Genomic DNA, 106801 nt, shown 5'->3' with positions numbered 1-106801 from the left:
GATTATAGATTTGATTATAAACTTTCAGAGTAACAAATAACTGCATACAACAGACAGGCCAACAAAGACACTGTAACACTGTCTAACTGCTTCCAGTCTGCTCACTGTTTAGTCTCAAAATAGCTATTTGTTCAACCTTTTGCATATAGGCATGAAATACATTAGACAGATATGCTCCTATTTACGCTACTGGTGCCAGACTGAGCACTGCTGTATTGTCTGTCCTTTCATGGGAGAGATGAAAACATACACTGTTTGCATGTGTACTTTACCACCACTAAATTAATTCCTACCTTCCTCCTCCCTAATTACCTTACAGAACTTATTAGTGACATTTACTAACTAGACAGTCATCAGTGTGAAAAGCATGGTGCTGTTTTACAGTTCTCTAAGTCTTTGAAGAGTAAATCCAGTTCTTGTTCAAATCAATGATTCACTGACTTCCCTGTAAGGCAAATCAGGCAAGGAAGTGTCAGTCAGACTGTGCAGGACCCAAACCATCAAAAGCATGTAAATTATCAAAAAAGAGTTTCTATGTTTAGCCTGCCCCACCTGATAAATAATTAATAACTAGTTGGTGTATGATTTAATCTTAAAATATTTTATTAAGCACAGGTAATAATGCAGAAATCCATGTGATAAAAAACCTTTAGAGAAAAAGCGAAGTTAAAATCAGTTGCTATAAATATTGCACTTAGAATTTTTATTTTACATACACAACTCCTTAAAAAAATTGGACAATTATAAATTAACATCTTCCAAGTAATTGGAATTTGTATGTTTGAGATCAGATGGCTATGCTGCAAATCTTCAGCATTAAGACTCAGGAGGATCTGTTCTCGTCCTGTACCTGTAATGGATTTCACTTTGTGCCAGCTGTGCTTGGGTGGATGGGAGGGAAGGAAGGGTCAGCGTGGTCTTACTGTTGACAGTCAGTTGCATTTTCATGACTTACACTAAGTGAAAATTATTTTTCAAGACAGATGAGAGAATGCAGCTGTAGAGTTCAGTTTTAACACGTTTTGTTTTTCAAGGCATTTAGGATCTTTGAGTTCTTAGCCTTAAAACTCATGACAAAACTGTTGGGAAAGACTTTGCCTCTACCATCTTCTTCTACTTGGCCCATGATGATGTAGTTTAAACCTACAAAGGACAGAATGAGATTACAAGACAGAAATCTGGGATGTCACTTGGTAAGTACAATTCCTTACCTGTGATCTCTGTTCATTTGCATTGGATTTTTTCAATGCCTTCTCATATTTTTCCTTCTACCTAAAGCAAATACTTCCTTACCCATCTTTGCCATGCTTGTTACACCATAAAGTACAGTTAGGCACAAATCAAGTAGATACACTGCTAACTAATATATAACAATCATTAAATATATAGGGGATAGTCATTAAATGTAGACTGTCAAAGAGTCTGAAAGGCATCAGAAGTGCAACATAAATGCTGGATAATTTAGGCACCAACACCCAGAGTGGAATGTGTCTCATTCATTTCAATATTTGCACACTTGCTTAGATTGTATGTTAGTGGCCATAAGAGATAGTGCACTTAAACCTTTGCATTCCGTTTTCCTCCCCAAAGACAGAAACATTTTCTAGATGCATAGAGAGGCAGTCAGGCAAGCAAGGTGGACTCAATGTGTGACAGAACCTGGCTTTGGAGGAATCAAGTGGATTTGCATATTTTTATGGCTCAGAAGGGTTAGGGGTTTGCAAGGCCTTAGGCTGGAAGGATTTGTGTCATAGGGATATAAACAGGGAAGTTTAGATATTAAGTAAAGGCCATTAAATAATTCATAGATATTTAGGATGAGAAACACAAGTGTGTGGTTTGGAGCCAGCAGTCTGTGTAAAAGGAGACAGTTGGTTCCACCCAGGACATTATTATGTCTCCCAGTGTCTAGTTGCCAGATAACTACAGGCAAAAGCTAGTTTCTGATCATGATTTTTCACTTTGTTACTGCCCATCTTGAATTAATATGCTTAAACAACAGTACTATCTGGAACACTACCAGGGGTTTTTTAATGCTTAATAAATTATTTTGAATGTTTCCTGCTATGGTTCCATTTATGTAAAAACAAAATCTATTTGAGCTTCATTTGAGAGAACCAAATCATATTTTACCTTGTATCACATGGCTTTTAAAGAAAAAAAAGGTTTTTCGAACTCCTTTGATCTAAGTAAGCCTGATCCTTTTTAAGTAAAACTGAAAAATGCAGCAGAAACCTGAATTACTGGTTATTTTTAGCTTAAATTGATTATTTTACTGATTATAGAAACAATTGCTGTAATTTTACTAATTTTTGTGGCCATATTTCAAAAAGTAGTTTTCAAAATTGCTGTCTTTATTATAAAGACACAAAGCAGTTATTGTTATGTACTTACCTCTCCTGATGAGAGGACACTGCTTACATACAACAAGAATCTTGGCACTCATACTCTTGCCAGCTTGTTGAATTGCTAAATTCCCCTCCTTATAGACATTAATGATGGCTATTGTTGCATGCAGGCTGCCAGCCCGGGTTATCGTTGTGATTACAGTTCCAGTTATGACTAGGAAAAAAGATGTTTGATACATGTGATACATTTATATTTTAGACATAAATTTTGTGGCATCATAAAACTTAGTAAGTGTATTAGTCCCTAATTAGGAAATAATACTGGCAACAGTTACTAAAAACATTCATATTACCTGTAATAAATAAACCACTACTGTCAAATTTTGGTGGCACCAAATATAAAATTGTAAAATGTGCCAGTCTCTTGCAAGCCCAGTTCTTGGGTTTGATAATTTCAGTTAAACAGTATGACTTTATTCTCCTTTAATGACGAATTTTAAAACATGGAGAAGTTGAACTGAAAGTGTTCTAGGCAGAAGCTGACTTACCAGCTATCTGACACTCCCAAATGAGTAGCAGGGAATAGTTCATGCCCTAGGAACTAGATTTTCATCTGTCTGAGGCCTGGTACTGATATAAATTTGTCAACTTCAGCTAAATGTAGATTACAGATTAGACATCATATCTCCCAAAGACTTCTCAGTATAAAAATAAAGATACTTTCTTTTCCCTGGGATGACCAGATTAACTCTTAAACCATCTTTGTTTATTAGAAGGAAATGGTAACTGGTATTATCTATTTGTTTTCTTCTCAGGTCACCTTTTGTAAATCAGATATTCTATCCTGGCATCAATTAGATCTTAGTAATCAGTAATCAATTAGTAATCAAGTATGTATAGCCAGATTTATTTACAAAACTGCATAATCCACATTTTGGGTTATGTGTTTGTAAATTTGCACATTATCTTTCTTTAATGCAGAGCTTTTAATTAAATAGGAGTGTTCAAGTTCAGTCAAAAAGAGACCTGTGGATGTTGAAATGCTGGGTATTGCAGCTATATTTCTAGAAACAATAAAAGTGAAATGCATGATGAAGGAAATGCTCTTATTTTCTAAATTCACAAAGTCAGCAAATAAACTTAGAATGAATCATAATCTACGAACAGCAGACTTCCTATTCTTACCTTAGGATATGCTTACATTCACAGTAGCATATCAAATATCTTTACTCTCAGTCCTGCCATGGAAAAAACTGAAAAATGTCAAGTATTTGATAACAGGTGAGACAGGAGAATGTGATTTATTACCCTGATGGTAGAGGAAAAAAACAAGTTTTTTATAGTGTCATTTACCATCAGCCACAAGTGAGGTGTGGGTAAGAGGAGACCATTTCTGGTTTGGGATTTTTTTCCTACCTGCTTCTTTTCGTCTTGGACCAGCCTGTACTGGTGGCAAAACAGGCTGGTGGTCAGGGGTGGTAAGGGGTCCCCTGACTCCATCCTGCCTCAGGGAACAGCTCCAGCCCTCCACTGCTGCTCTGGCAGCATCAGGCAAAGCTGCCCTCACACTCCTTAACCAGATTTCCTCAAATCTCATGGGGTTAGCAGTATAAGTCAGAAGAATCTGGTTAAAGTGAAAAAAACAAAGGGGGCGGGGGAAGTTTTCCCATCAAATTGTAAGGGAATTTATAGGGGATTAAAAAAAGTTTCCAGTATTAATAAGGGAAAATACTCTGATACATAACTGAGCAGCCCAGCAGTGACAATGCCATCCTAATGCACAGCAGACACCGCTTTTCCTGAGTGCTTTGTGTCTGTCCATACAGCAGTGCATGTCAGCTTCCATGACTTCTTTTAAAAATACTTTGGAAGTGTATACAGTGAATTGTGGCACAGTCAGCAGGTGCAGCATAATGTATATGGGCTGGTTACGGACACATCAGCTGACAATACAGTACCTGAATCCACACTTCCCTGGGGTTGTCTTTTCAGATTGAGAAAGTGTGTTTGTCTCAGACATCTGTGCAGTGCCTATTTCAAAATATCTCCAAGAATGTATTGAGTGAAACACCAGATCCTAATGTCAGGTACACATAAGGTGGTGTAAAAATATAGCCTATTATATTAATGATAACTCAGAACTACATCTGGTAAAACTCCCTTGAGTCTAAAAACACAGTGCTGAGTGAATAGTTAAAAAGAAACTTTGCTTCCTTACCAAAGTTGCTTGAACAATAATTGCTTTCCAGAGTCCCACTCCTTTTACACTTTTGCTGGCACAGGGCAACTGTAGGTTTTGCAACTTTTTGAAGAGAAGAAGTAAATTGAAATTGAAGTATTTGGTACAAGTGCAAAGCAGTATGTTTAAAAAAAAAAGAGAAGAAAGATGAATAATCCTGATGTGTACATGAACACCACAGGAACAATATTCCTTTTCTCTGCCATCACCTCCAATGATCATCTTTTCAGGTGTCTCAGCTGTGTCTGTTCTAGTGACCTGACAGAATGGGGTGTTACAGAAAACTTACACATGATCACAGTGGGATCTTAAATATGTAACCAAGTGCTGTTGCCACACAGCCCTAGTAGTACACTTGAAATATCATAACATGATATTACAGTAATGCTTCTGAGGGAGGGGGTGGCTTTTATTGGAAATTACTGTACTGTGATGGAAGGGATCAGAGTTCAAATTCTGACTTTTTTTTTTTTTTTCAGAGGTTTTTACATAGCTTCTTGACATGCAGTACTGCATGGTTTTTATTCATGACAATTTGAAACACGTTTGAAGTATGTATTTAACATTAGGGATTGACGTTTCCTTTCTGAAATGGAATGCTTTGTTTATAAACAACATCTTTCTCCTACTTGGGTGGATATTAATGGTCTCTGTACTTTACTCAGCTGACCCTTTCTACATAACATGTTGGGATGCAGTACTTTCAGGCTTTTATGTCCTTTTCAAATTTGTTTGGAATTGGTCAGTGGCATCGTAATTATTGGATGGAGGTGAGACAGATAGATTTAGAAAATGTATTTATAGCATTTATTTCTTCAGGTACTAATATTTTTATGTAAGATGGAGACTGAGGCAATTCTTTAAAGCACCTACTTAAGTTTAATATTTTATTCATGCCTGGAGTTCTGTGCGAGTTTGAACAGAGCTGATTTGCAAGATAATAAGTTAAATCTATTTGAAATGGACACTTCTGAATGCAAATGATTGCTCTGAAATCTAACTAAACCGTAGAGGTTTGGTTTGCTTTGGTTTGTTTTTAAGCTCAGAAATGCCTACATCATGCATAACTGATCAGACAGTGAAAGGACTTCTTGCTTCTGTCTGCCTGACAAGTGCTTCTGAAACATTCCCTCTGTTGTCCTCTCTCAGATGAGTCTGCATGTTTTTATTTTCTAACACTGATGTTGTCATAAAAATTGATTTGGAGTTAATTGGTAAAGCTCACCTCTGTTCCCTTCAGCCATGAGCAGCTCAGAGAGCGAAATGACGGCAAACCCTGAACACAGCACGAGGGAGAACTGACAGCCTGAGTTACTTGAGACCAGGTGTTTGAACTAACAACTGCATTAAAAAGTGCTTTATAGTGAAGAAGAGCTGAATTATTTATTGTCAGAGCAGCAGTCACATCAGAATGATTTACAGGTCATTATAATTTCATTTTTATAATGTTTATTTTCATCTATTTTAAATACCTTTCGTTAGCACTATTTAAACACCACAGCTTCTTGGTTTCCTGCTGTCCTCACTTTTGATGGATGCATTTTAAGTACAAATCAGGTTATGTCTTGCAAAAACATCATAAATAATTTGGTTTTCTGCTATAACTCTCTTGAATCTTTCACATTCAGGTTATAGAAATTCTAAGAATTTATCCCTTCAGTATCTCAGTAATGAGCTAGTTTTGGCAATACCTTCAAAAAAACCCTCCTCTGATCTTTCATATATGCTGTCTAGTCTAAAATATAAAAGGAAACTTATTTTTAGTGTGACATATTTCTTTATAAGTTCCAATCCCAGAATTTTTTAAAATAAAAATAATTCTAGGAGAGTGTCACGTTGACAGGGTGTTGGCAGAATATGAAGAGGGCTCAGGTGGCTTCCATACCAATTTTGCTTGATGTTAATAACTATATGAAGAAAAATACAGTAAGATTTTTACAAATCAACTTCTATAGAAGAAAGAGTTCCTTTAAATAAAACTATTTCTTGAAATAGTTAGAACTTCTTATACAAAAGAAATTTGCTCATCCATTCTTCTAGTTAACTGTCCCAAATTTAGAAGAGACAGGAAGATTCTCTCAGGTGGAATGAGTTACCATTACACTTAACTCTTGCCTGGATGGATTTCCTTTTAAAAATGTTAAGTAGATTCTCCCATGAGTATGTTAAGGGACTCTCTTGAGTCTATTAATTTTAATTAATTCCCTCAATGTTTGAAATACTAACAAACCATAAAACTTTAATTTTTAATATACCTTCTATTACATAGTTCTGTAACCCTCTCCTTGTCCTGGAATAATTAATTTTTCTAAGAAATTATATAAAGTCAGTAAAACTTACTTGAGGTAGCAGGGACTGTTGTGGTCGTAGGTGGAACTGTAGTTGTGGGTAACTTTTTTGGTCTAAATTTATAATGGCCAATAAAACCATCAGCTGTTAAGCTTAAATCAGACAAAAACTGAATGAGCAACTCATTTCTCTCAGACAGAATAGGCCTGAAATAGAAAAACAAAATAAAATATTTCCATTATTTTGAATGTCAAAGCCAAAAAGCATTAATAGCCTTCTTTAAGAAAAAAGAGAGTGCTTCTCTTTAATTACTGGTCTGAATGCAGTGGCTGCCTCCAAACTAATACTGAAAAGTATGTGGTTCTTTGCGGGTGTGTCACACACTGGTGTGTGTGAGGATGAAACTCGTTTTGATGAATCACCTAAAACTCTGATTCCTGAAGGTTATGCCAATACGGGTATCCTTAAATTCTTCTGTGTGAATTCACTGCAGACCTCACTTACATGGAGTGGAAGGGGCCAGACTGACACAGTGGGAAAATACATTGAAGAAGTCCTCAGTATGTAGGGGAAGTAAGTAAATGGGGGTTTTAAAATTTGTTATTGTTTAATGAAAAACACGTTACACATTTGGAAGGACATAGGAAAATTTTTTCAAATTTGGGTTCTGTAACTCTTCAACAAAACCACCAAAAATAAAATGTTTTAGGTTGTTATTTCTGTGGGCTTACTTCTTGTCAGTTATTGGATATTCATGACCAAGGCCTTGAAGAGCTAATGGAGTTACTTTCTTAGGATCTGAAATGTCATGGACAAGTACTGCTCAGTGTATTAACTTTCAATTCACAACTGCACAGTACCTTTTGTGACACTATAACTGCCTCTGGGTGTGGAGGTAGTGCAACAGGACTTCACTCAAAACTAGTGTATGGGAAAATGATATGGAATGCAAGTCTAGCCAAAGCAGCACTTCTCTCATTCTTTTGAGCTTTCCACAGACCTTGTGTCAATATTCATTAATAATTAGTAACACAAATTTTTCAAGCACAACCAGTTTTTGGAAAGAGAAGGAAAAATAAATATAGAGGCAAAAGAATCTTGGTGAGGAGAGAAAAAAATAGGAAGTGATTTTAAGTTGTAGTTTTACTAAAATGACTTGTGTTGTTTCTTCCCAGCAAGTCTAAGTTCATGAGCAGGACTTCTTCAAAACACTTAATCAAGCCTTTGAAGTAAAATGTTGTCATCATCTCCCATTTTTCTGGCAGATTTTCCCAAATCAGTTTACTCTGATGGCCAAGTGACACAAACAATAAGTGCCTGGCTATCTGGAATTCTCTGGATTTCCAGCTGCCAAGGTAGTTGCACAGATCACTCTTTCCTCGCTGCAGCATTGGCACAGGCTGGGGACGTAGGAGGGCACTGATTATCAGCTGCCCAGGAGCTTTGTTCTGCTTCCTGAACACCACGACTACAAGGCCAAATCTGAAAAATCTGACCCAGTCTGTGTATCTTGTCTTTTTAAAAAGTGGTTGAGAGAGAAATAAGTCAGATAAAGTAAGGAGCCAAGGAGCCAGAGAGCTCAGCTGGATCCTTGTACTTCAGTATCTATAATCAAAACTTATATTAAGTGATGTTAATGTTCAGCTACCATTAGTATTGGTACTATACCAATATGAATAGCATTAGGATTAGTACTGCTGTTATTAGACAGTGGTCTAATGAGGCCTGTGGGACAGGAGAGAACATGGGTTGGAGCCAGGGCTAGTCACGGAGAGAGAAAAGAGAAAACCTAGAGAGAGAGAAGATACTAAGCAACTCCTAGAAGTTCAACTGGAGGCAGAAAATGTCGTTTAATTTAAAAAATAATAAAAATCTTTCAGAAGCCTAGTACAAAACTGTAACTACAGTTATGAATAGTGACTGTAGTACTGTGTTATGACACAGTGGTGGTGAAGTTCATAATTCCAGGCAGTTACTCACGCTGGGGGACTGTCTCCGCAGTATTTCCCAATCCTTTTGGCATCATTGATCTCCCCACCATTAAACACTGCTACATAGTCATATCTGCAGTAGTTGTCTCTCTCCACATCAAACTTCTCGAACTTTAACTCTATTACCTACAAGGAAAATGTAAATAACTCATTTATTGGTGCTTCTTTTAGTAAGTGACATCTTCATGTGAAGTACTATTTGATTTTCCTTTCCATAAGGGAAAGTCCTTAATGCACTTCATTGTAAAGTATTTTGATCCACATGACCTCTCCAACAAATAGTTCAACACATGGCTCTACTATTCTGTAAAACATTTTCTTCTCAAATGTATGCAAGTAACTTCTGATAAAGTTATTTTTATGAGTGAATGATAACAGGATAGTAGGTGGTAGGTGTTACGTTGCTTTTAAAATAACTGTACAAGTATAAACCACAGAAAAGGGGTGTAATTTCATCATTCAAGATATGCTAAAGAAAAAGCAAAGGCAAAGTTGGTAGAGCCATTTCACTGACTTCTTTAACAGCAGGGTTTGAATCACTGGTTGCCAATGCTGTGTACATTTGGTGCAGAATTAAAAAAGTTAGCAATTAAAATATTGATAGAAATAAAATTAACAAATAGTAGGACTAAAACCATGAGAAAGAAAGTAGTTAAAAGAATTGTGTCTCCATGTCAGATTTCCATAAATGTTGAGGCTTTACAAGTCATAAATGAGAACTAGTGTAACTCTGGTATTTCCAGTGCTGATGCTATTATCTCCAATGACTTGTATGTATCGAATTTTTTACTTAAGGAAGAAAAACAATGGACAAGGAAACAGAAATTGAATCTACTACTGTGAAATGAAGCCCTGCAGAATGACTCTGTCAGTCATGTGTAGCAAGGAAGGGAAACACAACTTAACTGCTCCATGGAAACAGAGGTAATATATGCATTTAGGTTGCTTCTTTATATGAAGCACAACAGTATTTAAAACATCTTCCCATAAATAGCACAAATGAGGCTTGAATGACAACACTGAATTGTGTTGATTGTAAATATGCAGGATTTCTTTTTAAAGGTCTGTCTCAAACAAAGATGGTATTAAACTTTCTAAGACTGTACAAATAAAAATGAGTAATTTGTACATGGCATACACTTGATTTGATTTAATAACATAGTAAAAATTATCTTGTTCTATATTCATTGTAATGGTAGCCTGTTATCACCTAATGTCTTAGTTTTGCCTGAATATGCTTTTGCACTATTCAGATGTTTAAGGCATAATTTTCCTTCCCATAAAGTTTGAGTAGCCTTGGGGACTTGGTTTCAGAGATGACTAACAGGCTTGTTTCAAAACCCTCGGCATCATGATGAAAAAATGCCCTTTAAATGGAAGTACCCATATGAATAATATTCTGGTGATTAAAAAAGATGGTACAGAAAGAAGCAATGCAACTGGGAATAGAAATGCTAAATTCTTCCACAGCAGGCAAAACAGCATAATATCTAATTCACTATTGTTCATAAGTGCACTTTGCACTAATTACTATTTCATGATAGAATAGAAGCTCTTCATGATCAGGAGAAGCTCCTCCATCTTCTATAATATATAAATTATTGGTTTGTATTTGAAGAAGCAAGAGAACCTTGTTTTATTGCTCACGAGCTTATGAAATGGAAATAGAGACAACAACACCTAAACTTTGGCAAAAGGAAGACTGAGGAGCTTTTTATGTGCACTTGAAGAGAGATGCTTATTCACTACTTCCTCAAAAATTGCTTTTGTCACTGTCAAAATTCTGCCTTATTTGCATACAACCAACCACTGTTGCAGTACATGACTAATATATATTTGGAAACAGGTAGATTTATGGAACAGGATCATCAAAAGACACGGGATATAATGCATATATTTTTACGCTTATATAGCCTTTCTTAAATCTTCTCTATGAGCTTAGGAGAAGTTCTTAGGCTTATCTAGAGACATTTGGAAAGAACCAAAGTAATCTGCAGTTTACAGATAAAGTTTTAAAAATAACTGCCTATCTATAGGATTGTTACATGACCTGTATCTAGCAAACAAGGAATGTGGATTAAAGGGGAGTACAGGAAAGACTAAGCTGAAATACTGCTTCAGTTCAAGGGAGAAACTATCTTGAGAAATGGAAAAGTATGAAAGATCAGAAGAATATATTTATCTGGGGCAGCTTTTTTTATTTTGAGGATTACAGTCATGAGCAGAAGATGAAGAGGAAAGTCATCTTTACATGTAAATGAATTTAAAAAGCTGGCTGTGGCAAGAAAAGCCACCTACCAAACATTCAGTCATTGTAGACCTCCTGCCAAGGTACAAAGCAGATGGCTCAGCAGCAACCAGAAAATGTGGATTGAGATTAGCCCTAAAGCACAGGGAACACACTTGTGTTTGCCATGTGTGGCACACGAGCCCTCTCTGCTGTCACATCTTTTCACATCTTAATGAAGTGGTAACATATACTCTCATGGCATCTGGCTAATCAAGCATGTTATAAGATGGAGCCTTCAACATAAGAAATAAAACAAACTTTATGAAATGTACATTGAAAATCTCTGTCCAGGACACAGCCAAATGTATTCCCTGTGGTGTAAGCAGAGTAACACAATTTCTCCTTTTAGTAAATTCAATCAGCTCCGCCTGGGAACCTCAATAACAAACTGCAGCAATGCCAGAAATGCTCAAACATTGTTAGACTTAAACGTAGCATTGGTCATCATCATGTTTGGTGCTGAGATGATCACCTGCCCTAACTTAATTTGCATAAAGCCTTGTGAATTAACAAAATTATCTTTAAAAAAACCCTAGTGTAAAAGCGTCACCAGTCACAGATGCTTTAATAGTCTTGATTTAGGGGAGTGTATCAGTGCAGGGCAGAGGATGTTCAGTGCTGAGGGAGCACAGGAGTTACTGGAGTGAGACAGGTGAGGATCTCTGGAGCGTGGCTGTGCCTGTACTCGCTGCACGGACCCGCCCTGAGGCTGCAGCCAGATGCCATTTCATGGCTCGGGGCAGCGCAGGCAGCGTGTCCCTGAGCCGGCTGCTGCTGGGATGGGAGTCCTTGCAGGCCATGGAAGCTGAGCCTTACCTGGTTCTTGGGGGCGACGATGTGCCAGGAGCAGGTCACTCCCGCTGGGTAGTCTCGCTCCGGCCAGTTGGGCGTTTGGAAGGACCCCGACGGCTTCTCCAGTCGTCCCCCACAGTACTGGTCCCCTGCAACACACACACCGAGCTGAGCAGAGCCCAACAGGGGAGCCACAGCCTGGGTAACGCCCTTGTGGGCTCAGGGGAGATGGGTGGTTCTGGCTGCTTCTGCCATGGCCCCACCACAGGACATGGCTGAGCCCTTCAGCTCAGCTGGTGGCACCTCTGGGAAAACATACTTAAATTAGGGGCACCAAAAAAAGAGTACCCAGTACCACAGAACCAGCATTCCTGCAAACACTGGGGCTGGAGGAAGAGAAACCTCAGGTACTGGAGCAGCCATCCCTGCAGCCCATGGGGCAGCTGTGCTGGGGCTGACAGGCCTTCCCAAAGGAACTGCAGCCTGTGGAGTGTTCATGATGGAGGGGAGTCTTTTTCTTCCATATCTCCTCCCCCCAGTCCCAAATTACAAAGCTACCTCAGATACGTAATTCTTATTTACAATATTGTTATGAACCTCCTTTATTAAATTAACTACATCAGCTCACAGTTGTTTAATGTATCTTTCAAGAAGTTATCAATACAGAGCTTCAACTGGAAGACCTGATCAATTACTCATCACCTGCACTGAGTCTGCCCAACAACCTGTCTAGTCTGGTATCCTGCACTAGCAGAAACCTTGAAAAAGAGTCACTCAGCAGGGCAGTACCACCTCCCTGTGACCTCCTAGCCTCTCACAGGTCATACTCTTCCCAAGTATGAGGTAATGCCTTTATGTGTAATAATATCTGACAAATCTTTCTTTGATATGTTTTTCTAAGTGTTTTTAAACCAGTGTAGAAAGGGACAATCCACAATGTTCCCTGGCACAGCACTCCACCACTTCAAAGCTCACTGAGAAAAATCACCTTCTCCTCCCCTCTGTAGCCACTTGCTCATCTGGTTTTAATATTGGAAGAGACAGGGACTGTGGTCCCCATTCACTATCTCTGTACCATTTATGACTTTAGAGCCCTCTCCTACACTCCCTTCTTTTTTCTTTCTATTTTCCAGCATGAAGTTCATGCTGTACAGTTGATCTTTGTGTAGATGAGGTTCTTTAACTCTATCATACTTGTTGTCTCTTATTGCTTCTGATAGTTCTACTATATTCTCTTCTGAGATGGGAACATCAGAATGGCACACATTATTCAAGACATAGATGCATTACGGATTTATAGTGGCATAATTTTCTGTTATTGTTTGGTCTTCATTCTCTTTTCTAAAAATTTCTAAGTTTCTGTTGCTTTTTTTTTTTGATACCTATTAAGCCCTGGATTGATGCTCAAGTATTGTTTTCATAAATTACCTATTTTAAACCTAACATCTCATTCCTAAGAAGCAACAGTCAATACAGAACCTGCTGTACTGTACACACAGTTAGGATGTTTTCCCCTTATTTGCAACATTTATCTATATTGAATTTCATCTGCCATTTTATCACAGAATCACAGAATATGCTGAATTGGAAGGCACCCACAAGGATCATCAAGTCCAGCTCTTAACCCTGCACAGGACCATCCACAAGAGTCACACCATGTGCCTGAGAGTATCATCCAAACACTCCTTGAGCTCTGTCAGCCTTGGTGCTGTGACCACTGCCTTGGGGAGCCTGTTCAGTGCCCAACCACCCTCTGGATGAAGAACTTCTTTCTAATATCCAACCTAAACCTCTCCTGACACATTCCCTCGGGTCCTGTCACTGGTCACCACAGAGAAGAGATCAGTGTCTGCCCTTCATCTTCCCCTCACAAGGATGTTGTAACTGCAGTGAGGTCTCCCCTCAGTTATTGATGAGCTATTACCATTTTACTACTAGGCTCAGTTCTTCCACTACTCCTACAGTAGTCAGTCCTTCTCTTTACTACTTTGATTAACTAAGATAGGTAAACAGCTATACTTTGCTATTTGCTAAGCAAGATAATGCATGAATATGTTGAACAGCACAATCCCTAATATCTCTGCCATCACATCTTGTTAAGCATTAATGTGGCTCTCCATAGAGCTGCACAGTTATACAGCATGTATATAATAGTTAATTACCTCTTTCATGTGGGTCTGCTGCAGAAAACTTCGCAATGAATCCACTTCCAGCAGTATTGGCATCTGAAGTCATCTGCACCAACATTTTATTGCTGTTGGATACGAGGGCCCCTGGTTTGACAGTGCCACAGAACCTGCCGATGCGCTGTCCGTTGGCATGGCCGTTGTATATATCCACAAAATCATAGCGGCACAGGCTGTCGCTTTCCAGGTCTAAATATCGAAAAGAAAGAACCACCACTTTTCCCTCTGGGACCTGCAGAGAGACACAGAGAGAGAGAGAAAGAGAGAGGGAGGGAGAGGTGCATCTTGAGATGAGACTGACACCACATATCTATCAGATCCCACTGTTTGCCTGAGTGTTTTCATACCCTTCACTTCTTGCCAGGAAGCTCTTTTTGTCAATTTTACTCCAGGCAAAGCAGGTTTTAGAGTAATTTGGACCAATCATAAATATAAAGCTCTAGCCATCTCTTGCCATCATCTTATTTCTGATCTGCAGTATCCTCTAGTCAGGCTCATGCAGTTAATTACAAACCATCACTGCCCAGTTCAGCTTGGCGTGTTTCTCTTATTTTCTGCTGAAGTACGGAATCAGCCCTGCAGCTCCCTGTCACCAAGCAAGGTGAGGATGAGATTAACATGAAAAAAAAATGGAACAAGCAATTTACCATTTTGAAATGACCTCTCTTTCTGATCGTGTTATCAAGTTTCACAGTTTGAAGGATATTTTTTTAATTTATTGACACACACATTTGTAAATATAATTAGAAACTTTATGGCTAACACTGTACAACCCTAATATTTAGTTATTGGAGTGGCTGCAGTGAAAAAATTATATTTGGAAAGGCTATGTAAAACTATAAACAGAGAATTCAAAAGAACAAGAGAGTTTTGTTTTCTGGAACATCTGAAGAAACATAAGGCAGGGCAAATCTTCTTACATGTCTGCATCTGTGGACATTGCAAAAGAGGCAAGAGCACTCAGAAGGATGTAAATTAAGACAGTACAATAGTTTACAAGGAGGAGAACATTTCCAGGGATAGAGTTGCAAGCTTTTCAGAGAAAAAGCAGCATACTAAGAAGTGAAAATTATTCTAACAAAGCACTTAATGCTGTGTAACAGGACAGGAAAAAAGGGAACAGTATTTTACAGTATAGAGGGACCTTAGACAGGCAAGTGTAATTATCTGCATTCAATCCATAGCCTGGTAGAGTGGTTAGCTATTAAAATAATTGCAGCTGTTCTGCTTTACTGAGACACTACTATAATTTTCTGCTTTAAACACACTTAATATATCTGCAGTAAGTTCATATTTAAGCCATGTTATTTAAGAGTTCATGAATTTTTTTCATTCCTTAACAGTGACTCATTTTAAAACACCACTTCGAGATAAACTACAACTAAATTGTTCTTATGTGAAGTTGTCAAACAGCGTTTTAATATCGTGAGTCTCAACAGTTAAAAATTACTTGTCAGGTCAGGTGTAGATGGAATTGCTGTAGATGGAAGTGACCACTTAACCCACAGCAGATAGTGATACAGGCAGCAGTTCTAGATGTAGTGAAAAATGTACTGTAGATATGTTAAGGTGACTCATTCATGCAGCTGCTTTTACATCCAGTGCTGATACTGATCCTGCAGCAGGACAGACTTTTGCTTGAGCTGTTCTCAGCTGCCTGGGGCCCACTTGCACACTTGCTGACCAGCCCCACTGCAGTTCCTGTGGCTGGTTTCAGAGTGTTTTCCTTTAAGCTCAAAGTTCTCTCAAAAATTCAGTTCCCCTGTGCTGACATACATCACTATTACTACATCAAAACCACAGAACTCCCCTCGTCTTGAATCTACTCCTTGAATCATTGCTCTCATAACCAAACCTCTTATCATTGCATTCACTTGTCTTCTGGTCTGAATCACTAAGGAGCATTAAGGCATGGTCAGTTTAACAGAAAACGAGCTACAGTGAATTTGGTATTCCTGTCGGAAGACCTGAATATTATTTATGGTTATACTATGAACTATGTGTGACTGTACAAATCAGTTCAGAAATGCTGACTGTAAAGTTAGTCAGATTTAGGTAGTTCAGTTACAGCAGCCTTTTTTCCAGCAGTTTGTATGTAAAATAACATATGCTCTTTTGGAGTGGAACACTCATTATTCATAAGGTCGTACAGGATGCAAAAGAGGTGACCTTTAAAGGTTATCATGTTCTAAACCAGATTGAGCTGTTATGCCTACAGTTGAGATTGTCCAACATTTTCCATTACAGTGTCTTGAGCTTTGGCTACAAGTTACCCATCTTTAAGAGATTTCCCCTTTTCCTTCCTGTTTCTGGAGGTTGAGCAGAAGTTGCTCTGGCATATTAGATTAAACAGTTTTATCAATGCTAAAGAGATTTTCCCCTACTTTCTCAGCTTGAATTGCTTCTTTGAATATACCTGCTCCCTCCCAGTGTTTGAAGAAGGAAGTGGAAATGTGAGAGGTGGCTGGTTCTGGGGTAAGAAAAGGTCTTTTTGCTGTCCTTGTAGAAACGCACTCAGATTTAGCCAAGAGGTTCCCCCTCAGTAATGCTGATGGTGCTCACTGACAGCTTTGTTCCAGCACTGACCCAGTGCTCCTCAGCTCTCAGCAGCCTTGAGGCACTCAGTCCTACCCCTGGGTATTCCACCTCCTCATGCTGCCCCAAGTGGGACAGAGGGAACCAGGACATGGGATTGACCCTGCCCAGGAGGGAGAGGGGGCTGGCAAAGCTGCCAACTCCAAACTGCCAGCCAGCTGTTCACTCAAGCCTTAGGTTTTCTGTTTCGTGGTACAAGTAATTCTGTGCAGGGTTGTGTGCTTCCTTCTCCTCCCTCCACTACTGGCTATGCTTTACTATACAACATATACTATCTAATTATATTTCATTACAGTTTTTAATCTCTGTAGCTTCTGTTAGTTCAGTCTATTTGAACTTGGTCAAGACTGTTTCCCACAGATGTACTGACTTTCTAAGTTTTGTTTCATGGCAGTTTGTAAAAAAAAGTGTAGGAAAAACTCAGCCACATGATCATGAATGTTTAACAAGGAGCCTACTCCAGGTTTTAAGTGTTAGAATAATCCTTGTCATGTTTAACTGAATTTGGGGAGGTAAGTAATTTAGAGAAATGGGTGGGGCCCTTAATCACAGTCACTGCTTACAGCCATTACTTTATAAAATAATGTACCTGCTTATTAAAATAATATTTGTCATTCACAAAAATAACAAATTTGTTCCAGTATGGTAAATCAGTTAAAATTCTGTGGTCTGACTGGATGACAATCAGGAGTGCAGAGGATGGTGGTTCCATGTTCTGGCAGCAGCCACTCCAGTCTGCAGCTACTCCCGAGAAATCTCACTCTAAACACAGGCGTCTTTGCAAAACAGTACTTTTCTTTCATTTCTACCATTTGCTTTTTTAGATGTTGAAAAGTAATGTGCTAAAATCTGCCAGTGTTTATCCTAGGACATTTAAAATATTGTTCCATGAGAAACACAGGGGAGAAAGCAAAGGCCAGCGTGACTCAGTACTGTTTACTTTGAGCCATGTCCGAGCCTGATGCAGTAAGATGATGGGATACCTCAGAGGAAGAACTGGAAGGAATTCCAGCTCTTAAAAGAAAGGGGGGGAAAAAAGAGGGAGAAGTCAAAGGAAGAATGATGTGATGCTTCCTCTGCAGGGTGTGCCTTATTTTTGTTTTATCCATCCAGTTGGTATCTTTGAACAACAGAGGCACTTTAGCTTCTGCCTCTCCTTGTCACAAAGAGGGTGACTGACACATACTCACTCTCTGCTTCCCTTCTTAGTTTAACTCTATAAACTTCTTTAGCATCAAAAATTACGATGTTAAACTCATGTGAAGGATGCCTTACTCCTATTGAAAGCTAAGTGACTTTTAGAGGGAGTTTTTCTAGAGCATAATTCCCTAAAATCACCTGTGTAGATTACTAACTTCTTCAAAAGGGCATGATTATTTCATATATACAACCCCCCTCAAACTGAGGTCGCTAGAGTGTCTTTGGTTATCATTCATTGCAGGTATTTCATATAATGTTAATCGAAGTTTAATTACATTTGAAGTAGTGAAGCTGTTTTTCTGAACACAAAGCCCTCTTCATCAAAATTACTTGGTTTAGATTATTTACTTTAAAAATAATCCTTTGGTGGGGAAAAACTCTTAAATGCCAACTTTTGTAAATATATTTTGCCTAATTTTTAAACCTGTGCTGTATATGGGTTTAATATATTTTGATACATGTTCAATACCAAATGTTTTACCATAGCAGTCCTAGGTAGAGTTGAAAAATACATCAGCTATCTGCACACCAAAGGTATTATTTCTCCCCACTGAGAATGAATGTGGAAATTTTTTGGAGTTACATCCTGGGGGGAACCACAATTCCTGCCTAGGGGCTTATACTCTAGCTGCAATTTTAAAAAAATTGTATTAACTTATTCTTCCTGACAGACACTAGATTCTGTTCATCTCTTTCTTTTGGCAATACAATCATGTGTAAAGATCTGTTCTCCACTGGGAGGGCAGTTTTACAATTATATGGGCAAATGAATGCTTAAAACATAGAAAAAATTATTTAAAATATTTCGCTCCCTCAGGGCAGATTCCCAACTTCCCTGATAAGTAAATTTTTCAAACCTTGCTTATTGTCAGCAAACCTGCTGGAACACAGCTCCTGAACCTATAAAAACATAACCTTACATAACTCTGACAGTTTTCAGTATTATTGTTGCACATGAAGTTGTTGGAGTTTTATGGGAACTAAGCAGTCTGCCAGAAAAACACAGGAGAGCGGTCCAGATTTTTGGACTATGTGACACATTTATGTGAAGTGATGGCCAAGAAGGATTACAGTGTATTAAAAGTAAATGTATATGACATATTTGAGATAAAGCTATATACATTACTATAAGAAAGGAAATAGCTGTACAAATGACTTCTTAGCAAAGCCAGCTAAAAGCTGCTGGGTAGTCTGCCAAGGTTGTAATATAACCACAAGCATGTGCTGAACACTTCTTAGAGCTCTTAGAATAGAGAAGCTGTTTTCTTTAGCCAGCTGAAAAAGTCCCAGTCTCTTGAAATAACAGAACCATAATTGAGCTAGAGAGACTCTTCTAGCTTTAGCAAACCAGTTGGAAAGATTTCAGCTGATACCTGAATGCTACATTGCTTTATCTATATTACTCATAACATTTTCTACACCTATTTTCTTCTAAAGAATGAATTAGCTGTCATTCTGCCTCTGTGCATTTCTTCTGCAGCTGATGAGATCCTGTAGTTGAGAAAACAACAGCTTAATGCTTCTTGTGACCCAGATGCAAAGTGAATCAACGTCTCTTTCAGCCTTGCAGACTTGTCAGATCCTGCATTTCAGGAGGGTGTTCACAGCCCTTGGCTAAAACGGACAGGCAAAAAGTCTCAGTCACTTTCTGAGACGATGCTAAATGTGGAAGCCTAACAGTAACTAGAGAGTATTTCTTCATGGCAGTATAACTGGCTCTCTTACTTGGGTGCTATTGCAAGCTATTCTGAGCCTCAGCAGTATTTGCTGAAAGGATTTTGTTGTTTAAATTCAGGCTAAGCAGACCCTCGACTGTAACACTTTCCCTCAGTTTGATAAACCATCCTCTTTTTAAAGAGGGTACAGGCTTAATCTTGCAAGTTTTGTAGTCCTTGCTTTCCCTACATCCTTCCTGTACACTAGAAGACAGGGTGTTCTACACAGTTGATGGGGGAAGAAATCAGCCTTGGCTTAGTGCACGATATTGTCTAACAGGGGTTAAATGAGGTGAAGGCACAAGCAAGCCTGGACTACTACAGGTGTGCAGCCCTTCTCTGGCTTTGGACGAGTTACAGAGGAAATGTAAGCAAGTCAAAGAGTGGGAGTAAATGGCAGCACAGCAGAAAACTGGGATCAGGATGATCATGAAATGCCAGATGCCCCAAGAAAGCTCAAGTGCAGACATAGCTCTGCTACAGCTTTGTAGTAATGCTCCTCACCATGCCCAGGCTAACCTGGATGCTGGCACCTTGTTTACAACAGCCACATGAAGTCTGCAACAAAGCCACTCTGCATGGACTTTTTAAGTACAATCATTTGTTCTCTTCTCCCTCTACCCCCGGAATATAAAGGGCAGATCCATGGTGTGCTTCAGTAATTGCTTCTTCAGTGCTGCCTCCATTTGTAATCTAAGTTTTTGAATGGTAAAATCTTTATGCTGTTATGAACAAAATTATTATTTCCCTCCAGAATCAGTTTTGGACTTTTGAAGGTCTAATATCGAGTCATATGGGTAAACTAACTTTGGACATTTTTTCCCTTTCATTTAAGGCACGTGTGTATGATTCAAAATGCAATTTGCATCTGCTCTTCAGACTGTAAGGTGGGCCACGCTAATTGCTGTCACCTCAGCCCCTCCACAGCAGGAAGCAGGTTTATGAGCATACCCTGTGTTTCACATCATACTCTTCTGGATGAAGTCAGTCACAGATCAAAGGTAACCTCTAACTTGGCCCCAGTAATGCAACAGAAAGGTGCAGAAATCAACTATGCAACTTCACTGGGATCCTTCAGATAAAATGATTCAATTTACATCACTCATTTGGCACGAGAGTCATTTTAAACCGAACACTGTAAACAGATCAATGTCTCCTGCTTTGCGTCAGCATCTCTATAGTAGCAGGAAACAATTATCCTGTGACATCCTATTCTCCTGCCAACACCTAGGCTGTGATGCAGTCTTTGAAGTGAAGTTGTCTTTAGTGAGCCTGTCAGCACACAGACTTTTTTTTTTATGCTTTCTTATGTTTTTCTATAGGCCTGAATATCATAAGAGGTCTTAGTGAACTGGGCCTGAAAAACAGAGAGGAAATTTTGTGGGCAGTTTCAGATGGTTTAATTTGTGCAGATGTGAGGAAAAGTAATCTTTCACTTACATCCCTTCTCTGAGTCTGTGGATAAGGACATCAAGCACTGAATGTTTAGTCCTAGTTGTTTCATGGTATCTGTTGTCCATGAATATGATGTCTCTGCCCTGCAGTCTCATTTCAGCATCAAGTATCCATCATACCACATGCTTTCATTTCACATGGTCATTTATAAACGTAACAGCACTTCCCTATTACTGTCAGGTTGCTGGATGACAGACTCCAGATGTCCTGCTGGCAGAACATTGCTAATAGCACACTATGAGCAAACCTGCCTGAATTTTTTGGATTTGACAGAAACTTTTTCTATGTCTTCTTGTCAAGAAAACTTTTCTTTTCATTACCTCCACCCCAAACCTCTACTTCGATAGAACTCACTATTGCTTTCCGCAGTGACAGGAAGGGGAGATGTTGGCTTGCAAGTGTGTTAATTTAAAACAATTAGAGGTGTATCTATGGAAGTCAATGAAAATTTGCTTCTGACATGAGGCAAGGCCCGTTCTATTTCAGCCACTAGTATCGTGTTACATCAACCCTAAAAAGCTCTAGATAGTTGAGCTGCTCTCATTACTGCACATATGTTACCCCATATAAAACACTGGCATTAACAACAAATAGCTCTTCATTGTCTTCAGCTCTGATTTTGTGATATTAAAAATTCTTACTGTGATTTTCCAAGTACATTTGCTGTTTGGAGGGTAGACTCCAGGAAATCCTTCACTCCCAATAAACCCTGACTCTCCAGATACAACTCCTCCACATGTAAATGTAGGCCTGAGAACAATAGGAAAAATAGTCTTAATTTTTAAATGTATTTCATTTATTTTTTTGTATAATAGTCAAGAGGCACGAACGATCTCAAAAACATTTAAGTACTTAAAAATATTGCTAACATTAAACATATATTTCATTATTTACATAATTTGACTGTTGACACAGAATGTGCAACTTAACGCTCAAACTTAAGTGTAGGAAAAATTAACTCCTTGGGCCTTAATTCTGGGTTTGCACAGACTGTTATCCTTCCCTCCTTCTTTACTTCATAAGAGCAAGGTGTGATACATCATTGCAAATTGCTGTTATAATGAAAAAATAGTTATTAAAAAGTCATTAGTAACGACTTTTTATAATAATACATATAACAGTAGTTGAAGTAGCACAGTAATAAAAATAACTTTTCATTCCTTCCTATGCTTGGAATTTCGATGTTTTAATCAAGTAATTCTCCGGTAGTTTTCTGTACCCCAGTAGCACAATCCACCCCGTGCACGATCCCCGCGGCCCGTCTGTGCTCAGGACACAGCTCAGGTGAGCTCAGGTGCCGGCTCCGGCCACGCTGCACGGACACACGAGGAGCCCGGGAAAACCTCCGTGTGGAACCACAGCGTTCCTGCTGAGGACACGAGGGTGAGCGAGTGCCCTGCCGAGCTTTAGATACGGGGGTGCCATACCGTGTTATGCCGCTGTGTTATACACGCTACACACACCCTGCACGGGGCTGCGCTCGCAGCGGCCCCCGGTCCACGGGAAAAGCCACGGGCAGGGAAACACCCCAAGGACGCACGGCGGGCGCTGCTCCTGCGAGGGACGGAGGGAGAAAGGGAGGGATGGCAGGGGCGCGGTACCTGTGCGGGGAGGAGGGGACGGCGGGGGCGCGGTACCTGTGCGGGGGGGCTGCGGGACGCGCCGTCGCCAGCAGCAGTACCGGCAGCAGCAGGAGCAGGAGCGGCGGCAGCGGCGGCCGCGGGGCCGCGGGCGGCATCTCGGGGCGGCGGCGGCGACTGGGGCAGGGCTGCGGCCGCTGAGCCGCTGCTCCGATCGCCGCGGGCTCCTCGTGTGAGTGCGGGGCCGGGGGAGGAGGCAAAGGCTCCCGCGGCCCCCCGCCCCCGGGGCAGGGCAGGGGCGCGGGCAGGGCCGCCCTCTCTCCCCTGCCCCGGGTGTGCCCGGCCCCGCCCCGGTGCCTCCCGGGGCCGGCAGGGCCGCGGGCTCGGCCCCGGGGGCTCCCCCGGCCCCGCGGACTTTGCGCAGGGACCCCCGGCCCGCCCCGAGCCCGCAGCCCCCGCGACACCCGCTCTGTCCTCAGGTGGCACAGGGCGGGGGCTCGTCCCGGCCGTGAATGAACTCAGTGTTGCCGTTTGTGCAGTCGTGCACGGCTTCGCCAGCGCTTGAAAAATAGTAATGCTGCTTTGAAATTTCTTCTTTATTTAAATTCTAAAGTAAACTTGAAATGCTTCGTTTTGTTTACCAATGGGTGATCTTGACCCATTTAGTAGCCTTTTCGCTCTGGCTGTGAAAGATACTCTTTAAAGGGCTGTGGCAGAGCACACAGTAATGAACTCAATACTCGGGTGTTTGTAGGGTTTGGGCCAAAGTTGTTTGACTGAGAAAAGAAACGAAAGATTAAGTCAGTATTCTTACTGAACATAATATTCTTATTGAACGTGGCATTTAAAAACCCCACATTCTTAGTGCTGTTGAACGATGACATACAGATTATCACATCAATAAATAATAATTTATCTTCTGAGGATTGCTTTAAGAAGAGCCTGTCCCTCTTATTGTTTTAAGTACTTCCCCTGTGCACCTTTTTGCAGGAGAAAGTGGTAAGTCTGTACTAAAGTGCTTAGGCACAGCCAACTGAAGCAAAGACTGGAGTAACTAAACAGAAATTCTTCTGCATACAAGGCAGAATATAAACCTATTACCTTATTTTTAGCTCATTTATTATTAACATTCCTATTCTTGCAAAATACAAAGAAGAGTGGTCCCACTACCACAACTTCAAAGAAGTGTTATGGATTAGAGAGGGTGCTCTGAGGATTAAACAGAAAGTGGATGCTGCAGTTTGGTAGACATAATATCTGACCTTTCCTTTCTGCAGTTCTGGATGAAGGAAGCAGTAGACTAACCTGGATCCACGCTTGCTAAATTTCCAAGAGGATTTTTGTGGGAAAGGTGGAGCTGCTAGTGGAACGTCCCAGATCTTTGGCGGCAGCCTGCAAGACTGCTGGTGAGTAAGGGGTGCCAGCAGTGCTCCTGTGTGCACAGAGGCAATGGAAGACAACAGAAGGGCAGAGGCTGAGATGTGAGGGGGTTTGGAGAGGCCCAGGTTTTGTAGGAGTGACCGTGAGTGTTGGCAGACAGTGGGAGTGCCTGGCCTGCAGCCCTGAGGAGGGGCAGCCCCACATCCCTCAGTGGGACCGGAGGAAGGAGAAGGACGGATCTAGGAAAGGGTTGGTGAGGCACTGGGGCAGGGAGTCTCATTCACAAAAAGGGGGCTGTGGAAACAGAGAAGACCATAACATGGTCAGAGCAGAGATTATGTTTGCAGCTGTGTTTTGAACTGATTTTAAGTCACAGAAGTGGGAAATAAGAAAGCTACAAAGGAGACATTTACTTACTCCATGACCAACATGATGCTGGTTAGCAGCTAAAAGTTTAACCACTACCAGTAGGTATACTGGATTTAGTCATGAAGGTAATACAATATTAATAAAAATTGTTAGATCTGGAAGTCAATGTATATGACAGAGAGTTGTGTAATCCTCACACCACAGACACACGTGTTCCCTGCTGCTCCTTTCTATCAACATTTTTTAGTCTAGAGAAGACCCACTGGAAAGGAGAAAGTATTTCAGGCCTTATATCCACTGAAGAGCCTCCACGCAAAACCACCAATAAAAGGTGTTAGTTCCCATGGATTACATGTTCAAGGACTCTTTTACATGTGGTTGCTGCAGACTTTTAAACCTCATGTAAAGGTAGTTTTAAACTTCTGAACAGTTAATGCATTACCAGGTTCTGCAGTGCCACCCAAGCATATCTACAGATCTGTGCAGCAACAGGACAATTCAGGCCTGTTGGGCAAATGGAGGCAATGAACAGGCTGCTGGAAAAGCCCCCCCACCTGTACACAGCTCCTGCAGCCAGGCTACTGCACCTGCACCTCACTGGGAACACAGCAGCATCACTCCCTGGCACTGCCTACCCAGTAACACACCCTAAACATGTGTTCCCTTAGCACCCTAAATCTAATGTGCTCAAGTGTTCTTTGGTGTCCCACTATTAAATAGATTATGAATACCACAAATAGTAAATTATAAACAAGGCACTAATTTAAATTAAATTATATTTACCAAATGTAAGTGATGTTGCTGGAGAGAATTCACCCATGAACTGACCCAGAGATGTTTGGCTTCTTTCCATTGATGGCTGCAGAAGGAACAGAAAGTAAAAGGCCGGCAAGTAGTTACCCATAAATAAATGTGTTAGCACTGACATCAATCTTCAGCTAAATTATGATCTGTTAGCAACACAGGAACAGGAGTGACCTTTCTTCTTCACAAAACCCAGTCTTCTACTCTTGCAGGGAGCCAAATCAAATAAACCCTTTCATATACTGATGATACTTCATTTTTGAAGTCAGGGAGCTTCTCAATCAGCATCTGTTAGAGTCCCTATCTATTTGGGATAAAACCATGGAATGCACAGTTAGGAATTGTTTGTAGGTAATGCATATAAATTCAGCTAAAAAGGTTTTAAGTTCAAAACCAAAAGATGGCAGATTTACAGTCTCATGCAATCTTAATTATGCTGCCTTGTGTATGTATTCCTTGTATAAATGATGCATAGGTTATGTGACAAAAATAGTATGGAGTTGCATAAGCAAAGTGTCTGCATTAATGTGGACGAAAAGTGTCTAACTTTTGACAGCTGACTTAGCAACACAAGTTTTTTACAGCAGTTTCTTTTCGAAGGTAGAACAAAAACTATTTTCTGTTACGTGTCCCTGAGGGGAGGCATCTTCAGGCCTGAAATGATGAATCTTTAGTGACAGGCATTTAACTTATGAACTACAGAGCTACTGCCATAGTAATTATAAGAAATGCCCACTGTCCTAGGGTGTCACTGCTTCCTGCAATGGTCTGGCAGAAATGTGCAGCCTGAGTGAACCCTCTTCTCCCATCAGCTGCTGCCAGCTGTCCTGGGCTCAGCCAGTGATGCTGGTGATCAGGGATGAGTGCTTCTCCCTGTCAGTCACTGAAGAAAGATATCTGGTACACAAAGCTAACAAGGGACAAATTTCCTAATGAATGTCTGGCAAGTGTGACCTTGTCTGCCTGAAAATGAGACAACTGCTGAAGTGGAACGAGGAGACCTCTTCCTGAAATGTAGCCCTGTGTGACAGATTGGCCCCGAGATGTTCTTTGAAAAGACTGTGTAAATGTTGGTGCAAACCACGTGTCCCTCCATGCATCCCTGCCATCTTGCCTGTGACAAATTTAATAATGATGTTGCTGTGCAGCACCAAAAGTGGCCTGATGATCTGACTGAAAAGAAACCCCCTCCCTAAAATCTTAGTTTATGCTCCAGCTTTCAGGCTTCTCACCAAATCTTCTTTTTCTCTGTGGAAAGTCATCTGTACAAAATACCTTGTACCATGGCAAAAGACCTCTCAGTGCTCTCTTAGTGTTTCTGCACAAGTCCTGTTCAGCTGATGTTGTGAAATTATTTGAATTTAAATTTATGTAAATGCTATCAACAACAGCTCTTTATTTCATTTGAATCACAGAATCATAGAGTTGTTTGGGTTGGCAGGGACCTTTAAAGGTCATCTAGTCCAACACCCCTGCACTGAGCAGGTACTAGACCAGGTTGCTCAGAGCCCCATCCAACCCAACCTTGAATGTTGCCAGAGATGGGGGATCCACCACCTCTCTGGGCAACCTGTTCCAGTGTGTTGCCACCCTCATAATAAAAAATTTCTTCCTTATATCTTGTCTGAGTTTACACTCTTTTAGTTTAAAACCATTACCCTATTGCTATAGGCCCTATTAAAAAGTTTTTCCCCATCTTTCTTCTAAGTCCCCTTTAATTATTGAAAGGCCACAATGAGGTCACCCTGGAGCCTTCTCTTCTCCAGGCTAACAACCCCAATCTCTCAATGCAGTCTTAAGTGCCAAAATCTTGATATTTTCACTTCCAAAAGAACTGTGGTATTTCCTGGAATTACAAGTTGTGCCTTTTCAGAATAGCATTGAACAACATGCAATAGAGAGGATGTATCCCTATTTTCTTGATAATCCTAGCACCTAAAATGACTCTTACAAACTGATGTACCCACCCAGTTCCTAGGAATCCCAAATTTTCTTTGGTCTGCAAGCCAAGGATTTATCCATGTCATGCCTTTAATTGAATCTGCTACTTTATAGAAATAAAAACCCACACAAGAGTTTTCACTGGAAAACTTGCAGAGCCTCCACCCTTCCCCAGGCTTGAATTCCCACTCTTCTCTCTTTTTGTGTTTCAAGCTTCACTCTCGGCTCATTTATCAAATGACAATGTGGTTTCTGGCTTTATATAAAAAATAGCTGTGATGAATCATAGACCTCCCCTCCCCTGGTTTATTTTGATACTGAGATACCAAGGGCAAATGTAGTATTGACAGTATTCCCACACCTTAGGAATTAAGGAACTTATTAGGAACTAAGCTTACATTCTCTAATTAACATTTTTGTCTCTTTTCTGGTTTTACCTCAAGTAATAACATATTTAATACAGTTGCAAAATTTCATATTTCATATTATCATTTAGCAGTGAGACCAGAAGTGATGCATTAATCATAAAAGCAGTACAGTTTTTCAGTATGGCTTTTCTAAATTACCTTCTGGTCCTTCTATTTGTCAGTTTGGGCAATTCTGACATGAGTTTCTACTTGTCTCTTCTGTTTATAGGAATATAAGCTGGTATCCAATAATTCCTTTTTTTTTTTCCAAATGTTTTACCCTCTATTGTTCAAGGTCAGTTGCTTATTTGCCAGCATAAGAAAATATTATGGACAATGGTGCTGAATTTATCGTTAGTTGGATTGGTTTTCATCATAATATAAAAATTATAAATTGGACAACTACTGCTAAATTGCAAATATTCCTGTAACCAAAGGGATATAATAATTCTTAACCAGAGTGCCTGATATCAAGCAGGATCCTTAAAACATTTATAATGTTGTGAAAAGATACTTCATCATCGTACAAGACTCCTAGAGGATTGTTTCAACACTTCCAATGAAGCATGCCAGGGTCCATTAACCAGGAGCAGGCACAATGACAGTATCACACAGAAGGTGTAGAAATGGCTGAAGTGCTGATCAAATAAATATGTTCTAAAAAGAATATTTTTAAGCAAGAGCAATGTCCCTAATAGTGCATTTTAAACACATCAGTCCAAGGAATGTAAAAGGAACAGGAGCATAAACCATGGAGTAGAAGGCCATAAAACTTAAGAGGCAGAAGCCCTGAGTTGCCTGCAGGTGCCTGTGAATTAGGCAGTCCCCTTGTCTTCCAGCAGCACAGAGAGGAGCAAAGCACCTCAGTCTGTGCAGGACAACTTCTGAGCCCTGGCACAGGGCAGGGCATCATCAAGGGTCAGGAAATGCTGTTCTTACCTAGAGAGCTGTAAAAGCAAAGACAGATCAGCTGCCTAGTCAGTCATTATCCCAGGCTCGATGTAATCTAAGTCAGCAAGTATTCAAGTAGATAATATTATGAAAGAAAATTACAAAGCAGATTCCTGTTGCTTTGGTGGATGCAGGAAAGAAACATGAGACCTTTAATTGTGCTTGTGCTTGGGGAAGGAAATAAGAGGGAAGCTACAAAATTGTATTACTAAAATGGATATGATAAATGACACTAAAATGTCTCTAAAATGGAAAAAATAGGCTTTCTTTTTCTGGATACAAAATAGAATTACTTTTATGAGGGATATATATAAATAATCATCCTTGGATCCATTGTTCTCATTTAATGACAAGACTCACTCATGTCTGTATAAGACTTTCTGAAGACTTAGATCAGAGTCTGGTTTGTAGACTGAGAAATGAAAAGAGCTATATTTCAAACAATTTACTGCACAACATCGTCCTCTCCCCTCCAAAAGCACCACCTCCACCAGAGAGTGTTAGCTCTGACCTGAATGCAGAGAGTGAGATGTGGAGCCATTGCTGTGTTCCCTCACACACTGGGTGTTGTCAACAGCCTGGTGATGGTCACAGCCACCTTCCCCTCGAGCTGGCTGCAGGTGACACTGGAGGTGTGAGGCAGAGGCACATGTGAATGCTCTCAGCAGCCTGTGCAGGGAGAGGCTGTCACACTGCTATTGCACAGCTGATACCTGGGACCCAAGACTCACGGTGTAGTTTCACATGTAATTAGTTTGCTGTTACTGGCAACACAGATCTGAAATCAGAATTAAGCCCTGTGAGAAACTGCTTCCTGCCAATGCTCTCACTGCTTTTCCTGAATTTCCCTCTACTATTATTTATAAGGCTATACATGAAAGGGGGAACAATTTGATCTAATTTATTTATTGCAAATGCTCTTAGGAAGAAAAGTGTTATGAGCAATTTTAGTTCAGCCAACAAACATACTGTTTTCCTACTTTTCCTGGTAAGAAAACTCTCTCTCCACTTCCAAATTACCAGAAAAGGGACGATGAGGAAAAAACTCTTTACAAAATGTGCAAATGATATGACAGCCTGTGCAACAAGAGATGGGGGAATACAAAGAAATTTCCATCAGCTGTGATCATTCTTGCACTGGTTTTCCTGACTTGAAAAGGAGCCCCTCACTTGACTTAGCAGCTCCACATCTATGTCTGAAAGACAGACTGGGGGAGCCCACATCTGGAGGACTTCCTTCCTCAAAGGTGGAAATTCAGGACAGGGAAAATATCCTTTCCTCAACAGGCAGATTAGGTCAAGTGAAGAAAGCTGAAGTAATTGTGAGGGAGTATGTTGATACAGTCATTCTCTGCCAGGTACAGCATCATGTTGCTGGTACAGACAAGGATTCCCCTTGTTGTTTGTGCTGTGCCCTCAGTTGTCTTTATTCAGCGTAGGGTCCCTGGCAAGAAGGTGGGTGTTGCATCACTGCTGTTCCTGTACAACAATAAATTGTACCAGGGCTGGGCAGTTCTGACTACAGGAATTACAGTCAGTCCCTATGGCCTCCTTCCCATCAGAGCACAGGGGTCATGGAATGCAAAACTGGGGCCAGATTATTTCACTGGTGGCTGGAACTCAGCTATCTGCCATGTGCATTACAATGGTGAGTTTACTTTTTCTAAGTGCTGAATTACTGCCCTGGGAGATGCACACATGCATTCTGGGCCAGAATTCAGAGTCCAGCCTAATACTATGTTTTTTAAACACATCTGTGATCTATTATGTTGCTGGGTAATGGTTTTCACAGAGTCATCGTTATTTAATGTGTAAAGAAATGTCATTGTCAATATCAGGCTCAGCATGGTATTCTTGCTGTGGGCAAAATATTGTAGGTCATTAAAATGCTACAGAATTAAGGAGAAAAGTTATAAAAAAATTGATGGAACTTACATGGAAATTTTAGGAGCCAAGACGAGAGACTTCAAGATAGTAGCAGTTTTGGTTACAAACTGTATCACAAAAGTAACTTAAACACTGGAAAAGCATTAGAGAAATAGCATTATAGATTTAAATTAGATATATACTTGGTATAAGAATGCTTCAGTGTTTTTAGTGTTATATGAAAACTGTTGCACAATATGCAGTTCTAACTCAGCAGCAGTCCTTTAGTACTTAAGGAATCAAAAGTGCAAGACCAGAATTAAGTAGCACTTTATCCTTTTTGTATTCCAGGAGTTACTTGGTTTAGTCCTTTCAAGAGCCTCAGACTATTTTTGTTTTAACAGTCTCTGAGAAAATTTCACATATCCCCCAAACAAAATAAAGGCCAGACTGAGTAAGTAATACTGTAATTTAATTTCAGTTCCTAAACTATACTTGACTTCAGTTTGGACGTAGACAGTTGAGCACAGGCAACTGTTTTGAATGAGTCTTTATGTTTAAATCCTTCAACTCACTTATTAAAAGGGTACTTTGAGAGGAGAAAAGTTTTTCCAGAATCTAAGTCTGGTCTTTGGGCTCATTCTTGAGATAACAGTCAAGTTTCATTTTAATCCCGGCAGGAAAGGACAGAGGAATGCCTGCCTCTACCACATAACATTTTCTGGTGGATGGGTAGCATCTCTGAATAAGGAATCAAAGAATTTGCAAGGATTGGTAAGTATTTATTTAAATTCCTGTTGTTACCTGTTATGCAGTTGGAGAGCTGCAGTGCTGTAACTCCTTCCACTTCAAAGCAATTATGCCTGGCTTTCAGGCATGAAAGACTGATGCAGCTCTTGTGCTCCTGTTTTATGTATGCTTTCATTCTTTAAGAGGTGCAGTGCTTTGCCTGAGGTATGCTGAGCCAGCATTCCTTCATCTTTCCAGATGTACTGCAGTGCACTGATAATAATTATCCTGCACAGTGTCAAACAGTAAGGAATTCTTTGCTGTAAAGAGGTGCAGATGTAGATACGTGATGCTAGGTATATAGATTCCTGAAAGGGAATGAGAGGAACTGATTTATATGGAGCCTGAGTTATAAGTACAGCCAGTAGATCATGATTATTATACTGTCTATCCAGTACAACATCTCTGTATTCAGCTTTCAGCTAAGTTTTCAAAGCTCTGGGTTCTTAGGCTCTTAAACACTACTGACACTTCTCTCTGCCTTGACACCACCCCAAATGCACCTCAAAAGTTTGCTGACCTGTCTCTTGGTTATCACCCCTCTCATGGTTGCAGTTTTTACCAAGGTGCTACTTGGTGGAAGTGTGCTACTGTGGATTCCTTAATGATTATTAACCCCAGAGTCTCCTCTTAAGTACTGTTATTCAATTATCTGCTTTAACTGTAAGTGAAATCAAATACATTTAATTAAACTAAGTAAATACTAAACTCAGTGTGCTGTGTCTCTGACCTGCCCTGGATTGTTAATGTGTTAATTTATACCTGTAATGTTACTTTTACATTTTCTGTATTGTAGAAGAAGACTCCTATATAGATTCCCAGCCAAGCTCTAATGCAGGACTTAGAACCAAAAGGTTATAACTATAAAAGATTATCAGAGGTCTGATCCAAACACAACAGGACCTTTGATTTTACTACATCCTCTTAGTGTTCAAAGATGGACAATTTGACTCCATTTCAGAATTCTTCAGCTACTTCGCATTAATATGAGAATGAGAGGTTAAATCTGCCATTCAATTTTGGATAGTTTAGCAGTCTGTTCCACTCCTAATTCTAGTTTTGGTTTAGTTTGCTGTTTGAATTACCCTTGAAATGTAAGTCTGTTTGTTAAGCTGAATGTTTTTCAGTGGAGGAAAATGAAGTTTTTCCAGGTTGTGAATTCCCAAGTTACTCTGCCTTTCCCAGAAGCCCTTCACTCTATGACAATAGGCACATTTCACAGTTTTCAAAGCAGAAAGCAAAAGTCACCTACTTGAACTTTGATTAGACTAAGATAAAAGGTATAGAATTTGTGGAATCCATACTGGTAAACAAGATATTATTTGGGAAGACTTTCTAAGTTAGTTTGGGCTACTAATTGGCTGAACACTTGGACAAAACCGAAAATCTCAGCACTCAAGAGCTGAATATGATTTTTTCATATTTCTAAATGAAATTAAGTTTTCAAACTCTGTTTCATTTGGTGCAAATTATTCAATTTAATGATAAAAATGTATTTTTATGGAAGTGATTGTCAAAACAATGATACAAATTGATGTGTAAACCCCACTGAGAAAGTGAGGATCACATCAGTGCTCCTGAAGAAGTCAGTGCATACCTCACAAAATAACTCCTACCTGTGTTTGAGAGGAATTCTCCTCTCCTCTGCAAATTCAGGTTAGGTTTCTGCCTCACAGCAGCGACCTGACCACCAGCCCCTTCAACTGGAACAGTCCCACTTTGTAAAATATATTTACATATTCATGGAGCCAGCTGGTGAGAGAAAAAACAATGCTCTAGTCTGATGGCTCAGTAACCCTCCTGGGGAGGGTGGAGGTGTTAGTCCCAGTCCCAGTGAATGTGTAATTATTTATACAGAGTAGAACAGTGTCAACAGGAGAAGTGACAAGTCCTGTCTCCCAAAAAGTTTCCTTGAAGGAATGAAGAAGTCTAGAGAAACAATAATGCATTTGCCAGAAATCTGCCAGGTATAGTTAACAACGGTTTAAACAAACTCTTAAAATAATTTACAGATTATTCCTGAAATAGCTAAGCTTTTGGATGAATAGATGTTCTTCCACATTTCTGAGACAGACCTTGTTCCTCATATTGAGTGAACAGACCTTTCATCCTCCAAAGCAAAACAGCTCTTAATATAGAAATCATTGAGAACATATTTTAAGAACTTAGTATCTCATAATATCATACCTCCATCCTTGTTCCTATGGACATCAATAGAAGGAAAACCAGTATTTATATGTCCCACAAGCAGATCTGTCTCTTGGAGAATGCTGCTCTATAATGGTTTGTGTCTGACAGGAATAAAGAACTCTTGAGCCCTGCCAGTGGAACAGTCCCTGCTGTATGGAGCTCCAGCAGGGATGTTTTCACAGGGTGCTTCATAAAGGCATCATGCAAGGCACGGTTCTGAGGCACAAACGAGTTTTCACTGGACCAACTAAAAAGACAGACAATGTTTCAGGCAAAAAATTCTCCTTCAGGGCTAAGGCAGAAGGGGTCAAGATTTAAGCTCTGTGCAGGCTGAGAAGAACTGCTCTCACTTTTTCTCAATTTGTGAATTAGACAATGTATCACAATTTTCTAACATTTTCTTACAGTTCGTATGAGTTTCCATCGGAGAACTCAAAAAGGCACAGATAGTTCCAGGACATATGTCTGACCTACAGATGCTCAGGCCTGAGCTGACAAAAAATGGGATCAGAAATTAGAAATTCACCACCTCTGGCTTTAATAAAGGAGTAAAAAAACCTAAGCGGTTTAAAGCTTTAGTCACCAAAATCAGAGCTGTCTGAAAATTGTTTTTAAAGCTCAGCTGTACACAGTGTAATAATTCATAATACAGTAAGCATAGAGTCATATCCCTTTTGTTAGTCATATGTTTTGCCAATAAAATGACTTTCAGACAACAAAGAAAATTTCATAGTAGAAGGCCTTTCAGAGGACTGTATAATTAAAGCACAGTAGTGTCTGACATCTGGAAAGAAATTCTTGACTGCAGAGCAATAAATGACCTGTAACCTTTAAAACAATTTTCAGGTAAAAGATTTTCAAAGAAAATTTTGAAGGAAAGCTGCTGTAAATCAGAGAAGTCTCAGTCTTGAAACACAGAGATGGAAGTGACATAGCAGATTTCTGCATCTACACATCTTATGTAAAAGCTATGGAAGAACAAGCAGTTGTCAGCAAGAGGTAAGAATCCACCGAGTGATATTGTGATGAATACTCAAAATTAAGGAATTAAATATTACGTAGGCTCTGGCAGATGGAAGGAGAATGACCAAGCAGCAGGTACTGCACTAAACCTAGCATATGTAGCTGATATAGCAAGTGAGCAAGTACAAATTGTTGCAGAATCTTTATTGAGATTTAGGCAAAAGGATCTGCGTGGTGGAAATATATCAACCAGGAAAAACAGCTTGCAGAGTATAGCAATATGTCTGTCCAGATTTTGAGGTAAAAATGAACAAAACTTAGATTATTACAGCAAATTAAAATTACAGCAGAATTACTGAATCTGCTGGCATCTTTTCTGTGTGGGGGCAGGTCACCATTTCAGGCCTTTTTCTTTAGGCAGAAATCAAATTCTGTCAGAGACTGAGGCAATGGCAGTGGTCATAAAGCTAGATGCTAACACCACATTCCTGTTGAAATTCAGAGTGAAACCAGTACATGACTCTAACTGATGTCTTTCAAATATGCTCCAGTGCCTCTCCACTCCCTTACTCAATTCCTTGAGGCAGGGGCACACAAGTTACCCAGTGCTACAGGGAAGAAATGGAGGCATAACTGTATACATGTGTTCTGAATATAGTGTATTTTACATTTGCAGTTTGGAATGTGGACAAAGGTAAGTGCAGGCATTAAAATGTGTACAGAAACACCACGAGGAAGCATTGTGGATGCATGTACTTTTGGAGGAAGCAGCATTTCTCTGTTCCACTCACTGCTCTGCTGTGTTCACCACAGCACCTTCCACGAAGCCCAGCCCAGCCCAGGAAGCAGACTTTGGGCTAATGGGATGAAGGCCCCTGGGCTTGGGAAATGAGTGCAGTGAGCTGCTGCTCAGCTGAGGTTGAGGTGTCCTTCCCCCTGGCTGTCACTGACCAAGTGCCCACAGGAAACAAGCTGCTCTCCTGGCCCAGGTCTCTGATGTGCAGGTGGTGCAGATGTAAAACCTCTGCAGTTCTGCAGAGCTTAATTTGTAGCTGCTTGTCTTTGGGTTTCTGATTTGGGGTTTCAAACCATGACTTCCTAACTCTGTCCAGCTTTGCTGCTGTGGCTGTGCAGCAGCAGGATATGGAGGGATGAAGGTTTTGCATGTAGCTCAGAGTTCCATGAAGCCTGGCAATTCTGCATCTTTTTTTTTTTCATCCCGTTAAGTCTGTAGTGTCACACAGATTCTCTGTAAGCTTAAGATAACTATTCAACTGAGCATCAGTGAGAACATGGCACTGTAATGCCAGCTGGACCAGAGAATTACTACCCCCAGCAATCAAAGCTGAGAAACAGATTAAAACTATTTTATTTTATTTTTTTAACAGCTAGTCACAAAGCAACTGATACTTCTGCCAGTTGATCTCTTCATGGAAGTAATTTAAGGGAAAGAGAGAATTTTCGAGAAAATTCTTTGAATTAAGGGATAATGTGGGGAAAGTTTTATTTCCCTATTACATTTCTATTTCTTCTACTATGTTCCCATCATAAAATAAAAATCTTTCAATACACAATTAAAAGTGAGGTCTGAAATTAGAGATTTAGCATCAGCATACCCTGTAGATGGTTGTTCTTCCTACTTATAACGAGCTGTATAAAACCCCAGAGTTCTGTGCATACTGTGATAATTTGTGTAAGAGGAACCGTAAATATACTCGCCCTGCTAAATCCTTTAGAAGAGTGCTGTAGATGAGAAACCTCCCCAACACTTGAAGCCTTTCTGTTCTTACCATGTCACTAACAAGGGTCACTGTTTACTGTATTAGCTATGACCTCATGAGATGCTTCCTGTGGCAGATCCAGGACTGGAATAGCCGGACAGACTGTGGTGGTTCTATTATTAGAAGCCTATTATGTTTGACACTGAGCATAAAAGATGTGGCTCGTACTGCAGAACAGTTCTTACACTCTTAGCTGAGAGTAATCCCAGCAGTTATCAGAAAATATAGTGAGACCCCCGGGTTCTCATTGATTGGATTTGCAAGTTGATCAGTCATGTTGCGATCTGCAAAATCTGTCTACAAAGAAATGATGACCAATGTCCTGAGAACAAAATCTGACGAGGAAAATAGTAAATCTTGCTATTGCCAAAGCAAATTCTTCAGAGTGTAGAATTTCACCCTCAAGGATATTTTGTATCTAGATAGCTTGTGTGTAGAGTTAGTTTATATATTGGGTCTGAAATATCCGGAAAAGCTTTACCTATAGCTGGACTGTGTGAGGAAATAAATGCATTCCGTTTTCAACAGTATGTCAGAATAAATTATGTTATTACTCCATTTAATGGAATGTACAAGCATGATTGCATTTTGACCACTTCTCAGGTGGGACATAGAATTATTTATTTACTCTTCTTTAGTGCTAACACAACCAGTGGTGTAAGACAGAAAGAGAAGACTACCGAAAGTAGTTGGGAAGTCAGTTGTTTGTCCTGCCTGTGTGACAGCAGTAGCTGTGGCTACACAGTGTTAAACAAGGCTCAGTCAGGGTACTGGTGTGGCACTGACACAGTGAGCAGTGCCCTGAATACAGCAAGGACAGTCTCACTGTCTCCTCCACCTTGGTTTCTCTAAGACAGCTTCCACCCACATTCCAGGCAGTTGACAGTGCTCAGCTTGCACTGAAGGACTCTGATCTGAATAAATATGGCTTCAGGCTTCAAATTTGTAAAGAGAAGAGGATAAGAGAGTGAAGTTGGGTCAGAAAAAGTGAAGAAATAAATGAAAGGAAGAAAATAGCATAGTAAAGAGATTTGGAAACACTTTGATGAGATGCTAGATCTGCATCCATGCAGTGAGGCTGCTGACTTGCACAGGTTGTGCCAGCACAAGATGTAGGGGTCACTGGCAGCTTGCACAGGAACTCACACTGTGAAACATTTTCCCATATGTCGGTGTTAAATGAGAAAGGAGTGGACCAGGCTCATTCATATCCCAGCTTCTACAAGGGCTGTGGAGATCATCTGACAGCCTCAGGGCAGCTCTGGACTGTGCCTGCACCCAGAACAGGCTTATTTGAAGGCTGAGCAGTGGACAGTAAAGCATGGCTGTCTCAGAGGTGCTGTGTGATCTTGGGCTGCAGGTGGGGAGTGAAGTGTCACTGGCCAAAATGAATCGGAGCTCTACAGGAGAGCTCGAAGGTCATGGCAAGCCAAGAGCTGGTGTCTGAGCAGGAAGGATGAGTGTCAGCTCTGCTTTACAAGCAGCAGAGCTAGTCCAACAACTCCTGCTGTAAACTAGCAAGCAGAGACTGAATAATAGCACTGTTATAATACTTCAATTAACATTGCAATGTTAGACCCAAAAGGAGGACTGCAATGTTTCAGAAAGTACTTTTTAATGCTTTAGGTGTTGAAAACTGTAGCATGAAATTTATGTGCATTGTCTGATGCTAGCTGGGAATGTGGTAGGTAGGCTGTATGAACACAGATCTGAAAACTGGCAGATTAAAAAAGTCATTCACATCCAGTAGGCAACAGGTCAGCTGTGGCAGGATGGACATGGCATCGTGCCAGCCAGATGTGTGCTTCATGGTTGACTCAGGCTTTATCAGGGCTGGTCCCTCTCACTTGCCCTGAATTTGTCCTGAGAGATCCTCTCAGAATGTTCTAGGCCAGGAAGCAGCCATTTCTGAATGGATGACTTTGCTCAACTTTGCAGCCTTCCAGGTACTGGAGGGTGAAATCCTGCATAAGAGGATACTTTCAGATTTTTTTTTTATTTATTGCCTGGTTTGTTTCTTTGTCAACATGACAAGATGCATACTCTCACTCTGACTGACTCATGCTCAGTTTATATTCCAGGAATGCCTAAGAAGGCAGCGTCATCCCCTTCAAAACAGTTTTTCTTTTCATATGGGATTATATCAGCAAGCAGCTGCCTCTAAGGCATTATTTTTGCCAGACGGTCAGGCTCTCTGTGCCAGCTTTTCCCTGAGAGTGTTACATGGATGGGGCATCCCTTCCAAATAAGCCCCGGAGGCAGCAGAGGTGCCCAGCGAAGGGGAGACACAAAGGGCAGCGCTGCCACCAGCTGTGCAGCACCCAGGGCAGGCAGGGCGGGGACTCCTGTGCTCCCCTCTGTGCGCCGCAGATGAGGAATACAGGGGACGGCTACCACGGAAAAACTGTGTCCGTGCTGGAGCCATCCCGCTGCTCCCCGGGCTGGCCGAGGGACACCCCGGCAGCGGGAGCGGTCTGAGCGCTCCTCCTGGCGGCTCCCAAACCCCGCTGCGGCCAGGCAGGGCTGGACACGGACACTGCGCTGCCGGCACCGCGCCCCACCTTCGCACAGCTGTGTGCATTGCCTGGGGCAGGGTAAAAAAGGCTGAATTACCTGGTATTTTTCAATAGATGTGAATAATTTATTTTATCATTTTTTGTTCATTTCAGGCTGGTGAAATTTGAGGATGCAATCAAACTCTGAGGCTGCAGAGCACTGGCGGCTGAGTTAAAGATTGGGGGTTTTCTTAAAGCTGAGTAAGACCAAACCTCGTCTAGGAAACTCCTGCTGGTTGACCTCAGTGTCCTTCATGGGTCTGCTGGGCACAGACTAACGTTGCAGAACCTTCCTCTGAACAGCAGGCCTGAATCTCTTTATTCCAAGGTTCACTTGGCACAGCAGGCAGGCAGGGCTGGAACTGCCTGGTTCTCAGGCTGCTTTGACTCATGCATGGGGGCAGCTGTGGTGGGATCAGATGGCTCTGTGCCACGTATGGACTAGAGCAGCGTAGAGACGTCCTGTGCCACACTGCGTTGTCCTGTGCCACACTGCGTTCCTGCTGCATCCTCTGTGCCGGCACTGGAGGGATGTGATGAAGGAATAGTAGGGTAAAAGAGCTTTTTACAAGTCAGTATTATTCTCCAGCCTGTTTGAGCCTTCCAGGCAAAATGCCAAGGGAAGAGAATTAAGTCTGGTGCTTGTCTGTGAATTTAGCTCAGGAATTACTTGTGAAGGGAACCTCACTACTGCTGACCTATTATGGTGCACATGGGAAGTTGACACCTTAGAGAATTCATTGACCAGCCTGTTTGTTGCAGACTGTTTCATTCATGAGCTATTGAGAGACTGAAATGGCTTTTAAAACAAAGATTATTGAGTAATAAGCTGGAAGTCGTTCATGACTGGGACATATCTGGCAGTTCTGCCATGACACTGAAGCTAGAAATCATGACACTTCCAGAGCCTGAAAATCATAAATATTTCTTAGCTATATGTGTATATTTGGCTAATGAGTAACACTCTTTGGGGTTACTTAAAAGTAGCAATAAGCTGTTTTTGATACTAGATGAACATCTAGTACTTTCCACAGAGGACTCACTCCAAGCCACAGCTGCTGTAAAGGGAAGAGGGCCAGATTCACTGTGGGTCTTCAGTAACTCTGCTTGGAGAAAATCACTGTGACTTTGAGAAGAGAACACAGTGATTACTACACTTTGTAATATTTGTAAGTCCACTAGTTTATTTGCTTTGTGCAAACCTGTGCAACAAGTCTGCCAGCAAAGTCAAAATCAACAAATCTTTTAAATTCTGTGAGATTAATTTTTCCCCTTTTTCCCCTTTAATAAGGAAGACTTCTAAAATGTCTTGTTGGTAACAGCTAGAGATCTCAAACCAGTATATGGGGCACTGCCAACTTTTTTATAAATGTTGCTGTCTGAACATATTTACCAGGTAAGTAATTCAGCCTTATGTCTGAATGCAGGAATTTACTAATCACAGATTAACTCTAATGGAGGTACCTACTATTTTCCATTCATTATATCAATTCACTATATCCTTTGGATTACTGATGGTCTCAGTAGAAGTAGATCTGAACATACCCTGGCTGTATATTCCCTCTGAGGTATTAGGGCTGCTGAGTGCTGAGCTAGCTGTGACTTTAAGTGATGTTAATTTAACAACCTGCGTATTGCATTTGAGCAGGCTTTCCATTCTTGTACACCCTCAGTCCCTATGTTTCACTGAAATCAGTTAAGTCAAATTATTTTTTTTTTTCCAAAGTACATCTGAAGTTCAAAATGAAGGAGATGGCATGCTTCTGTTGGAGCAGAACAGCTATAGTGTGAAGGAATATGCTCTCTTGTTAGGGACAAAGGTATTCTTCATAGAATATATAGCTTCTGTGTTTAATCTTTGAGTCTATATAATACAGAAATAAATACTCTTTTTAACTAGGTTGGCTAGTGAATGTATTTGATAGTGCTCAGTGATTCTGGTTACTGTTCCAAACTTTTTTTCTCCGAGCTATGGTTTCCTACAGACTATGAGAAACAGTGTTGGGATAATGTAACTGGTACAGATAGAGAACGTGCAGTTTTAATTCATTACTAAGTTGGTGCATTTCTAGCTTTACATATGTATTTTGCTCTTTGTTTTGTATTAAAATGCTTTAAAGTGCTAAGGCTGAGTAGGGAATGTGAGTCTTGGGTGTCAGGGGTAGGACACTGCCTTAGGGCTGAATGGCAGAATTGCTGTGCCAGACTTGCTGGCAGCATTTCCCTGGCACTGTCTGCTCATTAGGGCTCTGCTTCTATAGCACACTTAAACTCAAGGAAAAGCTCACCCCTGTCAGTGAACAAAGATAAACATATATTCATATTAAAGTTAAGCATGTGCTTATGAGCGTCACTAAATTTGGGATAATGAGAGATGATGCCTGGGTGTACAAAGGTATCAGAAAAGCTGTCCCAGGGACCTGTTTACCTTTTGCTTATTATTTATATTATTTCTTAAGGCTGTGGATATTGCTGCTTGTTATCCACCCCACTGACATTTCATAGTTGTCTTTCCAAGTGCTGCTGAAAAGAAAAGCTGAGATTTTGGAACACTACTGAGTGCCAGTGATTGAATTCCATAGCCCCAGGACTGTGGATGCAGAGAGCCCAGCATATAAAGAGAGAGGAAAAAATCAGGGTTTTTCTTCTTGTACAAGTGGAATTGCCCAGTTTCTCAGGACAACAGAGAAGAGCAACAGAGAATAGATGTTTCCTAGCAAACAGAGTATAATTGATGAGAAGTGTGCTTAACACCAGAAATTAAAAACCCCTATATTTTCATGTTTCATCAGTCAGGAGGGACATGAAAGGATTAGATCTTGGAGGCAGGAGAGACTCAAATTAGAGAACTCTATAAAATTGCTTCCTCTCCAAAAAGATTGTGTGACGTTGTTGTTATGCTTCTGTAAAGCATCTATCATATACCCAAAGGCTGTGCTCCCTGGCAAGAGAAATATTTCCAGCTCCCCACTAACAGAAGGGTATTGCCACTCTTGATAAGAAATCTGCCTTGTAATAGAGGGCTTTCTGATGCAGAAAGTGCATCTGTAGTGTCTGCCCAGAGACTCTCGTCACTAAAACCAAGATTTAGCCTTAGCATTAATACTGATTTGCTCTACATTTTTACCATCTTTTTAATTTTTAATGAGTTTCATCTCTACTCACAAATCCTACTAACCATACATTATCCTGTGATGAGATAAAATCTGAAGGTTATTGTTGTGTGTCAGATGTTCCTTTGTTCCTCCACAAATACACTGTCCTGACTTTTAGGGCCATTTGTCAGAGAAGTGATGTCGCTGTAACAAAATATAGATTGCCTTCAGATTTCCAGTAGGTTATCATGATGAGTAACTATGGAGCCACCTCAGCTGAAGGCTGAGGTACTGACCTCACTAAATTACCTGTCCCAGCAGCTGTCACTTCTGTTGCCTACCATTCTGCTCAGTATTTTGCCATCTTCACTGGCTCTGTCAGTTTTGTGAGGTTTTCTTCCAGCATGTTCACGTTCAGCAGTCAGATCCAGAGCCTACTGATAACCCTTTGAAAAGCCTTAAATCTTAACAGCAGGATGCAGTCTTGTGAAGCATTTGTTTATTTGTAGGATGTAGTCTCTTGAAGCATCTGGTTGTGAGGGGGCAATGGATGTTTTTGCTGGGATCATCAAATACTTGAAGTAATTTCAAATAGGATGTACAAAGTCTGCAAATAAGAGTCTCAAGAATTTTAAAACTTTTGAAGGAATGCTACAGACCTCAACTAGAAGATCCTATAGTTTTCCATTGTGTTCAGTCTTTTAACAGTATCAGGGGGTGCCTGCAATTATGTTGGGATACATCTTGTCCTGCTGAATTTTGACAGAAAAGGCTTAAAGCAGATACTTTATGTAATTGCAGTTCATTGAGTGCTTTTTGGTGCCTGACTTGGACTGAAAACAGTATTTTGCCACATGAAACATTCCTACTCTGCCAAATGGGAAACTTTATTTGATGCCAAATAGAACTCTTCATTTTGCAGTCAGTATTTTGCTGTGATTCTTGACGTTGTTGCTACCAATTTCATGATTTTTCCGTGAGCTCTGTAGGCTGAACAGTGATCTCCTTATACATATTATTGATCTTAATATAACAGGGATGTCTATCATTAATTAGTTAGCATAGATATTGGAGAACTAAAAAGGCAATGATGCTATTTTATTGCTTTAAAATATAAAAGACAACAAAATGGCAACGATACTTTTGCTGTTATAGTGTTTTCAGAGATCCCAACACCATTGTACAAGAACTGGTAGTTCCTGTACTCATGCCAACAACACCTGTGTTTGAAGATAACTACATTCATCACATTTCTGATCCCACAGGCATCCCAGTAAGTTGTACTAAGAAATGACAAAAAACTTTATAAATGAATTTCTGCAAAAATGTACTCGGAATTAACTTTATTTATAGCTCACACCTTTTTTTTTGCTAAAAATGCATAGTCATTACATAGACAGTAGTCAGCATCCAAAAGTGTACAAAGAGTAAATTTTCAAACCCTCCCAACAGAACCACACGAAATTCACACTTTTTGTTCACTGCATGCACAGACCCTTAAACGTGTTACCTCCTACTGAAGCGTGCTTGAACCTCTAGCAGACAGAATTGACTTGCTATAAGCTGTTTCTCCATACTATGAACCCCCAGCTACAACCACAAATCCTAAGGCATTCCCATGAAATAGCGAAGCCCTACTTCAGAATCCTCCATGTTCTGAGCATGGCCCAGGAAGCAATTGCCCTGAAAGCAGAAGTCTGCTGGTGGTGTTTCCTTACAGGCAACTTTAAGCAAAAGCCTGCTTCCTTTGTCTTGGTCAATAATTTATTACTGAATTCAGTGGAATGAAGCAGCATCTGTCTAAGCAAGATGTGAAAATGATTTCAGTTTATTCCACACCCAGCTCCAAGACACCAAGTGTCTTGAATGGAGGCCAGTGTCTTTCAGTGCATATGACACTGCCTCGCATCTTGCATCTCATCTGAGGAGAAGAGAGTGAAGTCTCAGCTGTAATTTGGGTGTTGGTTGTGTAGCCCTGACTTACATGTGTCTAACAGAAGCTAGGAATATACTTGGATAGGGAGAATTTCTATGGTAGAGGCTTTGACTTAATGAACCACTCAAACCCTTTGATGTCTTTTTTTTCCCCTCTGCTACTGCTGCCAGTTAGAAAAGCTCTTAAAAACATGGTCCTCTACTCAGTGGTGCTGTTTATATCAGCCCTTGCAGGAGATGGGCAGAGTGGGTTAGCAGGATTATTATTATTCAGGGCTCCTTGGCAAAGGAAGTGTACACGTATGGGGTCAGAAGATCCAAGTTCAGTTTTCACTCAATAACAGGATTGGCTCCAAGTTGTTGGTTTTGGGGAACAGGAGGGAAAAAGAGAAAGTTGTTTGATCAATATAATTTTATGTTCCCAAGTGATTACACATGTTTACTTAAAAGCTTCATTTATTTAAGGTCTTTTTACCCTGATAAGAAGTAGCTTAATGTAGTTTGAAATTCCCAGTGGCAACTGAGACATAATCAGGAGAGACTCAAATTAGAGAACTCTATAAATTGCTTACAGACACTGATGGAAAATCTTGCTCCATTATTTCATGGTAACCAGAATACAATCCATGGCTAAATGAACGACGAGGCCTCCTGTCAGTGTTCCAATGCCCTCAGTATGAGTTACCAGTGAGAATTTCCGAAGAGAAAGACACGTAAGTCATGTATCTTTTCTCTTTACTCCTGACCCTTAAGCATTTAGTCAGCCTATTTAAGACTGCTTAGGTCTTGATTGCCCCCTACTTGAAGCCAGTGGAAATTTTGCCATCAGCTCCAAAGGACACAGGACATGAACTTCCTAGGAGCACGGCAATGACAAGGGTTTGTCCCAGGAGTTCACAGTCTAGAAACGTTCATGTTCCTCTCCCTGTGAGATGAGGAAAAAAATAACATTCTCTCTGCCGGAGTTCAGTAATATTTCTTCTTAGCACCTAGGAGGGTCTTTGCATTTTTAAGTGCTTTACAAACATTAGCTAGTCTTCAGAGCAACCCTGCGAGGTAGGTAAGGTATATTCTCCCCATCTTACAGATGTGGAAACTGAGACACAGAGGGTCAAATTCAACCCTGGTACAATTCCAGTGTTTGACACGAATTAAATTCATTCAAAATGAACACAGTTTAAACAACTTGCCCTAGATTACAGAACAGACAGTGGCAAAGCAGAGACAAGCCCCCAGGAGTGCCTGACTCCTCAGCTTCTTACTGGCCACTTGGTCATTTTGACTCTCATAGGCAATGAAAAACAGTTTAATCTGGGCAATTACTACAGGTATGACTTGCTTCTGTAAGGCATGTGGATGGTAATCAACTGAGTTTAGTGCAATAATGCTTTATGCATGTGCTGCCTCAGAGTTTACTTAAACATGAAGTAAAACTTTCATACTGTCATTTTCTGCAGGTACACTGTTGACAAAAACCTGACGAAGTAGCTGGATTCAGCAAATAAATAATAAGCACAACACTTGGACAATTAAGCAGAACTATCATTTTAGCAAAAAAACCCAACATGTTTCTACTTTTAACTGCTAAATTTCTACAGGTGCAGCATGCAGATGAAACCTTTCCCTGTGTTTCCAGACTGCACATTCCAGTTTTGCTAACAAAGCTGCTCAGAGCTTCACAGATACCCTGGATACTGACCTTCAAATGAATATGCTGCAGAAGAAGAAATCAGGTATCACCACAGAACACCGGATAATTATTACAGATCAGGTGTATCAGCCTAAAGCTCACAGGCTACTTGGAAGTGCCCAGAAGCTGGGCTTGCTGAATATATGCCAGTGTGTAGACTGCAGTTCTAGGCACATGCTGACTGCAAGGAGGGGTGTCTGTGCCACCACCACTCTGGGAACTGTCCCCATCAACAGTCAGTTCCCATGGGCACAGGCCTGTCAGTCTGGAGCTCAGTGCTGGCCCAAGGCAGAAAGACACACAGGCATGTCCAGGCCATCCCGCTGAGCTCCAGTGTTCACCTGGGCTCCCATCCCCACACAAATTCTACCACAAAAGGCCCAAAAAGCCTTTTTGGTTTTAAGCATGAGTCCACAGTGTACACCTTATGGCAGGTACCCAGGCAATAAAAACCTTATGACAGGTACTTATGCAAAAAAGTTCGTTTTCTAGGATGTCCTTATGCATCTGGTCTGCAGGTTAGACCTCTTGTGTAAACTCTGGACATGCTTACACATGTTCAGTCATGTGTGCTTTCACACCAAGAAGACATCCTGCACCCTTATAAGTCACTCAAATGCTGACTCACTTCTACGTGAGCAAATTCAAGCACTATAATTATAGATATCTTGTTCCACTTTTAACTTCTTTTAACTCTGTTTTGTTCTGTCCATATTTATGAAGACTGGCTATCGGACACAGCAAATGGAGCAATTATCTCCCCACATGTCCTTCACTGGATAAACACAGACACTTGGTAGCATTTCCCTAGATATTCTCCGTCTTACTGTACCTTTTTAATTTGTAGCCACATTTTTTTGAACAAACAGACAAACAAAAAAACATTAATTAGAATTCTTAAACTCTAATCACATCTCCCTGTGGCCATTCCCTTGGGATTCACTCAGCCTGCTTACAGTGGCTCAGAGTGCAGTGCTTGCAACCAGAGTGTACAAATAATTCTGTGAGGTGCTCAGGCCTATACCTGTGCCCCAACAATTTGCCAATGGAAGCTTCTAAATGAAGCAATATTCTTAGTCTCAGAGCCAGGTACCAAATCTCCAGCGTGACTGGGGCTCACAGGCACTCTTGTAAGAGCAGTAAGATTCCAGTAAAATTGCAGCTGGTTGCAATCCAAACTTTACACTGTTATCTGTCTTTGAGATATATATAGATGACCCTGCATGGCCTAACTGCAAATATCAAATGTATTTTTACAAGTTAGCAACAGCCATTTTTGACATTGCCTCTCGAGATGTCCTCTACATTGTGACTGACAAGCACAAATATAATTCATTATACAGTATGCTTTAAAAGCCTGGTCTCTTACATTTGGCTTTTACTGTTGCTTGTTTCTGAGCTGTCTTCTAGTGCTGAGATTTGCTGTCCCTGGCCTTTTTGATTTATTTCTTAGTTTTTAATTGCTAGTTGGACATGCTAGTGGCATCTCCCAGGCAAACCCTTTCTACATAATTAGTTTTGAAACTTGAATGAGTCATTGGGCTCTAACTACTATGCCACTATTATTTTAATTTGAATACAGCCCACCTCAAAGATTTTTGGCCTCTTTTTGCAGTTGTGGAAATTCATAGGATGACATCGTTGCAGGTCTTGATCCACTGGCTTTCTATTGTGAGTTTTCAGGGTTTTCACAATATAAAGCACATTTCAAAGAATAACTGTTGTGAACCAGCCTCCTCTCCCAGTGGTGCAGATCATTTTCTGCTTTGTTGGTTGAATAAAGCAATGCTACATTTATGAGTAACAAAAGTTAATGGAAATATGTAGAAATAAAAATACTTCATGTAGTTTTAATTTTCTTTTAATGGAGGTTGGCAAATAATAACCAAACACAGCCAGCCACACGGGGCCATGCTGTTTTTTATGGCCCATCAGCAATAACTCAAGGGGCCACAGTTTGAGAACTGCTGTTTCAGAAAATTGTAGCCAATCTCTTTAAGAGACCACATGTGACCCTATCAGAAATTATGTACTAGGAGAATTGTGGCTGGCAAAGAGTACATTTTTTGTTGGGCCATTTTAATCATTCACTGAGAATCTAAAATATTCAAACCATTGTACTTAAAATGGGTTGAGATAAAATTGAGTGTAATTTTCTGTTAGCTTATGCACTTTCAAAGAGAAGTTTTCACAAAGCTGACATTGGTACAGGACATATAAATTATTGGTTTCAGTGATGATTCTGACTCATATTGAGGATTTGGCCTCATAATCCCCAGATATAGCTCTTCCTATATTCCCATTATAAACAACGGGGGCTTTGTCTTACTGAAGACTATGGAATTGGACTCAAAACATTTTCTTGGGGTTCAGATGCCATGTCCATGAATAGGGGAAAGACCCAAGCAGAAATATATTTCTACAGTAGGGGCTGAGTAAAAGAGCCACTACACTGTTGTGCAGTCTGACACCAGCATTTCATAAGGCAGTACCACCTTTCTTCTGACAATGGCATATACAAGTAGTTTCTCACCTGAAGTTCGATATGTAACCCCCTTGTGTAATATTATTGCATAACTTCTTCTGTCAGACAAAATCAAACCCCATCTGCTTAGAATCTGCATATAGCTTACAAAAATGTCTCTGTGTACAGAGGTAAGTTCAAACTATAGTTAGCTCTTTGTTGTGTGACAAGAATATCTGTGTTGCTCTGAAAAGATACTGCTTTGGAAAATATCTCTTAATTCTTGTCTTTGAACTCCCCCAAAGCTTCTGAAAGAGAACTTCAACACACCCAGCTGCAGCCACAATGAGTCAAAATAGGAAAAGGTGGGGAATGATGAGAAAGTGCCAGTATCCAGTACTTCTGGAGCCAGATTTTAAGTCCCGAACTCAGATTCAGCAGTACCTTATTCCGCAACTAATTTTAGGATGGTAAATCTGACAGTGCTCTAATTTAAGAGCAAAAGAAAACTAGTTCCATGTAGTTCTCTAAAAGATCCAGAATGAGATCTCATGCATCAGTTACTCTCTTTACGTCCACAGAACTCCCACCGAGCTTGGCAGGGGTTTATAGAAAGTCTGGCATCTGACTTTGACTCTGAAGGGCTGATTTGGGGGTGATTTACCAGGGAAGATAAAGGGGCCCCTTAGCAACCCCCTTAACACAACAGATGTTCCTGACGTGTTGAGGGAAGAGCCGTGCCATTATGCAGTGTCCTTCTTCTTCCCCTGCCCCCATTCCATTGACCCCTTTCTGGTTCAGTTATTTTACATATCCTTCTATTTTATTTTAGTATCCGAGTGGTTACACCAACCACTCACTGCCTGTCTAATTAAAGTCTCTCCATCAACTGGTAATTCTGTAATAATTCACAGCTGTTTTTCCTCTCTCTGTTAAATCTATTGTTCCCTGGCTGAAAAGGCTGCAAGACCTTAGAAACTATAGATAGCTATCGATTTGTTTGCATTTAAAATTCAGTATGTGGCTGCAAAGGCCTGTTACAGCATCACAGAGGAAGATAAATGTCAGTGCATAATCTGCTAGGAAATTTCACACAGGAGTTGATCAAAAGTCTATGAGTAATCATTGCACAAATGTCTTCGAGTGTATACATATATATACACATATATGTAGCTAATAAATATATAGCTAGATATATAAATATATATGTATATACAGAGCTAGTTCAAACCTAATTGTTATGAAATTAGTAAGTGGCATTCACCATTCATGCATTCTTCCTAGTAGCAGAGCTAAATTATTTCAGCTTATACTCTAAGCAGCAACATACCAGTAAGCATTTGCTTGCTTCCCCTGGTAACCTAGTAGTTTAAAGAGCACGAGCAGTTCTGCCATGGTCATTTTCTCCAGCAACCCTCCATGAAAGGGACCTGGCTCTTCCACAAGTGTGTTTCCCCCAGGTTTCACAGCTTCTTCAGGACATGGTGGGACTGGTCTGAGGATCACCGGTCGGAAGGTCGTCAGCCCGAGGGTCTCCAGCCCAAGGGTCACTGGTACAGTGGTCACTGTCTTGAGGGTTGCTGGCCGGGCTAGTCCTGCTTGCAGAGGTCTGCGACGTTGAGGAACCTCCTGACGACCACGGCAAGGCAGACTGTCAGGAGCAGCATGTACCCCACGGTGCCCAGGTAGGTGGGGGCAGCCAGGGGCGCCTTGAGGAACTCAGCCAGCCCGTCCTCCACGTAGTGCACCTGGTCGTAGATGCTGAGGAAGGTGAAGATGTGGAAGAGTTGGTGGCTGTGCCCCACGATATCGAAGAGCCCCGGCTGGATTCGCTCGGGGATCTTGCTGACGTTGAAGAAGGCGGCCACCAGCAGCCAGAAGTAGCGCCGGTAGAAGTAGACGAAGAGCGTGGGGTTGCGGGTGCGGAGGTCGAAGAGGAGGCTCTCCAGCATGATGGGGCAGGCCATGCTGAGCGGCATGGCGAACACGAAGGTGCGCACGGCGAAGGGGTAGGCGCAGCAGGCGGCACGGCTGCGGCAGCAGGCGGCCGTGCAGCCCACGGCCAGCGCCAGGGCCACGGGCAGCACGAGCACGCGGTAGGCCGCGATGGGCAGGCTGCAGTCCAGCTGCCAGCCCAGCCGCTGCTGCACGTAGTGGCTCATGGCACCGGCGTCCAGCAGGCTCAGCCCCGGCAGCAGGTAGTAAGAGTAGGCCACGGTGCTGGCGAAGCCGTAGTAGCTGATGGAGGCGTAGTCCAGGTAGAAGAAGGTGGCGCGGAGGCGCGGGGAGAGGCAGCTGAAGAGATGGGCCGTGCAGCTCATGGCGAAGGTGAGCAGCACCCCCGAGGCGTAGCACCAGAGGGGCAGCAGGGCCGGGTGGTGGAAGGGCACGTCCCCGGCGCCCCGCAGCAGCAGCAGCCGCCCGAAGCGGCTGAGGAAGAGCAGCAGCGGGATGAAGTGGGTCCAGAAGTTGAGGGTCTCGTTGGTGGGCTGCAGCACCGAGGCCAGGCACTCCTGCGCCGAGCAGTGCAGCCGCCGGTAGCCCGAGAGGATGAAGCACTCCACGAAGTCCTCGGGCACCTCGTCCCACCGCAGCAGGGCGGCAGGGCGAGGCGGCGGCGTCGCCTCCTCCTTGTCCCCCTCGCCCGCCGGCATGGTGCCGCTGCTGCCGCTGCCCCGGCCGGCCCCGGGCCCGCCGCCTCGCCGCCGCCCGGGCGAGGCAGAGCCGCTGCGCCCGCAACCGCCGGCGGAGGATCCGCGGTGTCTCTGCGCCTCTCCGCCCCCGCCGCCGCCCCCGGCAGCATCACTCATTGCAGCAGGGGCAGTGGCGGCACCGCCGCGGCTCCTCCCGCCCCGCCGCCCGGCATCGCGGTAACTGGAAACCGGTGGCGCATCCAGCGCTCCCGAGGAGCGGGAAGAGACGCCCCCGCCACCCCGGGTAGGGTTTCCCGAGGAGGGAGGCGCTGGACACCCGAGCCTCCGTTAATGATTGATGCGGCCGCAGCGGGGGGGGCCCGGGCCGGCAGAGCCCCCGCGGCGGGACTTGCGGCCGAGCCGGACCCTCGGGGCCCCGCTCCCGGGGACGGGGACAGCTGGCACCGGCACCAGCCCCGGCAGCGCTCGGCACGGCTCCTGCCCGCCCGGGCGCTCACAAAGGGGGCTCCGGAGCGCCCGCCCGGCCCCGAACGCGGCTGCGCCCGCGCAGGCGGCGGGAGCCCCGGGGAAGGGGAGGTGACCCGGCAGGGCTGCGGGACAGCCCGCGGGAATACCCCCAGAAAGGGGACAGCTGGCACCTGGGTGGCTGTGTGTCGTGTGTGCTTCGGTGAGACCTGGTGACATTATCTCATGCAGTGAATGCAAGCGTTATTTCAGGCTAAACGTTCCCGGCCGGGCTGCACTGATACACACACGGCACCCACCTTATCTCCGAGCGGGGCTGCTGGGAGGGACACCCGGGAACGGGCTGACAGGAGCTGCTCTGGGTTGACCCTTACACAAATCCTACATTTATTGTCGTTGCAGTTATGCAAGCAGCACAGTTACATAATCAGAATATAAAAATACAGGGGAAAGCGCTGCCCGGTTGTTACTGTACCTTAACACGTCTGAAGGAAATAGGTGGCGGTGGGCAAAGGTAAGTCACTAATGCAGGCACAGGTAGGAGCCAGAGTAAGGGATTGCTCTCCGCTGCTTCAGCGTGTTTCCTTTTTATTTGTTTTCAGGTGGTCTTAAACATGTGATAGTTCTAGGCTTCCAAAAGTATGTATTACATGGTGATATTCAGAGATACATGTTTGGTCACATGGTATAAACTGAGGTCCAGTGTAATCAGGACATTCTGCCCAACGATTTTTACAAAAATCTTCTGTTTGATAGTGAGTCATGACAATGTGAAAAATCTTCTGAAAAAGGAGGCCACCAGAATTACTTTTTTTTTTTAAGTTATCGCAAAAGAAGTCTTAAAGGTATGTTGCTGAAAGTGATTTTCAGTGCATTTTTCATTGAAGTAAAAATACTGATTTTATGGAACTGTCAAAAAGTAGGGCAGACTGGTGATACTGCTTGTAATCTTTATAAAAATTACACAGGAGACTTGCTGGGAAAATAAACAACTGAACAGTGCTGAAAAGCCAACGTGAGGAGTAAAACATGAAATAAGACATTTTTCAGATAACAGGCTCCAATGTCCTTGTGTTTTATAGGGGGTCCCTGGTGCAGGGACAACTAACTGGACACTCCTCGTCGAGCTGTGTGTCTCACTGATACACACGGCACCCACCTTATCTCCACATTCCAAGCGGGGTGGCTGGGAGGGACACCCGGGAACGGGCTGACAGGAGCTGCCCTGGGTTGATCCTTGGACAAATCCTACATTTATTGTTGCTGCAGTTATGCAAGCAGCACAGTTACATAATCAGAACGTAAAAATACAGGGGAAAGCGCTGCCCGGGTGTTACTGTACCCTAATGCGTCCGAAGGAAATAGGAGGCTGTGGGGATCCTGCCTAGAGTGAGCCTCAGGAACAAGCAGGGCCCTGCTGCCCACGGGCTCTGCAGTGTGTGATTTAGGGAGAGAAAAGGCTCTTGGGGATTAACAAAAACTGCTCAGCCTCTGGTAAAGGTCAGGCTTCTCATGGGGCTGCTCTGTACTAGAGAGGCCCCCCTGAAGAAGAGATAAGCTGGATGCTGGGCTGTTTGCTCACCTGGTGACTAGAGAATTCCCCCTCCCCTGCCCTGCTCCTACCACAGCACGCACTGGCGCTCCCAGTAAGGCTCTGGTGACCCTTTCTCCCAGTCCCTAAGTGACACTTTCATTTATGGTGGTCAGTGCCACCGCAGGCTCTACATAAAAGGGCCAAAGTGACCATGATCTTCAGCCTCCCTCACCAAGGTTAGATAAGAAAAGGTGGTTGACTGAGAGCAATTTGGTTTTAGACCTGTGCTAAAGAGCCTGCTGGAAAGCCACCAGCAGCTGTTGCAACAGATGGTGTCTAAAGAACAACAGCATCCACTGCTGATTAGGAACTGCTGGCCTAGCAGTGGCAGCAGGGCTCGTTCAACACGTTCTGGCTTTCCTGCAACCTCCAGATTTTCAGGGATGTGGGAGGCACTCAGCCCTTTTGCCTCAGGGAGTACTGGGGTATCACCTGGCCTCCTGGGGGAGACACCCAGGGTTTATGTTTTCATGGGAGGCATCCCAGGCTGAGAAGAGCACATGGGGTTTGCTTGCCATTCAAGACTGACAGTTCTGGTGGCCACTGGACTGTCTGGGTCCTGGTGGAGATACACACTACTGCAGAGAAGATAAATGTCTGGAAATTTCTCTCCACTTCTGATGTCTTCCTGTAATATTTTAAGATGTCTTAAAATATTTAGGGGATGGGGACTTTTTGCAGAGCTGAGAATCACTTAAGAGACTTGAAAATACCAGCTGCTCTGGCAGAAGCACAGGCCCATGGTAGTTTTCTTAGAATCATGGAATATCCTAAGTTGGAAGGGAACCACAAGGATCATCTAGTCCAGCTCCTGGGCTTTATTCTGTCGCTGGCAGATTTACTTGTTAAACTGTCTTACAATAAATACAAGCTGTGTACAATAAACATACGTTTTCTCTTCTCTCCCTCTGTGTGGGGATCCAGCTTTGGTTTGCCCCAAGTGCTCTGCTGATGTCACACATGCATAACCTTGGTCTCCTTGTCTGGCCAGAAAGTGCCAGGGCGATCTTAGAGCTTCTAAAGATCACAGTTCACACCACTGCCAAGTGACAGCAGTGTAGCTTTAGCACCCACATTTATGGAACTCATCACTAGTGATCCGAGTCTTTTGCTTATTTCCAAGGCAGACTCCTCACAGGGAGAATAATCTCTGAGGACAGATTGGGGTTTCATAAAGACAACTGCATACATTTTACATTGAGTTAAGTATTCTGTTCCCAAGCCAGCTGTGGAATAGTGTACAGGGAACCTTACAATTTAAAGCACTTACAACCTCAAAATAGCCTCTTATTCATATGTAGTCCATCAAGGTTAGTATTACAGGACTATTATGTGGTAAGCCAGGGAGAATCAGGACATCTGGAGGTCACAGAGAAGAGTCCACGTAATGTAGTGCATGAAGAGGCCTCTGCATTTCTCTAACCAGAGTTTATATTTAGAAGGGCATGGCCAGCATATACCAGGGTTTCTCCTAGCATGTGTAGAATTTTCTGCAGGCTTTCTCTCCAAATAACCTTTGAGAAGACTCTTAAAACACTGATGAAGGTACTGCCTAATGAGGTAAGTAATGAAAGATAATTTTAATCAGTGCTGGCTAAAGACTCAAAGAAAAAAAAGATGTGTTAAAATACCGAATGTGAATTTGTTTCTATATTATACCTTTGTTTTATAATTGTTGAAGCCCTTTCACAAGGTGCCATTTTGTCTGAAATACCAAAAATCGTAAAAAATATTCTAAATTACTCCCCAGTGAAATTATGCCTTTTGGTTAGGAAATTTAAAAAAAAAAAAAGCTAAATTCATGTTTTGCACTGTAACATATTCAGCACACTAGGGAAGAGGTTGTGCTTAGACCTCCTATTATCCACAGCTTTTCTGCTTTTCTGAGTAAGTAAATACACTAACTTCCAGGAATCCAGGAAGTCCTAATGTGAACAGGCAATGGTGGTATTTGGGAGATTTGATGCTTTTGAATAGAAACCTTTAGCCCCACCCAATTCAACCCACTCACACTGCCAAACAACAGTCTTAAGAGCTCTTGCTTTACATAATCCTCTACCATACAACCGTGTCTCTCTCTTTTTTCTCTCTATATCTTCACTGCCAAGACAGATTTTCATGATTTCTTTCTCAGTAAGAAGTTTTATCTGAGTAAAAATATTTATCCTTCTTCACTGAAATCTCTTTAGTAAATCCGATTCTTGCATGGAATCCCACTGACCAAGAGTGAATGTAGAATTTGGCTACATTTGAAAAGAGTAGCTGTTAAAGAACAAGAAGCTGTAGCCTTATCTAACTTTGTTTCCTGTACCTCATGATTGCAGATTCTCTGGGAGAACAACTGAAGAGATACACAGACATACAAAAATCATCCTTTTGTTTTAAGTGATTTTTTTTTATCCTTTCTTGAGTGTTTATCAATTTCTTGAAAATAATGTCTTAATGGGTAACTTTCTATTGCAGTGATTATAATAGTTTGTAATAATTGAGTAGACACAGTGCTTTGACTGAGAGATTAACTTGCATTTAGAGATTGTACTCCACTATCTTTTTAAGACTGGATAAACAGGAATCCTTGCATAATTTTCTCCTTCTTGAGTAACTAATTAGGGACAATTATACTTTATAAACCTAATTCCTCAATACATAAAGAAAAGTGAAAGTGATACCTGTATTTTGAAGCCTCACCTGGAGGGGAGAAAAGCTAGATATGATAAAAGGGAGTAACAGTAACCAACACCATCATGGTTGAACAAGAATGTTCATTCACCAGAAGCTTCTTATTTTCTGCCCTCTTTACCTTCAAGTTGAATAGCTTTAGGTTTGTACTCTTTATGCTTTAAAAACCAGCAATAAAACCCATCTGAAAAAATCTGAAAAAAACACTGAACACAGCAAACTGGGGAAAATACTTCATATTTTAAGAAAATTTCTCTGAAGGCATGGTTGTTGTCTTTTTAAGGTTCTTGGTTTTGAAAGATTAGAGATAGAACTTGTGTTTTTCTGGACAGTAGCAAATCTGAAAATAAGTATTGCAGTGAAATTAGTTTCACTGTGATGGAGAATAGCATATTGCTAGATGCACATTTCACATGTTTTCCATGGTCAAAATCCACCACTGTCTCAGCTTCCAGTGGCTCACGGTAAGAGCAAAGTACAACTTGTCCTTTGCAAGAGTTGCAGGATTGAAACCTCACTTACAAAGTGCATGGTTAAGAAATTGTTTTGTTTGTATGAGCTGAGTGGGAGTGTTTTGCAGAGCACAAATTGCTACTCACTGTTAGTAACCTGAAAGGAGGGACTCTCAGTATGGACAAAGGAATGACAGGCATTGCACTCATCTTGAACTTCCACGCTTTTAAGCAGCTGATAAAGGTGCACATCTGGATTCTAGACATGTAGGCTAATTCTCTCTGACAAGAAGCTGCAGGAGGACTTTCGCAATTAAGCCTTCAAGTGATACTTGCACTAATGCCTGGAAAATGCACTGCAAACTACCAGCCTTTCTCAGCCAAACAGTGCAAGTCAGATGTTGCTCCTGTGACTGGTCTCACTGCTTGAGGAACCCCAGGCAGAGAAAGAACCAGGTTCCCTGATAAGACGTGTCCCAGGAGAGCAGTGGGGTACTGGAAGGGAAAGCAGGAGTGGAGCAGGGCTCACAGCTGAGGGAAGGTAGAGCACCAGCACTGAGACAGAGTAACACTGAGATGGCTTCGGCCAAGGAGACAGAGAGCAGACAGAGCGGTGGCAGCAAGTCCAGGGTGCTGGGCACCTCAGAGCCAAACTGCCCTCTCCCAGACAGATCCTCTGGCTCTTTTTTGTTATTCCAGTGGTTCCTGCTAAAGCATCTCCATTCAACTCAGGCTCTTTATGCTCCAGCTGCACACGCTCTCCTCATCTCTGCACTGCACAGCCAGAGCTTCCCAGCAACACATGATACATGGGGGAATGGGCACTTACCTATCCTGAGAATTCCTGCCTAGCGGTTGTCAGTCTCAGGGGTGGGAGGAGATGAGGGCAGAATAAGGGAAGAAGCTGGAAGACTGCTGTCTGAGCTATGGGGAACACACACACATTCCAGTGTTCCACTACTGAGAGTGTGAAACAACACAAAGTTACAAACCTGTTCACTCAGCGGCTACACTTCTGTCCTGCTCCTGATCTGCCTGCCCCACGTCCTCAAACATGCTTCCTTGGCTACAGGGTAGGGAACTTCCAAAGCCCTTTAAATTCTTCCTTTCCCCTGCCCTCACATACCTTTGCAAAAGGATTGCAGCAGTTCTGCTGTGCCCTGGCCTGGGATGAGAGCAATGGAGAGCTTTTGTCTGAAAGTAGAGAGAAAAGCAGCCAGTAAGACAAGGGTAATTCGTGTGGTTTACTTAATGTAGCTTAGTGTTAATTATTTATGATAATTCATGATTTTCCCTAGTATATTGCCTAATGATATCTGTCATTGTAACAAGTTAATAAGCAATTCCCAGGTCTGCAGGCAACCAGACCTACTGCATTATAGTGAAAAATGTTTACATTTTACTTTTAAATATTATTATTAGCCTACCCTTTCCAGCATTGTTTCTCCACGGATTTCTACCTCTTGCTGCTTCCTTTCCTTTCCTTCCCTCTCTCCTTCCTTCCCTTCCTCTCCCATTCAGCTCAAGACAGTGACATGTGTTCTCATTCACTATCTGTACACAAGTGCTACTGTACTATTGCAATGTGTTATAAATAGTGCAGATTCAAGAGTACAGTTCATTCTGAAAAATTATCTTTAGAGATGACCTTTGAAACTCTAACTGTATCTTTCCCATTTTTCACAGCATGCTCTGGATCATGATGCTCTTAATCTGGTGTAGTTTATTAATTACAAAAGAGCATAGAAGCTGAGCAGTAAGCAGAGGATTTAAACAATGAGGTGGATAATTAAAAAGGATTAATGAGGTGGATTAAATAAAGGGATTGAGGCCAAATGGAGCACAAATTTTCTAAACATTAGTGGCCCCAAAACTCTAGCATCCAAGGGCATGTTCCTCTTTCCAGCTAGATGTTTGTTTTTTACCCACAAATGTCGGTCATTCTTTCACGGCAGGTTTATTAGTGCAGTCCCAGGAGAGCTGAGCAGCATCGAGTGTCTTCTCCTGGCCCTAAATGCCCTTTCTATCCAGTACAAGTTCCTCAGCTTGTTTGCTTTCAAGTCATTGCTGCACTTGTTTCCATTACTACATAAAAAAAAAAAAACCAACCAACCAGAAGCAGGTCACAGATGTCACTTATCCTGTGTCTCTGCAAGCTAGTGAAATGGTTCTCAAGTGGACACTGAGAAAGACTGGGGAAGAGAAAGGCTTGACTTGGATTCTGAAGCAGTAAATCTTGCCTAATCCATCTCTAAAGCTCCTTGACCAAAGCCATTCTTCATGTGGAAGGGCTCCTCTATGGGCAAGCTTGGGCCTCAAAATATCCTCAAAAGACTGATGGAATTGTGCCCAAATCCTGCTGTCAAGGCGTAGGTTTAATTTCTCCCTCCTTCCTTCCACCTCGGATTTATCCAAGAGAGCCGTGCGGGTGGCTCCTCCAGCGCGGAGGTGCGACCCAGCCATGGGAACAGCACACCCTCATCGTTCTATTGCTTATGTGCCTTATACACGCATCGGCTCCCTCTGGATCCTCGGCAGCCGACCCATTACCAGAGAATTCCGCAGGTTGTTTCGCGGCTCGGGCAGCCGGAGGACCGCGTGTTGCAGCCCCAGGACCGCGTGTTGCAGCCCCGCGGCCTCCCGCCGGCCCCGCCCGTGCCGCCCGGCCGCTCGCTGGGCTGCGGCGCGAAGCCCCTCGCACGGGGAACGCTGGGGATCGCTGTTATTTATTTTGCTGGTTTTTGTGCGGCTCCGGCGCCCTCAGCCGGCTGCGCGGGCCGGGCCTGCCCCCTGCCGGAGCCAGCGCTTCCCGCCGGTCCCAGATTCCCGCTTCCCCCTGCGCCCGCATCCCGCTTCCCGCGGTGCTGGAGGGACAGGAAATCCCGGTAGTTTTTCCTTTTGCCCGCCCTGCTGTCCTTGCGCACTGAGCCGCGTTCTCCGCCTTTGAGGGAGACTTTCCTCTCTTTTTCCAGCCCCACCGCGAGCGCTCGTTCCCGCTGTCCCGCTGCCGCCCTGCCCAGCCCCGGTACCGCCTCCGGACCGTGCGGGGACAGCGGCTATGGAGCCGCTCCCAGCGGAGCCCTGGCCCTGAGACCGTATCCCTGCACACCTGCGGCCGCTGAGGTTTCCCGGGGGCTTTGCCCTCTCTAAACTTCCAGTCCTCTGCAGTTGCCCCTGCCCTTTCCCCCCTCTCCTTTTGCCTTTTCCCCCCTCCTCTGGAAGCTCCCGCCCCCGTTCCCCGCTGGCCGAGGTGGTTTTCAGCGCGGGCCCTGCTCCGCACACAGGGCAGCGGGTGTCGGCAGGTGGTGGATTAAAGCTTTCACTAATTTCTGTGTATCTGTTCCTCTTAAGCGTTATCTCAACCCCAGCATATCCCGCGTTATGCTGAAAATCCATGAAAGCGCAGGAATGCGAGACTCATGATAAACGCAGTGTGTGTGACCTCTGGCTATGATCTCCGGTTCAACGGTGTTCAATAGAGTTACAGTTGTAGTGTGGTATCAAACCCAGTAACGGAGGATTTGCTGTGCCAGCCTTTTCCCTGTTTATTCAAGGGCTTCTCTCCGTTGGATGCAACAGTTCCCGCCGTTCCCGCGGTGTTCCCCCGTGCCCGTTTCCGCTGTGCGGGGCCCGGCTCTGGCTGCGGAGAGGCAGCAGGGGCGCCCATCGGCCGCTCGGCGATCGGCTGCGCGCCCTCCGCTGCGGGCTCGGTGTGCTCGGCGCTCGGCTCGCCGCCGCCAGGGCTGGGCTCGGCAGAGGCAAGATGGCGGACAAGGCGCCCGGCGGCTCCCAGAAACCCGCCGGGAAGGTGAGGCCGCTCCGCCCGGGCACGGCCCGTGGTGCGGGGGCACGGCCTGTGGCCCGCTTCGCTTCGCTCCGCTCCGCCCAGGGCTACGGCCCGCTGCCGTGGCGGCGGGGCCCGGTGGCGGCAGGGCGGCGAGGCGCGGGCGGCGCGGCCTGGTCCGCTCCCGCGCCGTGCCCGGGGTGACTGCGGGCCCCGGCACCGGGTGGGGGGCGGGAAGGGGCCCAGGGCTCTTGCAGGACACTCCCGCTCCCCGGGGTCGCCCCGGGCCTGTATCTATGCCCGCCGTGTCCCCTTGCCCGGCGGGAGGAGCCGCGGGGCCCGGCGGGGACTGTGCCGGCCGAGTCCCGGCTCGGTGCGGGTTGGTCGGTGATGCCCAAGCTCCCCTGCGGGTGGAATTTTGCTGATTCCCTCGTGGGCCGAAGCCTGCGCGGGGTTAGTTTGCGACTTGCTGTTGTGAAGGACAATTTGAGATCGAGTGTGTGCTTTCGATTTGCGATGGAATTACAAGTTCCGTAGAATCGCCGTGGCGTTGCCCGCGCTTTTCACTGCACTCATTGTACTTCCTGTAGTTTCTTGTTGGGCGGATTTCCAGAGCAGGAGCCCAGGTAGTGCAGGAGTTCTGGCAAACTTGACAGTGCTGTAGCCAGCGCCGGGCGGGCTGTGGGTGCTCCCATCCCAGAGCTGCCCGCGCCCTCAGCATCCCTCCTGCCGAGGGCGGAGAGGGTAAGACATGTTTGGGGGATGCGCTGGCGGTGTGAGGATTAGTGATACTCCTTTTCACTCGCTTTTGTTTCAGATTTTAGGCCAGAAGTGTAGAAATTCTCCAGGTTTTGGTGTGTGAGTGTGTAAATCATTTAAGGAGGAAGCCACATTTTGGCTCAGAAATTTCCAGTGCTATATAAATTAATAATTTTTGCCAATTTTTTTTTTATTAAGCAAGAATAGGATTTTGTTTTTCATTTTGCTGCTTATAAACTCTGTAGTTACCCCTGGCCTTGGTAATGAAATGTAGTTACCAAAAGCCTTTGCATGTTTGCTCACTTGGTGTTATTAGAGTAGGAGAGTTTTATTTTTGTATCCCCTTTATGACCTGGTCCAAATATTGCCAAGAAACATTTTTTTATCTTGCTTTTGGTTTGGAATTGCAAGTACGAGCTGAACAGAAAACTTGAGTAGTAAATAGGTCTTAATTTATGGACAGTGGCTTTCAGGGAATAAGACATTTTGGGATTTCAAGTATAATTAGACATAGAATAATTAATTATTTATTTATGCAACTGAAGAGGTGGTGCACAAAACCAACCCAGATGTGACCCCTTTCTTTTCACAGTTACATCATAGACTTTTTTGTCATTTACTATTTCTGTACTGATGATACTAATTTTTAATATACAGTAATAATTAATTTATGGGAATTGTTTTCTGTCCTGTTTCTCAGTTCTGCAGGGGTACATGCAGGCACTTAACCTTTCATACCAACTTGTCCATCCCAGAGAATTCAGCAGGGCAGTGAGAGAATGTGGGGTCAGACGTGTGTTCATCAGTCAGGGCCTGTTAAGGGTGTGCTGTCCCTGCCTTTCCACCCTCATACACTTCCCCCTCACCCCAGTTTCCCACTCCTCCAGATGTCCAGGCTGTGTTTCAGTAGTATTTTCCCCCTGCTTTACATTCTAGATCTTACTTGTTTCTTGTTGTCAAGATTATTTTATGTGCCAAAGAAAATAGGGATAGTACATACCTGGATCCATAAGAATGTTTCTATTGAGAAGTGAGATAAAATAAGACATGCTTAGCTCTTGGGATTTATTTCTGGAAAAATACATCTTGGGAAATCTCAGCGGGTGGGATGCTGGGTTGGTACCTTTTGTTTTGTCATTCAATGAGTGTCTGGATATGTATATCCATAGAGATACTTCTCAGAGGTCTGCAGAAAGAAGTATGACATAACAGTACTGGAATTAGTAATATCCTTTTTTTTTTTTTGGTAATTAATTTATTGACACAAGGATAAAAATGTGTATTTTTAGTTGAGCTTGTATGAAAATGGTTTAACAATTAAGCAAATAACCACTTTGCTCAATTTCTTAAAGTAATTATTTATCAAAAATTTTGATTTTTTTAAATAATTTTAGACTTCATTTAGTGGCTTATCAATATTGAAGTTGTAGGCTTCGTTTCTTTTGGTGCATTGTATTTGCAAGTTGTAAGAGTAATTGTACTTGCAAAACAAATATGTTCTGTAGATTCTATAGATGTGTTTCAGTGGCAATTCCAAGATGTGCCTTTGCTGGCTTCTAGTTACCTCCTGGGAAGACACAGTGACCTTTCACTTTCTGTGCTCTACAAAGAACTGTGACCTAGTGCCTGAAATAAAATAGAGTTTTTTCCCTTCAGAACACTTGGTCTTTGTTCTTCACTCTTAGTGTTCAGGTACTGAATTTGAGCCAGTTACTTTGATTTATAGTGTAAAATCGAGGTTTTTTTAAGTCAGGCATTATCTGATTGATTCACTGTTTGAAAAACATCCCTGGAGATGGTGCAGGTTCAGAATCCCCCACTGCCTGTGTGGCTGTGGTGGCAGCTGCCTTGTGTGGTCCTGTCAGCTGCTAAATAAGTTTGAGAGTCTCCAGTGTGAAATATGCTGCGAAAGCATCATCTCTTCCTTTGGCACTTTGAGATCAGAATAGCAGGATACGTACTCGAGATTTCCAGAAGTCTAAATAGGGAGGAAGAATAATTAGAGAGAAAATAGAGATTGCTGAAGACTGCATAGAATGTCAGTGTAGGACATGATTTTCAAATGACAGATACAGATTATGTTCAGTTATTATCTTTATGTAATGACATTTTAGCTACTCAGTGACTTTTCCATTTTCTTATTTTATCTTCTGAGAATAGAAACTATATTGCATGTCCACTGCTCTTATATATAGTGCTGTTCAAATTGGCTGCCGTGTGCAGAAGAAATAATCCACTTGGACCAAGCTGTACTTTTGCCTCTTTCATTCTAAAAAATGTACCTGTTCATCTGAGCTTAATGTTCTGATGGATACTATTCCTTGCAAGTGCTTTGGAGAAAACCATTTTCTGTTTACCTTTGTGTCTGCAAGTTAGGGCTATTTAAATAGGGACTAACACTGATATGCATTATTCCAGTAACTGTAAAGACTAAATAGATTAGCCATAACGTAATTTGCAGGTGTTTTCAGGCATTTGTTTTCTAGAGAGTTAGGGAAAGGAAACCTCCTTTTGCTGGATTTTAACATCTTAATTTAAGCTGTGATTCCATTTGCTTTTCCTTGCTGTCAGTACTGACACAGTCCCAGCTTCAGCTACTTTCCCTCTCCCTAATGTCCTCTTTAGTTGATTTGGCATGATTTGGAGGGGAGCCTGCTATGAGTTGGAAACTGGTTTGGCTGAACCTCCCCATCTCTCCCTTTCCTGGGTGATCAGTTAGATCAGGAACAGCGATCCAGTTCAGTGACCAGCTGCCCATGCTGGGGGCAGGATCAGTGGAAGGTGTTGAAACAGGGCAGGGCTGTCTTACACCAGTTTCTCTAAAAACTTTACCCTGAAGCTGTTGCTTCTTGCAAGGAGGGGCTTTTATTTAAGTTGTAACCATTACAGTTGCAAAAATACCATTCAGCATTTGGAAGGCCACACATTGTCTCTAGGGTTTTATTGGCAGCTTTTGTGCTCTGTTGTTTTACTAAATGACATCAGTATTAATTAATTAAAAATATTTATTTTACACAGCATATTTTAAATATTTGTGTAACAACAGGATCATGCCAGCTTTACCAAGAGGTTGTTGAAGTTGGAGAAACTGTGAAGAGCTGGATTTGTGGGCAGGAAGGAAGATTTGGGAGAGCAGTTCTCTATTTTCTTTGGAAGCTTCCATGAAGCTGGAAGAAAATATAAACATCAGAATCTGAGAGAAGACTCTGCTTTGGCATTTTTGTAGGAGTTCATAAATTTCATCTATATTGTTCTTTGAAGATTTTTTTTTTTATTCTCTTGGAGGTTGTGTAAAGTTGGCTGGGCTCAGGAATGGAACTTTGGGCCACCTGAGCTCCAGGACTGGCATTGGACAGGGCTGTATGTTCCTGCAGGAGCAGTGCCGGCTGTGAAATGGCACTTTGGCTCTGCTGGCACAAGTCTTTGGGAAATCTGCAGAGTGAAAGTGATGGAAAAAGTGATCTATCTGTAAAATAGTCTGGTCTAGGAAAAAAACTAAATAAGGATAGGTTTCATGCAAAGTGGTAGATGCAGTGAAGTGGGAATAAGACTTTTGCCAGTTGTTTATGGTGGAGTTGCCACCCTTTTGTGTCGGTATTCTGAACATGGAGGAGCTGTGCTCACGTCTCGTCAGGTGCAGGACAGAAATTTGGATATCTTTCTTTCAGCAGTTAAATTTAATTGAGCTACTTAACAGAACAGAAAAAACAATTCCGTTCCAGATTTCAACACAGGTGGGCAATGTCATCTGAAATCCTACTCTTGGGGAGTGTTAGGAAGACACTGATCCCGCTGAGTCAGTGCAGCTGCTGTTGCTCTTAGGGAAACAAAATCACCCCTTTCCTCAAGGGTGCAGATGGATACAAAATGCAGTGCTGTGAGAATTTGTGAGTTTTTTTAATAACTGCTATTTAGCAACTGACAGATAGCAACGTGTAATTTTGTGAAGAATCTTGTCATCTTGTGCTTTGTCAGTACAGTTGCTGGGATGGTCAGCAGCAGTATTAAAGGTAGAACTAAATTTATAGATGGGAAGAGAAGACTTTAAAAATAAGAACTGTTGAAGGAGGAGAATAATGTGGCTCTCCAAAGCTGCTAATTGCTTTGGGATAAAGTTGGTCTGAAAGCTAAAATAGCTTTTAGAATTTTTATGAATGCACTTTAATTCTGCTGCTCAGCTGATGTTTGGAGCGGCTCCACAGTGCCCTGGTCCCTGCAGGTGGCTTGGGAAGCATCACTGCACTCCCAGTGACTTCCAGACTTTTTTATCTTTGGCCTGCTTTCCTGCAGAATCTCTGTGTGCTGCCAGGCACTGAAGCCTTTCTGAGTAGCATCATCTGCTTGTTGCTGGAGAAGCAGATTTAGTGTCTGTTACTTTTTTCTATGTTCTTCCTCAGGAATTGTGCTATTGTACTGAGCATTGATACTCGTCGTTACTCTGTGTGATGCCTTGTCTGTTGTCCTCCCTAAAAGCACCTTCAGCACCCACCTCTGTTGGGAGGTGTTGCTTTCCAAAACTTCTGTAAACGAAACAGCTGTGGAGAATCAGGAAATGGTCATTCCATTCTGCTGTTGCCAAAGAACCTCCTTTCCCTGAGCAGTGCTCGGTCTCCACTCTGTTGGTGCACCAAGGCAGAGAGCATTGTATCACTCTGCCTTTGTGATTGGGATTTTTACCTGCAGGTCTGAAATTGTTTTTGTAAGGGTGAGTTGTAGCTGCCGTGTTGGTTGCCGCAGGGTGGCAGCAGGAAGAATGCAGTTTTCATGCTCTGAAATTCCTTTGCACAGTGTCTTTTATCTGTGTGATGATGTGCTATACATTCATAAACTCTCGGGGGAGGACAGGTTTCTGTTAGCTCCATATATGTAACTGTGCATAACAGATTACTGATCTGAGGGCCACAGGCAGTTTTGAATCACAAAAAAATCCAGCACCAAGTACAGAGGAAAAGTTTGTGGGAAGTGGTGTTTGTTAGTAAAAGATGCTTGTGATATTTGCTTCCACGTGTATTTTAGTGAACTGCTACTGGTGCATGTGAACTTTTTATTCTCTGCAAAGATGTGCTTTGTGAGCCATGTATGATGTTGCAGGAAAGTGGATTTGGGAGGTCTTTGAGAGTAAGACAGAGTTGTTTTCTTCTGTTTGCTTCTTCCTGCCTCTCTCTTTCTTAAAAGACCTTCAGAGGTATTCCTAGGAGACTTTTCCTTCTCCCATATGAGGGCTGTATCTTTGTGTTGCTCTTTACCTTTGTGGACTTAGTTCTTGTTGTTGAAGTGCTTTTTGTTGCAGACCATTTTTTCTAAGTTGATTTTACTGTAAAACATAGGAATATACTTGTTGAAAGAGAAATGCCTGAGCTGATGAATAGGGATGCAAAATGAAAACAAGGTCTAGTAGATTATCTTCTAGAGTAGCATTTCCTGCTTGTTCATTTTGGAAGACTGGAGATGAGCATCATATGTTATTATTTCTGTAGAAACTATAAATTCCTGGTAACAAGGAGAATTGCTAATGTTCTGTAACTAATGAAAGATTTCAGCTAATGGAAATCTTTTATTTTGACTTAAAAATCAATTGAGATATGAATTGTGCATCAGGCAGTAATGTGTTAATAGTAGCTGTTATATCAGTGAGGTTTTCTGGGATTTGGGCATTACATAATTTAAAAGTGTGTTCTCCATCAGTTAAGCTCATTTAAAAACCTGATTTTGTGTATGCTGGTTTACAGTTTAAAGCAATAATGTCAGTTAGTACATACTCACAAATTGGACTTAAATTAGTGTTCCTGAGGTGGCCAGCTTCCATCTGCACACAATATACTAAGATCAGTTTGGAAATTATTTATAGTAAGCAAAAAGTAATCAAGCACTTGATGTAATCTTTAACAACCTTTAATGGCAGTTCTTGCAGATGCAATGTAACAAACTTTTTTTTTTCCTTATAGTGCTGTTAGTGGTGTGTTTATAAAATCCAGCTGTGGAAATTTAGATGTTTTTAGTGGTAACAAGAACAGTCTATCTTTAATCCCTTATTTACCTTATATTGACATTGTTCCTGATGTGACCTGTTCAGATATATCATTAAAATACATGAAATATATCTTTGTTCTTGTGTATTTGGATGTTGAAATTGAAATGAAAATCACATTCAAGGAACTGAATAAAAAAGCCCTGAGGTTGTTTGTCTGTTACTTGTTCTGTGCCTCACCTGCTCTTCATTCTCTCTTCAGGGCAGAGGGCCAGATGCAGTACACACCACTGGATCTGCTGATTCACATGTAAGTCCAAAATATTTTAAAACAAACAAACAAAAAACCAAAACCAAAATTCCAGTGAAACCCACAAACTCAAAATAGGCCTGTTTTTAAAGAAAACTCCTTGCTGCAGGCAGAGCCTGGTGCATTGGATATGTAACCTGTAGGTGTTTGCAAATGAACCATTGATTTTCATGTTTAAAAATATTCCTTGAAACTTTCAAAACAACCAGCAGTGTAGGAAGCTGTGCTGCAGGGTATTGCATTCAGAATAGATCCTTGGACAGGAAGGAGCTGTAAGGACTCTCTGTAGGTTTGTCTCTTACACTGAGGAATAGGTGAAAATAAGAGATGCCTGGTTGTGGGGTTGGCTTTTTGCACGAAGACCCATCTATTTCTGAGCTAAAATGAAAATAGGCAGGAGGAGCCAAACAGAAAGTTAAAACCAGACAATTCATTCTGTGGTTTGGATTTTCTTCAACATTTCAGTTTGATTTTGTGTATGCAAAAGTCAATTACCAGCTGTTAAATTGCCTGTAAGATAGCATTATTCAAGTGGTGATAGCAGACATCTTTCCTAAAGAAGTAGGTCATTTTATTGATTTGCTTTACTTGCTACAATTTGGAAAATTACCCTAAAATCTCTTTTGAATGTTTTGTGTTGTTGAAGGAACTGGGACTTCAGTACTTTGTGCCACTTCACAGTCAATGCAGTGTTCTGTTTAAGGAGTTTGTTGTCATACAGATATTTGATTACTCAGCTGCAAGTTGTTTCTTTGCTTCTGTCATTTGCTTTACCCTTTTCTTGTTTTTTTTTCCATTTTTTGAAGGAGGAAGGCCTTCAAGTTTTGTATAGTTCTATTGTTAGGAGTTCTGTGAAGCTGTAAATGGGTAATAATAATGCTACAATTGCCTGCTGGAATCTAACTAACATTAGTTCAATCCTATTGCTCCAGCCACTTCGAAGGTCTTGGTTTGTTTTTTATTCCTGAGACCCTTCCAAAACCGAGGAGATCTTTAGTGCCAGAACTCTTTTATCTCACAGCTGCTTCCCTTATGTCACTGGAACATACACTCACGTGGCTGACCTGCAGGTATCCTGTAACATTAATGGCAGAGATTATTTTCTGATGCCAGGATAAGCCTTGGGTAGGAGTGTGGTATTTGTTCTGTCGGCAGTGCTGTGCCATATGCCCACGTTTGCCAAGGTTGTATATTGTTTGTCAGACTGAAATATAAGCTGTTTCTCAGACAGCTGGAAAACTGGATTTTATTAAATTTAAAAACACGCAGATGCATTAAAAGCTTCTGATAAAACTGTCTCAGCAGCTCATGTTGACAAACATGGTGTCATAAACCAGATAACTTCACAAACAAGGCTGCATTCATTTGTAACTGATAGCTTTCCTTTCAGTGATGAAGCAGGGAACACTTCTCAAAGAAATGTGAGCTGTTTGGTAATATGCTTGGCAGAGATCTAAGAGGTGTTTGTGATACTAAGCAAGGATTATAAACTGGAGATATTTCAGTTTGTTTTTCATTGTGCTTTTTTTATTGTAAAAAAATTTCGACTAGGAAGCTGATACTAGAAGTAAAACTCTTTACAAAGAAAGTTGTTCCTCGAGGAAACTCTTTGCAGTTGGTGTCAGAAATTTTCTTGTAATATGACAGTTGAGTTCTGTTAACTCCCTGAATAAAATCTTAAGAATTTTAATTCCATACTCCAGAAATTACTGTTACACATAGTGCTCCTTCATCAGGGTTTTGGAAAAAAATTCCAAAGAATCTAGGAGTTGAATGGGAGGTCTTTTGTTTTATTTACCTAGTAGCTGAAAACCTCTAGAATGCATTTTCTTCTTCAAGCATTTTACCTTGAAGTACAACTGAAATTTAGCATCCAGTTTGTTGTTCCATTACACCTGTTCAGCCTTGCACAAACATGATTCTGGCAAAAATAGTCAGTAATGCTTTTAGAACTTTTCTTTTTTCATTGGCTTTTTGGTTTTGTTTTTCAGAAACTGCAATGATCAAAAGGGTACTGTCGTGCAAAGCATGTGTTTCTGAAGGTTTATTAACTCCATTTCATAGGGATAAGATCTCCAGGTTCTTACAGCAAGTGCCCTTCAGATTTCAGCTGTGTTTGAATGGGTCTATCAGAAGCTTCCTTATTAAACCAAGGATGATTTGTTTAAAAAAACCCACATAGATTTAATTGGTTTTAGTTGTATTAGGTAATAACAACTTCAGAGATAAGTACAGGAAGCCTTTTCTTTGTTTTATTTAAGTTGCTGGTCCAGATCAAGGTCAACAGTATCATTATTTTAACTGTTTTGTAAACAGTTTAATGTCTGTTTTCTGACTTCTTTTGCAGCCTCTAATGGAAAGTAAACTTAAAGCCTTCAGTATTGGCAAAATGAGTGCAGCCAAACGGACTCTGAGCAAGAAGGAGCAAGAAGAATTGAAAAAGAAGGTAATGGTGTACAGTGAAAATTTTACTTTGTATGCAGAACTGAAATAAGTTTGCTTTTAGGTTGCAACCAGCTTTACCTCCAAATACCTTTATTTTGTTAACTGTAGCTCTCAAAGAATGAGAGTGAATTGTATTTTACATGTTTAATTTGTTTCTGGTATCCATGGCATTAAGATAGAGAGAGGCTTACTCTTTCCTTCTGTGTGAGAAATCAAGTTCTCTGGCTTCCTGAAATAGGAATTACAATAATCTTTTGGTTGTTATATTGCTCAGAAATGGGGACAACCATCACCTTGAATAATTCTCTGTTCTTCATTTGCTTTCTGTCACTGAATTTCAGTCATTTGAAAGAGTACCTGTCATCTTTGAAATAGGTTCAGTACACATACTTGTTATTCTGTAAAACATAATTTTGTGTAATGGCTTCATTTAGAGTTAATACAAATCTTAAAATTTGATGCTGCATTTTAGATTACTCAGGAATGTCCAAATTTTAGAAATATGTAGCTGGTGGTTGCTAAGGTGAATTTGGAAATACTGGGCTTTGAACTTTACACACACACCACATACTGTATTTCAGTGGCTTATCTCCTACCAGGTTGTTGGAAATACTGGCCTAAAGATCATGGCAGTGCTAAATTCAGTGTCTCAGCTTAAGTCACTGAAGTAACTTGTTCTCTGGGGAATACAGAAAGGTGATCCTGTTGTTGCTCTGCGGCCACGTGGGTTGATTGTGATGGGTAGGAAGGAATGGGCACTGTTCTCTCATGCTGAGGTCAGCAAAGCTCCGGGCTCATAATGCTGGTCTTTGATAAGAGCTTTTCTATTTGGCATCTTTTGAATGTTAAATTGCTGTGTAAACTCTTGTGAGGGAACAGTCATATTGGAGGCCTTACTGGCTTTGTGTCTTCTGTGTCGTGTTCTTCCCACACTTCTCAGAAATTTGAATTGCCTAAAATTGAACCTGCTTTGATGCCGTTTGTAGCTTGAATTCTAGAAAATAAAAAGGATTGTCACATAGCTAATTTAAGAGTAACTGTCTAGTGAAGGTTGTTCTGCAATGATAGTAAATAGATGAACATTTGCTGTGTAGGAGGATGAGAAGGCTGCTGCAGAAATTTATGAAGAATTCCTAGCTGCCTTTGAAGGAGGTGACGGTGGTAAAGTGAAAACATTTGTAAGAGGAGGAATCGTTAATGCATCTAAAGGTATAACTAATCCTTTTTTGGGGGTGGTGGGTCATTTGGCTTTGAGTAGAGATGGAGATTGGCTTTGAATTGCATTTTAAAATTGGTATGTTACATCAGAAGCAGAAAAGAAAACTTAGTGCTAAAATCTGCTCTATGCTTTGACTCACTTAGGTGGGCAGTGACGTGACTTGTCTTTTAAACTTAAGAGGAAAAAATGCTTTGTTTTAAAATACCTAATCTTTGCTCTTTTTCTTCATATTAAAAGATGTTAAATTATGTAAAGTTCCTATTATCTCTTTTTTAAATAAAATTATATATTGAATTGAATGACCGAGACTAAAGAACAGTGTTCTTTCTAATGAACAGCGTTGTGCAGCATTCGTTAGTAAAATTTGCTTTTAATTTGCCTTTAATTTCAGAGGAGCATGAAACAGATGAAAAACGGGGTAAAATCTATAAGCCTTCGTCACGATTTTCAGATCAAAAAAATCAACCAAGTCAGCCATCGAACGAGAAGCCTCCATCCCTCCTCATGATCGAAACCAAAAAGCCTGTAAGTTTGTTGCTTGAATATTAACCCCACACTGACATATTTAGAATTGCTTAGAGAAAGGGCTGTGTGATCTTGCAGAGTAGCTTTATCTGCATTTATCACCTATGGAAAGAAGGTGGACATTTTGCTGTGCCTAATGCCATGGCAGATAAGAAGGAGGTGAAATGCAGAGGCCCAGGAGCCCTGTGTCCAGCAGGATGCACCTGGTACTGCCCGGCCATGGGGCTGCTCCAGGTTTGTGCTGTGTTCCTGTTAACTGGGACAGACTTCTCAGGGATGCTAATTTATTAGTGACTGTTGGAAAGTAACAGCATCTTCAGTCCTGAGAATTTCTGAAGTTTCAGAAGCAGTTCTTACTGCCATCTGGTTTTAGGTTTTTTAACTTAAACCCAAAAAATAATTTGACCTTTGCATTAATCCAAGGTTTTCTTGATGAGGTTCTTTGATTTATTTTTTTTTTTTGTGGTGAAATTTGAGAAGTCTCTTTAGAAGTCTCTCTTTGAGTTGTACAAATAAATTGTAGAACTTGCACAGTTTTTAAGCTGAACACCTTGTTTTTATTTAATTTAGTTTGTCTTCTGCATGGTTTGATAGTTTTTTTTTCTTGTAAATGAAGATTTCATCATAAAAATAATGGAAATATTATGAACAAACATGGTCTTCGAGTCAAGTGATAATTACATATGATTACTGTTACTGCTGTAGATGTGTAATGAGTCTCTTGGATGTCTTAAAGTCTTTTGATAGAGCTTACTACAATTTTAAAGCTTAAGTGAAACATGTACCATGCTGCCTGTTAGGGTGGGAAATGAGATGTAATGTGATAATTGTGGGCAGTTTCATCCCAACCTCCTTCCAGCTTTAAACAACTCTCAGTTTTAGACTAGTGGGGTAATACTGGATGGCAGTTTTGATTTTCATTGTATGTAAAGCTCTACAGTTACAGGGATGAATTGTAGCATTTTTTTATTATGCTGAGCTCTGTTCTGTCATATGCAAGTGTTTGTACTGTAAGAATATTACTGCTTTTCAAACTTGTCATAAATACTTATGAAGTAATGCAATCAGTTTACTCACTTGCCCTCACTTGTCCAATGGTGATTGAAGATAATGAGGTAAAAATGATTTTATTTATTTGGCAGACCCTCCCCAAAAACAAAAACAAACAAACAACTTTGCCTGGGGTGAGTAGGAAGTCCAGTTTTTCCAAAGATGTAGTGTGTAACACAATAAATATTTTGTATGTCTGCCTATTGGAAACGTTTTCATTTAAATTTGGTTATATGAAAGCAATGTTGTTGAAGATAAAATTTCACATGAGTTAGTTCAGGAACATATATTACTGTTAAAGAAAAGTACTATTGCAGTATCCATATTCTTTGTCATTCAAGAGTTTTTTCTGAGGATCTTGAACCATTTAGAGTAACTGTTTATTCAGATTGTATTTACATCCAAAAGGAAGCAAGAGAAGGAAATTCTTTTCAAATAGAATGTTTGTGGATAAAATAATTGAATATATATATATATATGTAAAATAATTTACATATATATGTACACACATCTATCAAATTAATTAGAGCATGACAGATTGCTAGGAGCCTAATTAGCATCTTAGCTTCCAAGTGGAACAAACTGACAAAATACTTCAGTTATTTAAAATTTGGATGTTGTAGAGAGTGTTTGATCACACATGCTGCATTTTAAGAATGAGAAGTAACAAAGTTTAGTTTAAACTATCCTTAATTTTATATTTTCTAGCTTTGTGTTTGATAGCACTCAGTCTGAATGTTTTCAAGTCTGTTTGGTTGGTGTTTTGTTTTGGTTTTTTTTTTCTCCTGTAGTTTACTTCGTTTGAAAGCTGTGGGTAAAATATGCATGGAAATTATCTAAAGTTTTGTTATATACTTATGCTTTTTAATTTTGTTCATTTTGTCTTCTGAAATGTTGTCTTACATATCTTTAATTTTAGCCGTTGAAGAAAGGAGAGAAGGAAAAGAAAAAGAGTAATTTGGAACTTTTTAAAGAAGAATTAAAGCAGTAAGTTTGACTAGTTTTTACTGTAAATAAAGAAGATCCAAGGTTTTTGCCTTGTTTTACAGACAGTATTTGGGATCATTCGTGCAGAGCTGTTTCCTGAAGGTTTTTATTTTGTTTTCCCCCCAGATGCTTGTGAAATAACTTAATTAACACATAATCACTCCCATTGCTGATGGACTTGGCCTTGGCCAGCACTGGGTCCACCTTGGAGCTGCCTGGGCTTGGTTTTGTCAGACACAGGGGAAGCTTCTGGCAGTGTCTGCCAGAGGTCACCCCTGTAACCCCCCAGTACCAAAACCTGCCCCCCAAACCCAGTACAAGGAGGGAGCAGAGACTGGGGGGAATTTGAAATATCTGTCAGACTTGGAAAGAATAGGTTTTGTCAGTGTGTCTAAAGTATATCCAGAGGAATTCCAGTATGAGGTTGAGCTTTTGTGGTAATGCAGAAATAAGAGTTGTAGTTGAAGTCTAGAGATGCATTTCAACTTGTGTAACATTAAAACCAAACTGAATAATGCTTGAAAAAGCAGATTCTTTCACTTTTGAATGTGTAATACAACAGAAAGAGTAGCACATATATTGAGTGCAACTGAGTACCATGTATTTATCCTGATGTTAAAGATGGAAAACAAAATAATCTGCATGCATTAGAAAACAATTAGTGCAACATTTTAAATCCATACATGGCTTTTGTCAGTAATATCTGAGCTTCACTGCTGCCTGTTCGTTGGTATCAATGAGTTGAATGGACAACCTTGTATTCCTGGTGCACAATATCTTCATATCAGAAGAACCAAATGGTTACTGTTTTGAGTACTATCCTCAGAGGTATAAACTGAAACAAAATCCTGTATGTTCTGGAAATAGTCATTTGTGTGTGCCCGTGGATGTGGCCTTAGAAAAGGTAGCAGGAGGAACAGACACTAAAGAGTTGTGTGCATCTTGAAAAGTCATCTCAATGGGCAGTGGGTCTCTGACAGTTGGATGTGGAATTGGAGTCACTTTTTCAGAGCACAGTTCTTATTCTGGTCTTGCAAACTGCTTCTCAAACCAAGTCAATTCTGTTTGAGGATAAAATACCCTGACAGTATGAATGAGGAAACATACAGCTGGAATCATTCCAGTTGATGAAACAGAAGTTCAAACATATTGGCAATTGGAAATTTTTAACAAACCCGTCGTTTAATATTAAGAATTCTCATAATTCTAAAGTTGTTTAAATCAAAATTTTAGAAAAAAAAAATTCAAAATGGTTTTGAGTTGTTACTTACATCCAACTTGTTTTGCAGAATACAAGAGGAGCGTGATGAAAGACACAAAACAAAAGGTAGATTGAGTCGTTTTGAACCACCCCAGTCTGATTCAGATGGGCAGCGTCGCTCAAGTAAGTAGATGTTATTTTTGATGTTAGTTTGGGCTACAAAATTTGTGGACTAAATGGTACATATTTTTCTTCCTTTTATTTAGTGGATGCTCCTTCAAGAAGAAACAGATCATCTGGTGGTAATATAGATTCTTTTCTTACTGAATTTAATGTTGTCATTTAAATGCATAGCAGGGATTATGACTTCTTTTTTTTTCTTTTTTTTTTCTCTGTCATTTTAGTACTGGATGATTATGCACCAGGTTCACATGATGTTGGAGATCCAAGCACAACAAATTTATATCTTGGCAACATTAATCCCCAGGTAAGTTGGATCATATCTCAAAAATTTGAGTGTGCTCAGTTAAAAATGCAATATTTAAATTCTTATTTTTTGCAGTAGATTGCATTGGGAAGGTATCAATGAAGTGTTGTGTTTCAAGAAACTGAAAAAATTAAAATTTCAACAACTGGACAATAATATGAACAAATGTCATAGAAATAAAGTAGCAAAATGCTAAATTTTTACCTTTTTTTGTGTAGATGAATGAAGAGATGTTATGTCAAGAATTTGGACGCTTTGGACCATTAGCGAGTGTTAAAATTATGTGGCCAAGAACAGATGAAGAAAGAGCAAGAGAAAGAAATTGTGGCTTTGTTGCCTTTATGAACAGGAGAGATGCTGAAAGAGCATTGAAGAATTTAAATGGTAAATGGATTTCTCAGTTTGGAGCTGTAATAATCTTTGTAGGAATATTGAGGAGGAACTGTAAGCTCATTTTCAGATCGTTTTATCAGACTAGTGATACATATTCTGTAACTCCAGTAGATCCCAGGCTGGCAGTGACTTTAGTTTACACTGTCTTTTTTACTGGCAGCTGAGTGTTGTCAGACTAGAGTAACAGTGTATTGTAGTGTCCTGAACACATACTGGGGGAAGATTAATAAAACATTTCATGTCCTAGGCCTTCATTTGCACATGCTGTAGTCTGATAGATGTGATACAGTCACGAAACACGTAAGCAAAAGGTAAACCATGGCAGGCAAACCTAAATGCTGCACTTACGTGGAGAAACCTTGAGTGATGCAGAGCCAGTTTATAACGTGATGGGTTTGTTTTCCTTTCACTTTTTCAGGCAAGATGATCATGTCGTTTGAAATGAAGCTGGGTTGGGGCAAAGCTGTACCTATTCCACCACATCCAATATACATTCCGCCTTCCATGATGGAGCACACCCTCCCACCTCCTCCGTCAGGACTGCCTTTTAACGCCCAGCCCAGGGAGAGATTGAAGAATCCTAATGCTCCAATGTTACCACCACCAAAAAACAAGGAAGATTTTGAGAAGGTAACTTACAGTACCCTGGGCCATATCTCATTGTTAAATACTACATCTGTGACAGTATTGCAATGGCTTCATAGATTTGCATTGTTCAGCCTGACTCTGGCGGCCCTTAGTCTGCAAACTCACTGGCTCCCTGCTGTAGCCCAAGGGAACCTACTTAATTCCTGAAGCTCTGATTCATGTCTGTGTTAGGGGACAGTATATTGGCTCTTGATTAATTTTAGTGCTGCTTAAAATCTGGCTATCATTTTCCCCCTCCAGGCTCCCTGGATTTTTTTCTCCTACGTCCCCCCCTTTTTTTGGCTGCCAAATTGCGGTATCTAAATTGTTCTATTTAGAGAAAATCCTACATTTTAATTTGAGTAGCATTAGTTTTGCACTAGAGGAGTTGATGTATGTTGTGTATAAGGTAATTAATCTGGACATTGAGTAAGTATTTTATGCTACTTATGGAGTCAGTTTTCAAACTTTTTTTCTGGAATATTAGCTGATAAAAGGGTAAGTATCTTGTAATCACAAACCAACTTGATTTACATTTGTAAGAATTTATTGATTCTTTGAATGACACTTAATTGTCAGGGCTGTTTTCCATAAGACTTGGGAATAAAGTAATACCAACGTGATCCAAGTCAAATAGTTTAGAATTTTCTCATAAACTTAAGAACTCCTTTCTTAATTATATTCAGCATAGTTCCTATTCAGTGCCTCAATGTACATTCTGACAGGAATGTTCTGATACTTTGCAATTAGCGAACCTTTATGGTTCGCTGACACAACCTTTGCATTTTGTGTAATTGCTTAGTTATAACTTCACAGCAGTGATTGCCTGCAAACTTGTGATAGATGTGTAGTATTTTCATTGCATATGTATATTTTTGCTTGTTACTTGTTAACAATACTCACATATTCTATGTTTATTATCTGATGTGACTTCATATACAGACTCTGTCGCAAGCCATAGTCAAAGTGGTTATCCCAACAGAAAGGTACATGTTTTTCTTTATTATTACTGATCTAAATATAGAAAATTTCCCCTTCGGAATTTTAAAGAAAAATGGTGATGTTGAGGAAAAGGTAATGGCTTGACTGAGCAATGGTTCTTTCATGACACCTGAAAGGAATGTGTGTGATTTACAGTCTTACTCTTCTTATCTTAATAACTCTTCTTTAGTGAGGGTAGATTTAAGTAACTATCTTTTGCATTTAATTTGAGCACTAGAGATAGTTGCAGGGTAATTTTGTGAGTGAACACTAGGGTGAAATAGCTTGTCTTACAGACACTACATAAGTCCTGGCATAAACCTCTGAGGACTGGGATGCAGCTGTGGGGCTTTTTAATTTTTTTTTCTTTTTCTCACTTATATGTTTTATAACCAGTTCAATTAAAAATCACTTTTGATTTCTCCTGTTTTTTTAAAATGTGCAGCAGTTAATAATTTTGGTCACCTGAAAACGTAGTTTTGTATTATTGCAAGGAATTATTTTGGTCCCCAGCGCTGCTCCTGCCTTCACACTAGTCTAGGAATACTCTTGCTCAGTTAAGCTAAAACCCTTTCCCAAACATAGGAACACAACACTGTTTTAAAAGTAAAGAAGCACAAAAGATTACCAAATTCTCTTTGACATTGGCCTTGGTGAGCAACACCAGCTGAACTGTCTGCGGCAGCGGGGGACCAGGAAAACATCATGGGATGGATTGGGAAAGTATACAGTTTTTGACCAGACATTGGTACGATCGGCTCCAATAAATGTGGTTTTATTATAACTGAAAACCTTTTTTTTTGTTGGCCAACTTATGCTAAATGACATTTTAAAATAATGCACTTTAAACTGTCGTTTTTTTACTACACTGTTTTAATTGTCACAAAGTCCCTTTTTTCTTTTTTTTGCGTGTGTGGGGGGGGCAGAAAGAGATTTGTGAACTAGTTATAGTGCATTAACATACTTGCCAATAGATGCTCAAATGCACTAGTATTTTTGATGAAATTATAGGACAAGACAGTTTTTGTTGGATAGAGACTTGAATAATTAGTGTGGCCAGGAGGAGTCTTGATTTGAGAAACATTGAGTATAGAACAAGTACTTGTGAAACTGTGCAGTGCTCACAGAGTAATTAGCTTTCAGAGAAAAAGATGTGTCCATTTTATTTACTGTAGCATTTCAAAATATGATAAAGTGTGATAAGAACTCATGTTAAATGAATTGTATTTGAAGATACTTTTAATTATTCTTTTCCTAATGACTTTCAGAGTTGCTAAGGCTATTACACAGTGCATCACATCATGCAAAAATGTCAGCTGACTTCAGTGGGATAATGCGTTTATTCTCCTTTAGTTAAAAATTTTCAATACCATTTTTAACATTTTTTACTTCCTAGTATTTTAAGCATAAAACCTTGAGTATATACAATCAGAGGTTTTTCTGAGAAATTCGCTTCCAAGTAGTCACTGAAACGCATTTAACAACCTCTTTCAGATATCGGATGTACTGGATCTGTTTTCATACATCTGAGGTCATCACAAAGCAGATGTTCTTGTTCAAGCATAAGCTGCTCTTACACAACTTTTTTTTTACTGGATGAAAGACAAATTAGATGATTACCAGTGACATCTTTCTGCGGAAGCCAGAAAAGATCACGTTGGACTTGCCTAAAAATAAATGGATGGTGTAATAGCTCAAAGCTAATTGTAGATTTGTTTCTTACTGATGTTTTCAAATACAGTTCATATAACACTAAACTTTGAGAACACTGCTTTAAATAAAATGGCTACAGAATTGTGGAGACTTTGTCCTCTTTACAATGTTTCTGGGATTATAAAAAGCAGAGAGGAAAAATCAACTGAAAGCTGTTTGATATTTTTTTTGTGTGTGTAATATTTGAGGTAAAAGCAGATTCAATGCTAGATGGTCTAAAACAACATTTACTAAGTTTGCAGATGACAGGGACAGGTTTCTATTACAACATTTTTAAGCTGAATTTTTTTTGATCTAGTGCATTATATCTGTGGCAGAACTTGGAATACTCATGGTAGAAAATAGTCACATTACTAAGAAGTGATAAAAAATTCTTCAGCTTTTCAATGTAGCAGTTATTGAACTTCAATAATTAAAAAAGTGCTAAAAAGAAATCTAGAGAAATGTAAAAAACCAAATCCATTTGTGGCATTTAAGAAAATAAATTAAAAAATGTAAAAATCTGTATATTTTTTTTTGTTTGCATCACATTCAAAGGACACGAGCTATGAAGCTTTTGATATTTGTAGGTAACCTATTTTGAAAATTCAGGACCCTGTTTCTGAAAAACCCAAAGGAGTGGAAACTGGTTATCATTATTTTTGATAAAGCTTACATGAGTGTCTGCTCTTACCATGCTTAGAAGGGACTCTTCATTTTTAGATGGGGCTTGAAAAATGTGCACTTCACATCTGCTCCTTGCCTGTCTCAGGATGCAGTGCTGAATGAAATGATGCAGATTTTTATTTTTTTTAATTGTGATTTGATTCACTTGGTTGTATGAGGGAGGAAACATGGGATGGTATGACACGAAATGATACAGTTTTGGTCTATGCCAATAGTTGAGTCTTGACCAAAAGGAAATTATCTAAATTTTATAAAACTGCTGCCTTGCTTGGCATCAAGAAGGCTATTTGCTTTTGCTTTCATACTTGAATAGTTTGAAAGCTGAATGCACTTTCTATTGAATATTCAAAAGTATGTGTGTTTTATTTTGAGCATAATGTTCAGCCACTTGTTCCCCTGTAGAACTTTAGCTGACACTTCAATCTTATTTGTAGACAATGTAGATGAGGGCTTAGTTTTTGATAGTTAATTATACTTTGGTGTTCAGTTGCCCATTTTTGTGTGTATCAGGCTTCTGCTAAGCAAGAGATGGTTGTAGGCTGTGGAAATTCAGGAAAGAGGTCTCCTCTTAAATTCTTACTCCACCAGTGCTAGGTATGTTTGAATTCTTAGAATGCCCGTGTCTGTGATGCAAAGCTATAATATGTTCCATGTTACCTTATCTTTTATACAGATTTCCTAACAATACAGCAAAATAATCTCCTGCAGAGTTGTAGTATCTTAGGTGGAGTGTAGTTTTATATAGTGTTAGGTCTGAATCAATTTTTCTTTAACTGTGTTGTTGTTGTAGGAATTTGCTCGCTTTGATCCATCGAATGATAGAGTTTGTGGTTCGGGAAGGGCCCATGTTCGAAGCCATGATCATGAACCGAGAAATCAACAACCCCATGTTCAGGTGCTTATTACATTGCTTCATTTGAAATAGCACTAACTGTTTTCACTGGTGTTAGGATTTGGCATTTTTAAAATACTAATAAGAGTTGCTTTTACTGTGTCTATCTTTATGAGCAGATTTAGGCTGTACAAGTGGTTATGCTGTCCATTTATAAAGGAGAATGCGTTTTTATTCCAGTTGTTACTAGTGTGTACATATAAATAAATAAAATACTATACACACAACATAAAATACATTTCTGTATATATAAAATAAGTGACATTTAACACATACTTTTCTCAGGGAAAAGTCAGTGGAAGCAGTAGCATACATTTTAGAAAAAGAAAAAAATCCCCCCCGAAACATCCAGTCTTAACTCCATGTGAAGTCTGCTCTTCCTGGAGCCTGATTTCTAACCTTTAGCAAGAGCTGGGAGTAATTTTTCTTTGATGTCAATGCAAATAGGATTAAACTTTAGCTGACATAGGGAAGTTGTGGGAATTTCCAGCTCTTGTCATTAATAGAATAAAAAAGGATCAATTTCCAACTTTCTTGTGAAATGCAGTCTCTGAAAAACATTTTCAAGGAAATGCTAAATGTCCTTTTAGCAATGCTTTATTTGCAAAAAGTTTGAAGTGCATCACTATGATTGTTATATATAAAATGAGAAAATATGCAGGTCAAAATATCCTGGCCATTAAAAATGGGCTGCTTGCTCCCCATACCCCCAACAGATATTGCCAGTGTTCTGACAGACAACTTAACTGATGGAAAGCTTCAAGTTATTTAGTATTTGATCTGAGTCACCAAACTGTGTAACTACAAGCTCCTGCACTGCTTGTGCTGAGGTTGCAGTTGCTCTTGTAGTGACTCCTGGCACTGATGATTCCTCTGCTTTGCTGTGAGGTTGCACAGTTGTTCTTGCTGACCCTGTTCTGCTTTTAACTTTTGAGAAACGGTGTGCCTTTGTGGAGCTGTGCTCTCTGCTTTGCAGACTGTGTGTGTGTGTAACAGTTGCACATGCTCTGCCCAGCTGTGCTGTGGGTGCTGGTGTTTTTAGCTGTCTGGTGTTCACTTGGGGGCTAAGGTAGGATTCTGAACAGGATTTGGTTATTTGTTTTTATTGCTTCCTTTGAATTTGCTTCCATTCAATGATTTGTAATATGTTTTATCTCTTTTCTTTGCGGTTTGCTTTAGGTTTTTATTTGAAAACCAGACTCCAGCCCATGTGTATTATAGGTGGAAGCTTTATTCAATTCTTCAGGCAAGTAGAATTTTAGTGACAATTCATAACTTCAAGCATAGTGAATTAGAAGAAGACAAAAATAAAAATTGGGTTTTTTTTTTGTAGGGAGATGCTCCAACCAAGTGGAGGACAGAAGACTTCCGTATGTTCAAAAACGGGTCGTTTTGGAGGCCACCCCCACTGAATCCATACTTGCATGGGATGTCTGAAGAGCAAGAAACGGAAGCGTTTGTGGAGGAACCGAACAAGAAGGGTGCACTTAAGGAAGAGTATGTACCACCATCCATTTATAGTGATGTTTTAGTTGCTAATCTGCTTGGTTTTCCTCTTGTGGTTCTTGTGTATTTTTGTATGGTTTTTTTTTTTATATTTTATATATATATTGTATATTTTTGTATATTTTTTTAATATATCATCCCTAAAATGTTGTCATACTTGTCATAGTATTATTTATGTGTCTGAGTGTCTCTTAAACTCAGTGCTTTTCAGTTAGTCTGTTTTGATCATACTTGTTGCTAAATATGTTCTGGATTTGGTTAGATTTGTCATCACTGAACAACAAGTCCTTTCATTCCAGTTTTTACTAACCCTTAATTTGAAGGGGATTGGGAAGATGAGAGAGCTTTTCCTCACTTTCTGTTGCTGTCTGTAGGTGAGGATATACAGCACCTTTCCCAACACTTCATGAGCTAAACAGTTATTATAATTTTAAACTTATTGATGCTGTTGATCAGGAATTAAAATTGGGAACAGTTGTTAATAAGCAGGAAGAGCCAGATCACCAGAGTTCTTTGCTGTGAATTGTCAGTGTGCTGGGGGTGGCTGTGCTAGTGGAAATAGAGACCTGGTTTTCTTAATTGTGCTGCTCCAACAGTTGTTCCAACTGTTATTAGCATATGGATTTTTTTTTCTTGTTTTATTCTTCTCAGCATAGTTACTACACCAGTCATAGTTTTGAAGGTTTTAATTCACAATTTATTTCTTATACCTTCTTTTGGAAAGTCTCAAAAAGATACTTTTTTGAGAATGTTCTCTAAATATGGAGATCAGGGAAAATGTGATGTAATTGTTTTTTACTGGCTTTCTGAATCTAATGTTTCTTACTCTGTAGCAGAAATTACTTTAATGCTTTAGATTTAGCCAGTTTGGTTTAGGCTTAAACTAAATCCAAAAAGATAATTACCTTCTTAGAGAAACTGATGTGTTGCATTAAGTATTTCTCAGTTATTTTTCCTTGATTTCTCTATGTAGTCAAGACTTGAGTGGGAATTTTTTGCACTTTATGTAACGTTGATGCATAAATTCATGAGCCACTGAAAGAACTGAGGTAATGGAATATAAAAACATTTAAAATTGCTTTTCTTCTAAAGATGGAAAATTAAAAAACGTCATTAAATGAAAATTCCCAAAAGTACCTTTAACTTTATATTGAAAGTGTTAAAATTCCTGCTATTTCAGACAGAGGGACAAACTAGAGGAAATTCTCCGGGGATTAACCCCTCGGAAGAATGATATTGGTGATGCAATGGTTTTCTGTCTAAATAATGCGGAAGCTGCTGAAGAAATTGTTGACTGCATCACAGAATCACTGTCCATTCTCAAGACTCCTCTTCCTAAGAAGGTGTGTAGATTTTCTACATTCTTGTTTTTTGGGGGGAAGAGCTCACTTAGCAGCATGAGCATGTAATTTGTAAGCATTATTTCATGAGTTTCAGATAATGTTGAGGTTTGGTACTAAAACATGGGCTTGGATTTAAATATGCTTCTTCCTGGAATTTTGTTACATATTTTTAATTTTTCTGGACTTGCTTGTAAACAATGTTCTGCCTTACTGTGAAGTTGAAAACAGCATAATGATCTGTTCAAACAAGGCAGTTAAAATTAGAATGTTGTGATTCCTCCTTTGTAATACTGTGTTAATATGTTAGTTAGTACCCTCAAGCATAACAGGGGGCTAATTTCCTCTTAGCATGTGTATTAATAATATAGCTGTGCTACACTTAGTTCTAATTAGGTACTTCTAGACAGTTAAAGCTGTCTCGTATCCTTTCTGGAAACATGCACATGTTCTCAGGATAATTAAAACTGGAGTTAATTTGAAGGTTCTTTATTGCAGATTGCAAGATTGTATCTGGTGTCAGATGTGTTATACAACTCTTCAGCTAAAGTTGCCAATGCTTCCTACTATAGAAAATTGTAAGTATAATATTTTAGGCAATTGGCAGTTAAAAAAACATTCTTATATTCATCTCTGTATGTACATCTCTGGATAAACGTGGTTGTAGAGAAATTCACACTTTTCTATGATGCTGTTATTACAGACTGATATTATTTATATCTGTTTGCATGAAAATGTATAAGATGTAGCATGTTGGTAATGCCCTATGTAAGGGAGCACTTGCATGGAACTCCATAAAGGTGAGAATAATGCATGTGCCTCTTTACAGAAAGAGCCTGTCGCTAATATTCAAGATGTGGTATAGCAAAGAATTCATGCAAAGAAGTAAAATTTTGAAACAGATTTATTTTTATTAAAGTGTAGGTGTTTCAACTCCCCATGAACTTTGCAGAAGGTATGAGGGGATTATGTACTTAATTTCTAAGGTGCTGAGCAGAATTTAGGACATATGTCCGAGGGACTGTATCTTTGTCTTACTAGATGTTTGTGTCTACTCCTGGAGTCTCTCAGATGCTATGGCAGCATGATGGGAAATATTCAGCATGTTATGGAACTCCAGAGGTTGCAGTTGATGTTTCCTGTTGCAGTGTGTCTGTGCTGTGCCGGTCTATTTTTTGCACATTGAGAGAAGCTCAAGGGAAGTTAGGCAGCTGTTGCTCACTGTGCTTTCACTGAGAGCCTCACTGAGTAAACTAGAATAGAAACATAACTAAGATTTAAAAAAAAATAAAATACAAATTGCATTTTGAGACAATTCTTTCATTGTATTTAAGGTTGTAAAACTCCTTTTATTATCCTCCAGTCTTTCCAGGGTGTATAAAGAGACTGCAGCAGATGTGAAGATCTCCCTTCACAGTTCTGTTGTTGTCCAAGGTGATTTGAAATATAGTAATCATATTTGCTTTATAGTTCAGTTCATGGCTACAGTAGGGATCAGAACCTTGTGCTTTTGAGTCCTGTGTCCCAGGTATTTTCATGAATTATGTATGTCCAGAAAACATATATTACAAAGTTTAACTAAAGAAATGTATATGTTTAATTCTAGTTTTGAAACAAAATTATGTCAGATATTCTCTGATCTCAATGCTACTTACCGTACAATACAAGGCCATTTACAGTCTGAAAATTTCAAGGTATGTATTTCATTGTTATTTACATGACATAGAAGTCATATAAATAGATGTTCCTGCACAAGCGATTGCATACTATGATAAGTGGCTTAGACATCGAGGTTCCTAATCAGGCTTTGAAAAAAAAAGAGTTTTCTCTTTTGCAAGGATAGCCTTGAAATTAAGGAAGAAAATTAACATCTTCCACCTGAAGTGTACAGGTAGATGTACAGTTGTGCAGTTGAGAGGATATCTATCTAATACTTAAATTACAGACAGGGCCTTCTAGCTTTCTTATTATTTTTGGACCACCTCTATTTCAATTTCAAAAATAAACTTGGGTGCTCAGTGTGGAAAGAAACTCCTGGACAGAACAGCATAAAGTTACTTTTAAACGTTTTTGTGATAGGCTTTATTTTTAGATTTCTGATAACCAGTCTGACCATGGGTAGTTGAGAATGATTTTTGAGATAAAGTGCTCTGCTTCTCACGGTTCTCATGCTTGGCCTACCTTTCATTCTCCTGTTTCCAAGATACCTCTGCACTTCTTTATTCTTCTTTGTTTTTCAGTCAGAAACTTTAAATACAAAGCTGACAGGGTAGTTAGTTTTTTCTGTATTAAGGTCTTTATCCTGGTTGTCCTGCTTTCTTTGCTCTCAGTTGCTCTAGATTGAGAATCAATTTCTTAAATGCTATTTTAAAACTATTTGTTAAATTATAAGAGAGGCAGTAGATAACTTTTTTATATCTGCATCTTCAGTTACATTTAATGTTTCAAACTTGAACTGAAACCCATCATTTCAAATATGCTTCACTTCTACAATAGAATGATTTGGGTTGGAAGGGACCTTAAAGATCTTCTCGTTCCAACGCCCTGCCATGGGCAGGGACACCTTTCACTAGAGCAGGTTGCTCAGAGTCCCAGCCAGCCTGGCCTTGAACACTTTCAGGGATGGGACAGCCACAGCTTCTCTGGACAACCTGTTCCAGAGTCTCACCACCTTCACCTGAAAAATTTCTTGCTAATGTCTGATCTAAACCTTTCAGTTTAAAGCCATTATCCCTTGTCCTGTCACCATATGCCCTCATAAGAAGTCCCTTTCCAGCTTTCTTGTAGGCCCTTTAGGTGCTGAAGGGGCAGTAAGGTCTCCCCAGAACATTCTCTTCTCCAACATTCAGTAATATGTATAAGCCAATGTTAATTTTAGTTATTTTATTTTATGAAGAGAAAGATTTCTCTTTTATTTTTAGAGAAAGTTTTCTCTTACTTTTAGTAGAGGCACCTGCTTTGAACATTGGGGCAGAATGAAACTTACTGTCAGGAGAGAACTGTGAACAGCTGAAATGGATAATATAACAGGAATTTAAAGGGGAAATGAAATCCAAGTGAGATTTTATAAAAAGTAGTTCCTATATATGTATTTTTGTAAAATTACTAGTCTTGCCCAGCATGGTATCACTGTAATATACTTTAGTGTGGAACTACTTAGGAGCAGCTCTGCAATAGGTCTCTGTGGTCTATTTCCCATCACTTAAAATTTCTCAATACAAATTTATTAGCTTTTTTTTTTTTCCCCTTGCTTCTAGCAACGGGTAATGACATGCTTCCGAGCATGGGAGGACTGGGCAATCTATCCAGAGCCATTTCTGATCAAACTACAGAATATTTTCTTGGGGCTTGTAAACATCATGGAAGATAAAGAAACAGAGGTGAGTGAGCTCAGTGGTGATGCTTGGGGGTGGCAGGGAAAAGATGTGTAAATATAAAGCAGGGCTGGCAAGGGTTATTTTACTGTCTCTTTTAGGGTGAGTAAACCTTTCCTTCCTCCAAGTCCTTGCTCTTAAATACAGGTGTATTCAAATGCAAATGTTGTTTAACCTGTTTATTAATTTCTTGCTTGTAGGTTAAGTGCTGTGGTGTAGCTGTATTGTGAAACCATTTCAGAGCAAAGACTAGTGCAGAATGACAGGTATTTCCTTTGTATTGGAAATACTCTGTAATATCTGAATTTTGAGTGGCATTTCAGGCATTGTAACTGTGTGGAAACATGCCTTTCAGAACAGCAGGAGGGACACCCCCAGTATAACTGGAAGGGTAACTTATTTCCCTTAGCAGAGGAGCAGGGTTAATGTGTGTATACGAAGGGCGGTGCCTGGGCCCAATAAGTTCGAATATGTAGCTGTGTTCATAATTTGTGTGTATTCCTGCTAAGGAGTTGATTTCTGTCAGTTTTTCATTTTACTGAATCCTTCATATCTAGTAAGTATAATTTGTCTAATTGGCTCATTTTGAGCTAAACTCCCATTTAACATCTTTTCTTTTGAATATAGGTATTGCAAAGCTTCCGGTACATTGTGGACAAATTCCAAGTTCCTGCCTATAATTTTTAAAAGAGGATATTGTTGTATTATTTTCTCTACAATAAACTTGTTAGCAAAAATTGTTAAAGTTGAGGTTTTTGAGGTTTTGGTATTTTTAAAAGTACTTTTTTTAAAAGGAATGATTTGATAATTGGAGAACTAAAGAAAAGCAATGTAGATTTGCACTTGAAATAATTAATTATTGTTTGCTTTCAGGAAGTACCAGATGACCTTGATGGTGCTCCCATTGAGGAAGAGCTTGATGGTGCTCCACTAGAAGATGTGGATGGAATTCCTATTGATGCTGCTCCTATTGATGATCTGGATGGAGTCCCAATTAAATCGCTGGATGATGATCTTGATGGAGTTCCTTGTACGAAATGTTTCAGCTTTACTTTCAATTTGAATCTTCAGTCTTTGATCTTTTTTTCCTGAGTAGTTTTTACAAATACAACCAAGAATTGATGTGGCATGTAGCTTTGTGAGATGTTGAACTGATTAACTTCAGTTTGCCCTCCTGCTTTAAGTTCATAATTGCTTCAGAATACACATCAGGTTCCAAACCCTGGTTTCTTTTCTTTGCAACTAATAAGATGGTATCTGTTTCAGTATTTCATTCTGATTGTTACCTTAGTGTTTTTTGGTTTCAGCTTTTGATGAGCTTTGGAAATTATTTTTCTGTGTCTTTCTCCAACAGTGGATACAACTGAAGACTCAAAAAAGAATGAGCCTATATTTAAAGTTGCCCCTTCAAAGTGGGAAGCAGTGGATGAATCAGAACTGGAAGCTCAAGGTTAGTTTTGATTACTTTTCTAAGTAAACTGAAAGCATAATGTCACCTATGTAATGATTATTTTCAGCTTTTCTGTGCTAACACAGTAAAATTTTTAGCTGTAACTTGTTCACGGAAGCTTTAACCAAAAAAGGGAGATACTGTTTTCTTTTTTGGTTGTTCTACTTCAATAACCTACCAACCTTTAAAAATAATTCCCAGTTCATTAAGAATAAATATTGAAAGCAAAAAAAAAATCTGGGTATGTGGTTGGCAGTCTTTTCACATCTTGATTTGGAAAATAATATTTTACAAGCTGACAAATACTTGTCTGCTTTTAAAGGATTTACCAAAACATGATATGCATTGTAAGTGAATAGCTCTGTGAATAGTAAATATTCCTGTGAAATAGAAAGTCTGTATTAAGTGCATTAAGTGAATTTTACCACATTGTAGTTCTTATTATGTCTACAAATACTAATTTTCTGATTAATTGGTGGGGTTTTTTGTTGTTAAAATTATCTTACTGTCTCTTCTAGCTGTTACTACTTCAAAGTGGGAGCTTTTTGACCAACATGAAGAATCTGAGGAGGAGGAAATTCAAAAGTAAATACTTCATTCTGATGAAAACATACTCATTTTATGAATTGAGTGTCTTTGGAACTCTCTATAAGATAGATATGTATTGCAAGAGCAGAACAAACATGAAATTTTGAAAGTAGGAAAATAAGATGGAGAAGGATCAGGCTTTTAGTGCAGCATGCTTTCAGCTCCCGTAGTTTTTTCCTAACATGATAATTTACACCTTTTGGTAGAGTTGTTAACTATAATCTTTAAATTGATGCTGATTTGATAATTTAATATCAAATGGCAAGAGCTAAGGCAGTAGTGTGGAAATCTTGTTATTAGGTGTATAGGAATGTATCTAAACGTCTGCTTTTTGCTTTTGAGACAAACGCAGTGAATAATATTCTGAGGTATGTGTATGTTGGATGCTGGTAGGATCCTGCCAACAGAAGTTGGTTTTGAGTAGTCTTTTACTTTGCTCTTCAGGCAACTGAGAGCATCTGTTAGTGCTGTAAAAACATGCCTGCATTGTGTGTAGTCCTGCAGCACTCTAGTGGCCAGTCTGGGAATATCATTTTGGGTATCTGCCGTGTCCCAGCTTTATCTCCCAAAAGCAAAAGTGTTGCAGTTTTTTTTCTTTTATTAAACTTACTATACCTGAAGAGCACAATTACAGCACTTTAAGAGATTTTGTGGAGGCAGTGGGTTTGTTTTGTAGCTGAGGTAGGTTCGTATTTGATGACCATGAATTTCCTGAATTCTCCTGCATGCTGAGAGCAGTGTACATTATAAAAACTAACAATTTAATTAAAATACTAAATCTCACAGATGGAGACTGATTCGTAGGTGCAGACTTTTTACATAACTTAATCTTACTTAAGAGATTTCAAAACTAGTAACTAATCATAGAAACTACGTAGGAGAAATAGTAAATTTTACATACACTTATTTATCTGTTACATCTTAATTCTCTATGTTTCCTATAAAGTCAAGAAGAAGAAAGTGAAGATGAGGAAGACACTCAGAGTTCTAAGTCAGAAGAGCAACACATGTATTCCAATCCTATTAAAGAAGAAATGCCTGAATCCAAGTCATCGGTCAAATACTCGGAAATGAGTGAAGAGAAGCGTGCCAAACTCCGAGAGATAGAGGTGAGCAGGTGGTGTTCTGTGCCACCCTTCTGGACCTTTCCAATCCTTACCCCACCCTGAGTTCTCTACATATGATAGGGGGTTATTTTAATTGAAATAATCATAGTCTGTTATATAGTGGTTCTTTTTTTCAGTCCAGTGTATTTTTGTGCAGGTGTATTCATTCACAGCCTTGCCTTGCTTGGTTTTGACTTTCAGAATAACACGGGAAAAAACTGAAAAACCGAGTCAGGGGATATTGCATGTTGAGAATTACTGTTCCTTTTCAGTGTCCTGTTTCAGTACCACTGGTAGCCTTAGATTGCTTGGTCCCTGTACACTTTCCTCCTCTTGGCAAATGGGAGTGACTTTTGGATGTGACCTTAGTCCTATACCTTTCTCATTCTTTCTGTTTCTTGCCTCCAGGTGTCTGTATTTTATTGCATTTAAAAGTGTTTCTTTTCACTGTGTCAGCCATCAAACAAAGAAGTAGATGCAACTAACCCAGGTAGTCCTGGAAATGTGGTACTTCAATTGAAGGCCTGTATGCTGTTTGTAGGGCTCACTGGCTCTTCTCTCTTTCTCCAAGCATAGGTGTCAGTGTAGCACAGGTTGTTATGGCTTTGTGCTGGTTTCTGAGCTCGTGTTTTACTGAGAATGGAACTAGAACTGGAATTTAGCATGACCCTTGTCTAGCAGTGAAGCCCTTCTGACCCACTGTGCCACACAAAAAACAAAACCAGTTTAAAACTGTATGTGGCTTTCCAGCTTGTACTCTCTATTCAGTGTAGCCTGGGTTTTAATACTGAAATTCTTGTACCTTCTGCTCAGTGCATTTAAATGATATTAAGAAGCTGCTAAACTACTGATTGCAATTGTAGCATCTCCAAGTGGCAGGTTACAACTTGGGTAATGTTTTGAAGGTGGAATTGTGGCCGCCTACCTGTTTATGCTATAACGTGCTAGTTAGTTGAAATCAGACATTAGGAAAACCTTGTAATATTATATTAAGATGCTCAGGCAGTAATATTTTAAAATGTCACAACTATTGTTTCTCTCAAATATGTCTCTGTTTAATAATTCAGATTTTGGAATTAATAGACTATAACTAAGCACTTAGAAATCTCTTGCTTTGCATAGCAGTTTGAAAGTTTGTGATCTGTAGCCATACTAAGTTAGTAAAGTCTGCATTTGAGAAAAGCTGAATGGGATTTATGTCTGACCTGACTCATGGTGGCAGTATTTTTGTAGAAAATACGTGTTAGACTAATGAAAGTACAAGTGAAACTAATTTTCACGTTGCTGTAATATTGATCGTAGCAGTTATGGAAAGGGCTCCTCTCAGATTGTGTATCTGTTTTAGAGATGTTATCCTGGCACTTGTGGAGGCAGTTTAGGAAGTGATTTACTTTAACCATTGGCAGTTTTACACTGCTTGAGTGATTTAAGTTCTTTCCTCAATGTATCCTCTCAGGAACAGTTTTAGGTGGCAAATATTTGAGGTTTTCAAGCACAGGCTTGCATTTAATTTTTTTTGGTGAGTAAATTACCATCTTGGTGTCCGACTTTCAGAATTGCCAGGAAAGTAGAGTAGAGCAATTCTTTTTCATTTTCAGAACATTTCAGACACTATGTAGGAGTACTTAAAATTTCTGCTCAAGTTTGTCATTGGCAGGAAAGTACTCCTTGTACTACTTTAAAGCATTCACACTCAAAGTTTCTTCTTAGTATGTACCCAATCCCTGCCAAAACCCACATCCATTATTAAATTTGAGGGAAGGAACTGAGGAAAAAACAGCCAATTACCAGCTTTAACAGCTATGCCATCTAATAAAAACTGTAAAAAATGTGTACAGTATTTGGCAAAAAAATTGGCAGTCTGATTCTCTAACAGTCCTACACAGTGACTACCAGGGAAGCTGAAACAGATTTTTTCATACAGTTTTTGGAAATTCATGGATACAAACAAGAATTCTTTCTCTTGGCACCGTCAGTAAATTAAGCTTGTCAGCCGGGAGGGGAAAGTGCAGTAAGAAACAAACTTTGGCCACAGCAATCAGAGGGGGCAAGTTAGTAACCTTTTGTTTGCCTTCCCTGCTACCCCTCTTAATCCTTCTGAAGTGTGAATTCTTTCCAGAACTTAGCAAGAGCAGAGGCTTTCCTATAACACCGAAGAACAGTGATTTCTCACCTGTTTTAAACGTGGAAAGATTGGCACTTTACAGCATTTATAACTCAAATTTCAGAATGGTCTTTACAGTATAAGTATGTGTCTTTCTTCCCCCATCCTGTGACATATAAAAGAAAGGTGTATTCCTCTTTGTAAAGAGACCTCAGTGCTGTGAAGTGGTAGAAAAATGGGAATTTTGTTGTTTAAATTGGTCATTTTGTCTCCTCAGAGTGGTCAGAAACTCAGACAAAATAAAGCAGCATTGTCCTCCTTGGACCTTTCTCTGAGGTACTTCACTTCTGTCTCCGCCTTGCTGCACAGGATTTTATAACCCTACTCCAAACAGAAAGCACAGCACAGGGTTCACCTGCAGCAGGAGGCAGGCTCTTCACAAATCCAGAGATATCCATGCTTCCAGAAGGGTCAAACAGGGTTTTAGTCCTCTTTAGTAGCTGCCTTTACTCACCTTTGTGTTGGCCACCTGAGACCTCAAAGTAGTATTTGACTGAGGTAGAAAACTAATGGTCTTGAGTCATCCTGTTCATCCTTTCTGCTGGGAACCACTGAGCTCCGGGAGCTGCAGGGAGGATCCTGTTACACCATCCTGTGTCTGTGCTCTGTCAGTGCCCCCTGCCCAGTGCACAAACTGAGATGTTCCACACCAAACACCCCCCGCCCCAAATGTGTCATGGTATTTGAGGTCCAATTTATTTTTCTACCAAGAGCCAAAGAGCCCAAGTGGATGTCACAAGGGAAAGGTGGCTGCCTTTGTCAAGAAACTGAAGCTCCATACAGTTTCCATTATTTCTTTCTCTGGATTATGGTACTTAGTGTGAAGAATACTCAACTTCTCTGTATTTGTTTATCAGATCATAGGAGCTGTGTGAGGCTTGTAATCCTCACTAGAACAATATAACCCTTTGGTCTGTGGAGGTTTCTGTACCTGGTTCATTTGAGGCTACTGCAAAATGACAAAAAGATACCCTATTAAATATCTTACTGATTTAATAATAACAGATGAGACAAATTGGCTCTTACTTAACTGATAGTTTTGCTATTTATAGCAGTTGTTCTTAGAAGATGATGACTATTCAGAAGATTTTGATCTATTTTAAATCTTTGAATGTATTTCTGTTTTACACAAAGCCAAAAGCAAGGAATTGCTTGGCTCCAAGACACTTGGCAACCTGTGAGTGTGACTGAGCATGCCAGAGGGCTGTTATGGCAGAGGAGGTATTTCACATGTGTACATCAGTATATCTGTCATCTGTTGTTGATAATACTGTAGCTGCAGAAATTCCACTGTTCGTAGACTTGCTGGAAAAATTAAGCTTTCAAAGAAATATTTTTCTCTGCTCCTGCAAAGTCTCGGACTTGTGACAGCCATTGCTGGGGCAAGGCTGTTCTAAGGAAAATCAAAACACTTTGGTCTGCTTGGATGTCTGTCCTGTCTGTAATTAGTCTACATTTGAGTGCAACTTCTTATCAAGTAGAAATTCCTGTCTTTTCATAAAGTATCTGATGATAAACTTCCTAGTTCATGCTAATATGCAGTATGCAGTTAATTGACCTTGAACTAGTTATTTTGAACCGGGCCCGTCAGGTCTGAGGCTGTGTAACTGTGTAACTGTGGAGTGACCTCTTGTGGAAAAGACCCTGTGTATGGGCTCAGACAGTATCAGCGGCAGATTAGAAAACCAAGAGCAGTTTTTGAAAGCATATTAGTTTTAAGTAAGGAAACATCACACCTGTTGCTGTGAAAGTACACAAAGCAGAGCTTGAGTTTGCAGCAGTCTGTGGTTTCCCTGGGCCGTGGCAGCAAGGTGTCACCCTTTCCTTTGCTTGCTTGCTTCCTGGGTGGGCTGTAATCAAGGCCTCACCTTCCAGGAATGCCTGAACCTTTTAAACTCTCCTCAAATGAGTTTGAGGAGAGAGGGGAGAAGTTTCAAGATGAGAACCAATAGAGAAGAGTCATGTTGTGGAGCTGTTTATCTGGACCTTATGAGGGACCTCCTCTTGTTAGTAGGAAATGTGATCCCTGCATGGGAGTATTTGGTAGTGGTTGCTCATAGGAACTTCATGGATATATGACACTTCTTCATTGCAGTCTCTGAAGACTATAAACTGCTGTGGGAGGCTGCTCTGTCTAAAGAACTAGTACTGAAAAGTTTTGGCACAGAGTTTTGAAAAATTTTCCCCTTCCATTTTTTCCTGCTGAGTTTGGAGAGAGTTCAGATAAAAGTCAATGTATTTATTCCTAAGAATGAACAGGCTTAACAGTTCCTGTCTGTTGGACAAGAATAGTTAAAGAATAGCCAGTGCAATGAGAATACATTAGTTCTTTCTAAATGCAGGTTTACAAAGTGAAATGCTTACAAAATTCATTGATTAGATGAATTGGGAGATTTAAGCCTAAGTATTAAGGATCTCATTCTCCTGGGGGAGTATCTGGAACTGTGTGATAGGAATAAGAGCATCATGTCCTCTGCAGGAAAAGACTGTAAGAAGGTTGTTCACTCTGGCCAGGGTACAACGAATAGTGAAATAGTGAAAGGAGGTAACCAAGTATCTAAGTTCATATAGTAGTTCTGGGTGCAATTCTTTAGAGAATTCTGTAGATTTTGGGACCTAAGTAATTCCTTTTAAAACATAGTTACAGTGGTGGTGTGTTAAGAGAAAATAACAAAAGGCTTTATACATGAAGGTGTAGGATGAGCTGATCTATTTGACTACTGACCTCTGGGTGAGGGAACATCCTGATCCTGTGAGCTCATTCTTCCCCTGACCCAGTACATCTCACTACTGGAGGGAAGATTGAAGCCAGGGGTAAGGGTGGGCTTCTGCTGGGATAGTGAATTGATCTGGTCTATGGAAAACTGCAGCTGCTGCAAGGGCAGGGTGGAAGGGAAACCCTGAGCTTGGAGTGCAGTAATAGAGAAGGAAGGTGAAAGAACCTGACCTTTCTATAGTGAGCTGTTGATACCATCTCAGCATTTTGGAACACTCAGTCGCCTTTTCCAGGGGATGTGCTCGAGCTGATTTCCTGTGCCCACAGCATCTTTCTGAAAGGAGTCAGTTTACAGTTTAAAGGGAGATACAGAGAGTGTGTGGAGGAGAGATCCATTGATGGTGGGTCTGTAACAGACCACAGCTGTCTCAGGAAACCATATGATCTCACCATAGTTGGAGTCCGGGGAGGTGTTGAGTGAGTACTTACTGTAGTACAGGCTTTTCCTATGTTCTCTCTTCCTCTGTGCACCTGCCAGTGACCACCTTCAGCCTGCCCCCTCCACCCACAGTGACTGGAGAAGTTACATCCAAATAGTTCCTTTTGCCATTCAGAATGTCATGCCAGCAGTGGGTTGTGTGCTGTGCATGGCAGCATTTTTTTGTGTCCACTTTAGCTTATTAAATCAAATAAAGCCTCTTGTTTGGACACCTCGTTTATTTTCATCTCAGGTTAGTTTTGCCTATAGGCTTAGGCTTCCTTGCTTTCAAAGTATGGTTAAACAGTGTCACAGCTTTGTTGGCTAAATATGTAAAGGAATAAAATCTTATAAGGATGGGTTTTTTGTGGGCTTTTGCTGGTTTGGTTTTTTTGTTTGTTTTGTGTTTTAAATTATCTGGGTGATTTACTTGGGGAAACAAAGTTCAGGTGCTATGGGCATGTTCATACCACGACAGCCCAAGAGGCTTTCTGGATCAGCTGAGCCTCCTGTGTGCTCCTGTTCAGTACTGATGACCTTGGAGTGTACATGGTGGTAGGGAATGCAATCCTCACTTCTTACCAGAACAGGGGGTACATGGGGACACTGAGTAGATGGTTCCAAAAGGTTTTCCTGCCTTTGAAATTTGTGAATTTGAAGGGGACAAGAAGAAAAAATGCCTTTATGGAAGGTGGTATGTGACAAATGGTGGTGTCAGTTTTCCATTGGCTGCTGACAATTTATTTGGCTAAATTGTAAGGAAAAATGCTCAAGGGCAGGTAGAGCCTGCTCTGGGAGGGAGGGAAGGAAGCAGAACAGTTGACAGAAATTTACTGTGGTATCAGATAACAGTGGTGGTGGGTTTTTGTCTTTAAAATTTTTTCCCCCAAAATGAGTGGCTCCATTATATTTGAGACTAAAATGAAAAAGGTGTTTCTGGCATAAGCTCTGTAACTGAAGGGGAAGGGGATCTTGCTCAAAATAGTGTTATCCTTGCTTGGGTTTTATGCTTCTTAACATATTTGTTCCTGTGATTAGTTTGTTTTTTGTGATACCTTTCTGTCATTAATTGGAAGGGCTGATTGGAATATATGGTATCCAGTCTGGCCTGCTATTTTTGAGAGGGAAGAAAAAACCTTTGGGGTTTGATTTTGTGCTTACTTCATATTAGGAAATAGAGAATAAGATCCTTTCAGATAATCAAAATGGACACAATTGCAAAGTCTTTTCCTTTGTGTGTTTTCAATGTGGAAAAATTAAATGTTTCTAAAAAGAAACCAATTCTGTGTGTTCACTAAAAATAAAACCTTGAGCACTGGAAAAATCTACTCATATATAACTCTGCAGGTCAGTATTGAAACAGAAAATGCAAGAGGGTCAGAGCATAAGCATTTGGAAGAGGGCTGACAAATACAACCTGACTTATTACCAAGTTCCTCCCCATCCACCCCCAAAAGAGACAACTTCTCCAAAAAAATTGAAGGATTGTTTGTACAAGGACATGTCACTAGGAATGAAGGATTGACAAGAGATGTGAGTGAAGTTTCATGATGTGAATCAACTTGGAGAAAGGTTTTAGTGCATCCAGACCAAAAAAAAAAAAACCAACAAAAAAACCAAAAAAACCCTGAAAACAACACAGGGAAAAATTCTGACATTTACTTAACTTTGTGACTCTGCTGGGATACTGCAGTAAATTTAGTGTTACATTTAGCAGCACTTGTGAACTGAATTTTGTTGCTAAGCTTGACAGCACATGAAAGAGTACTATGTTAGTAAAAATCAGTTCTTTCAAATCAGCCACTCTGTGCAAATAGCCCTGAAGAGATGCGTTTGTTTTTTGTCCTAATTATGTCAGTCATTTGATTTTAATATTTAGAGTTAAATGGAAAAAAAGACAATTTCTGAAGGGAACCTTGGAGTAGACAAGAGAAGTTGAAAGAATTATTGACACCTGCAGGAAATGATTTCATTTTGAAAGCAAAAAACCAGATAATGACCAAAGAAATACAAGGGTGCAGTGTTCTAACGGTGGGGACAGAATGTAGTAGAATAACAGAAAAAAATCCCTCTATTTTTGGTTTTTTCCACGCCTGTGAACAACTGCAGGTGCCTGCGGATAAGTGTGGGGTTTTGTTACTTTGATCCAGTTCAAATAAATTTAGTATCTCTGTGCACAAGCTTGTCTAGAAAGAATGAAGAACACAGATTATAAGTCATGGAAATTTCATTTTCAACCACCTGCCTAACTGGATAATAATAAGCCCAATAACCTAATGGTCAGTATTATTTTCACAGCTTAAGGTGATGAAGTTTCAGGATGAGTTAGAGTCTGGGAAAAGACCCAAGAAACCAGGCCAGAGTTTTCAGGAACAGGTTGAACACTATAGAGACAAGCTGCTCCAGAGGGTAAGAACTGTTCTTTATGTTTGGTTCTGATTCTGTGATAGGCTTTTATTGAGTTTATCAAATGTAAGGTGGCATTAAGTATAATAACACATGGTTCTTGTTAAAATACTACTGTAATGTCAAACTGCATGTTTAAGTCCAAGTGCTTTCTGCAGAATACATATAATCTCCCTTTTTTTAATCAAAATACTGTAGTATTTCACACTGTACAGTTGGGTATCATAGAGTGTGTAGGAACCTTAGAGATCACTTCTAGATCTACTGCATGAAGGAAACTCTGAGATGTGGGAAAGGAAAGAGAGAGCTGTCCATTGAAAATGTTCATCAGACTTTCCATTTTACTTTTAATAATTGATCTGTTGTGCTAAAGGCTTCCCAAGGAAGAGAAAGAACAGTATTAAGTACAGCATGTGCGTTTCTGATTCTCCAGTGTCTAAGTTTCCTGGACAATTCCAGCTCATACATTCATCCAAATGTGACTGGTTCTAATAGTAGTCCTCTCTGGACTATGAAGTCACAGTGGCTTTAAAAATTATCATCATATATAAGATATCATGTGATCTCAAATCACTGAAACACAACAAAAGAACACAGAACCTCTTTGGACAGTGTGTTTAGTGAGGGAGGGTAAGGGACAGTGGCTTTCACAGCCTGACAGATCAGAGATGACATAGATACCCCTGCAGTTTCTTGGAAGCTAAGTACAAATAAGCAGTTTCCACCAAGTGTTTGTCGCTTGTTATTTGCATTATTTGGGGTTCAATATCTCACTAATTCACTAAAGCAATTTTCCATAGTACCTTGAAGAAGGAGACTTGTAAAAATTAGGCAAGCTGATCCCTGAAGGAGATGTATACCTTGGAGGTTGATATTAGCAGTTAAGACTTTAATTTTTATAAGTATTTTCCCTTTTAAATGTAGTTGTATCTTAAAGCTTTCGACTTCCTCAGTATTTTCTGTAAAAAAATGATTTATACAGTAAGCACAGAATTTTTAGTGAGACAGTAGCTTAAACAAGCAGAAATTGTAATCCTGATAAATTTTTAGATGCCTTGTGTTGAAGTAGTTCAGCCAGCTAACAATATTTCAGATTTTTAATAATTACCTCTTTCACTTTCAATTATGAAGGTAATATATAGTTAAGAAATATTTAATGATAATCATAATAGTTCTTTAAAACAGTAATAACCCTGTTGTTAAGAGAATAACTTTCTTTTGCTTTAATGCCCTAATAAAGTTAGTTTTTATAACAGTAATGTAATACTGGTTCTTCTGTGTAAAGAAAATGTGAGAGTAGATGAATGTAGCTGTTCTGGTATTTCCTGCACTTGTGTTATTTCCTCTCCCTCTACTGTTTTCTGTTTGGTGTGGGTTTTTTGTTTGTTTGTTTTGGTTTTTTTGTTTTGTTTGTTTTGTTTTGTTTTGTTTTTTTCCCCTCCCTCCTTTCTTTCACTTAGCTAAATCACCCCTTCTTTATCTTCTTAATGGAGTATGCAGGGAATATCTGTTTATTTTTTGCCATGGAAGGCATTTTTTTTAATGCTGATACTTAAAAACACATCTCTCGATATCTGTGTTCAGACTTGCTGATGGTTTAGGTTTATTTTTCTATAGTTAATTTTCTATTTGTGACAGATGAGGTGTACTCAGGGTATGTATTTTCTTACAAAATGGACCTATTATACATAGAAATGGACTTATAGTTGTTTTTGACAGCTCTAACATTTCCCTGAAATTTGTAAAATTCAGGAATGTTCATTTCCAATTAGATACTCAGATTTTCTCACACAGGGTGACTTCTTTCACGTTTTTGTTAGTGTTTGTGTTCCAGTGAATGTTTGTGCTGTGTCCAAAGCAGGAGGAAAGGTTGGAAGAGCAGGGATGGTGTGACCATTAGTTCAGGTCATGTGCTGTGTTCCCTCAGTGCTCAGGGCTTTTGTGCTGTTTGTGATCAGCTTGGTTGCCTTTAATAATGAGTCACACCTCATCTGAAATCATGAATGCTTCTAATAATTTAGGAAAAAGAAAAAGAGATGGAAAGAGAACGGGACAGAGACAAAAAGGACAAGGAAAAGTCTGAGACCAGGTCCAAGGATAAGAAGGAAAAGGAGGAATGTACACCCACACGAAAAGAGAGGTATGGCTTTCCTTGGAATAAAATGGATGAGAGGAAAAACCTCATAGTGTCTTTGTATGCAATGGCACCCTTGACATTACATTGTATCATGTGTCTTATTTTAAAAGAAAACCACAAAAGCACCCAAGCAAAACAACAAACACCCAACAACAATAAACATGCTTTGGCTATTAAAACATGCTTAAAGATTGTAAAGGAATGGTCATTTTTATGCTGCCCCAAGTCAGGTACTGTACCCCTTTGAATGGAGTCCCCTTTTGGAGGAAATGTAAAATGATGACCAGTTGAAAACAGGGTCTGTTAACTCTTGTAGCAGTGAATTGTCTGCAGTGCTTTATAAAGTCAGAAAACTGTCCTGAGGACAGACTACAAGTGAATTGTAGTGGCTTAAATGTTATTCATCTCATAGTGCAAATCCTTCTGAACAGCTGGTTTTGGGGTAGTTGATTGTACACTTTGATCATCTAATACTTGTGTAACCAAACTCTGCCAGGGTTTTAAGTGTAGATACAGTAAAAGGCTCTGCTTTTCAGGAAACTATGACAGAATGTTTTTACACTGTAAGGTGACTCACAGGCCCTCATTTTTTTCCCCACAAAATCTGTTGCACACGTTGGACTTGATTTTTTTTTTTAATAATAAAATACTGCGCTTTATTTGCATAACTGTTACAGCATTACATTGGCAAAGGAAAAGCTGTAGAGAAAGGGATAAATTTTCTTAACCCCCGTTTTCCCCTGTGTGTGTGTGGACACCCTGCCTGCAGGAAGAGGCGGCACAGCACGTCCCCCAGCCCGTCCCGCAGCAGCGGCAGCCGCAGAGCCAAATCCCCGTCCCCCAAGTCGGAGCGCTCGGAGCGCTCGGAACGGTCCCACAAAGAGAGCTCCCGGTCCCGGTCATCACACAAAGATTCTCCCAGAGATGTCAGTAAAAAAGGCAAGAGGTAAGCTGGTATCTTCTCTGTTTTGGGAAGCACACAGGTGTGTGTTGGGTGGGGTTTGTGTTGTGTGTGTTTTAGCAGAGCACATTTGATACTCAAGTACTTTCTCTCATGATGGTTTTGTTTAACTGTTTAGTGATCATTTTGAGAAATACTGCTTTAAACCACAGCACCTTGCTGCTTTCTCAGCTTTTTATTTTCAAAGGACAAGTCTTCTGTAGCCCTTCTAAAATTTCTGTACTCCTACTATAAAACCACTTACATTACAGTGAGCATGCAGTCTTTTACACTGAGGAGCTTACATGAAGCTCCTCTCTCCCCTAGTTTGTTTTTTAAGGGAAAAAAGTCTAGATTAGATACTTCTTACGGGGTTTCTGAACTAGGTATTTCCTAATCTCCAAACTGACACAAATATTTGTCTCTAGTTAATGTTAAACTTGAGGTGAAATTTTACTAATGTATCAATGCTGCTGTAACTTGAAACTTGAAAGTTCAGCTTCCACTTGTTTTAGAGGTGTAGAATGTCTTGTTGATATAAAATTCCTCAGTCATGCTGAGGAAAGTGCCTTTGCTATTGAGAAAATCATAGTACATATTGACAGTAATCAGATTCTTGTGCTTATATAAGTAAGGAATTCAAATAGAAGTAGAAAAGCATTGGAGGTTTTTCATTAGAGTTAATACAATGTCATTCAATTTTGATTATATTAGATCAGTGTGTTAGGTTTGGGTTAGATGACAGTAAGTTTATCCAGTGTCTATTCTTTTTCTATGGGGTAACATCACAAACTGAATGTGTTTGATGAGAATCAAAAGTATTTAACTTTCCACACAATTCAACATAATTTTTCATTTCTATATGGACATAGGCTGCCATTATTACAAGAGCCAAGGTAGTTGAGGCATGTGTGGAAAGTTGGGAATTCCTGATGTGGGTTTAAAGGCACGAATTGGTGTTATTTTTCTTGTGGATTCTAAGCACTGTTAAGCTCAAAATATTCTAAAAACTTACAAGACAAAGATTGCCTTTTTCTCAAAAACAAAATATCATTCTATTACTTTCCCTTACTAGGGAAAAATATTTTCTAGCTTGTTTGGCTCAATAAGTGAATGCCAAATAACTGCAGAAGAAGATGCTGTTCTCAATTAGTGTTTGACATAAAACCTTATTTTTTTTGCAGGTCACCATCTGGCTCCAGGACACCCAAAAGATCGAGAAGATCACGATCCAGATCCCCTAAAAAGTCAGGGAAAAAATCCAGGTCTCAGTCCCGTTCTCCTCACAGATCTCACAAGAAGTCAAAGAAAAGCAAACACTGACAATGTTAATATTTTTTATGATGCTGTCACTTACTGGAAATGCGGTTTTGTTTTTGTGCCTGAACAGTCTGTTAAAAAACAAAAAAGCATTCCTGATTATTTTTTTTTTTGTGAATGCACGTGTATACTCATGAGTATCGGCATCTGTAGACCTGTCATTGTTTTATATTGTACAAATATCTTCATTGTGACTATTTCCCAAAAGAAACATTTTTGTGTTTAGAAGTTTCATCAGAAATGTGTGTAACTGATCTGCTGGCAGTAGTGATATTTTGTTTTAGAATGTTGTGACATAGCAGAAATAACTCAAATGTTCCCCTTTTTGTAGCTTTGACAATACGAATTAGATTTCAAATAAAATCTGAACAGAAAATGAAGATGTTGTTTTCTTGCCCCACTGGTGATACAGATCTCTAAGGGAATGCAGAGTTTGTTTGGAAGTACCGTGTATTTCAGACAGACTATGGTGCTTGGACCTTTGAGTGTAGTGCAGTTCCTGTTTTCACTAGTTTGACTATCCAGATAAAAGCACCTTCTGAATCCAGTGGATGGGTTTTCTCTCCTGCTGTGAGATTGTATTCTAAGAGCAGTTGAACAGTCTGGTACTTACTCTGATAAGCTTTACAAGTAAATCTTTGCTTCCTATTTCTCTGTTTTAATTGCAGGGAATATTTGTAACACCAGAGTAATGTTTTTGTTCGTTTTTCACAAAGGGCCTCTGCAGAGACACCTCCCATGGCTGTGCATGTACAGCACATCCACCACGGCTCAGGAACAGGCCTAGTTCGTGGCACCCATGGGGAACACTGAAAGGACAGCAACCCTGAGGCTCTCTGACTTCCTAGGTATAGATACAATAATTGCAACCTACAGGACACTCTTGTTTGCTAAAACTGATTTTTACTCCAAAAGGACAGCTTTTACATTATTTTATTGAATTTATTCCTCTGTTGTGGAAATTCTTCAAAATAGGAAAAATTAACTTTTTTATTACATATTTATTAATATTTTGAATCAAGAGGCTGTTTAATTTTTTTTCTTTTCATGAGAAAGGCTTTCCCTTCTCCAAACCTGTTGTGTGTGTTAGGCATTGATGTGGCTTTAAATTACTCCACCCTGGTCTCTTGCCATGCAACCTTTCCGTGGGTGGGAGAGGGGGAGGGATGAGGAACGGGGAGGGTTCAGTGTTTATATGTGGAGGTGTGGGGATATTGTAATAAAAACATAAAATTAAAGGGATCTGGCCTCTCGTGAACTGTTTGTAAAAGCAGAAGCTGTGCTTCACTGCAGGCACAGAGTGCTGGATGAGGGCCTGCTCTTACACTGGAGTGTCCACGGGCTTTACATAGAGATTTGTAAATGTGCTGGGGAAAATCTTGCCTTGTACTTGTATATAACTTCATTGCAGCACTTTCAGAAGCAGGATCTGAAAGGTCTTTGGGAAAAAAAATATATTTTCTCTGTTTTTTTTTCTGATGGGAGACATAGTTATAAGATTATATAAATTGTTGCAAATGTGAGAATTTAATGAGAATTCTCTTTGCTAATGAGAACCTTGAGATGATCTGGAGCACTGAAAATGTGGAGAATGCATGTGTACTGTGAAGACTTTCATAGAATGGGTATTGAATAGATGCACTGATAATGAGAAATTAATACCCCTTTTATTGGTTTGTATTGCATTATAAAGACTGTTTCAGAAATATGCAGAGTTTATTTTTTATATTTTTCTTTCTGCTGTAACATAAGGTGTTTCAGATGCACAGATTTTGGTAGCTAAACTGTTAGAAACAGAATTTTTTTTTCCTAAATTCTGTGTATTTGCACCTGGCACAGACTAGATGAGGCTTTCTGGAGCAAAACGTAGGTACTAAAATCAGTTGGGAACAGGGAGAATCCTGGCTGCAGTGGGAAGTCAATCACTTCAGATCCAATTAACTTCTTTATTACTTTCATCTTGTAGCTGTTTATAAGTGGAGGAGTGATAAATGTCAGTGTTCTGGGTCAAGTGAGACTAAAGATGGTTTGCCACAGGAATATTCTATGTGCAGAATCAATTGTATATTTCATTTAATAGCTAAAAACCCTCAGGGTAGAAAATCACTTAGCATTTCAGGTACTTTTCAATAATTAATTTTTATTTCAGCTTTTATAAAATTCTCATCAGTGATTATAAAAGACTTAAGCCAAGTAGCAAGAGAGCTAAAGGAGCACACCCAGTAGATTTTATTTGGTAATCACTTTATTATGCAAGACCTTTTTTCAGTATCTATTTTCTAAATACTATTCTCGTACCTCTTGTTCTTTGCTTCATATCCTGGGCTCTAGAACAGCTGTTTCTTCACCTAATAGTCTCTTAAGAGCAATTAAGAATCTGTATCCCTAGCTGGATGCCTGGTTTTTTGTCCTGTAGAAAAGAGCATCTTTTGATCCTCCTTACTCTGTTGATTTCTTCCTTGCTTTTATAGTTTTGTTTATAGCTTGGCTTTTCCGCAAAGAAGAGCGTGAAGGAGACAGCATCTGGTAACAAATATTTTGTAAAATATGCAAGTTAATACTGAAGACTTAAAATTAGGCTGCTTGTGCAATTTATTTTTCTTTAGGTCATGTTGCAGTGACAAGGTACAGTCACAGTATGCCATTACTATGTAACTTGTGTTCCTGCAGCCTTTTGGGGTGAAATGGTGAACAGGGTAATGTAAATACTGATCCTGGGATTCAGGAAGTAGCATTCAGATGAATCCTTGTGAAATAAAGTTCTGACCTGGGGAGTTGTGGTCCCAGTGGTTTCTATGGTTGTAGAGGAAGAGAGCCCATTATGCTGTGAGACCCCTCAGTCTGTGAGCGTCCAGCCCTTTGCTTTGGGAAGGGGAGGAGGCCTGAGTGGGTAACAGGCTTCTCTGTCCTCTCCTGCCCTATGGATGATAGGAGAGGTAAATATTCATGCACTAGGTTTAGCCAAAGCAGAGGAAGCAAGTTGCTACAGCTGAGTTCTGGTGCGGCTGAGAACCCCCCTGCCACCTGAAAGGCCCATCTTGGAGTGGGGTCACCTTGGAAAAGGGAATATCCATGGTGTGTTCCCAGACATGTGTCTGACATGTTTTGGTGAACCCTACTCCACACTCCAGGACATCCCGATGTTTATGGAAAGGCCTTCTTGGCCCGTGGTTACAGGTACTCTCTTCTGAGCTGAGAGTGTGTCCATAAGGCTTGCTCAGGCTCGGCCCTGACTGTGGGCCCTGTCCCAGTGCGGAAAAACTGCTTGGGGCATAGAGTCTCCTTCCAACAATTAAAAGTATTTCCTCACCAGTGTTACAGAAGTGTTTGTAGTTGAACTGCCTTTTTTAAACTCTGACTTCCTTTGACTTCTGTGCACACCAGCTGCATATATTTTTTGTGCTATTTGAGGAAGAGTTGGTTTCTGAAGGTCAGTGTCAGACTATTGTTTGGGCACTAGGCACGTGCAATGTGGTCTCCCCCCACCTCCTCTTTGCAGGCTTTGAGGTGTGAGAATCAACCACTTGGGAGCAATGGTAACAGAATATGTTTTCCAAAGCATCTATTTAAACTAGCAATGATTGCTATTGTGAGTTCACCTGTCCCAGTGACATGAGAGTGACAAGTTTATGTAACATGACTTAAAAGGCAGGATCTTGTGATGACAAAAGCAAGATCAGCCAAAAATGGCAAATCTGTTCTGACCATCTTTGACCACTTCAGGCAGGTTGCTTGTGGGGTTTTCCTCCACAGGCAGGTACAGTGCTTTAGTGGAATTAATGCTTTTAATAAATAAAAATTAGAAGCATGGTTGTATTGCTGCAGGTGGATTAGGGTCTGAACTTGGTATCTAATTTTTAGATAGGTGGCTTGCTGTGCTTTCATACAGCTGTGTGAGGAGTTTGGGGAGGGACATTTCCCAGCCATTGCGGGTCTGCACTGAACACTTAACGTAAATGCTCTACAGCTGAGACAGCAGCAGTGGGATAACCTAGATGAGAATTCTACAGTCATCCTCTCTTAAAATCAGCTGCTCAGCATTATGAGATTTATCAAATTACAAACCTAATATTGACAGTCAAACCCTGCAAATTGTATCAGAGTTTACTTTTCTGAATAAGGCTGTTGAATTCATGTATTTTATTAAAGAAGCTCATAATAGTATTTTAAAATTTCTTTTTGTTCTCATTGCTGCATGAGCTGTTGCAAGACTTTCAATTCTTTGCTGGTTCATGCCGCTGCTGTAGCTGCTGCTCCTCAGTTCAACCACTCTGGTAAGAATCATAACTAAAATGCTAATTTAATTTTGTCCAAATCTCTTTCCCATGTAGGATGCAGAAGTCATAAACAATTGCATACTATTTTTTCCTCCACCTGCTTCTGTCAGCACAGTCAGTTTTCATGGGTAAGCCTCTGCCATTTGTCACTTCTGATGTCTAATCTTGTGCTGGGATGTTCTATGTATAACTCTGTCATAAGCTGTAAAGTTTTCTGTTTGTAGTTATTTAGAGGGGAAATGGTAGTTTCACATGGCCTTTTTTGTCTTACTTGCTTTTGGGTTTGTATTCTATGCAGAAATTTTTCCAAATGACACGGCGACAATAAAATTGTCAGTTTGCTGATATCCAGAAATGGTTTTATTTTTATCCTGGAAGAGAGCGATGTTTGTGCCTGTTACGCACGAGCAGTTTCTTGGCCTCATCTGCTCTTCTGCTGGTTGATGCTGGTTCTGCCTGTGCTGTTGAACTGTAGTGGCTGCCGCTGTTCCTCTGTCAACAGTGACCTCTGTGCTCCTCAAACTCATTAATGAGGCATGGGTTGCTCACTCTGTAGTTGTCTGTATAATTCTCTCTTGAACCAAGAAAACTCCCACTCGAAACTGCTGCTCAGATTCAGAGAGGATGAGCAGTTTTCCAGTACTCACAGTGGTTTGTGGGAACTGCAGGTGAAGGGAACAGAGCCCATGTCGTGCTGTAGTGGGAAGTTGTTGCTATGCCTGAGCCAGTGTTGCACCTTGGTGCTTATGTGTGGTTGCAGGTCCTGTTCCTACCTTCCCTGTGCCTCTTGTTCTCTTACTTTTCTGTCCTTTCTGCTGCCTTGTTTGACAGCTTTCCTCTTGGAAAGGTAGGGCAGGCACAGGGTGGGCAGGTCCGTGGGATGAAGTGCATGGGAGGCAGGACATGTGGAAGTGGGACCATCTCATGGCAGCAGTGAGCTGTTACCCCGGCTGTGCCTCTCTCCTTTTCTCCAACTTGAACCCATCAAAGTTGAAAGGAGCCAGTGCCTCCAAGATAATTTAGGTTCTGCAAGATCTGTGAAAGCCAAAAAAGAGAGACCTCAGATGCCCCCACAAGATGGGAAAGGCTGATGTTGTTAGAGGCCAGAGTATTCCTTTGGGATAGATTACAAGTCCCAGACACTAACAGTCTCTGCTTGGAGCTCAGAGTTCAGGAACACATGGTATGTTGTGATCTTGCTCTATTTTTACTTTTGTGTGGACTGGGGAACTTCCTGTAGCTGTTTCCCTTAACTACAGACCACCAGTTTTACTCTTCAAGACCTTGT

The 106801-nt window shown here is 40.5% G+C and overlaps 3 protein-coding genes and 1 long non-coding RNA gene across 6 annotated transcripts; 2 read left to right on the top strand and 2 right to left on the bottom strand.

Annotated features, from left to right (window-relative positions):
- Nucleotides 1–590: 590 nt before the first annotated feature.
- Nucleotides 591–22937, bottom strand: PCOLCE2 (procollagen C-endopeptidase enhancer 2). The gene is made up of 9 exons (XM_027739706.2): nucleotides 22738–22937; nucleotides 21742–21850; nucleotides 14112–14367; nucleotides 11974–12098; nucleotides 8857–8993; nucleotides 6928–7082; nucleotides 4567–4650; nucleotides 2395–2562; nucleotides 591–1143 (listed from the first exon to the last, which is right to left on the bottom strand). Exons 1-9 carry the CDS (start codon nucleotides 22836–22838, stop codon nucleotides 1013–1015), a joined length of 1266 nt encoding a protein of 421 aa, XP_027595507.2. The 5' UTR covers nucleotides 22839–22937; the 3' UTR covers nucleotides 591–1012.
- On the top strand, nucleotides 20499–39926 carry LOC113997681. The gene is made up of 6 exons (XR_003544181.2): nucleotides 20499–20646; nucleotides 22310–22483; nucleotides 23958–24086; nucleotides 31079–31172; nucleotides 34224–34376; nucleotides 38791–39926. It is a non-coding gene; the product is annotated as an uncharacterized LOC113997681 (long non-coding RNA).
- Nucleotides 39927–43084: 3158 nt separating this feature from the next.
- PAQR9 (progestin and adipoQ receptor family member 9) lies at nucleotides 43085–51471 on the bottom strand. The gene has a single exon (XM_027739732.2). It carries the CDS (start codon nucleotides 50668–50670, stop codon nucleotides 49450–49452), a length of 1221 nt encoding a protein of 406 aa, XP_027595533.1. The 5' UTR covers nucleotides 50671–51471; the 3' UTR covers nucleotides 43085–49449.
- A 7952-nt stretch (nucleotides 51472–59423) lies between these two features.
- LOC113997647 (U2 snRNP associated SURP domain containing) lies at nucleotides 59424–105868 on the top strand. 3 transcript variants are annotated; one of them, XM_027739674.2, is made up of 27 exons: nucleotides 59424–59512; nucleotides 66478–66525; nucleotides 68873–68971; nucleotides 70065–70179; nucleotides 70581–70714; nucleotides 72684–72751; nucleotides 74041–74135; nucleotides 74219–74251; nucleotides 74357–74439; nucleotides 74658–74823; nucleotides 75251–75462; nucleotides 76402–76445; nucleotides 79610–79714; nucleotides 80891–80957; nucleotides 81045–81208; nucleotides 82398–82560; nucleotides 83056–83135; nucleotides 84164–84251; nucleotides 85815–85937; nucleotides 86805–86961; nucleotides 87286–87381; nucleotides 87900–87966; nucleotides 88916–89078; nucleotides 96732–96842; nucleotides 98861–98979; nucleotides 99746–99922; nucleotides 101101–105868. In XM_027739674.2, the coding sequence occupies exons 1-27, from the start codon at nucleotides 59468–59470 to the stop codon at nucleotides 101237–101239; spliced, it is 2961 nt and encodes a 986-aa protein (XP_027595475.1). In that variant the 5' UTR covers nucleotides 59424–59467; the 3' UTR covers nucleotides 101240–105868. The 3 variants fall into 3 exon arrangements, with proteins under 3 accessions (XP_027595475.1, XP_027595466.1, XP_027595492.1); XM_027739665.2 differs by having other exon boundaries at nucleotides 74219–74254; XM_027739691.2 differs by lacking the exons at nucleotides 59424–59512; nucleotides 66478–66525; nucleotides 68873–68971; ... (6 more) ...; nucleotides 74658–74823; nucleotides 76402–76445 and having other exon boundaries at nucleotides 75334–75462.
- The last annotated feature ends 933 nt before the right edge of the window (nucleotides 105869–106801 follow it).

Source organism: Pipra filicauda, unplaced genomic scaffold (genome assembly GCF_003945595.2).
Source record: "Pipra filicauda isolate LSUMZ 115617 unplaced genomic scaffold, ASM394559v2 scaffold126_size2276778_pilon, whole genome shotgun sequence".
NCBI classification, from domain to species: Eukaryota; Metazoa; Chordata; class Aves; order Passeriformes; family Pipridae; genus Pipra; species Pipra filicauda.
This window is presented reverse-complemented; position numbering and strand designations above follow the sequence as displayed.

What these genes read in the sequence shown, in the direction of transcription:
- PCOLCE2 (XM_027739706.2), bottom strand. Translation starts at nt 22,838, where the DNA reads ATGCCGCCCGCGGCCCCGCGGCCGCCGCTGCCGCCGCTCCTGCTCCTG. An exon ending in AATGTACTTGGAAAATCACA is followed by an intron (nt 14,368 to 21,741) that starts GTAAGAATTTTT and finishes GTCTCTCTGCAG; the next exon opens with GTCCCAGAGGGAAAAGTGGT. An exon ending in AACAGTCCCTGCTACCTCAA is followed by an intron (nt 4,651 to 6,927) that starts GTAAGTTTTACT and finishes CTCTTCAAAAAG; the next exon opens with TTGCAAAACCTACAGTTGCC.
- PAQR9 (XM_027739732.2), bottom strand. Translation starts at nt 50,670, where the DNA reads ATGAGTGATGCTGCCGGGGGCGGCGGCGGGGGCGGAGAGGCGCAGAGA.
- LOC113997647 (XM_027739665.2), top strand. Translation starts at nt 59,468, where the DNA reads ATGGCGGACAAGGCGCCCGGCGGCTCCCAGAAACCCGCCGGGAAG. An exon ending in AATCGTTAATGCATCTAAAG is followed by an intron (nt 70,180 to 70,580) that starts GTATAACTAATC and finishes CTTTAATTTCAG; the next exon opens with AGGAGCATGAAACAGATGAA. An exon ending in TTGGCAACATTAATCCCCAG is followed by an intron (nt 74,440 to 74,657) that starts GTAAGTTGGATC and finishes TTTTTTGTGTAG; the next exon opens with ATGAATGAAGAGATGTTATG.